The 138,289-nt window shown below is 44.3% G+C and overlaps 3 protein-coding genes across 8 annotated transcripts; 1 reads left to right on the top strand and 2 right to left on the bottom strand.

The window, feature by feature from the left end:
* Positions 1–39,464: 39,464 nt before the first annotated feature.
* ANKDD1A (ankyrin repeat and death domain containing 1A) lies at positions 39,465–76,272 on the top strand. Its single transcript, XM_032593508.1, has 16 exons — positions 39,465–39,517; positions 42,938–43,041; positions 45,070–45,168; positions 47,981–48,079; positions 52,894–52,998; positions 53,732–53,830; positions 58,441–58,539; positions 58,931–59,029; positions 61,032–61,130; positions 67,667–67,765; positions 69,042–69,140; positions 70,173–70,268; positions 70,369–70,379; positions 72,484–72,662; positions 74,804–74,935; positions 76,139–76,272. Exons 1-16 carry the CDS (start codon positions 39,484–39,486, stop codon positions 76,198–76,200), a joined length of 1,515 nt encoding a protein of 504 aa, XP_032449399.1. The 5' UTR covers positions 39,465–39,483; the 3' UTR covers positions 76,201–76,272.
* A 4,413-nt stretch (positions 76,273–80,685) lies between these two features.
* SPG21 (SPG21 abhydrolase domain containing, maspardin) lies at positions 80,686–102,126 on the bottom strand. 6 transcript variants are annotated; one of them, XM_030317926.1, is made up of 10 exons: positions 101,886–102,126; positions 99,508–99,882; positions 98,272–98,358; positions 95,396–95,557; positions 91,278–91,358; positions 88,890–89,035; positions 86,087–86,210; positions 85,178–85,285; positions 82,729–82,869; positions 80,686–81,396 (listed from the first exon to the last, which is right to left on the bottom strand). In XM_030317926.1, exons 3-10 carry the CDS (start codon positions 98,332–98,334, stop codon positions 81,280–81,282), a joined length of 942 nt encoding a protein of 313 aa, XP_030173786.1. In that variant the 5' UTR covers positions 98,335–98,358; positions 99,508–99,882; positions 101,886–102,126; the 3' UTR covers positions 80,686–81,279. The 6 variants fall into 6 exon arrangements, with proteins under 6 accessions (XP_030173786.1, XP_030173787.1, XP_030173789.1 ...); XM_030317927.1 differs by having other exon boundaries at positions 99,508–99,763; XM_030317929.1 differs by having other exon boundaries at positions 99,508–99,673.
* A 9,343-nt stretch (positions 102,127–111,469) lies between these two features.
* MTFMT (mitochondrial methionyl-tRNA formyltransferase) lies at positions 111,470–134,160 on the bottom strand. The gene is made up of 9 exons (XM_030317925.1): positions 133,915–134,160; positions 131,921–132,130; positions 129,291–129,413; positions 127,688–127,790; positions 126,235–126,310; positions 122,199–122,290; positions 115,188–115,266; positions 114,253–114,335; positions 111,470–111,913 (listed from the first exon to the last, which is right to left on the bottom strand). The coding sequence occupies exons 1-9, from the start codon at positions 134,133–134,135 to the stop codon at positions 111,716–111,718; spliced, it is 1,185 nt and encodes a 394-aa protein (XP_030173785.1). The 5' UTR covers positions 134,136–134,160; the 3' UTR covers positions 111,470–111,715.
* Between the last annotated feature and the right edge of the window lie 4,129 nt (positions 134,161–138,289).

Raw genomic sequence — 138,289 nt, 5'->3', positions numbered from 1 at the left:
TTTTTCTCTGGACAGTCTGACTTCAGATGGACACTCAGCCTAGGGAACCTCTGGCTGACTTGGGGCTTGGGGCATCCCCACCTTTTTTGGAGCCTGGAGGACACTCCAGGCTGGCTGGGCTCTCCACCAGCCAGCCATGGCCCAAGGGAGAGGCTCAGGAGGCCCTTCCCTTATAAGGACAACAACTCAGCTGTGATGAAACTCTTCTTCGGCCTCCCAGCTGGGTGGGCGGAGGAAGGGAAATGACAGGCTCCAGCAGCTACAGCTGAGCTCGAGCCTCCACAGGAACTCGCCCACAGCTCCTCTCCCTTCCTGTGTTGCGCTATGTGGGGCTTTCCAGAGGGTCCACTGGCTAGGGGGGAGAAAGAGCCAGGCCCTGGGAGACCACAGCCAGTGGCCCAGGGAAGGGAAGACATGCAAACTGAGGCCAAGAGAAGGGACAGGATCCCTGAAGGCCCAGCAGGTAGCACGCAGTCTTCATATTAGTCAGGGCCATCCTAGGGCCTGGGAGAGGAGGCAGGAGAAGGCTCTTGGGCAAGTGTCTTTCTCCCTTTGGACCCCTCAAGTCAAGTCATAAAGGGGAGGGGGCTGGTCTGCTTGCAGCCCAGCATGACCCTAGCCCCCTCCTCCCATAGCTGTTCTTAGGGTGCTGCTCCCCCAACAAAATTCACCAGCTAACTATCCACCTGAGAAACTAGCCATGGAATCACAGATCAGTCCCTCTCACTGGTTTTAGAGAAGAGGAAGTAATAGCTCAGAGGGAGGACCTGAATTTGCCCATTGGTTGTGTTAAAAATATGTGTGTGTGTGTGTGTGTGTGTGTGTGTACATATAGGGGTGTGTGTGTGTGTGTGTACACACACTTGGGGGGAGGGACTTTCCCTTCATTTCCTCTTAAAAGTTCCTTCTTAAGAAATCCCAACTTGGGGGCTCCTGGGTGGCTCAGTCAGTTAAGTGTCTGACTTCGGCTCAGGTCATGATCTCATGGTTCATGGGTTTGAGCCCTGTGTCAGGCTCTGTGCTGACAGCTCAGAGCCTGGAGCCTGCTTCAGATTCTGTGTGTGCGTGTCTCTCTCCCTCTCTCTCTCCTCTCTCTCTCTCTCTCTGCCTCTCCCTGGCTAGCACTCTTTCTCTTTCTCTCTCAAAAAATAAACAACCATTAATTTTTTTTTTAAGAAACCCCAACATGTTAACTGAATTAAAGGACAAAGGACTTGATCTACACCCAGGTCTGGTTAGCTGTGGGGATTAGTGGTTCCCTGGAGACCATATCTGGGCTTGGCAGTGCGGTGAAGCCCTAAGACCACCAGAGAACCAAGTATGGCAGCTGGTGAATTGGTCTCTGACATTGCCATGCACAATTTGTGTGACCTGAAGCAGTTGCTCAGCCTCCCCGAATCTCAGTCCATCTTCCCAGCAGAGTGATTTTGAGGATAAAATTAGGCAATTTATAAAAAGCATCTAGCCCAGGGCCTGGCACAGTACGGGCTTAGTGAATGGGTAACAATATTGTGTGCTGGGCACCTACTCTATGCCAACATTATATTAGGTGCTGTGGATTCCGAGAGAAAATGGGATCCTCCCCCCAAGTTGCTCACTGCCAGTCAGGAATACAGGCACCCCACTCAGAGAGTGCAGTGGGATAAGCTGTGTTAGATGGGCAAGTTCTGCAGCAGCACAGAGCAGAGCTCAATAGGCTGCTCTTGCTGAGGGAATCAGACAAGGCCTCCCGGAGGAGGTGACTTTTGTCTGTGCCTTGAAGGAAGAGTAAGAGTTTACCAAACAGGGAAATTGGGAAGGGCGTTTGAGACAGAGGGAACAGCAGGCTACTGGCTTAAGAGCAAATTCTTTGTGTGGTATCCTGCAGGAGGAGATGCTGAGGAAGGGGTGGGGGCTGGGACACGGGGTGGCAGAAGGTGTGATGTTCATTCGAAAGCTTGGACTTTGTCTAGAGACTGAGGGGAGTCATGGGTGGGTTTTAAAGAGGGTAGAGACAGGCTGTGGTGTGGAGACTGGAGGCAGGGAGACCAGTTAGGTGGCAATGGACAAGGTGTGGAAGAGTAGAATATTTTAGGAAGCAGGATGGCTGGGGTGGGGGCGGGGAGGGTGGGTGTTGGGTCTCATGGATGTGGGAGGGCTAGAATAGGAGGGAGGAAAATCACATGACTCACAGAGTACTTGGGATATGGAGGTGCCCTTTCCTGAGATGGGGAGCACCAGGGAAGAGGCAGGTTGAGGAGAGGATGGAAGCTACATGGAGGGTCCAGTGAACTACCAGAACCGAACTGGAGCAAATCTGAAGATCATGCGCATGCAGACAATGGGTGATTGAAGCCATGAGTATGGTAGGTATATCTTAGATGTTGTAGGATTAGATTTGACTGTGACTGGCTAGAGGCCATGGTGTCAGGAGAGTTCATCAGGGGCCAGAATCTGGGCTCTGGGGGTGTTAGGCCAAGATAAACAGTGACACAAGTTTAATTTTCTCTCATGTGAGTCAAGTCCGGCAGTTGAGTCCATCCCTATTATAGCAGCTCCATGATGATCTATTATAGCACCTTTCTCTTACTGTTCTGCCATCTTATCACTTGACTCCTACTTCATGACCTACAAGCAACAAGATGCCAGTCACATAACTTGTATTCTAACTTCTGGGAAGGAGAAGGGATCATAAGGACATACACCTTCCCTTTAAAGACTCTTCCTGGAAAAAAAAGAGACACTTCCTGGAAGTTGCACTTTGCCAACCTCTCATTGATCACAAATGGCCACACCTAGCTGCAGGGGTGATCTTGCATTTTCTTGGTCTTTTTTTCCCTGGTGACTGTGTGCCAGCTGGAAATCAAAAGTCCTATTACCAAAGAAGACAGAAGAATGCATCTAGAGCAGTGGTGTCAACTGGGGGGCCATGTTGCCCTCCAGGGAACATTTGGCAAAAACTGGAGGTATTTTTGTTTGTCACAACTGCGAGGGGTGCTACTGGCATCCAGTGGGTGAAGGCCAGGGATGCTGCTAAACGTCCTACAATGTACAGGATACCCCACCCCGTGCCCCCCCCCCCCATGCCACAACATTTGGCCCAAGATGTCGGGGGTGCTGAGCTTGAGAAACCCTGACCTAGATGGACAATTTCTAGTCTCATTGCTGTAACCAGGAGAGCATGCGGAGTGAGTGGACAAGTCGCTTGTGGCCGTGTAAGACACCTGTCCCTGGCAGGCCACAATATCAGGGGAGTTCAGCAGCTCAGACTTAGGCTCTGGGCATTTGTTAGATTTGCCCCAGCTTGGGGGGCTCCTGCCCTCACAGAAAAGCAAAGAAGCTTGTTTGGTCTCTTTGTTTCATTCATTTCTTTATAGTGAGCTCAGAAGTGCAGAGTTACAGGCTAGACTCTCAGGGAAGGGGCTTATTTAACATATGGGCATTTCTTTGCCCACCAACCCGACTTGGCTGGTGGAGGGAAAGCCCTATACACTGGGCCACCAGGGCCAGACTCTGGTTCAGTCCCTTATTTTCAGTGTGACACTTCCCCCAGTGTGTTCAGGACTCTCACAGGACTCAGTGTTCAGGACTCTTCCCCAGCCTCTTGGCCACAAACAGTGCTGGGTGGTCAAGGAGAGGCTCTTGTGGCCCTGAATCCACAGAGATACCCAGGCAGCTTTTCTGGCTTTGCCCATAGCGCTGGGCTGGGCCCTCTGTGCTCTTCCCTCTCAGTCAGCCTTCCAACCAAGTCAGCATTCTGGGCCCCTCCCACCTTCATTTCCTTCCCGGCCTGTGGCCTTGGGACTGAAGGGAAGCCGACCTGCCCCAGCTGGGGCCAGTGCCAGGCCATGCTGAGGCTGAGGCCTGTGGGTCCCCAGAATCCCCAGGATGTGGTATGGCTGAGAGTGTGCCTATCAGTGGGGTGGGGAGTGTGTGAACAACTCTGTCTCTGGGGAGGGCTTTGGGAAAGGAATAGCCTCCAAGCCATTCTGAACTGTTTGGGGTCCTTGCTATGGGTGAGCAAAGGTCTCCCCAGGCCAAAGAGCCCCCCACTCTTGTCTGGCTGTAAAAAGTCCCCTGAAAGGAATTGGTCTCAGAATGACCCACTGGGCCTGGGCTAGGCCAATCCTTTCAGTGGGCCTGAGAATCACCGCCTCCATGAGCTTAGGAAGGGTTAAGCTCCCACCTTCCAACCTATTTCTGGAAGCCCAGAGGGACTCTGGAGGTTTTCAGCATTTCAAATATCTTAGCTCTTCAACGGGACTGGGTGATGGATTTGATTGGTGGTAGAGATCTTCTGCCCTGTGATCTCTGACCAGTTGCTGAACCTCTCTGATCCTCCAGTTTCCTCATTTGTTAAATGAGGAGAATAACACCCAGCTGAGGGTTGCGAGGATTAAGTAGGATCGTGCATGCATAGCATCACTGTGTTGTCGCCCTGTCTCTCTGGAGAGCGTCACTACTCCTCATCAGAAAGTCCTCCCCTGAGCTGCCACTCTAATTCTTAGCATGGAAAGTTTACAGTGGGAATGACCCTGATAACCTGCAATTTACAGATGGAGAGGCCAGGGAAGAGAGTTGCCCAAGGTCACACAGGAGCCTGTGGCAGGGCATCAACCAGGTGGAATCTGCGCGCAACACTCTTCTCCTGCTCCCAAGGCTCTCATTTCCCACTCCCGCTTTCTCGTTTGCACCCTTGTTGGCAAGAGCCCCAGACACCAAAAGGTTTTCCTTCTGTCCAGTTCAGTGTTGATGCCTGCAGTCAGGAAATGGGGTGATGGGATGTCCTTTCTGACATCCTCCTGGGTCGGCGGGGAGCGGAGGGGGGGGGGAGGTTGGCGGCAACCCCACAGGGCTGGGCTTCCTGAAATATAGCTGCGGCAGCAGCTGCAGGAATTGGCATAACATTTAGCATTCGTTTTTAAAAAGTCAAATACTGAGAATGGGGTAAGAAGGGAGGAGAGCGGGGCAGATGCAAGGAAACTAACTTTTCCAGCAGAGAATGAATAGTTATTCTAGGGTGGATACATCAAGAAACAGAGGCATTAAACATACCACTTGCAAATAGGGAGAGAATTCACAAAAGGTAAAAATCACTTACTACTAAAGTGGTACCTCTGGGCAGTGGTTCTGGAAGTGGGAGAATTTAACCTTTCATCTGATACTTTTCAGTACTATTTGAATTTTACCATTCGTATTATTATTTGCCATATATGTATGTTATGCCTACTAATGAAATAGTTAATGCTGAGCTCAGAAGCAGGCAGGTGTTACTTGGGCAAAGATGCAATGTGGTCTTTTTTTGTCTCTAGACTCCTTGGATATGACCCCTCAAGAAGTCCTTGGTCAGGTTTAGAGGGAATTCTGTGTCAGTCGGACTTCGTGGGCCCTTCCTCCCTACCCCCTCAAAATCAGTTAAGATTGGTTCCAGGAAAAGAAAAAGAAAAAGATTGGCTCTAAGACTGTTCAACCTAGAAAATTCAGTTATCCATATGGAAGAGAAAGAACTCCTACCTCACACCACATACAAAAAAATCACTTTAGACTGGAGTGATGGATCGAGAACTTCAAAGTTAAACATGAAGCCCTTTAGAAAAATCCGATATCTTAATTTGTTACAATTAAGAACTTCTCATCAAAAGATACGTTGAATAAAGTGAAAAGATAAGGCTACAACCTGGGAGAAGAGAAATTATTTTATATACCAAAGGATTAGTAGTAAGAATATATAAGAAAAATAGAGAACTCCTACAAATCAGTTAATAAAAACATAAACAATACAAGAGAAAAATGAACCAAAGATATGAATAGGCATTTTACTGAAGGGAAAATATAAACGGCTAATAAACATGTGAGGGCATACCTAACCTCATTAGCATTCAGGAAAAGCAAATAAGCACCATAATAAATACCACTGTACATCCATTTTGCTGACAAAGTTTTCAAAGTTTGACAATACAAAGGTAGAAGGGGATGTGGACCATAACATATCTTAGGCAGTTATTGGGGATATAAATTGGCACAACCCCCTCAGAAAACAATTTGACAGGGGCGCCTGGGTGGCTCAGTCGGTTAAGCGTCCCACTTCACCTCAGGTCATGATCTCAGTTTGTGGGTTCGAGCCCCGTGTCAGGCTCTATGCTGACAGCTCAGAGCCTGAAACCCACTTCAGATTCTGTGTCTCCCCTCTCTCTGCCCCTTCTCCACTCATGCTCTATTTCTCTCAAAACTAAATAAACTTAAAAAAAAAAGAAAACCTGACATTTCTTAAAGGCTAAATATACTTCTATCCAATAGTAGATTGAATTATTATTCCCATTTTACAGAAGAGGAAACTCAGGCACAGAACGGTTAAGTGAGTTGGCCAAGGTTATAGCTAGTAAGTAACAGAGCTGGGGCTTGAATCAGACTGGCTCTAAGGAAGGAGAAAGGGCACTGATGAAACATTCCCAGACACTGGGCAACCGCTGGCTGGGCCCGAGGTTGTCTGTGACCCCAGAGGAGAACACTAAATGAAATTTCTGAAAGCAACACAAATGCAGACATGTGATCATAGCCTCACAGGGAGGAAGGGGACTTCCCGAGCTTCTGGCCCTGCTGCAATGTGAGTTCTGGAATAGTAATCACAGGTGCACCGCCTTCCCTGCCTCCACTTGGCCAGTGTGCACAGTGGATGTGAGTATAAGATGGGAAGGCGCTGCTCTCTCGCAGGAATCAGCCCAACAAGGAGACAGACATGTAGGAAGCCTAGACAAGGGCTGTGGGTGGAAGCATTGGCCCTGCAAACACTGGGAGGCAGGGTGGGTGAGCACCTTTCCCTGCAACTCACCTGTCTTGGGAACCCATAAATGCTCAGAAGATTCTGCTAACTTGAGGATTATCACAGGCCTTGTATAGGAAATCTAGGTCCAGAGATGACCAGCAACCTACCCACAGGCACACAGTTTGGGTGTGGCTTAGCAGGGTCTGCCATCCAGGTGTTCTGGGGCTAAACCCTACAAGATTCCTAGCAGGTCACACTCCAAGCACCCAAGCCAACAAGTGGTTTGAAAATGCCTTCCTGTGAGCCAAAAGCTCCGCACCTCCCAGGCTTTCCTCCTCAGAAACAGATGTTTCATTATTCCATTGTCTCTCCCCTCAACAATGGTTGAGACAGGCTGGGTGAATCACATCTAAAGCAGAAGCAAGTCTCTATCAACCCCAGTATCTACTCCGTCAATTTCCTGTTTTGGGTTGGGGGTGGTAGTGGTCATTCTTTGGGAGTTTTCAAACTCCTACCCATATTCAAGACCAGACTCTGCTTACATGTGTGGAGATATGATTTCAGGGCTGGGTAGGAATATGTGGTAGGGCCCTCTGGTTAGATGGATCTCCCCACCAACCACCACCCACCTGAAACACCATCCATTGTGTCATTTCTCCAGAAAGGCCCTGCTAATTGAACTTGTCAGCCATGAGTCCCATATTATAGCCATAAAAGTGCTTTACAGTTTATAAAGTGATTTCACATCTAAAAATGTTTTTGATTCTCATAACAGCTATGAATTTAAACATGGGTAACAATTTAAACTTGTCCATGCAATAGATGAGGACACTGAACAAGAATCCAAGAGGCAGTGGACTTTGTAGTTAATCAGATCCAATACTTGAATACAGATCTTTAATTCCAAATTCCATGTACCTCAGGTAACTGGGAGTTGTCTGGAGAGCAGGGCTGAAGGGACACAAAACAACTGTTTTTTATTTTTCATCATTTGAGCAGGTGGGTTTTGATAAGAAAGCAGAAAGGAAAGGATGAGGGGAAGATGTTCAGGAGCAAGCAAGGATGGTGGTGGACCTGGGTCACATGGATGGGCACAAGTCCCCAGGTCACTGACAATGTGGGCATGGGGAAGAGTGTCCCAGCGGTGGGTAGGAGGCTGCAAAGGAGGGGGGATGAGCTCTGGGGAGTCAGAGCCTTGAGTTCTGGCTGAGCCACTTCCTGAGGCCTGAGGGGCCGGAGGGGACCTCTTCTCTAGGCTTCTGTTTGTTCCCTGGGCTCTGCGGGCCTCCCAGCTTGCCGCCAATGTCTGTGGCCTGATTCCCAGCCAAGTGTCTTGTGAGCCTGTCAGCGCTGACCTAGTCACACTGGCTCGTGACTGTGCTCCTCCTGCACGCGAATGAGTCAAGAGGGGAAACAGGCGCCTAAAGGCTTCCGGGGGATTCCCGTGATGCAGGCAGCTCTGGGCCCTGGGTGCAGAAGGCCTTGAGAGGCCTCAGAGTGCCCGGGAGCTGGAGGTTCCCAGGGCTGGGCTGTGAAGCCACCCTTCTTCCTGGGTTGAGGGCAAGTCAAAATAACCCCAGACTTAACTCGATTCCTCTCCAGCTGACTGGTATCAGTGTGAGAAGGGACACATAAGCCACTCTGGTGGAGGAAGGTCTGGCTCAGGGCTGAGCAGTCTGTGGGCATCTGGGGCACAGTGCTTCAATGTAGCCCTAGGAGTCCATTTTCCCCAGAAGAATGCTGAGTGGAGTAACCACAGTAGATGCCTGAGGAGACTCTCAGTTATTGAAATCTACTATCTGCCAGGCACTTTGTTTGTAAATTTAATCAGATTTTTAAGAACTATGATATAGGGACGTCTGGGTGGCTCAGCCGGTTAAGTGTCCAACTTTGGCTCAGTCATGAACTCACAGTTTGTGAGTTCAAGCCCTGCACTGGGCTCTCTGGTCAGCACAGAGCCTGCTTCAGATTCTCTGTCCCCCTCTCCCTCCCCCTCCCCCACTCATTCCCTCTTCTCTCTCTCTCTAAATACAAATAAACAAACTTAAAAAAAAACAAAAAACTATGATACAATTACATATACATGCTATGAAATAAAAGCTAGAACTAGACCAGGAGTTCTAGTCTAGGAGTTGGGGAGTTGGGGTCTGTGGGATCCTCAAAGATCTGAGAAGAGAATTCAAGGACTCTAACAATTTGGAAGAGAAAAAAATACATCTTTATTTTCACTGAACTCTACCTGAATTTTTTCTCTTCAATGATGTGGCAACAAACCACAGCACTGTAGGCAGGACCTGGGATGGTGTCACTGATAGAATTACTGATATTTTCAAATCACCATTACGGCTTTTTCACATATTTCACAATATGGTTTACGCTCATCACTATTTCAAAATTATAGTAGTTATCAGACCTATTGCTAGATCTTGGTATTTCGTGCATCAATTAGGAAGCACTGTTACTATATCAATTTTTTTTTAATAAATTTTTGATAAATATATTTCAATATAGTTATTTTCCTGTATGTTATGTTATTTTATTGTGTGCATTTAACATTATTCTGAGACAGGGTCTATAGGATTTACCAGATGACAAAGGAGGCTATGGCATGTTCTCACACAAAGGGTATGACCCCCTGATGTAGGCCTGTCCTGCAATATTTAGGAGATACCCACATTTAAAAAGTGGATCCTGATTTTTTTTAAGATTATTTTCCAGTTACATTGGAAAGTTGAACACTGATCTGGGTATTTTACTTAATCAAGTGAAATTCAACTCTCCACCATCACTGGACAGTGAGCAATCCACAGCTCTCCAGCTGAATGCTTCTAACAGTCCATTAGCCGAAAAATCTTTCCCCCAAACAGGCATTTACATTGTTGAACTTAACTGAAACAGCCTTGAGTCTTCTGTACATTTTTCTTCCTTTACATGTACACTCACCATAATTAGACAATGTCCTAAGAGGAATGGTTAAGGAACTGAAGGTCTTTTGGCTAGAAAACAGGCTGACAGTGGGAGAGCTAGTGGGGGAAGAGGACAAAGGAAGCTGTTTAGCTTTCACAAAGGGTCGTCCTCACATTCCTGCAGGTCCCTAGGAAGCCTAGGAAGGGCGTGAGGTTTAAAATTCAGGACGGCCCTAATGTCCAGAAAGTCTCTGTTCTCTCCTTACAGCCCACTTGTTCCCCCCGCCCCTTCCCGCTCCCAGGGCCCTGGGCCCTCCTGCTAGCTCCTCTCCCATCTATCAAAATGTGCTCTGGGAGAAAGGTCCAGAGAGAGACGGGCTGGCCAGGGCACTGCAGGACCCATCACCACTTTCCTGGGTCTTGGTTTCCTCTGTAAAATGGACATTATATCTGCTCTTGTTGGCATGGACTAAATGAGATGGTACGAAAACACTTATGATACTAAGGTCACAATGGTCATCAACTCACACTAAAGTAGAAAAAAGTGATAAAGCTTCAAGGGTGGCTTTTCCCAGTGAAAAAGCCCACCAGTGGGTGGGCTTTGTATTTAAACTGAGGATCAAGTGGGGTGCCTGGGTGGCTCAGTAGGTTAAGCGTCTGACTCTTGATTTTGGTTCAGGTCATGATCTCACAATTCATGGATTCAAGACCCATATCGGACTCCGTGCTGGCAACGCAGAGCCTGCTTGCTTGGGATTCTCTGTCTCCCTCTCTCTCTGCCTCTCCCCTGCTCTCTTTCCCTCTCTCCAAAACAAAACAAAACAAAACAAAACAAAACAAAACAAAAAAACCACACCACTTTAAATTGGGGGTCAAGTCTAAGTTGAAGGACTGACTTCTTTTCCAATGGTGAGCTCTCCTTTCACGGGGATGGGGGAAACAGCAGAGGTTTAGAATCAGATTGAATCCTGGCTCTTTCTAGCCTTATGTCTGGCCTTGGGCAAGATAGCTCACTTCTCTGAAATACCATTATTCAGTGTTCCAATCCTGAGTGAGTGAATAGGTCATGAGTGATTAAGGCAGACTGGGCAGGTCCGAGGGCTAGAATGGTAAGGGGGCTTAAGGAGAAATGGAGCTCCTCCCCATACCCCACACCACAGCTTTCTACTGACAGGGAAGATGCTGTCCTGCTGCCCCGGGGGCTCTTCTATGTTAGCTTTGGAGCGAGACACTCGACCTCCTTGATGACCTGCCCCCAAGGGACTGGCCCCCAGACTGCAGGGTCAGCCAGGCAGGCCCTCGCTGGGCTCTGCATCCTCCCTCAGTCCCCTGGGTCCAGGAGGCCGGCCAGCTGCCAGGCTTGCTGTTCGGCCGTATGGAACTGGCTCCCTTGGCCAGGCCCCGAATGGAGGGCCCAGGAATGGAGTTGCCTCCTTAGGGAGGCCTAGAGCTTCCCTCTTGCCTGGATGGCTCCTCAGACAATGAGCAAAGCTGAAACTGATACACGGACAGAGGAGAGTAGGAACTGGGACTTAAAAACGAGGACCTAAAACTGAGGGAGGAAGGGACACCCACACTGGGCAGGCCAAGTGGAGAGCTTCAGCCTCTCCTCAGAGCTGACTGCAGGTGTTCTGTGGCTATATCTCATACTTCTGAGCCCCCACAGGCCTGCCCTTCTTCCTGCACAGTGCCTCCTTCCCCAGAAGCTGGGCCCATCCCCTTCCCCATCTCACATCTCCCTGGGAGTGGTGTTACCCAGGATGAACTGCCCCCTCCACACACACACACCTGATCCCAGGCCTGCATGGCCCAAAGGACTTGGGGGGGGGGGAGGGGCACGCTCAGAAATCACTCAGGTATTTGCCAACTAGGGTGGCCAGGCAAAGACCCACAGGCCTCTGACTAGGTAGTTTCAAGCACTGTTTCTAAATCTCCAGCCATTCACTCATCATTTTCCAGATTTTTGCTACCTAAATTATTATCCATTTAATATTTTTCTTTGAATCAACTCCTTTTCAAAACTTAGTCTAGAGAAAGAAGAACAAAGTTGTAGGTATCATGCTCCCTGATTTAAATCTCTATTACAAAGCAATAGTAATTAGTACAGTATTGGCATAAAAACAGACAGATCAATGGAACAGAATAGAGAGCCCAGAAATAAGCCCATGCATATATGGCCAATTAATTTTCAATAAAGGAGGCAAGAATATACAATGGGAAAAGGACAGTCTCTTTAATAAATGGTGTCAGGGAAACTGGACAACAGAATACAAAAGAATGAAACTGGGCTGTTATCTTATAGTACATACAAAAATTAACTCAAATTAGATTAAAGACTTGAATGTAAGACCTGAAACCATAAACTCTTACAAGAAACATAGGAGGTGGGGCACCTGGGTGGCTCAGTTGGTTAAGTGTCTGACTTTGGCTCAGGTATGATCTCACGGTTTGTGGGGTTCGAGCCCCACATTGGGCTCTGTGCTGACAGCTCAGAGCCTGGAGCCTGCTGCAGATTCTGCGTTTCCCTCTTCTTTCTGCCCTATTTCCAATCACACTCTGTCTCTGTCTCTCTCTCTTTCTCTCAAAAATAAATAAACATTAAAACAAGAAAACGTAGGAGGCAAACCCCTTTGACATAGGTCTTGGTGATGGTTTTTTGAATTTGACACCGAAGTAACAAAAGGAAAAACAAATAGGACTACATCAAAATGAAAAGCTTCTGCACAGCAAAGGAAACCATCAACAAAGAAAAAGGCAACTTCCTGAATAGGAGAAAATATTTGCCAATCATTTATCTGATAAGGAATTAGTATCTAAAATATATAGGGGTGCCTGGGTGGCTCAGTTGGTTAAGCGTCAACTTCGGCTCAGGTATGGTCTCACAGTTGGTGAGTTGAACCCACATTGGCAGGCTCTGTGCTGTCAGTGCAGAGCCTGCTTCAGATCCTCTGTCCCCTCTCTCTCTGTCCCTCCCCTGTTTCTTGTGCACAAGCTCTCTCTTTCTCTCAGAAAAGTAAACATTAAAAAAAAAGTAAAATATAAAGAACTCATTACAACTCAGTAGCAAAAACACACAAACGATGTGATGGGAAAATGGGCAGAAGATCTGAATATGTATATTTCCAAACAAGATGGCTGACAGTTACATGGAAAAGCTGCTCAACAGCACTAACCATCAGGGAAATTGCAAATCAGAACCACAATGAGATACCACCTCACACCTATCAGAATGGTTAGTATCAAAAGACAAGAATAACAAGTGTTGATGAGGATGTGGAGAAAAGGGAACCTTTGTGCACTCTTGGTGGGAATGTAATTGGTGCAACCACTATGGAAAACAGTAGGGTGGTCCTCAAAAAATTGAAAATAGAATGACCCTATGATCCAGCAGTTCCACTTCTGGGTATTTATCTGAAGAAATGAAAACACTAATTTGAGAAGATATCTGCACTCCCATATTCACTGCAGCATTATTTACAATAGCCAAGATGAAAACAACCTGAGTGTCCACTGATGTATGAATAGATAAAGAAATTGGGGTGTATGTATGCAACAGAATATCATTCAGCCACAAAAAGGAATGAAGATCTGCTCATCTTGCTGCCATCTAAGACACACTTCTGTATGTAAGTCCCCTTAAATAAACCATTGCTTGTCAAACTGGAAAAAAGGATGAGATCTTGCCATTTGTGACAACACGGATAGGTCTCGAGGGCATTATGCTAAGTGCAATAAGTTGGATAGAGAAAGATAAATACCATATGACTTCTCTTACATATGAAATCTAAAAAAACAAAAACAAAACAACCTCAAGCCCCAAGCTCATAGAAAGAGAACAGACTGGTGGTTGCCAGAAGTGGGGGTTAGAGGGTGGCAGAAATGGGTGAAGGGCATCAAAAGATAAACAAAACATTTTTTCAGCCTATTTCTAAGCAATAATATCTGTGAAATCTTCAGTTTGATGAGCTGATTTATCTTTACTGACTTGCATTTGGATCAATGTATTATTAAAAGAAAAAAAAAAACAGTTCACACACCTATCACCTAAACTCATCTAATGGACCATGTTTTGAAATTCATCTTGTGGTCCATGTTTTGGGAAGTCATTTAGTGGAAAGAACAAAGATTTTGGCGTTGTACCACACAGGTCCTACAATAGCTGACCCTTGAACAGTATGGGTTTGAACTGTGCAGGTCTGCTTATATGCAGATTTTTTGTTTTACACAGTACAGTACTGTAAATGTATTTTCTCTCTTTTTTTAATTTTAAAAAATTATTTGTTTATTTATTTATTTATTTTGAGAGACAGAGACAGTGTGAGTGGAGAAGAGGCAGAGAGGGAGGAGGAAGAGAAAGACAGAATCCTAAGCAGGCTGCATGCTGCCAGCACAGAGCCTGATGCGAGGCTCAAACACACTAACTGTGAGTTCATGACCTAAGCCAAAATCAAGAGTCAGATACTTAACTGACTGAGCCACCCAGGTGCCCGTCTTATGATTTTCTTAATAACATTTTATTTTCTCTAGCTTACTTTATTGTAAGACTGCAGTATATAATATGTATAATATACAAAATACATGTTAATAAAAAAAACCTAAACAAAAAAGCACCAAAATACATGTTAATCAACTGTTAATCAACTTATCAGTAAGGCTTTAGGTCAACAGTACACTATCAGTAGTTAAGTTTTGGGAGAATCAAAAGTTATACTTGCATTTTCAACTGTGCGGGGATGGTCAGCACCCTTAACCCCTGAGTTATTCAAGGATCAACTGTACTTTCTGGCTGTGTGACCTTGGGAAACTCACTTAACCTCTCTGAGCTTCAGTTTCCTCATCTAAAAATAGGGATTCTCTCTTCTACAGCTGTCATAGGCATAGGTGTGAGTCCTGAACATGAGGCCTGGCCAAAGTAGATTTCTTCCTCCTTCTGAAATCTTGCCCCCTTCCCTGCAAGATAACTTAAGCAGGAAACCTGGTCTCTCCAGCCATCTTCCTAACCACAAGGAGCTACTGCATTCCAGTGTATTCTACTTTAAAAACACATCTGGGAAGAGGTGTTACTTTGGCACCTGTCCAAGTCTATAAATCCTAGGTATAGAAGTGCTTCCTGGCATCTGCTCCAAGTCTCTGTGCTGCAATGTCAGCTCCTTTTCTTGTGCTCTACCCTCAGTAGAAATGAGAATTAGTTAGGGAGACTTCTTCATGGAGGGGTGGCCTGATGGTGTACAAAAGCCTGTGGGATTTTGCCTGTGGCAATTCTGGCATTGCCACCATCTCAACTGTGTGTCTTTGGCAAGTCACTGGTCCTCTTTGTTATATGGGTTTTCTCATCTGTTAAACGAGGGGGCCAGCTTTGACTGTGAAACCAGACTCTGCCCCGTGTATTCTCGCCCACTGTAGATGGGGTGGGTGGAAGGGGCAGGGACTCCTGCCTTTTCCTATTGAGGAACTAACTTGTTTCTCTTCTGGTTGAGGATGTGGGAACTGGGAGGGAGCAGGGCATGGTGGGGATGGGGGCGAAGAGGAAGTTACTGATGAGGGTGAGAGACTGGCTGCCACCAACTCCTTCCCAGTGGAAACTTCCTTCCTGTCCCCTCCCCTATAAAACCACAAGGAAGAGTCTAGGTGTTTCCAAGGATGGCCTGAGAAGGGTTAGATCAACAGAATGAGGGACACACTCCGTGGGATATCTGGATTGTGAGTGGTGTCTCCCTCTGAAGAGTATACTCTGGATACCAATCTGGGTCTCCAAAACTGAGGGAGTAGGAGGGTTCAGAGATCACCCAGTCTAATCCCCCATCCTTTTACAGAAAGGGAAACTGAGGCCCAGAGAGGTACAGTGACTTGTTTAGGGTCATGCAATGACCTGGCAGCAGAAATAGGTAAGAACCTAGGACTCCTGCCCTCTGCTCCCATCCTCCTGCCCTGCCTTCCCACCTCTCTTCCCCCAACTCTGATGACACTTCTAGGGAGATGTGGGGCTTCTATAAAAAATGTTCTAATTGATACTCAACAGGAAGTGTGGGCTTTTTTGCTCTGAGTTGACAACCACAGCAATTACACACATACACACAAACAAGCACACGTGCCCCCACATAGACACACTCACACACACCCCCAAATCTGTACACAGCTCTGTGTACACAAAGCCACTTGCTTATACTCATCAGCATTTAGGCGCACAGATGGGACACACCTATGCACTTCCTCCTGGGTGCCATGAGACGCCAAACTAGAGGCTCCCAGCTTGTCCCCTCTGACCTGCCTCACGCTTCCATAGTGGAAAGTGGATTTGAAAGGCAGAGAGCTGAGACATGGAGACCAGGACAGCTTCAGCAGGTAGCAAAGGCCCCCATACCCCAGACAGTCTTGGGCCTAGAGGGGCTGCTCATAGTTCACAGGGCAGACTGATGGGGAAACCACCAATTTGTCACAGGGTTCCCAACGAGGCTGAAGAAATGGGGCATTGGAGGAGAGTCTGGGTGGCTCAGTCAGTTAAGCTTCCAACTTGATTTCAGCTCAGGTCATGATCTCACGGTCCATGGGTTTGAGTGCTGTGTCTGGCTCTGCACTGACAGTGCAGAGTCTGCTTGGGATTCTTTCTCTCCCTTGCTCTCTGCCCCTCCCCCACTCACTCACAGGCATGTTAGCATGTGCTGTCTCTCAAAATAAATAAATAGACTTAAAAAAAAATTAATGGAGCGTTGGAAAGGTTAACTGACTTACCCACAATGGCTCAGCATGCAAATGCAAAGCCTAGATTTGAACCTGGGTCTCTCTGACCAAGAGCCCAAGTTCTTGGTCCCACAACCAAACTTTTGTCATAACAAAGTACCTGGTCCAGGCAGTAGCAAACTTGTGTACCTATAAAATACCACAGAACTTCTCAACAACAAAATAAAGGAATCAATAATAGTACTGGGAGTCTAGGTAGGGTTGAGGGAAGCTTCATGGATGAGTTGGCATTTGAAACTAGTTTAAGGATTTGGAGGTGTCAGGGTGGCTCAGCCAGCTAAGCAACTTACTCTTGGTTTTGGCTCAGGTCATGATCTCACAGTTCAGAGGTTGTGGTTTAAGCTCTGCATTGGGCTCTGCACTGGCAGTGCGGAGAGCCTCCTCGGTATTTTCTCTCCCTTTCTTTGTCCCTTCCCCCCTCGTGTTCTCTCTCTCTCTCAAAATAAATAAATATTTAAAAAATTAAAAAAAAAGAACGAATGAAACTTTATTAGAGAGAAGAGTAGAAGGGATAGGGAAGGGCATTCCTAGCAGAGGGAACAGCACAAGCAAAGGCAGTGCAAGAAAGTGTGAGGGGCAGGGCACAGAGGCAATGGAGTATGGGAGACTGGACAAACAGGTGTGGAGCCAGAACTCTGGGACAGGGCTGGAGGACTGACATGCCTAGTCATGGGGGTTTTAAGGGCCTTGGGTGCCAGGCATGGCATTTGTGGGTGAGAATATCCTGGCAAATACTTAAGGAAAGGTGGGACTCCATTAGTCCTGTGTCCCAGAGGTTCACCCTGACTCCAGGAAGAAGGATGGTAGTGAGTGGATGCAAAGACACAAAGCTGAGGCAGGGAGACCTAGGAGCTGTTACAGGTGTTCAGGCAGAGGTCATGGGGCTAGAACTAGGCAGGGATCAGTAGGATGGAGAGGAGGGTGGGTGGGAGAAAAGGGATTGCATGAGAACAGACAGGGGCTCTCCAGGGATTCAGGCAGGGATGATTATGCCGCCACAAGGTGGAGTCTTCGGAGACCACCCAGTGCCCACATCCACCCCAGCTCAGGCCACTGGGCTCAGGCTGGAAGGCCTCAGAGAAAGTCTCAACATCACCCCAGACCCCCTGCCATTTCTAGGTTCTACCCACCAACTCACTTCCTCTGGGGGGAAGCAGCAGGGATCCCCACCTACAGGCAGGGCAGGATTTTCTCCTTTCTCCACTAGCTCTAATGTTCAATCTCTCCACAGAGCTGGAAGGACAATACTACCTGCCACCGTTGGGCACAGACTTTGGCTCCACCAGCAGTGAATGAGAGACTCTGTCCCTATGAATGGTTGTTGGTGCCTCTGGAAGCCAGATGGGGCTCCTATTGTCCTTAACTGACTGCCACGATGAATCAGTACAGTTACTGCTTCAACACAGAGTCTGGGGTGGTTGTACTAATCGGTCAAAGTTGGTCACATGCCCAGCCTCAAGCTGCATGGTAGGCTGAGAAATGGAGTATCTGGCATACTTAGTCTCAGTAGTGGAAGCTGGGCTCTTCCTCATGAGTGAAGAATACCCCCACACATAGGAAGGGATTTCAGGTGCTGGGTGGCCAACACAAACGACAAATGTCCAATATGCTACCTTATGGGGATGCTGGTGAGAATTAAAGTAATATTCCATGTAAAAGTGCTTTGTAAAGCATCTGGTGTACAGAACATGCTCAGGGGTGCCTGGATGGCTCAGTCGGTTAATCTTCTGACTCTCAATTTTGACTCAGGTCATGATGTCACAATGAGATTGAGCCCCAGGTAGGGCTCCATGCTGACAGTGCAGAGCCTGCTTGGGATTCTCTCTCTCCCTTTCTCTGCCCCTCCCCTGCTTGTGCTCAAGCACATGTGAGCACACAGATGCACTCACTCTCTCTTTCAAAATAAATAAACTTAAAAAACAAAACCATCCCCAATAAAAGTTAACTCTCATTCCATTTAACTGTAGAGCTCCATGGAGGCAGAAAGTGGACTTTTTGCTCCCTGCTATATCTCTAGTGTCCAGTGTGGTGCCTGGTACATAGTAGGAGCTTGATAAGTGTTTGTTGCATGAATGTCTTGTTCTTTAAATCTGCGCTCTGTCCAAACTTTCTGTCTTCCCCTGTCTCTTTTTTGCCTTGGATGCGACCACAGCATTTTCCAAGGAGGAAATACATGCTAGAGGAGAAAGAATTATCGTAGGAGGAGTCAGGTACCCACACCTCAGCTCCACAACCAGCTCACTGTGTGATCTTGGGCAAGACCTCACCTCTCTTGGTCTGGGTTTTGAATCTGCAAAATGGGTACAATAACTTCGCTGCTCTGCCCTGTATCTCTGGCGTAAAGGACAAATAGGAACCTGTGAGAAGCTGATTGTAAAGCAGCAAAAAGTCTTCTGCACCAAGGCAGGAGAGGAAACAGCTGCTGAAGCCATCCGCGGAGAAGTGTTAGGACTCCACCCCAGAGGATCCACTTTTGAAGAGGGGCTGAGGGAGAATACAGTGGAGAAATGGCCTTCCTCTTTGCTAAGTAGAAAGGCCTGGTGATCATGTAGCGTCTGTGAACTGAAGCTATTTTTAGGTAGCACAACTGCGATTATAACATGTCCTCTTCCTGAAGGGGAAGGGTGGGGAGTAGACCTGAGTCATCAGTGGGGTGGCAGGCTGCACAGGCTGCTACAAGGCTGCCCATGAAAATCAGACCTATCTCCCCAAAATTACTGCTTGCCTCTGCCTTCCTCAGAGAGAGGCTCCAAAAAGGGAAGTGGGGGGGCCACTCGCTCCAGCAAGGACTAGGTCAATCATTGGATTTGGAGCCTGTCAATCATTGTTGGTGTCCAATGAGCAGTGGGCTGGAAGCGTCCCGGGGTGGGAAGAGCAGGAATAAATGGATGGAAAGGATGCCTGATCCACCCTTCCTGCTCCCTGCAGGGTTGGCTGACTGGAATTGAACGTTCAGCTAGGGGTTATTGGGCATGGACTGCATGCCCACCCTATGCTTAGGGGCTTCATGTGTCCCCTTTTATTGAAGTCTTCCAACACCGTCCCCCTTAGGAATAGGTGATTTGCCAACATTTCGTAGGTAAGGGCACTGAGACCCGGGGGGGGGGGGGAGTTTGGGGGGGGGGGGAGGCGCGATTGACGCAGCCCCACAGCACTCCTCACTGTGAGCCCTGAGTTGATGGAGCCAACAGGAAGGGTGATTATTTTCTTTACTGGGACGACAGGGAAAGGCTTCCCAGAGAAGGTGACATTTGAGCTGGCCTCTAAACAATGAATGGGATTTAGCTCCCTTGTGAGGCAGGGAGAGGGGAGAAGGCAGGGCATGTGACACAGAAGGGATAGAGCATGGCAAAGGCATGGAGGTGTGACAATGCTTGGCTTGTTTGGGGGTGTCAGGTGACTCAAGGTCGCTGGTGAACAGAAGGAGTGGTAGGGCAGAGGGTGGGGCTTGCATGCCAGGCTAAAGAGTTTGGGCCTTTTGGGGTTCCTGCAGAGCTGCGCAGTCCCTAGGCATACTGCCGGAAGTGTGGTCATGCAAAGAGGGGGTGGGGTAGCCCACAGCGGAGGAAGGATAGGGGGTGGCCTGTCAGGCCCAAAGGAAACCAGGTAGGTTTCCTGCTCTGGAGCATGAGCTCAGACCTTGCCAGGCCTGGTGGTCCTGCTGTGCTCCACAGGCCCAGCCTGAATCAGGGCTCTAGGGCTTGGCTCCTTGAGTCCTACAGGGCCCCTCTCCTCTACTCTCTGAGCACCTTCTCTGTGCCAGCACGGCTGCATGGGGTATTCCCTTTATTCCACACACTTTCAAGGTGAGTATTAACACCCCCACTTCATTGGGGGAGGGGGCTGAGGTTTAGAGACGTTAGGGGACCTGCCCAGGTCACACAGCCTCTCTGGGTGACTTCATGGGGCTCCTACCATCATTCCACTTCCTTCCTTCAGGGTGAAAGGGACCCTGCCACTGAATTCAACTGTAACTTATTTGCTTCCCAGGCACCCTCAGCACAAACTCAAGATGTTAAATCTGGAGGGCCCTTTAGTGATCATTTTGTCCACTACACATATTACAGATGTGGAAACTGAGGCCTAGAAAGGAAGAGACTTGTTTTGGGGTGGTGCGAATTGCCCTGGAGGTGATTGGCCAGTCCATTTTGAACCAGTCTCTAACTGGAACTCTAGTCCAGCTGAGAAGTTGAGGAGTGAGGGACAAGTAGGTCAGAATGCAAGGATTTGGAGCTGGGAGGAAGTACGGGGTGGGGACAGGGGACAGGGGACAGCCTGGGGCTTCTGGGGGAATCAGAGCCCAAATCCACTTGGCCCCTTCATCTCACTTGAAACACCTCAGACAATTCAGGAAAAAAAATGCCTCTTCTCAGGACACTTTGATCTTCCTGAAAAGTATGCTAATAATGCAAACTTTGGTGGCATTGAAGGGACTGCGCCCCCTAGAGTTGTACAGTGCACAATTTGCACAACCGTGAGCAGCCTTGAAAATGGAGTGAGGTCTCTGGTAATTCTCTTCACTTCCCTATCCCCTCCCCTCTTTTCCTTACCCTTCCCTACAGAGCCAGGGACCAGAGGGCCATTTCTGACCAGGAAGGGAGAGGGGAAGGAAGGGCAGAGACAGAGGAAGAGAAAGGACAGTGTGAGGGGCAGCAGAGGGAAGGGGCAGGACTTGTTTCAACTTTCAGAAACTGAAACCAAAAGTCCTGACAGGAGTCCATGTGAAAGGCAGGTCTGCAGCAAAATGCTAAGGTTGCAAAGCTGTGCAGAGAGAACAAAGCCATTGTACCTGGGCAACAGGTCCAGTCAGAGACACTCTAGGTGCAACCTTTTGATGCCTATGCCAGGCCTTGCCCCTCATCCTGACAAGAATTGTGCAAGGCAAGAGTCTGTTTTCTCTGAAGATTCAAACAGCCCCTCCAGACATCACAGTGCCCAGCACTGGGGTTAGGATCATTGCTTGAGTGGGGAGTGGGTGCTTACCCAAGCCAATGAGTCACTTAATGACCCCAGAGTGGGTGACCCTCAGCTTTGGTTGGTGTTAGAGTCTGTGTGGACATACACACACCCATAAAGCTGAGACAGGTGGCATCTGTGTGGCTGGCCCTATTTCTCCAAGTTAAGCTGAGGACATGTGAAGTAACATAGATTTTTGTTGTGAGAGGTCATTTAGGTGCCACCATATTGAATTCTTTGGGGGCACTTGAAGCTTTATCCAATAATGGATTAGAATGGTTAAAACTTGGACTGTCTTAAAAAATTCAGATTGTGTGGTCACCATTTCTTGTGACCCATATGATTCAATGAGCCAACAACTGTGTCCTCTCCCTGGAGGTTTCCTGGATCTTCTATGTAGGGAAGGATGCTGCTCCTGGAGGTCTGTGGCTCCCAGCTCCAGACTGAGCAGCCCTTTGTGAGCTGAGACTGTGTTTCATTCATCTTTGTTTTTTTTTTTTTTTTTTTTTTTTTTTTTTTTTTTTTAAATTTTTTTTTTTTTTTTAACGTTTATTTATTTTTGGGACAGAGAGAGACAGAGCATGAACGGGGGAGGGGCAGAGAGAGAGGGAGACACAGAATCGGAAGCAGGCTCCAGGCTCTGAGCCATCAGCCCAGAGCCCGACGCGGGGCTCGAACTCACGGACCGCGAGATCGTGACCTGGCTGAAGTCGGACGCTTAACCGACTGCGCCACCCAGGCGCCCCACATTCATCTTTGTATCTCCCATGATGACAGGTGTCTTCCCTCCCTTAGGGGATTCTCAGAGTGTAAGCTTCTAGCTTCTCCATTTGCCTCCTCGTGGGCTGACACTCACCCTGTGCTGGCCTCAGACAGGGAAGAAGGGGACAAATACATGGGTGGGGATAGACTGATGGATCAGGGCACAGGGGAAACTGGTTCCACCATTTCCCAGCCTTGTGGCCTTGTACAAGTTCTATCCTCTCTGAGCCTCAGTTTCTTCATCTGGAGACAGGGATGATATTTAAAAAAAAAAAATTAATGTTTATTTATTTTTGAGAAAGAGAGAGAGAACACAAGCAGGGGATGGGCACAGAGAGAGGGAGACACATAGTCCGAGGCAGGCTCAAGGCTCTAATCTGTCAGTACAGAGCCTGATGTGGAGCTCAAACTCATGATCAGCAAGATCATGACCTGAGCTGAAGTCAGATGCTCAACTGACTGAGCCACCCAGGCACCCCATGAGATGAGGATGATTTAAATAGCTGACTTTTACCAAGTACGTACTGTGGGTCAAGCACTGTGTTAAGCATATTGCATTCAGTGACTTATTCAGAAAGTGCTTATGGGGCGCCTGGGTGGCGCAGTCGGTTAAGCGTCCGACTTCAGCCAGGTCACGATCTCGCGGTCCGTGAGTTCGAGCCCCGCGTCGGGCTCTGGGCTGATGGCTCAGAGCCTGGAGCCTGTTTCCGATTCTGTGTCTCCCTCTCTCTCTGCCCTTCCCCCATTCATGCTCTGTCTCTCTCTGTCCCAAAAATAAATAAACGTTGAAAAAAAAAAAAAAAAAGAAAGTGCTTATGAGGGTCTCCAATGCAAGAGGGCCACCAGGAGGTCAGCTGAGGAAATGGAGGCTTGGAGAGTTAGGTGACTGTTCAAGGTCATATGCAGATGAGTGACAGAGTATGTACCCCAGAACCCACTCTTATAACCAGCCCTCTGTGCTGGATGGATGCCAGCGGACTTGGGTGGATAGCCTGAGGAGAGCTCGGCACGGAGCCGGCTCAGCGGAAGTCTATATGGTGGTTCTATTATCAATGGACGCCAGGCCTAGTTGGCCCAGAAGGCACTCAGCTGGTATCCAGTGGCTGGGCAGTGACAGCTTCACCAAGTGACCCCACAGGATGCTGTGGGAGGAGGCCCTCCAAACCGGAATTCTGAAAGACCATGTCCAGCAGGAGGGGCCAAGCATCACAATGTCCCTGAGGAAGGGCTGGGCCAGCCGTGGGCAGGCTCTTCACTTGTGGCCTCAGATGGCCCCACAGAGACCTGGAGCCTGAGAAGAAGCCAGCCGAGAGAGTGATGGAAGAAGAAGCAGGTCATATTGGGTCTGGCTGACCCATAGGGCTCAGGCTGAAGAGTGTGGATCTGGGAGTACCCCATAAAGCAGGTCACTGAAGCGGCAATAGTCAACTCACTGGGACTGCCTCTTGGGATCTGGCTTAGCCTCTGTTCCCAGTGCCCCAGGGGCAGAATCCACTCCTAACACTGGACCAAGGACTGGCAGAGAGATGGTCCCAAGCAGAGGGCACTGCAACTTGTTCAAGGATCCCTCCTGGCAGCGGCTGGCAGGCCTCTCAGAGAAGAGATGGGTCTGTGGTACCCGGAGGGATGGGACGTGAAGGCCAGGCTGGGTGGATGCAGGGAAGCCACAAGAAGCCTAGCAGCCGTGCTAAATCCAACAGGCCAGAAACCTTGAAGCATCCTTGCCTCCTTTCTCTAGCAGCCCACATCCAACCCTTTAGCAAATCCTGGGGGCTCATTCCTTCCTTGCTGCCATCCGAGCCACCAGGGATACTGCAAAGGCCTCCTCACTGGCCTCCCTGTTTCCACCCTTGAACTCTCACAGTTGGTTCTCCGTATGCAGCCAGAACGATAGTGTTAAAGATCAGTCTCTCCTCAGTCAGGGCCCTGCCTCCCAACACACACCTCTTTGATACCATGTTATACTCCTCCCCCCTTCCCTCTGCTCCAGCCACCCTGGCTTCTTGCTTTTCTTCAAAACGTTCAGACTTGCCTTCCCCTCTCCAGGCCTTTGTCCTGATATTTCCCCCTGCTCAGAACACTCTTCCCTTAGGTACCTACATGGCAGACCACCTTCCTGCCTTCCAGCCTGCTCAAATGCCACTGTATTTTCCAGTGTTCCAGCAGAATACAGAACTCAGATTAGGATTATTTGATGAATATTCACAAAGATGTGGATGTAAGGAAGCCCCAAGGGAGAGTGTAATGCCCAGGCCCAGAAGCGTGGGGCACCTTTACTACTCCCAGGCTTGAGGGGGAGGGAAGGAAATGGCTGCTGAAAATAGGAAGGAGAGCACTGTGGGAGAGGGCCACCTGACAGGAGCTGAGACTATGCAGGGAGGGAGCCAGGGGAGTGAGCACCTTCGTCATCTTCTTGGCTTTCCTGCATGGGTTCCCCACTGGTGGACCAGGCTGGAGGGCAAATGGATGTTCCCCAGCAATACTGACTGCCTTCTCTGCTGCTCCCACCCCAAACCCCAAGGCCTTTTACCTTGCCCTATTTTCTTCCGTGGCTTCTATCTCCTAACATTTTATATATCACCATAGTTATTTTATGTCTGTAAACTCCACAAGGGCAGGGATTTTGGTCTACTGCATCCCAAGAACATGGACTGGCACATCCCAAGCACTCATCAAATGATCCCTGAATAAATGAGTGCCCACTCAGGCTCCCTGGGTGCCTCTGGGAAAGCCTTTGGGTAAGCCTCGGTAGGGAGGGGGTGGAGAGAAGACAGCGGAGCCCAGCAGGGTTGGGAAGGCAAGCCTGAAACTCTGTGCTCAGAGCAGCCACGTGTACCTGTGGTTCCCAGAGCAGATCCCTGCCTCTCCCCAAGGCTGTGATGTGGAGACCAGTAGGATTGTCCTTGGCAAATGCCTTACTACTTGGTTTCTTGAACAAGGCGCCACTCTGTGAAATCTCCTACCTCATGAATCAGCTCTTTGAGGAAACATTTGGCCCCTCTCCTTGGCCTCTAAGGAATGTTTCCTTTAAGGAGGCCTGAACTCACCATGCATGGAGGTCCAGAGTTGTAGTGTGGGGTTCTATTCTAGGCCTCCCTTGGCCAAGCCTTGGGTTCCCAGGGATAGGCCTGTGCAGGGCCTGCCTGACCCCAGGGCTGCCTTTACTGGGCTCTTGGGCGCCCTCCCTCAAGGTGCCCAGGGTACTGGGGCATTCCTGAGATGGCACTCTCACTCTCTCAATACGCCTCAATGTCCTACAGAAGAGAAGACTCAAAACAAGGTGACAATCAGCCCTGCCCTCCAATTCTAAAGTTGTGCATTTTCTCTAACGGGTTTATCAACTGAAAGTAATTTCAATCCAAATACCAATAAGATGGGGGAGGGAGCCTCAGAAAATGATATTAATCTTCCTCTGGAAAAATAAACATTTGAAATGAGCAGAAAAATTCTGAAAAAGGAAAGGAACACACCACACAAAACCCAGAACTGTTAAAGTAAGACTGACCATTTGAACATGTAACTAATTAAACCAAACGGAGAAAATTATCAAAAAACAAAGTCAAAAGGCTACACACTGGGGAAAACTATTTGTAACATAATGTCAGCTAAAGAGCTAGTTTCCTCAGTATACACATTTTAGATATTAACATGAAAAAAAGAGTACCCAAATTTTAAAATGGGCAATTTACAAGGAAAGAAAAGCTTCAGATGAACAGTAAATACATGAAAAGACGCTCACCTTCACTCATAATGAAAGAAACACATAACAAAATAACAGTGAAATGCCATTTTCCACTGCCAGATTAGCACCAGTGAAATGTTATACAATGTATAGTGTTGGTGAGGGGATGGGGAAAGACAGACCCAAACACTGTGGGAATGTAAATTGACCAGCATTTGGGAGGGCAATTTGGGAATACCTACCATGGTGGAGTAAAGATGGGCAGAAATTCCTTGACACTTTGTCCATAGAGAGATGGGGTTGATGTTCCCTTCCCTTGAATTGGGCTGGTCTGTAAGTTCTCTGACCAACAAAATCTAGCAAAAGTGATACTGTTCTAGTTTGAAGCATATCCCTTAATTTGCCCAGCAGGTTCCACTTCCCGCCTCTTACCTGAACTGCAATTACCTGACATCACCATGCTGTGAGAAGCCCAAACCATGTGGGGGATGACATCACTTGGAGAGAGAGGTCAAGAAGTACTGAGACCTTGTCCGGTGAGTGATGAAGCCAGCCTGGCACAGAAGCAAAGATAAACCATCTCGCTGAGCCCTTCTTGAATTCCTCACCTAAAAAATTATGAATAAAATAAAATGGTGGTAAGCATTGAGTTTGGGAGTGGTTTGTCATACAGCAATAGGTGTCTAGAGTAGCTATCCAAATTTAAATTTACCCTTTAACCCAGCAATTTCACTTCTGTGAATCTAATCTACCAAACTGTTTGCGTAAGTGCACAAAAACACCTGATCAAAGACGTTCACTGCAGCAAGGTTTGTGATAGCACAAGACTGGAAACAATCAATCTGTCCTCATTAGGGGAAAGGCTAATATATCTAGTTAATGGTATACGCTGTACCCATGGAAAGCCTGAACCAAGAAAAAGCACCATTTGTGGCCCTATGAGCCTAGAGTAACATAACAGAATAGTTAAAGGCATAGGTTCTGAAACTGTAAACACTGATTCTGCCATCTGTGATCTGTGTGACTTTGGGAAAATTGTTTAACCTATCTATCCCATAATTTCTTTATCTGTAAATTGAGGATGATACTCATAGTGCCTATTTCAGAGGGCTGTGGCAGGAAAGAAATGTTTTGAAATGATAAGCCTGGTATGGATCGGTGCTATATGTACTTTGAAGATGCAAAGAGCTTGAATTTAAAGTGGGTTGGACCATGGGGGCACCTGGGTGGCTCAGTCGGTTGAGCGTCCGACTTCGGCTCAGGTCATGATCTCTCAGTCTGTGAGTTTGAGCCCCGCGTCAGGCTCTGTGCTGACAGCTCAGAGCCTGGAGCCTGATTCAGATTCTGTGTCTCCCTCTCTCTCTGCCCCTCCCCTGCTCATGCTCTGTCTCTGTCAAAAATAAATAAACATGAAAAAAAATTTTTTAAGTGGGTTGGACCAGACTTTTAATGTCCTTAAGGGACCACAAAGCAAAGGATCTGCCAGATTGCCATCCTGAGACGGGTTAGGGAGATGTGACAACTTGAAGGCAGTGGTGGGAGAATGTTTTTAAAGAAAGGGACTCATACTATACTTCCTGTTCTGTTTCTTGCTGTCTCTTAGACATTCTTCCTACCTCAGCACTTATAGACCCATTCATTTCTTTTTAACAACTGCTCAGTATTGCACTGTATGGCTGCATCTCCGTTTACTTGACCGTCCTCTATTTTTTTCCAGATTTATTGAGAAATAACTGACATATCACTGTGTAAGTTTAAAGCACACAGTGTGATGGTTTGATTTACATATACTGTAAAATGACCACCAATCCCTATTAGTGGTCTCTTGGGTTGTTTCCAGTTCTTTCCTGCAGTTACAAATAATACTGCAGCAAATGCCCTTGAACATTTATCTTGGCCCTATCACTGCTATTATTTGTGTGAAGGTTCTGCAAAATGGAGTTATTGAGTGTAAAGTATATGTACACTTAAAAAAAATTCTGATAGCTCTTTTTCAAATTGTCTCAATATCTGGTCCCATCCCCCATCCCCACTGCATTTGTTTTCACAACTCTGCTGCTTCTTTGTACTTTTTTTTTTTTTAATGAACTTTAGTATCATTTTGCAAAGTATTATCTGGCCTTGTTTTTGAATTAATGCAGAGATGAATCAGCCACCATGTCTGCCTTGAGAAATTCAGTCTGGCAGGGATGTGGGCAGGAAAAGCGGTATAGTGGGATGGTGGTAGCTGCAAAATAAACAGTCACCCCATCAAGGCTATAGGTCTGGTATGGAAGGCTGGACCATGTGCTCTGGGAGCCCCCAGGAAAGAGCAGCATTCAGGGTCTGAGGCAATCAGGTAGGCTTCTATGGAAGAGGTTTCCTGCCTAGCCTTTGCACTGGTTACAGAGAATTATCTAGAACACTGACTCATTGAATGCTCACAGTAGCCCTTAGCATTATTATCTCCATCTTCCAGATGAGGAAACTGAGGCCTGGAGAATGAAGGTCTTGCCTAGCTCCAGCCTCTGAGCTCTTAACTTCCCTTTTCCTCTCTCATCACTGTGCTTCCACTATCATCCCACCAGCCCCAGCCTCTCCTGCCCGGACTCTGAGCCATGCTGGCAGGGCAGGCAGAGCCCTGGGTCTTTAGCACTGCTTCTGGACACTGCCTGTGGTTGGGTGACCTTCTGACAGAGGCTGAGACGCAGACCCCATGTGCCCAGGTGGCACCCTGCCCCACCCTGCAGCCCATGTCACGCCGCGCTGCCTCACTTCCCAGCATGCAACACCCTATCATCCCAGCCCTCCTCCAGGGAAACACCTCTCAGAAATTGGGCCTTTAGAAGTTCTTCTGGGTGAAGCATTTGCTCCATGCTGCAGTGTTCTAAATGCCCATTACTCTGACAGGAGCCCATAGTCAGTTGCCAAACTTTCTATTTCAATAGCGTTATTGTATCTTTTCGCTCAGGTGAATGAAGGCCTGAGGCTCTCTGAGAGGCCCTTAGTGAAGGGGTAAGTCAGGGGACGGGGAATTAAACATGCAATTCCCCCTTCGGTCCTTACATCCCTGCAACTCTGCCCCCCTTTCACCCGCCCCCAAGGACCTGCACCTCGATTCTGGGGAAAGCCTCAGAAAACAGAGCAGCAGCCAGTAGGCGTGAAGGACCAGCTCCGAGAGACTCGGAGCTGGCGGGCGGGAACCCGCTTCTCCGCGTGGAGCGTCCTCCTTGGCGGGCGGACCCAGCCAACCTCAGGTCAGACTACCGCCCCGTCATCCCCGGCAGCTCCCTCCTCACGCCACTCTGGCTTCTGTCACGCTGGTGCCCGTGGTGGGGGCCCACTAAGGTGCGCACACCCGAGGCAATGAAAGTATTCACCGCCAGCAGCTCTTGGCCGGCTCTGGTTCTCCCGCGTGTAGACCACAGGAACGGCAGTCGGACGAGCTGCACAGCTGCAGAAGCGACGTGCGCGTCCTCTGCGTGCTTCCCACGTCTGGCTCCTCCGCCCCGGAGTACGTGACTACGCTTGAGGTTTTCCTCCAAAACGCTTTCCTACCCCCGCGAGAGAGCGCCCCCTAGAGTCGGGGCGCCTCTGGGGACGCGACGGAAGAGACGTTCTTGGCCTCGCCTGGGGGCTACAGTGCCCTGTGGATCACCGAGTTAGCCTTCGGAGAGAGGCACCCCTGGATTCCAAGCTCAACTCCCCTGTTCGCAGTGTGCCCCTGGGCAAGTCATTAACCTCTCTGAACCTCACTTGCCTTGTCTGTAAAATGGAGCTTAGATTTACTAGTTCTTGCCTCACAGGATTGTCCGGATGATTCAGTGGGACGAGGTGGAGGGTAGAAAGCAGGGAGATAATAATTATCACGGTGATGAGTCACTCAGTATGTGCCGGGGACTGCTTTAGGCGGTTTGAAATGACCCTATAAAAAAGTATTATCCAAAGATGAAGAAATCTAGGGAAGAAATTGAGATGTAGTGATTTGCCCAAGGTCACACAGCTAGAGAGTGGCAGAGCTGGAACTAGCCTCAGGAAGACATGAGTACACAAGTGTTGGGAAGTGTGGGTGGGGTCCAAGGTTTGTAAGTTGAGGGGCTGCCCAGGGGCCTGAAAAAGAAAACAGCCCTGGCTTCCTTTGGGTCCTTAATCAATGCTTTCTTTTTCTAATGAATTATTCATCCCATCTTAGTATGATGCTTGCGTGGGCAGGGAACTAAAAGACCATCCAGGCCTATTTCCTTATGAGGAAATGGGGAGACTTTTCCAGGGTCACACGGATGGGCACTGCAGAACAGCACTGGAGCCCAGTTCTAACCTTGTGCTGCCTCCCCCTACCCTTCCCCTCTGGGTAAGCAACACTCAAACTACCCACTCAGTACTGGCACCTCTCCAGGGGCTGCCCACTGGCCACTCCTCACCCTACTTGGTCAGAACCTTCTGCCATCACCCTTCTCTTCTTTTTCCCAGGCATTCCAGGCCTCTCTCCCCCAACAGGGCTGATGTTCTAAGCAGAGAGACCAGTGCAGCCTCTGGCTTCCACGTGCTGGCACATGACCAGTAAATATTTTGCCGTTGCGTCTGTGTGTGCTCGCGCGAGTATCTTCTTTCTTTTGTTAGAATGGAGCTAGCTATGGTAGCTACACTTATGGTGAGCATAGCATAACTTATAAACTTGTCCAAGGGTGCCTGGGTGGCTCAGTTGGTTAAGCATCTGACTTTGGCTCAGGTCATGATCTCGCAGTTTGTGAGTTTGTGTCGGGCTCTGTGTTAACAGCTCAGAGCCTGGAAGCCTGCTTCGGATTCTGTGTCTCCCTTTCTCTCTGCCCCTCCCCCACTCGTTGTCGTTCTCTCTCTCTCTCTCTCTCTCTCTCTCTCTCTCTCTCTCTCAAATATAAATAAACCTTACAAAAATTCTTTTTAATTAAAAAAAATAAACTTGTCTAAACTTGCCAAATCATGATGTTGTTCATCTGAAACTAATGTAACACTGTGTGTCAGCTAAACTATACTCAGAAAAAAGAAAAAAGAAAGGAAAAGAGAAAGAGAAAGAAAGGGGCTAGCATAATATACAGCAAGTGATTCCCAGTGTCATTTTTGGGTATATGAATTGTGGGTATAGTTTTCCTTGTTTAAAGCTGTACTTTAAATTTTCTTTGATAATGAACAAACGTTTCTTCATTAATAAGACAGGAAATAAAAATTGTTTTAAAATTCTTTTAAGGAAAAGGCCAACAATCATAAAGAAAGTGAGCTAGAAATAAGAACAGATTGTCCTCGGGGGGCCTGGGTTGCTCAGTTGTTTGGGTGTCCTACTCTGTCTCAGGTCATGATCTCACAGTTTGTGGGTTCGAGCCCTGAGTCAGGCTCTGTGCTGACGGCTCAAGGCCTGGAGCCTGCTTCAGATACTGTGTCTTCCTCTCTGCTTCTCCCCTGCTCACATTCTGTCTCTCTCTCAAAAATAAATAAATGTTAATTAAAAAAAAAAAAGAACAGATTCTTCTCAGGAAAAAAATGAAAATAGTTCTTAAACATAGACAAGATAACCAACTTTGCTCAAAACACAAATTAAAATTACATGGAGTTACCATTTTTTACCTATCATATTGGCAAAAATCTGAGTTTGACAGCATGTTCTGTTGGGAAAGCTGTGAGGAAACAGGCACTCTCATACATTGCTGATAGAGTGCAAAATAGTACAGATTCCATGGAAGGGATTTGGCAATTGCTAGCAAAATCACATGTGCGTTTACCCTTTAACACAGCAACCCCGCTTCTAAGAATAGATCCCATAGATGCGCTGGTAAAAAAAAAAAAATGCCAATGATACATGCATGAGGCTATTCATTATAACTATTGTAATAGCAAAAGATTGGAAATAGGGCACGTATCCATCAGCAGGGACTGGTTGACTAAGCCACACAATGAAGGACTCGGGCTGCAAAAAGAATGAGGAAGATCGCGACATACCCCTGCAGACAGATCACCCTGGTGGGTTCTATGAATAAAGCAATGTGGGTGTCCACAGTAGGCAAATCTGTAGAGACAGAAAGTAGGTTAGTGGTTGCCGGGGCCATGGTGGCAGCAGTAGTGGGATAACAAGAGCTATAAGGTACGGTGTTTCTTTTTTGGGTGATGAAAATGTTCTGAAATTGAATGGTGATGATAATACAACTCTGAACAATACTAAAAGCCATTGGAATGAACACTTAAATGGGTGACTTGTATGGTCTCAATAAAGCTGTTCAAAAAAAGGCAAGGTGAGACAATTGTATATAGTATGCTATCGTAGGAAAGGGAGAAAAATATATGTTTACATCATGTTACATATACGTATATATGATTGAATTAAACAATATAAGGGTAAGCAACAACAACAAAAAAGTTTATTGTAGTCCATTAGGATTCAGTTGGAGAGCAAAATCACTCTGACATTACAGGATAGGGATTTTCTTTTCTCTTTTTTTTTTTAGGATGCAGACTTTCTTAATAGTAATTTGCTTTGCACAGTTGTGGAAGGAGCTGGCAAAGATAGTGACTGCAAGGGGGAGTTGGGGGATCAGAGGAGTCACTAGCAAGCCAATATGAGAAACCAAGTATGTCCAGCTGCCCAAACGATTACAGGGGAAGCTGCAGGGAGGTCTATAGGAAGCTCTTTCCTCAATAGAAGATGCCTCTCGGTCTGCTTCTGAGCATCTGTGGTGGCCTAGGGCCACTGTTGGTCAGTAGGGCCATCAAGTGGGAAGAAAAGCTAGACGTGAATGAAGGAGAGCAAGAACCAGCTGGAAGCTGCTGGTCTATGACAACTGACCATGACAACCTTCACAGACTTGACTTTGAAACTATATAAATATTTTACATATTATAAACAAAATTAACATTTAAAAAAAGCAAAAATGAAAGAGACCTATGCATTTTTTTTTCAAACCTATGCACATTGAGTTGGTGGCATACCCACACAGGAACTATTCCAAGTGACTTCAAAATAGTGATGTGATTATATGCCCCTAGTGGGATATATCCAAATGACAAGACAAACTTTTATACATTTTTTTACTTGCAAGTAATCTCTACACCCAACATGGGCTCGAACTCACAACCTCAAGACCAAGAGTGGCATGCTCTACCAGGCACCCCAACAAGACAAACTTAAAAATACCTAAACAGTTTTTAGGAATCGTGTTGTTGTTTTCTATGCTGGAATTGTTATTCTCAGACTGTTGTGAGTACTTTATAGGTAAAGTGAATGAGGAATTATGTTGGAGTCACTGAGAAGTGGGACTTCCAACATGGGAGAAAGAAAATACAGATGTAATTTTGATAATGTTAGGTAAAACCCTGTTGTCTTGAATTTGAGCTTATATTCAGTCATGAGTATGAATGCATTTCATCAGGAATGATAAATGATGCATTTTATCAGGAAACAAATGAAACATTTCCTAGCTCTATCCACTGAAAGGTCCTAGAAATAAGACCAACCCAGTAGCAGTGACCATCTCTAGAGCCCAGACTGGTCTCTAAAAATCTTTCCCATTAAAGGACCCAAGACTCCCTGGAGAGATGGCTGATTCCAGGTCTGGTGAGAGGAATGTGCTAGATGAATCTGGAGTATCTTGTCACACCAGAAGCAGGGAAGCTGACTATGGTTGAGGTAAAAAGGTTTAGGTGCCAGTTGGCCAAAGAGGACATAATTTGAGCATCAATAAGGAAAATAACTTCAATGGATAAAGCACATTGAATATGGTTGAATATGAATTTACTTCAAAATAATGCAGGGGAGGGCGCCTGGGTGGCTCAGTCCATGAAGCTTCAGACTTCAGGTCATGATCTCACGGTTCATGGGTTCGAGCCCCGCGTCAGGCTCTGTGCTGAGAGCTCAGAGCCTGGAGCCTGCTTCAGAATCTGTGTCTCTCTCTCTGCCCCTCCCCTGCTCATGCTCATGCTCTGTCTCTCAAAAATAAGTAAACATTAAAAAAATTTTTCAAAATAGTGCAAGGGAGAGAAGGAAGTTAGGATTGTTAACAGCTAAATCTGGATGATAGGTATATGAGGATTATTATATCATTCACTCTACTTTTATGTATATTTGAAATTTTCTATAGTAAAATTTTGTGTTTTTTTTTTTTTTTACAAAATTCCTGTCTCTTAGATAAGGCAAATATGGCAAAATATTAATATGTGGTACTATTCCTTCAACTCTTCTGTAAGTTTGAAATTTTTCTAAGTAAAACATTAGGAGAAAAAAATCGTCTCTTTGTCTTGATCCTTTTATCTCAGCTAGAGGCCTCACAGCTCAGACCTCGGGGCCCCAGGAACCACTCTGAGCAGTTCTTTGGAACTGAGAGAAGTCTTATGGTCACCGAGCACCAAATGGAGCAGCCCCCAAACCCAGCAAGGTCAGAGCGAGGAGTAAAATCTAGGAGTCTTTGGACTCCTTCTAAATGTTGCTTGGGGCACTTAGAACTTCAAATCTACATGTCAGAGCTTCCATCAACTGAGTTGTGTGCTATTAAGACTTGCCTTCTACTGACCCTCTCATTGTCCTTCCCTCTCTCCCCATGATTTAGTGGTGAATAGAAGTAATTAAAGAAGTAGAGGAGGGGGCACCTGGCTTCCTTAGTCAGTGGAGCCTGGGATTACTCTTTAAGCCTCATGTTGGGTATAGAAATTGCTTTAAAAAAAAAAGGGTGGGGCTGGTAAATAACAAGCAAGTAGACAAATAAATATTCACATGGCATGTTCAAAAGTATTAAACTATAAGTCTTTACAGCGTCTGAAGGAGGTGACTGGCTGCTTGTGGACACCCCATAGGGCTGTTGGGGTGATGGGGAAGATCCCAGTGGCAGGACTAGCTGAGCAGACAAAATTATTCTATATGAAAATTCAGGCTGTGCAGTGAACATTTGGACATTACAAACAGAGAATCTGATTAGAAGAGAAGCAGAGATTTGGGAGAAATGGGGGCCCCACTGGAATCAGTAGACCTTTGGGGAAAGAGATACTGAAGTATGGCTTTCAGGAAGTTTGGCTGTGTCTTGTTAAAAAAATGAAAAATCAACTGAGTAAAGTTTAAGATCTAATTGGCTTTCTTAAGCGCTTCGAGAATCAAACCACAGCTCATCTAGCGCATAGAGGGGAGCTCCTGAGGAGTGCTACAAAAGGGAAGGTTTTTATAGGAAGGAGGATGGGACAAGAAATTATTAGCAAAAGAAAAGAAAGGATTGTTCCAGGCAAGGAGAGGGCTCCTGTGACGGATTACCTCATTGGTGCTGACCAGAAAATTCCTGGCTGACCAGTTAGGACTACGTTTGGGGGGGGGGGGGGGACATCAAAATTGCACTTAGGTATTAAGCTCCTGTTTGGTGACTTGGCCTAGCATAAGTGACACCATCTTGGACCTGCGATTTTCTTTTTAACAGTCTGAACTGTCCTGAATTCCCTGCCACTTTAAAAATAATGACTTGCATTATTTTTCAAGGCTTTGGACCAGACGAGTGTTTCTTTTGTGCGTGAAATGACAGGGCAATGAACTCTGAGTAGGAATAGGTAGACCCAGCTTGTTTTTTTTTTTTTTTTTATCTTTTTTTAATCTTTATTTATACATATGTATACGTGTATATATATGGTTTTTTTGGTTTTTTTTTTTGTTTTTTTTGAGAGAGAGAGCGTGCGCGTGCGGGGTGGAGGGGCAGAGAGAAAGACACAGAATCCGAAGCAGGCTCCAGGCTCTGAGCTGTCAGCACAGAGCCCAATGCAGGGCTCAGACTCATGAACTGTGAGATAGTGACTGAGCCAAAGTCAGATGCTTAATCGACTGAGCCACCCAGGTGCCCCGTCCCAGTGTTATTTGTGAGTCACAGAATTACAAATTGTAGCTGTGTCCTGGAGGAAAAGGCTGCTATGAGAGGAACAGTGAGGGTAGTGGTGGCACAACTAACATTGGGAAATTGACACTTAGGCCAGTCAAAAAATGACAAAGAGCTAGTCATGGAAAAGGAATGGGGAAGAATTGTTCCAAGTAAAAGGAAATGGTAAGTGCAAAGCTCCTGAGGCAGGGCAGAGAAAATTTCATTCTACTGAAGGAACTTTAGCAAGTTTAATTGTTTTTTTTCCTCCCCCAGAAAGAGGACTTCAACTACCTCCCTTTGACTCCATCTGTTCTTGATTGATTGATTTGTTGATTAAGTTCTTTCCAGTTTATCTCTTAACTCAGGCAAAAGACCCTGCAGGCAAAGCATCCGGTGAACCAAAACCACCCCCTCAAGCAATAGGGACTGCTCGAGCCAGCGTGACTGACCCCAGGACAATGATGGACCTGACCTGTACTGCCCACCTGCACGTACCCACCAACCTTTGTCCCACATTTTCCTTATACAATCCTGCAAGTATTTTCAGCGCTTTGGAGATGCTAGTCCGCTATCTTCCCGGTGTTGGCCTCACTGAAATAAATTCCTTTCTTGTTCCACCACCACTCGTCTCTCTGCCTTTGGATTTTGTCTGCAGCCATGGTCGGGCCTGGTCTGTCTGGGACCCCCAGAGCCATGTGCTCTTGCACACCTGTGCCTCAGTTACATGGGGATTGAAAAACATTGAAATGATGTGCGTCATTACTAAGCTACAAAAAGGCTAAAACGATATGTAGAGCTCCTAAATGACTCTAATTGACATTATTTTTCCACAGTCAAACCAGGTTTTCCATCTGTGTTTCCTCACTTTGATATTTCTTCATTATTTCTAGTCAGTGTTTAGGTCAATCATGTCCCCCTGTCACACACACTCACACGGGTCCTGGAGCCACCCCACATGCCCTACCCCAAGCTCCAGCAACTGTGTTCTGAGGCTCTCTCCCTATCCCTGTCAACTGTGCTGGTCTCTGATTTACCTCTTCTTGTCCTCTGACCCCACAGTCCCTAATGCTAAAGGGATGGAGGCAGCATGTATGTGTGGAACTGGGTACTGTCTTCTTTGAGAATGACCTGGGGGTCACCAGAGTGAGTGAGTGCGTGGGGGAGGATGGGTGGGGGGGTTAGGCTGAAGACTGGAGAAGCAGAGTGAAAATGGGCTCTGCATACCCTCAGAGACAGGAAAAAGACAGAGCCAGGGTTTGGTTCCCCCAAATATCTCCCTCCAAATATTCCCAAAGATAGAGCAGTGTGAACACCCAAGACTCTGCGGCCCTTGTCCAAAGTGGCCCACTGGATTTTGCATCTTACTCTCTTGCTCATATAACCTTGGTTATTTAAAACTTTAAAAAATATTTATTTATTATTGAGAGACAGAGAGAGAGAGAGAGAGAGCACACTCACCCATGCACACACACACGTAGAGGAGGGGCAGAGAGACAGGGACAGAGGACTGGAAGATGGCTCTGCACTGATAGCAGAGAGCCGGATGCAGGGCTTAAACTCATGAACTGTGAGATCATGAACTGAGCCAAAGTCGGACACTTAACCAACTGAGCCACCCAGGCGCCCCAACCATTTTTATGTTTTAATAAAAATGCAACTTTTCTATCCTCTTCCGGGCATCATGTAAAATTGAAGTCCTGACCGTGGTTTCTGTGGCCCTCGTTCACCACCGTGTATCCCAAGATATGAGCATCCTTGTTTGAGATGCAGAAAGCAGCAGCCACTTCTTTCTGCTGGCCCAGGGCAGTGGATATCATAGATGGCAGGTGGACAGTCATGCCAGCCAACTGCTCCCTGGCACTTCTGCATCCATCTGGGAAGCCAGGGCTTAGAGAGTGACTGACTGCCTGCTGTCTGTGCTTTGACTCCATCAGAGTCCTCTCCACCTGCCAGATGCTCCTGCTCTGGCTCTTGAATCAGACCACCCTGGCTCCAGCATTTACCCATGTGAGGAAGGGAGAGTTATTTACCCTCTTGTGCTTCAGTTTCTCTTCCATAAAATGGTAATGCCCATTTCATATAGGGTGGTTTTGGAGACAAAATGAGATAATTCACACAACGTGCTTAGCTTGAGGCTCATTAATTATTAGCTATTTTCATTATGTTATTTTTCAAAAGCCATCCCCAATACTTCCTCCTCCAGGAAGCCCTCCTGAACTACACTAACGACTAAAATATATTCTTCCTTCTCTGATCCCAGAACTAGTAACAGCTGTTTGCCTTGGGGTAGAGATGCCTGGGACTTCACTATCCCTAAATCTAAAAGGGCTGTAAATGCCTTAAAGCCAAAAAGGCAAAGAAGAGAAGACATGGACAGTCCCTCAGGGGTCTGATATGCCACCCATTCTGATGTTTAATGTGTATCTTTCTGTTTGTGTCTTTTCAATCTGTGTTGTCTTGTGTGCATGCATTTATTGGTATTGTATTAAGGGTCTCATTGGGTTCTTCTACTTTTTCAGCTCAGCACTGGATGTTTGTTTGAATCCCCGTTGCTATGAACACACCTGGTTGTAGAGGCTGCTTTCAGGTAACAGACTTGAGCAATGGAAATTTGAGCAAGGCAAAAGGACCCACAGTGACCACCAAGCTGAATACAAACAGGCTCATTAAGTGACCCACCTCGAAACAGCCCTAAATGACCAATGGGTTACTTGTATACAACCAGGCACAGTTACCAAAAAAGGGGAAAATTCCATATATTCCCATACTCCCTCACTCCACCCTATAACTATACCCTCCCTGCCCATCGCCTTGTTGCAGTCTCTCCTTTGTTGTCCTGCCCCGTGCTCCCTTGCAGTGTATCCAAGAAACTTCTATCTCTTTTGTTCTGCCTTGAGTGAATTCTTTCATGGTCTGTGCCCTCAGCCCCCACCCAAACCGGAGGCCTCACACTGATATCTCTGGTTGTATACTACCACATTTTACCCATCCACTCCCTCAATGCTGACCCTCAAGTCACCTCCAACTCCCAGCAACCACAAAACAACAACACAGCAAAGAACATCCTTTTACATGTCCTTTTCTGAGGCTGTAAGAGAAAGAGCTGCATTTTAGGGCCAAAGTTCGCTGTGTTTAGTTTCCCTCATTACTGCCAGACTGTTTTTCCAGAATGGTTGCCCCAGGGTACTCCCACCAGCAGTCCACCTGACTGTCACAGCTCCTCATTCCCCTACCTACCAACATCTACCTTTCTAATTTTGCCAGTCTAATTGAAAATTATATTTCATTGTCATTTTAACTTGTATTTTTCTGATCATAAATAATCTGACCATCTCTTCATATGCTTACAGGCTTGCTGGGGTGTCTGTGCCTTAAATGCCCGCCTAAGCCCTTGAAGTCTTTTAGCTTCTCCGGGCAGCTGAGCAGGCTCCAGAGTCTTGAGGATGGGGCCTGCCAGAGGCCTTGCACGAATGTCCAGGCCCTGGAGGCTGGGACAATCTCCCCCCGCCCCCAACCACGGGGACCTGCAGAGCCCAGAGTGGCCCCGACCCCCCAGACTTGGATGTGAAAGGCGCGGGGCCATCGGCATGGGATGTCGAGGGAGCTCCAGGAGGCACCTGCAGCCTGGTCGGGGATGGGGACGGGGGTAGGTGATGTGCAGCTGCGCCCACATCATGCTCAAGGGCCAGGAGGGACCGAAGGGTCTGGAGCAGCGGCTTTCGCGCGCACCCTGGCGCTCCTGGGAACCCATGCCCTTCGACCCCAACTCAGCGCCCCCTTCCCTCCGCTCGCGGCGCCGCGCCCAGGCGGACGCGCGGCGGGCGGCGGGCGGTGGGGCAGAGGTGCGCGCCCGGGCTGCGGAGCGGCGGCATGGAGGAGCCCCCGGCGTGGGAGAACGACGGCCGTGAGTCAGCCGCGCCGCGGGACCCGGGGGCGGGCGCGGGCAGAGCCCAGAGGATCCCCGAACCCCCGCGGGGAGCGACCAAGCCTGCGATTGGCGCTGTCCTCGTGGCCACCTCGGTCGTGGGCTTCTTTGTGGCGCCCAGAGGAACGCACACCGGGGTGGGGGGAGCATTGGCTGCGCGTCTGGGACTTGGCGGCGCCATCGGTCCCGAGAGCAGGGAGCTGCTGCGGTGGAGACATTAGCTAGAAATAAGATGGTTATGCGATCCTTTATTGAGTACTTACTTTGTGTGCCGGGAAGAGCCAGGACAGGCATGTTATTTGATCTTCACAGAGGCCCTATGGGTAAGACATATTGTTATCGCCATTTTGCAGAAGAGAAAGCTGAGGCCCAGGGTGATTAAATAAGTTACCCAAGGTCACACAGCCGTTAAGTGGTAGAAATGCTGAAGGCCCCAGCTCTGCCAGAATGTTGAGATTGGTTGGGGAATGAAGACCATAGAAGATGGGGAAAATGAAACCCACAGGAGGGGAGCTGTGGTGTGCTGCAGGTGGGATGAGGGCACCTGAGAGTCTTGCTCAAGGAGTGTGCTCAGTGCCAGTGTCTCTGGGCCGGACAGCATCTATGTGGGCATCAGCCAGCCTGGGAGGCTTTGGCTGCACACGCTGGGAGGGGGAGAGAGAAAGATTGTGCCAATGTCCTCACACTGGGTTAAGGGGCTCTATCAAGGTGCTGTTTCAAAGGGTGCAGGGTTCTGCCTGGGTCAGAGGATCTCTTGAACCCACCCTCAAAGAATGTACAGCAATGGAGCATTAGTGTGTGGGGGAGGGAATTCTGGGCAGACCATGCTTCATGGGGAAGGTCTCCCAGGCCAGGGTACAGTGTATATTTGATGTGGCCAGAAAGAGGATGCATGGGTTGAGGTGGATGGTAAAGAGATTAGGGTTGATTTCACTGGGGTCATGCAGGGTCTGCTTGCTCCCATTCAGACCCTTGGCTGTTTGCTGACACAAGCCACTAAAAGGCCACCTGTAGGCTTCCACTAAGAGAAAGGGAGTCAGAGCTGGAAGGGATCTCTACAGATACCTTTCTTCACCCTTCTGCAGTTTTACAACCAAAGAAACCAAGGCCTCTGAGGGTCACATGGCTAGCCTTAGGAACCTGCTGCTAGAAAGTAGCAGACTGGTATCAGTCTAGCAGCTGCTAGACTAGTAGCAGCTAGAAAGAAGCAGATCCCCAGCTTCTCTAAACTCACATCTAAAGTGCCAGCTTTTTTCCTGAACTTGGATCATGGTGTTGTTCAGCCAAGAGGTTAAGGAAACAAAAGCTCAGGACCCAGTGCTTTTGGAGGTGTTTGAGATCTGAGAAGGGTTCTTCCAGAAGAGCCCTCTTCTCACCTTTAAGAAAGGCATCCCCTTTGGGGGTGGGAAAGCTAGCAGTGGAGACCACACTTGGAAGGTGGTGTTTTCCCCACTCCCCTGCAATATTGACCTGAAGCTGCCTCTCCCTCAAAGCCTCTTTCCTTCCATTTACTTGAGCTTGTGGTTTGATTTTCCAGGGGACTAATGAGTCTTAATTGGGACAGCATCTTATGGTTCCAATGCCTGTGAAGAGTTTTAATGATTTGTATGTCACTCATTCATTCAACAAATGTGTGCCAAGGCCTGAATTTGGGGATTCAGCAATTAACAAATAAGACCTCCCCTGTCATGGGCTTATAATGGGGGAAGCGGACAGTAAACCTCATCAATATGTAAGTATAGCATATGTCTGTGGTGAGGGGTGCTATAGAGAAAAATAATGCAGGGGGGCAGGTAGGAAAGGTGCTTTCTTTGGTTGGGATTTCACAGGCTTAGAGAGCCCTGAGTGAAGGAGGCCCTGCCACTTCCATGTCTTTGGCCACCAGAATCTATTCTCTGACCCCTTTGCCTTGGAGAAATAATAGTGATGATGATGATGATGGCTCTATTTGCCAGATACCATGCTAGGGGCTTTTCACATCTTATATCTAATCATTACAATAACCCTACAGGGTGGCACACATTCCCCATTTTGCAGATGAGGGAACTGAGGCACAGGATAATTAAGTAACTCAAGTCACATGGCCGGGAAGTGACTCAGAGCTGAACTTAGGGCCATGTGATCGCCCAAGGGCAGCAGCTCCAAGGTCCTTAGGTTTTATCTATGAGGCCCAGGAAAGCACAAGACCCTCTCCCATATCTGGAAAGCAAATTGATGGCAGGCCTGTCACCTCAGTGCTTTCCAGCCTTCTCTAACAAGTCACTGGCCACCTGTCCCTGGATACACCAATGGGCTAGATCTGGACATTCACATTGGACCAAACGTGTAGGATGATGTGGGTTTGGGGGCAATCAAACCACAGATTACCTGCCCTGTGATGACTGTGCAAAGGGCCAGCAAATATTTGTGCCTTGTGCTAGTGTATCTAAACCTTTCTGGAGGAGGGACAGGTATCTATTAGTCTGAGGATTTTTGTGTCACTGATAGAAGCAGAATCTTATGGGTTCTTCCTTATGCCCAGCTTTGGGCCTGCTGTGAGCTGTAGGTGGATCAGCAAGGGTCAGATGTGGCCAGGGCCCCAAGGAGCTTGCAGTCCAGCCAAGGACACCAGACATCCTCACAAGACAAGAGCAGTCAGGATGACAGCAGTGTGGGGGTCTGGTGAGAGGTGCCCTGGACCACATCACCAGGCCTGGATCCTCCTGGCTTGGCCACCACCCCTCTGAGCAGAGCCCACCGCTGCCAATGGCAGGAGGCCAGCAGGGGGAGCTCTGAGGCTCCCTCTAGTCGGAGATGATGGTGCAGCATTGAGGCAAGAGGAGCCCTGAGAGAAGGCAAATCAGGGTGGGCCCCACAGCTGGGAGGCAACAGCTGGTTAGGATTGGGGATGAAGAGAGATGAGATGGAGGGACGAGGACAGAGAAGCCGGGTGATATGCCTCTGGCCTTGCCCGTGCCTGATGAAGTAGGTGGCTCAGTAAATCCTGGCTGCCTTCTTCACTGGACAAAGCCATAGAAAGGTAGTCATCAACTCCAGTGGGAATGAATTCCATTCCCTTCCTCAAGAGCTGCTCTTAGGGTCGTGAAAACTGGATGATGGGGCACCTCTGAGGGCCATGACAGGCACACACCTGGCTCCTGTAGATGGTCTTGCCGTGCTGTCCCATCTTTAGGGTTTTGCTGAGTCCTGGTTGTGTGGACATGGGTTGAGTTAGTGAAGAAAAGCAGCTTGTGTGGGGACGTCCCCTAAAAGGGGGGAGAGGCATTCCTGCCACCATTTCCAGCTGGAAGACCCCCTGTCTGGGACACGTTCAGGGCCAGGGAGGAGCTGTTCACCTCTCCTCTGTATGCAGTGTGGGGTGCTCTCCCCCTCATTCCATATCCCCTTTTCTGCCCCTAGTGCTTCCTCTGGAAAGGCAGCTCCATGAAGCTGCCCGTCGGAACAACATCGGAAGGATGAAGGAACTGATCGAGAGGAAAGTCAACATCAGGGCCAGAAACCAGGTTCGTAAAGGGGCTCTTCCAAATCAGGGTGCCTGGATAGGAATAGTGCCTGCATGATGACACTTCCACACAGGAGGAACAGTTCCTGGAGCCGGAGGCAGGAGCATTTGCATATGTTACTTGGGGGAGGCTCAGATCGTCCACTTTGGCTTAAGGTCTCTGAGGCCTCTCTGAAGTCAGGGATTCCTAGCCAGGCTTGGGCAATTTGAGAACTCACGCGCTCAATCCCCATCCCCCACCTGAAAGGCACACACAAGGAACAAAGGTTAGAGTCAGGAGGGCAGGGGGGTTGAAGGTCAGGAATCAGAGGCTGACAGATAGGCAGATAGGGGCAGAAGACTGGAGGGAGAAAGATGAAATGATGCCTATGGTCAGAAATCCAGGGGTTCAAGACCATGAAAGGCCAGACCAAGACAGGCTGAGCATGTGTGAGGAAGCAATTTAGTTTAGATCTCTGAGCGCCCACTATGGGCCCAGGCAGGTCCTGGGGGGGCTCAAAGACCAGACAGGGAGGCAGCCCACTGATCAGACCTCAGGGAAGGCTGCCGATGGGGTGATCTATAGCCCCGCTGGGGGAGGAGACAGAGAAAAGCCATTCCTTCTGATGGGGAGCCCTGGGGATAGTCCTGGGTGCCACTCAGGGTAGCTTTTCCCTACCTTGGGGCTTCTGGCTGCCAGGCTTGTCTTAGGGGGATGTCAGCCTGGGTGGGAGGTCAGCGGAGGCTGAAAGGGTTGGATGTAGGATTCCTGCATGCAGCAGAGGCTGCTCTGTCTGGGGTGACACGACAAGGGTATGACCTGGGTCTTCAGGGCCTGCCTGGGGCCCAGTAAGAGTAAGAGGAATTCCCAGGGATGTCTGATGTGCTCATCCACCTGTTTCCTGGTGGTCCTCACTCACCCCCTGAGAGGTGAGGAGGGCAGGAAGGATTAGTCCTATTTATAGATCAAGGCAGGCACAGACAGTCAACAAGTCACCTCAGGTCACACATTTCATGGATAATTGGAGCCTCAGTCTCAGCTCCTGGGCAAACACTTGCAAGGAAGCATGGACTTGTAGGATGATAGGATGCTAATGCCAGATTCATTCATTTACTTGTTTGTTTATTCATTCAATCCGTCAGTATTTCTGAAGGGCTTACTCTGTGCCGACACTGTGCTAGGTGCTGGGGACAGAGCAGAACTTGTGCAGATGGAGTCCCTGCCCTCTTGGAGTCCGGGTGGGGAGAACAGATATTAAACAATGTGTCTCATGAACAGTTGTTCCCACTGTGATTAAGTTGAGAGCATGTGGAGGGTCTGAGGGGGCCCCCCTACCTGTAGCAACCAGGGATTTTTGCAGGAGCCTGAGTGAAGACAGGAAGAGGGGATAGTGTGGGCAGAAGCCTTGAGGAAGGAAGACCACACAGAAAATTAGCATTTCCTTTTGTTGTTCCCTTATAAGCTAAAAACTGCAGGTCATGAGCTGGAGGAAGGAGGATTCCCCCAGTCCTGCTCACATGTGCTGAGGCCAAAGACCATGATGAACTTCCAGGGTAGTCTGACAAAGGGGTGGGGGACCAGGCCCCTTCAGCCCATTCTGAAGGAAGAAGGGGATTGACCCAGGTAGTCAGGGGCCCTCAGGGACTAGGACAATAATCCTCCGACTGGTGGCTGTCCAGCAGAGGGAGCAGCAGGAACAAAGACAGGCTGTGGGGGAGTAGTTTGGCATTTCTAAGCCGTGCCAGGCAGGGCCTCACAGGGCCTAGGGTTAGGAGTTTGTCCCAAGAGCAGTGGGAAGCTGTGCAGTTTTAGGTGAGAGACGGATGGGTCTAGTCACTGTGTTTGACTATGTTCATTTCAGCTGCTGTCATGTGGAGGAGGAGAAAGGGGCCTGAGTGGGGCTGGGGCCCTGCCCTCTTGTCACTAGAGCCAGCAAAGGCCCTTCCACCCTGCAGACCAGCTGAATTGCAGCTAAGGAAGTGGGAGGGGGTGGGGAGGTGGGCCAGGCAGGCAGCTGGTGCCTCACAGCTCTTCTCTCCCTCCTGGCAGGTGGGCAGGGTAGCCCTGCACTGGGCTGCGGGTGCAGGGCATGAGCAAGCTGTGCGGCTGCTCCTGGAGCATGAGGTTGCTGTGGACGATGAGGATGCGGTAAGGGACCCCTCATTCGGGTTAATATTTCCAAATGATCCTGAGATCATATTCTCTGCCTCTCTGCCTCTCTGCCTCTCCCCTCACCCCTCTCCCCTCAGTCTTCAAGGGCCAGTGACACTGCAATGATCCCAGTTTTCCCCTGTACAGCCATAAGGACCTCTCCATTTTCAAGAGCTTTTTAGTTCTCAGCCTTTCAGTCCCACATGATACCATGTGAACAGGGAGAGATATGGGCTGTAGAACAAATAATTGGGTGGATTGATAAAGGACTTTTTAGTAAAATACTCAGGAGGTAGGTCTCTCATGATATGCCACGGGACTCTGCTCTTTAACACTTTAACCAGAGACTGGAATGAAGACTAACAGTCTTACTAACAAATTGGCAGGTGACACATTGCCGAGAGAGAGCACTAAAGAATAACAGGGTCTAGGTTTGAGGAAAGGGCTGGGTCTGACAATGACATTTGACAGGGATACACTTAAGAATCTAAGCTTAGGGGCACGTGGGTAGCTCAGGGGATTGAATGTCCAACTCCTAATGTATTATTATTTTTAATTTTTTTAAATGTTTATTTATTTTTGAGAGAGAGAGAGCGAGAGAGAGAGAGCAGGGGAGGGCCAGAGAGAGAGGGAGACACAGAATCTGAAGCAGGCTCCAGGCTCTTAGCTGTCAGCACAGAGCCGGATGCAGGGCTTGAACTCAAGAACGGTGAGATCATGACCTGAGCCAAAGTAGATGCTCAACCAACTGAGCCACCCAGGCACTCCTGAGTGTTCAACTCTTGATTTCGGCTCAGGTCATAATCCCAGCACTGTGGGATCAAACCCCATGTCGGGCTCCATGCTGAGTGTGGCGCCTGCTTAAGATTCTCTCTTTCTCTCCCTCTGCCCCTCTCCCCAGTTCACTCTCTCTCTCACTCTAAAATTAAAAAAAAAAAAGGGACACCTGGGTGGCTCAGTCTAAGTATCTGACTCTTGATTTTGAAGGCTCAGGTCATGATCTCACAGTTTGTAAGTTTGAGCCCTGTGTCGGGCTCCGTGCTGACAGTGTAGAGCCTGCTTGGAATTCTCTCCCTCTCTCTTTGCCCCTCCTCTGCTTGCATTCTCCTTGTCTCTCACAAAATAATTAAATAATGGGGTGCCTGGGTGGCTCCTCTCTGTCCGCCCATCCCCCCACCCCCCCACTCACATTCTATCTCTCTCTGTCTCTCAAAAATAAATAAATTAAAAAAAATCTCTTAAAAGGAGAATATCTAGGATCCTTAGTCTGAGTTTCCCAATAAAATACTGGAATGTCATGCGATAGGCCTTTGCCCCCAAAGACCCCTCCACTGTCACCACTGTGCTCTGTTATTTCTTATTTCTTCCCTGAGGGAATGAGTGAGAAAAGAAGGTATGAGGAAGAATAGTTAAGAGAGAGTGCTTTTATAACTCTTCTCTATTTTCTTTGCAAATAGTAATAAATGTATTTTGAAAATTAAGAAAGGTGATGAATATGCCTACTTTAGTAACAGAAGGGTGAGGGAGACAAGAGAGGGAAATACTGCTGTTGGGGGGAAGGTCTCTAGGGATATGCCCTAGGGCTCTGTCCTGGACAGTTCTTGGAACTAGGATGCAGAAGTATCCCTGGGGTTCCCACTGACAGGAGGCTCTGGCTCTCATGACTCTCCTCTCCCAGCCCTGAGCCTTGATCCTTTTCATTCCTTCCCAGGTTCCTGTGGGCTTCCCGCCCCCACCCGCCCGGGGCTGGGGATGAGTATACATTCTCTCCCTCAGCCAGCCAGCCCACAATTACTGATATTCTACCCAGTGCTGGGTCTTCTGCATAACCCCATGAGGGCAGAGGTCAGGGAAGGGGCTCTGATGATCTCAGAGTGCTTCACAGATGCTGGGGAATAGCTCCTGCAAACAGGTGGTGAGCCGCCATCAGAAAAGGGCCCAGACATATTCTCAGTTGTTCCAAAGGGCATGTGGGGTGGAAGGCACCAGGGATTCAGATTTTAGTACAGCGGAAAGAGGGACTTTCCAACAGTGAGTGGTGTTTTTCAGTTCAGTGGATGTCTTTGTAAGGTGGCAAGGCGTCTGCTGGCTTAAGCCATCTGCCTGGAGGACGTCCTGTAGGAGATTCAAACAGTTGGTTCTCAAACACCAGTCCAGGGTGAGGTCTTTACCAGTCACAGCAAATCAGAAAATAAGAACAATGTAGTGTGTTTTTCATGAAGCTGTATTTGGAAAGAGCATTTTCTCTAATTAGTTTCTCCCCAACTTTTTGTATTAAAATGTTCCTGCTTTTTTTTTTTAAAGAACTTTTTTAGTGTTTATTCATTTTTGAGGGGGGATGAGGGGCAGACAGAGAGGAGGACAGAGGATCCAAACCAGGCTCTGTGCTGACAGCACAGACAGTGTGGGGCTTGAACTCATGAACTGTGAGATCATGACCCGACCTGAAGTTGGACGCTCACCCGACTGAGCCACCCAGGCATCCCTAAAATGTTCCTTGTTTATTACATGATGAGGAGAATAGATGGTAGCTGTTTTCTTTTTAAATTTTATTTAGCAAAAACAAAAGTTTGCAATAATCAGCTCCTATTTTGGGCTTTACTAAAAAGTCCTATTTCTATATTTTGTCTCAGCCCCTATTTTTAAAAAATGCCATGGTTTTTATATTCCTAAATCTTGGTGCTCCCCAGCCTGGGTGGCACTTATGGTCCCTTATGGTTGTATGATTTTCAGTGCAGACATGGGCCCAGGTGGCACAGCCATACCTGCTTACATTCTTCTCACCTCCTCCCTGTGTCCTCTCCCCCAGTTTGGGATGAACTCGCTTCTCCTGTCTGCCTGGTTCGGCCACTTACAGATCCTGCAGATCTTGGTCAACTCTGGGGCCAAGATCCACTGCAAGAACAAGGTAAGGCCTCGGATGGCAGACCCCTTGCTCCCGGAGTCTCTGCCGCCTCTGTGCCCTGCCCCTGCAGCATGGGTCTGCCCCCACCTCTGCTCCCTCCTACTCCCCAGGTGACTCTGCTGCCCCAGCTTGCCCCTGCCTTCTGAGAACCCTCTGGAAGTCGCAGCTGAGCTCAGCCCCGTGAAGTTGGGATGCTCAGTGTTTCCACTGGGGCTGGGAGAAGCTGCTGGGGTGGTTCTTCCATCAGCATTAAAAGCCTCTTTCTTCTAATGCCCCCGACCCTTTACCACTCTGCCATGTTGGAACAGTCCCTAGCCCTCTGGGCAGCCTCCTTATTCACACAGGAGGAGTCAAAGTAACACCCTCAGAGGGTGGTTAGGAAGATTTAATGAGAGAGGTTGGGGCCTCCTCCCCTCTTCTTCTGGGCCCTGTCTCCCTTGGGTGGAAGGAGGAAAGTTCTGGTTACCAAACCCTGGGACCTTGGGCAAATTACTTTAGCATCCTGAGCCTCAGTTTTCACACTGGGGAAATGGGGACGCTAGTACCCACCTCTGAGCTGAGGGAGAAACTCAGTACTCTGTGTAAAGTACCTGGCTCAGTGCCTGGCACATTAGGGAAACTGGCAGTCTCTCCCGGCTCATTGGTGTGCTCTGTGGTATGAGGGAGGAGGGTCCCCAGCAAGTCAGATCTCTGCTGGGGATCTCTGCACTGGTGTCTCACCTTTTAGGGGGTCATTGACCCTTATGAAAATGCAAACATTTCTGGACCAAACGCTGTCAGCCAGGGGGTCTCAATCTGGAGATCCTTAGAACTCAGTGTGGGGAAAAAAGGGACATTTTTATTTTTACAAACTTCTATTTAAAGGTTTAGTATTAGTTGCAATGATGAGCGAATGCAAGAGTGGAAGTGGCATGGTCTTTTGAAGCCAAGGCTGGGAAGTCACACGATACCACTTCGACCATATTTTATTGCTTGAAGCCCCTTGCAGGGCCAGCCTGGATTCAGGGGATAGAGAATATTGGATTCTCCCCCTTAATGAGAAGAGTACACAATCCCATTGCTTTGGGTGTTTCCAGAGGTGTGAGGAATAATTGTGTCCATCTTTGCAAGCAGTCCCACCCACTACTTTTCTATTCCTTGTTCGAAGACCTCCCTGGAGGTATTTATCTCACCTGTAGAGGAACCTTGAGCCAGGCCATGACTGCGCCACACTCTGTTTGGCCCTGGAGTTTTCTTTTCCCCCCGCTGTTTACCTGGCTCTACTTTGCCAGGCACCGGTGATATCTAGAGTTTTACCAAACTATAGGCTGTATTAACATTTCAGCAATTTTTCTGTTAATGTCCTACAAAGTATTTAATCATCTTGTCTCCTTACTCTCCTCCAATTTTATGACAATTTCTCAGTCTTTCCTTGTTTTTCATGACCTTGACACTTTTGAATAGCACTGGTCAGGTATTGTGCACAATGTCCTTTAATGTGGGTTTGTCTGATGTTTTTCTCATGATTAGAATGGGGTCATGGAATTTGGAGTAGAAAACCACAGAGGTTAAGTGTCCTTCATTGCCTCCTGTCAGGGGATATATGATACTGTCCAGTGACAAAACAAAAATAATTTATTTAAATAAACTCTGCCATTGAGCCACCCAGGCACTCCTGAGTGTCCAATGCAAGGCCTTGGTAGTGTGGGACTCGAACTCCCAACCTAAAGATCAACTGAGCCAGCCAGGTGCCCCCAAAAGGCAGCTTTGTAGCAAGTTTGATGTCCTTTATTCGAAAGAAAACAGTCCCTGGGTTGGGGGAGTACAGCCCTTCACAACAATTGAACACTCTTCTGGAGAGATTTTGGGTAAGAGCGAATTTTATAGAGCCCCCAAAGCAGCAACACAGAAATGGCAGGATTGGCTGCTAGGGGGATTTCTTTGTAAGGCTAGTGGGTCCTGTTTTCTAGGGTCAAGGGAGCTAGTACAGCTGAGTGTGTGTTAGATTGTCATTGTTCTACGTTAGGTTTCCTGTAAGTGCAGGCTGAGGTAGATTTAGATTTGTGACCTGGGCCAGGTCACTGGGGCAGCCTTCATTTTGCAGGTCTCAATATAAGAATTAACTCAATAAGTACCAACATGGCCTGTCACTGGTGATGTTACCTTGATCCACTTCTGACACCAACTCCAATGTGTGTGCTTTTTTCCACACCACCGAGCAATTAAGTCAATTCTCCATGGACACTGACTGGGTTTCCCACAAATTTAACTCAATTCCAATACTATCTGCCTAAAGATAGTGTCAGATTCCACTGGTTAAGGGTTTAGACCTCCAAGACCACCCCCATTTCAGAAGCCAATCCCAAGTCCAGGCTGTTACCTGGGCTTCCGACCGATTAGCTATAAATCAGAGGTTCCTACCACCCCCTCCTCAGTTTTGATTAATTTGCTAGAGCAGCTCACAGAACTCAGGAAACTAGTTTACTCACTAGATCATAAATTTATTACAAAGCATATTAAAGGATACAAATCAATAGCCAGATGAAGAGATACATAGGGTGAGGTCCTGAACAAAGGAATTTCTGTCCTTGTGGATCATGGGACCCGGCACGTGGCTGTGTTCTTGAGTTCACCAACCTGGAAGTTCTCCGAACCCGGTCCTTTCCCATTTTTATGGCGGCTTCGTTTCATAGACAGGATAGATTAAATTCTTGACCATTGGTGACTGACTCAACCTCCAGCCTCTCTCCCCTCCCTGGAGGTCAGGGGGTGGGGCTGAAAGTTCCAACCCTCTGGTCTAGTTGGTTCCCCAGGCAACCAGTCCCCCATCCCCCTCCCCCCCACCATGTCTTCAGTTACCTTGGGGCTTCCCTTGTCACCAAATTAACGTTAACAATAGACGTCTTAACCGCCCTGTACACTTAGAAAATTCCAAAGGTTTTAGGACCTATGTGCCAGAAACAGGATCAAGCCCAAATATATATTTCTTATTATAAACCATAATTTCACGCTTGATCACGTGGTTAAGTGGTGTCGCCCAGGTTTCTCCATTGGAGTGTTAGCATTTTTCCCTTCCCAAACTCTATTGTCAGAAATGCTTTGTGGTTTTAATTTACATTTCAATAATGACTAATGATGTTAGATATCTTTTCATATGCTTCTTTGCCACCTATATATCTTCTTTGTGTCCAAATGACTTTTTAATTGGGTTGTTTAATATCTCATCGATGAGTTTTTAGAGTTCTTTATAAATTTTGGAAGTGTTTCAAGATAAATTATAGACATCACTATACTTCCCTCTAAATACTCCGTATGCATAACATTCACTAGAATTCAGTTTCTTTGCTTAAAATGAAATATACAAGTCTTAAGTTTATATTCACTGGGATTTGACAAATTTTACTTCAGCGTAATCCAAATTACTGTCAAGATGTACAACATCATTCTGTTGATTTTTATGATCTATCGATGGTTGCAATCCATTTGAAAAACAGTGCTCTAAACAATCTAGCTATAATGCAATGCCTTGGTAGAAGCTCTGGGCTATAAACAGGATTTGCAAACCTCCCTCACTAAAATATTGCTTCTGGAGCCAAGAGACCATCTTTCTGCCGACCCCTTTTCCCACCCTGGCCACTTCTGTCTGTTAAAGAACAAAATTCAAGTGAGTAAATTTAAAGATCTAATTGGCTTTATTCAATGATTCATGAATTGGGCAGCATCCCATCTAGCAAATAGAAAGGAGCTCCAGGGAGCTGTATAAAATGAAAGACTTTTATAGGCAAAAGGAAGTGGGGCAAAGAAGTTATTCCAGCAAAGACTGGATTGTTTTAGGAAAGATCACCTTCCTTCAGGGGACAGTGGGGGTGGTCTATCAGGTGGTTGTTTGTTTTTTTTAAGTTTATTTATTTATTTGGAGAATGGGGGAGTGACAGAGAGAGAGAGGGAGAAAGAGAGAGAGAGAGAGAGGGAAAATCCCAGGCAGGCTCTGCACTGTCAGTGCAGAGCCCAATGCAGGGCTCCAACTCATGAACCATTAGACCCTTAACCAACTAAGCCATTCAGGTGCCCCTGTCAGGTGGATTTCCTCCCTATTGTTGACCAGGAAGATCCAGACTGACTGGCTAAGATGACTTATCTGGGAGAGGCTGAAGCTGCAGTTAGCTTAGGTGTTAAAGTCTCGATTTGGTGATGGGTGGGCCTTAGCACAGGTGACTCCATTTTGGGTCTGTTTTCTCCTTTTTAACACCTCCTAGTCCTTGCAGACCCCATCAGCTCTCACTCCTCCCCAGAAGGTTAGGAGGTTATCACCTAGAGACAGACACTGGGTGCTTAGTCACCTCCTTCTTCTTTTGGGGCCGTGTCAAGGTAAGCAGATGCTAGAACCTTATAACAATGTCCTGTGGTGGGTAGTATTCTGAGGACTATTAGTGCTATACAGCGTCACCTTACATCCCGAATTATTTTTCAGCGTATAACAAAACTTGCTGTAGAGGATGCTGTCCAACCCCCTCAGCCACCCACTGAGGTAGTCAGGGGTTATTATCCTGATTTGACCTATAAGAAAATGGAGGCTTATAGAGGTACAGATAACTTGGTCAAGACCAGACTGCATTGCTGATAAATGCTGGAGCTGGGATTTGAACTCTGGCGTCCCAATTCCTACCAGGCTCTGTGAGGCTGAGTGGGCACTTGTGGTTTTCCCCATTTATATACTGTGTTGTTTCCATGGTAAAGCTGTGTTCTAGGTTGCAAACATTCACCATTTGGGAGACAGCCAGTGGGTGAGAAGGGTCCTCCTTGGTAGACTGTAGGGACCACCCTGGGCTTGTTTCCAGGACGGCCTGACATTACTACACTGTGCAGCCCAAAAAGGCCACGTGCCAGTGCTCGCATTCATAATGGAAGACCTGGAGGATGTGCCCCTGGACCAAGCTGACAAGGTAAGAGTGGCCTCAAGGCTGTTTGTCCTTCCCGTTGGGCTTGGGGCTCCTGGGGCCACTCCTGCCCATTCCTTAAGTGCATCCTTTGAGCTATGAGGGTAGTGCAGACTGGACCCTCCCTCAGGGAACTGCGGGCCTAGAAGGGGCATTAGGGCACAGATGAGTCAGATAAAGGAGGAACATGATCAGTTCCCTCAGAGAGGTTCTGATAAGGACTAACTAGGTAGGTTAGAGATTGGAGCCACTGCTTTCTGCTTCCTGGAAGAGGTGGCATTTGGTGAATGAACTGGGTTAATGAACTGGGTTTTGTTGGTAAGATTGGAAAGCGGGGAGGTTTTATAGAGAGAAGAGCATTGCTAAAGCTTTAGAGGTAGAAAAGGGCCCTTTGTGTGTGAGTTTGGATGGTTTGGGATTTGGGGAGTGAGAGCCAGGGGGCTTGTTGGGAGCCCCGCATGGAAATCTCCGCTGACTTCAAGCCTCAGAAATCTGTCCTTTATTCAGTATGCAGCAGGGAGCCACAGAAGGATTTCAGTGGGGGAGGAACCCCACCCAGTGGGATCTTAGTGGAGAGTTCAGTCTGGGCTTTCCAGGGAAAGCATGTAGGGTAAGGGGAAGGGAGAGCTTCTGGGTCAGGAGAGGCCCTCCGCAAGCCCAGAGTAGTTGGCTAGGTGGGCAGGGTGGGCGTGCCCACTGCAGGGTGCAGAAGGGCCACTTTCTTCCCCTCCCCCGTCAGCTGGGAAGGACAGCGTTTCACAGGGCTGCTGAGCATGGGCAGCTGGACGCTCTGGACTTCCTTGTGGGCTCTGGCTGCGAGCACAGTGTGAAAGACAAGGTACTGTAACTGGGTCCCAGGGGAGGGAGGTGACCAGTGTGGCACTGGCAGCTTACCTGTGCTGCCTTCTTCTTCTTCTTCTTCTTCTTTTAAAAGCTTATTTATTTATTTTGAGAGAGAGCGCAAGAGATCATGCATGCGAATGCATGCAAGCTGGGGAGGGGCAGAGAGAGAGGGAGAGAGACAATCCCAAGCAGGCCCCGCACTGTTGACACGGGGCTTGAACCCATGAGCCATGAGATCATGACCTGAGCTGAAATCAAGAGTTGGATGCTTAACTGACTGAGCCACCTAGGCGTCCCTTACCTGCACCTACTTCTGACTCCAGTGTGCTGGAGGGGCAGGCAGCTTAAGGATCAGAGAGTGTCTGATGTTTACCGGGCAGCCATTTCTTGAGCACATGCTATGGGTCCTCCCTGTGCTGCTGGTGAGAAACACAGATATCCAAGAGTCATAGTTTTGTTTTTTTTTTCTTAATTTTTTTATATTTATTTTTGAGAGAGAGCGAGTGAGCAGGGGAGGGGCAGAGAGAGAGGGAGACACAGAGTCAGAAGCAGGCTCCAGGCTTCACACTGTCAGCACAGAGCCTGACACGGGGCTCGAACCCATGAACCGTGAGATCATGACCTGAGCTGAAGTCAGGCGCTTAACCAACTGAGCCACCCAGGCGTCCCCCTAAGACATAGTTTTTCACTCAAGAAACCTGATGCCACAGCCCTAGTGGAAACCTGTGATCAGATGTGGGGAGCCAGGATGGCACATCTTTTGGCTGGTGGTGCTGCCTGGAGTGGTTTTGAGCAGCACTGTGATGCCCCTGAGGATGTCTATTGTTGGGGGTGAGGGGAAGAGTTAGGGGGTGGTGGTGGCCCCACACCTGCTGGTTATTTACTTTCTTTGTGATTTAGTCTTCTACTATAGTTATGGCAAAAATAGAATGAGAGCCGGAGGAGGGAGCAGTTCGTTCAGGGTGGAGAGTTTATTAGCAGGATTTCACCAATCTGAGAAGAGGGGAGGGCTGGGGATTGAAGAGGTGACCCTGCAAATGACTCCTATCAGGGGCCATTGTGAATCATTAGGCAAGTATGTTGCAGCAAATCCTAAACAATGCTTCCAACAAAGGGACAGACTTCATTATTTTTTTATTAAAAAAATTTTTTTTAAGTTTATTTTGAGAGAGAAATAGAGCACAAGCGGGGGAGGGGCAGAGAGAGAGGAAGAGAGAGAGAATCCTAAGCAACTTCATGCTGTTAGGCTTAGGAGTGGGACTTGAACACATAAATTGTGAGATCATGACCTGAGCTGAAACCCAGAGTCGAAAGCTTAACTGACTGAGCCACCTAGGCACCCTGGGACCGACTTCATTATTAATCTTCTGATTAATGTGCTTGGCCAGCATAAAGGAGTTCTGTTTATAAGTTAGTGACAGAGAGCTCATAGATAAATTCACCACAGGGTCTTAGAACTGGAAGTGTTCTTCATTAAGGGCCAATTCAACATTCTCATTTTATAGATGTGGAAACTAAGGTCCAGAGAGGGGGATGCTTTAGCCAAGGTCACACAGCAAAGACAGAGGTTCATCTGGGTTTGGAATTAGTAACCTAATGTCCAGCCCTGGGCTGCTGCCTCTCTTCAAGCTGCCTCATGAGGCACTAAGCCCTTGGGGTCTGCACTCAATCCAGCTGTCCACACTCATCCTTTTGGTCCTGAGAATCAGATCAGGCTGATTTCCTTCATTCTGGAAACATGGGCTGAGCAGGTCACGCTCTGGACTAGGCTGTGGGCCAGGAACTGGAGGACTGCGTCTGCCAGGACCCATCTACCCAGGAGGCAAAAACATGATTGTACTCAGGGTGCCAGGAAGGCTGCAGCACCAAAACCGGAAACCAAGTAAAGCCCAGCTTTGATGAGCTTACCCAGAATCTTGCAATCAGAAATTCTAGAAAGAAGATTTTAAAATTGCATGCCCCTGTTATGTTTTGTATTTTCAGGTGAAAAGTGTTTTTATTTTGAATTTCTTTGAGGGAGGAGGCATAGTAAGCTTCTCTAGGCTCTGGGCCACTGAATGTCTGACTCCTGCTAGGACCCCACGGCCTGCTAAGGTAGACCTCTGAGAACCCCGCCCCCCCCTCCCCCCCCAGCAGCAACACAGGGCACACCACAGGCCTTGTGATGATAAGGAAGCTTTGAGAGCCTGAGAGAATGATTAGTTCCACTGGGAACAAGGAGGAGCTGCTGACAAGGCCTCCCAGAGGTGGAAAGGCTGGGCATCCTCACAGGAGGAGAGAAGACGGCAGGCACTGGGCCCAAGGCCATGGCCTCCTTCTGCCTAGCTCCCCTGCCTCTGAGCCCCCCTGCCCTGCTCAGATAGAGAGCTGAGTGCTCTGTCAGGGGGTCTGTGCCACCTGCACCCTCAAAGAGCATGATGTGGATATTTATAACCCAGAAGGAGGACAAAACTCTGCCCCTCTCTCCACAGTCCTGCTACCTGGGGTGTGTGTTGGCCCCCCACGGCTCACCACTTCCTTTGTGTCTCTTTGAACACAGACTTCACAGCGTGGCCACCTTCCTACAGCCTGGTCCTTGCTTGCAGCAGCCAGGCAGCTGTGTGCACATCTGCAGAGAAGGTGAGAAAGGAGTGAACAAAGCTGTCCAGGGGATATTTCATTGTTGTTGAGAGGATGTTTTAAACTTAACTTTTATTTATTAACACAAAATGGTAATGATCATAGAAGAAATTTAAATGTTTCATCTTGCAGCCCAGAAGGTAGTTATAGTTGTTTTATGTATGTGTGGATTTACCTTGAGGGGAGGTATGTCTATATCTGTTTAAAGTACTCCTTTGGCATTGGCATATGTTCACACCCTCATTGGGCCCTTAAGAGTTCCGTGCCTTGGGGCACTGGGATGGCTCTGTTGGTTAAGCGTTGACTTCAGCTTAGGTCATGATCTCATGGTTTGTGAGTTTGAGCCCCCTGTTGGGCTCTGTGATGATAACTCAGATCCTGGAGCCTACTTCGGATTCTGTGTCCCTCTCTCTCTGCCCCTCTTGGCTCACAATCTGTCACTCTCTCTCTCTCAAAAATAAATACAACTTTAAAAAAGTTTTTTCAGAAAGAGTTCTGTGCCTGATGTGAATATCTTGATTCCTTCCTCAGGAAGGTACTGAGGTAGACCAGGGCTGAGGAAAAGACCTTGAGCTAGAAGCCCCCATGACTGGTAGAGCTAGATATGTCCCAGAGCCCTTGTGGGTATGATGAATGGCTAAAGTTGGATTATGTCTTCTCATGCCTTTGTGGGTTCCCTCAGGGGCCACTGCTCTGGTCTTCCATCTGTGGTTCTTCCTTAGGGACATACTTCTTCTCTGGCTGGTCCCTTCCAGCTCTTCTCCTTCTTGCTTGGGCCCCTTTACCATCCACTTGCCCTCCGCAGAAAGATCCTTTTAAGGACAACCCCACCAGGGGCACATGGGTGGCGCAGTTGGTTAAGCGTCTGAGTCTGGCTTAGATCATGATCTCACAGTTTGTGGGTTCAAGACCCACGTTGGGCTCTGTGCTGACGGCCTGGAGCCTGCTTTGGATTCTGTGTCTCTCTTTCTGTCTCTCTGTCCCTCCCCTATCCCCCCCCTTCACTTGCTCTCTTTCTCTCAAAAATAAATAAACATTTTTTAAAAAATTAAAAAAAAAGGACAACCCCACCTGACTACCCTTGACAGGAGCCAATTGTGATACAAAGAAGTTGGGGAGCCTTTGCCCCACCCAGTGGCACCACCTCTCTTGGCTCTGTTGCTGTCACCTTTAGACTTCTCAAGTGTGAGACAACTACCAGCCCTGTGGCTCTCAAGTTCCAGGAGACACATGTCAGTCTCTCCATCATAGTATTTACTCATTGAACAACTATTTTATTGAATGTCTGGCACATGCCCCAGGCCCCAAACATTGAAGAACAAAGTAGACAGAAATCCCTGCCCTTGAGGCATTTATGTTCTAGCAGGAAGAGTCAGACAATAAACAATAAGCAAAGTATACAAGCAAATTATAGAGTGTGTTAGGTTATCAGTGCTATGGGGGAAGAGGGAGAGAAGAGCAGAGCAGGATCAGGGGATCAGGAGGACACGGGGTGGAAGTTGTGGTTTTAAATAGTGTGGTCAGTGTGGCCACACTATTCGGTGAGAAGCTACCATCTTGAACTAGGCCATGTGGCTGGCTGCCTGGGCACAGCCTGAGCGCAGAGGAGAGCCTTGGCCTTGAGCAGGGGAGGGGATGGATCTAGGAGCGACTGGCTTTAGAGAGGAGCATGGAAAGGTTTTTTGTTTTTTGTTTTTTTCCCCAGGTAATGTATGTGCCTTGACATGTAATAGGAAAAACCAGGACTTGGCCCTTGTAAGTGCCCCTGGTTGTAGTTTGAGGCACACTTCTCAGGGGCAGGGAGATACTGGCCCAGTGTTCAGGGCTGCAGTTTGTTATACACTTGCTCTGTGACCCTAGATAAGTCACTTCCCCTCTTTGGAACTCAGCTTCCATATCTATAAAATGAGGGTGGTTCCAGCAGGTCCCTGGGGCCTTCAAGGGTCTATGATTCTACTGGTCCCTCAGGAGCCCTTCTGCCTGCAGGAGGGGAACACAGCCCTTCACCTGGCTGCTAGCCGCGGCCACCTGACTGTGTTGCAGCGACTCGTGGACATCAGGCTGGACCTGGAGGAGCAGAATGTGGTGAGTCACCACCCAGAAGATGCAGAGATGCGTGATGCTTGCTCACTCCCTGCTTTCAAGGAACCCCAGCCCGTGGTGCAGCCTGATTTTCCCCTGCTAGAGACTTTCTGGAGTAAAAGGGAATAGACAGAGGGCAGGGGGTGAGGCAGCTTGGAGGGTGAGAACATGAGCAGGGGTGTGGGGGCGGGAGTGAATATATCACATGCTCCTCAAGGTGAGAAAATCAGGTATGGGGCTCAGGGAACCACAAATAACCCAGGTTATTGTCCTGAGTAGCATGGTGGTAGAGAGCTTCAATAGCCCTGGAGCCATGGTGCCAGGGGGGCCTTCTCATCTCAGGGCCTGGCCTCAGCCTCCCTGCCATCCTCATACCTCTCCCCTTGTGTTTCAGGAAGGTCTGACTGCCCTACACGCAGCGGTTGAAGGCAGCCACCCTGACTGTGTGCAGCTGCTCCTTGAAGCTGGGAGCAGCGTGAACGCCCTCACCCAGGTAGTCAGGCCTCCCCAGGACTAATGTCTTCCCTTGGCTACTGAGCTCGCCCTGACCCTAATTGTGTGGGAATAGAGGCTCTGAGGGCAGGCCCAGGGTGTGGTCTTGGCTTCTCCACTACTGAGCACTGTGACAGTGGGCAAGTTACTTAAATTCTCTGAGCCTCATTTCCCAAAATGGAGATGCTATGTAGTTACTTTTTTTACATTGCTGTTGAGGAGTAAATACCCCTCATGGTGTCTGGGATGTATTAGGAGCTCAACACCTGTTGGTGTCTTCTTATTGCTGGGTATTTGGTAGTTCATGAGTCCCCTTGATAACTATTACTTCAGAAAAATTTCCCCTGTTTTACCTATGAAGAAACTGAAGCTGTAGAGAGATTCAGTGCCTTTGCAGGTCACAAGCTGGTAAGAAGCAAAGCTGAGTCTGAAAAGCCCATTCCCCTGACTCCAGAGCTCATGGCCTGGAAAGTTTGCCCTGTCTGTGAAGGGGCCACACCAGCCCTCAGAGCTGGAGCCTGGGAGAGGCCTCCTCTCTCTCACTACTGTATTCCTTAAGTCAGCTGTTGGAAATTCTCCTCTGTGCCCTGGAAAGGGAGGTTGTAGCCTTTCTTTAGGTAGGAAGTTGGTGTTTTTGTTTTGTTTTGTTTTTGCTTTTTGTTTTTAGATCAATGACCAATCATCTTTCTTGGCTGATTGAATGGCTTCAGGATCTGGAATTCTCTATTTGTTCTAAATTTCAATCAGAAGGCGATAATACTAATAAATAAAAATAATAGCAAAAATAGTTAAAAAGCAGAGGAATTAAAATATGCTAAAAATGTTTAACACAAAAGAAGGCAGTCAAGGAGAAGCAGAAGAGCAAAAAAGACAGGAGACATATAGAAAATAAATAGAAAAATGGCAAATGTAAATTTAATAATGATATCAGTGTTAAAGTCCCCTGAATGTGAATAATGCTTAAAAGTCACAAAACACTTAATTTGCAGAACTTCCCTAGCAGGTAGCACCCTCTGCCCCAGGGTGTCTGGGTGACACCAAGGCCCACCCAGAGGGGGAAAGCACCTGCCCCAGGGCACCCAACTATGTCCTTCCATCTGCCCGACATTGCTCTTTGGTCAGCAGCCCTTTCTCTGTGCCCAGCACAGTGCTCAGTACTGAGAGGGGGCAAAAGAAGTGAAATGTCAAGGCTATCTCCCCAACAGTAGCAGCATAGAAGTTGAGAGACTGGGGAGGTGGTGTCCAGCTGGCGGTCATTGGCAGGGCTGGAGCTGCCCACTGCACTGGACCTCATGCTCCAGCCTTGGCTTGAGGTTTCTGGCAGAAGGCACATTCTATTTGGACACTTCCACCCCTTGCAGGCTCTCTGAGAAGGGGGCTGACCCAAAGCGATTACATTTCCCATTGGGAGGTGGACTGGTTCCCATTCACCCTTGTGCACTCAGCTCAGATAGGACTTTGGGAGGACGACCAGCTCGTCCCACTTTGCCCCATACTGGCCTGGTTTTGAAAGTCAAAGTCCTGGGGAACAGTCTGGGCAGTCTGCAACAGTTGGCTACCTAGAAGGGTCTGCCCGGAGGAGTGGAGGGGTATTTCACGTGAGCTCGTCGTTTGGCCAGGGGCGTGCTCTGATTGAAGAAGAGCACTTAGAAAGCCCATCAAGGTGAAGCCCTTGCACTGGCTCTGCCAGGCTCCTGCCTGGGCACGTTGAGACCCACTCCAGCAGGTGTGCACCAGGTGGGGTTTACTCTGTACTGACAAATCTTATTTGTTCCCCTCTTTGATGTACATTCTCAAGTTTGTGAAAGGAGGCACGGAAAAGCTCAGACCACAGTGAGCTCCTCTTACCAGTCACCAGGCCTAGGCAAGACATTGATTTCTCCAGCTTCAGGGTTTAATGGGGTAATAGTCCCGGGGTTGTGAGACATAAATGGAATAATGGATCCCAAAGCCCCACTGTGAGGGGCTTTCAGGACATTGCACTGATGCCTGTTTCCCTCTAGAAAAAGCAAAGCTGCCTCCACTACGCAGCCCTTGGTGGCTCTGAGGATGTGGCCCGGGCCCTCATCCATGCAGGAGGCCACACCAACATAGCTGATCATGTAAGTGTGGGGGCTTGGGTTGAGGGGGGTCCCCACTGCAAAGTCTTCATGACCTCACTGGTGAAGCACAACAGGCAGAGATGAGCACTTTAGGTCCTTGGGGTTGGGATGGGGGCCAGGACTGGGGGACCTGGCCACATGAGGGTGGGCCAGATAAGCTTCTAGCTAGAACAGGGTTAGCAACCAAGTTGCATTTCCTCCCAAGTGAATTATCTGCTTGTGTTCTCCACTCATTTATCCATTGGGACCTAGTGATGATCTTTCATATTACAAATCTAGCCTCTTGGTTGTTCATTTTGTCCTGTTATATTGTGTGGTATACTCACAGGTGACAGTATATCCTGTGGTTAAGACATGGACTTTGTCAGATAACCTGGCTTGGAGGCCTAGCCCTGCCATGCACTGAACGACCTTGGGCAAGTTGCTTTGACCTCCCTGGGCCTTTGTTTCTTTATCTATAGGCACTCTTATTATTCCCATTATGTAAATGCGGAACTATCTGTTGTTTAGATTAGAAAGAGGTCATATTGTAGCTGAAATAAACACTATATTTAAAATTACTGTGAAAGCAGTATAACACAATTCTTTGGAATATAGAGATCCCTAATCCCAGCACCCTAGTAAAGCAATGACTTTTCCTTATTCCCTACCAGTTTTCCTCATATGTGTGGTAACTAGGCTAAGGCAGAATTCTGGAAAGGGTGATGCTTATTTGTTTTTACCCATAAAGACATCAGAAGTTTGATTCCAGTCCAGTGGAGATTATCCAGCTCAGGTATCAAAGGTTACGAGTTTTTCTAGCAACCATTTTTAATGCCAGATGTAGTTCAGTGACCACATCACACTTAACGGTACTTCAACTGTTTGGTATTTAAGTTGTTTCTAACTTTGCCAGGATAAATGATGATTTTATGAACATTTTTTTTTTTGAGAGAGAGAGAGAGGGTGCAAGTGAGCGAGGGTGGAGAGAGAGAGAATCCCATGAGGGGCAGAGAGAGAGATAGAGAGAGAGAAGTGGGGCTCACCCAAAGCGGAGCTTGAGCTCACCCAAAGCAGGATTCAGTATCTTCTAGTTATGATTTGGTTTTTTATGTTTAACTCTTTAATTTTCCTAAAATGTATTTTTGTATATGGTATGATATATTACTCAATAGATTTCCCCTCCAATTTTTTAATACTTCTATGTCAAGTGAATTTATTAAATAATTATAACATTTCTTAGTGCTTTTTCCTTCTTTCCTTTATCACATATTTGCAGTTTGATATATGATGGGCTTTATATCTGGGCAAGTGATTCTCTTTCGGTAAGTTGTATATCTAATCTTGAGCTGGTACCATATTATTTTAATTATTATTGCCTTATAATTTATTTTAAAGGCATATAAAGTTAGTCTCCTTTAATTATCCTTGTCTCTTAGTATAATCTTTTATCCTTTTGTATTCTCAAATGTTTTTTTTCCCCAGCTGAAATTTAAAGTATTTTTTCAATTAAAAAATTCAACTTAAGGATACAAAATCAATGTACAGAAATCCGTTGCATTCCTGTATACTCATAATGAAACAGCAGGGTGAAATTAAGAAAAAAAATCCCATATCACATCAGTAAGAGAAAGTATAGAAACCATATGATCATTTCAATAGACGCAGAAAAGCATTTGACAAAGTACACATCCATTCATGATAAAAACCCTCTGCAAAGTAGGTCTAGCGGGAACATATATCAACATAATAAAAGGCTTTATATGAAAAACCCACAGCCAATGGTGAAAAACTGAGAGTTTTCTACTAAGGTCAGGAATAAGACAAGGATATCCATTCTCACCACTTTTATTCAACTTAGCACTGGAAGTCCTAGCCCTAGCAATTAGACAACATAAAGAAATAAAAGGCATCCAAATTGGTCAGGAAGAAGTAAAACCTTTATTATTTGCAGATGACGTGATACTACATATAGAAAACCCAAAAGATTCCATCAAAAAAACTACTAGAGTTGATAAATGAATTCAGTAAAGTCACAGGATATAAAATCAATGTACAGAAATCTGTTGCTTTCCTATACACTAATAATGAAACCGCAGAAAGTGAAACTAAGAAAATAGTCCCATCTGCAACTGCACTAAAAACAATAAAATATCTAGGAATAAACTTAACCAAAGAGATAAAAGACCTACACTCTGAAAGCTATAAAACACTGATGAAAGATATTCCAGACAATGCAAAGAAATGGAAAGATATTCTATGCTCATGGGTTGGAAAAACAAATATTGTTAAGATGTCCATATTACCCAAATCAATGTACAGATTTAATGGAATCCCTATGAAAATACCAACAGCATTTTTCACAGAACTAGAACAAAAAATCCCCAAAATTGTATGACACCCAAAAGACCCTGAATAGCCAAAAGAATCTTAAAAAAGGAAAACAAAACGGGCGGTATCAAGTTGTATTTCAAAGCTGTAGTAATTAAAACAGTATAGTACTGGCATAAAAATAAACACAAAGATCAATAGAATAGAAAGGAAAACCCAGAAATGAACCCACAATGTCATGGTCAATTAGTTTTTGACAAAGGAGCAATGAACATACAATGGGAAAAAGTCTCTTCAACAAATGGTGTGGGGAAATCTGGACAGCCACATGCAAAAGAATGAAACTGGACCCCTTTCTTTCACCGTACACAAAAATAAGCTCAAAATGGATTAAAGAACTCAATGTGACACCTGGAACCATAAAAATCCTTGAAGAGAGCACAGACAGTAATTTCTCTGACATCAACCATAGCAACTTTTTTCTACTTAGGTGTCCTGACACAAAGGAATCAAAAGCAAAAGTAAACTATTGGGACTACATCAAAATAAAAAGTTTCTACACAGTGAAGGAAACAGTCAACAAAACTAAGAAGGAACCTACAGAATGGGAGAAGATATTTGTAAATGACATATCTGATAAAGGGTTAGTATCCAAAATATATAAAGAACTGATACAACTCAACACCCCCCAAAATAAATAATCCAATTAAAAAACAGGCAGAAGAAATGAACAGACATTTCTCCAAAGATGACATATGGATGGACAACAGACATATGAAAAGATGTTCAACATCACTCATTGTCAGGGAAATGCAAATCAAAACTACAATGAGAGATCACCTCACACCAATCAGAATGGCTAAAATCAAAAACATAAGAAATAAGTGTTGGCGAGGGTATGGACAAAAAGGAACCCTCATGCCCTGTTGGTGGGAATGCACACTGTGCAGCCACTGTGAAGAACAGCATGGAGGTTCCTCAGAGCCTACTGATGATGACATTTGGTCTGATGAATGGAGGCACCATGATTTATTAACCTCCTCAACTGTGGTAGAGCATCAGGTTTACTTGCTAATGCAGGTAGCATAGTTTTGTGCATATGACCTCTTTGGGGGCAAGATTCTCAGAAATAGGGAATTTGAGGTCAAATATTGTGAGCATCTTTCTAGCTCTTGATATGTAAGCCGAACCCTTCCTAGAAGTGTTGTGCCAATCTGCAGAGTCACTAGCAGTGTCCAGGCTGCTTGTTTCTTAGTCCTCTCACCCAAAGTGTGTATTAGCTTTTTTGTTTTCTCCCAATTAAAAAAGACCCCAGGAGTGCCTGGCTGGCTCAGTCGGAAAGAGCATGGGACCCTTGATCTTGGAGCCATGAGTTCAAGCCCCACGTTGGGTGTAGAGATTACTTTAAAAAATGAACACCTGGGTGCCTCAGTCCGTTACTCAGTGTCTGACTCTTGATTTCATCTTAGGACATCATCTCACAGTTCATAGGTTCAAGCCCCCACATTGGGCTCTGCACTGATGGTGCAGAGACTTCTTGGAATTCTCTCTCCCCAGTGCTCTCAAAAATAAACATAAATAAATAAATAAATAAACTTAAAAAATTAAGATCTTAAAAAAAAAGAATAACACAGGACCTTGTGAGGAAACTGTTGTGTATCTTGACTATGTAGTGGATACATGAACATACACATGTGATAAAATGGTGTAGAACTAAACGTACATGTACAAATGACTACAAGTGAAGCTGGGGGATCTGAATAAGATGGTGGATGTTGTCAGAGTCATTATCCTGCTTGGGATATTACTAGGGTTTTGTAAGGTATTACCATTGGGGAAAAGTGGGTGAAGGATACACCAGAACTCTCTATATTATTTCTTTTTTTTTTTTTTTAATTTTTTTTTTAACGTTTATTTATTTTTGAGACAGAGAGAGACAGAGCATGAACAGGGGAGGGGCAGAGAGAGAGGGAGACACAGAATCGGAAGCAGGCTCCAGGCTCTGAGCCATCAGCCCAGAGCCCGATGCGGGGCTCGAACTCACGGACCGCGAGATCATGACCTGAGCCGAAGTCGGACGCTTAACCAACTGAGCCACCCAGGCGCCCCTCTATATTATTTCTTAATTGCATGTGACGCTATAATTATTTCAAAATAAAAATAGAAAGTTCTGCCCCGTTAAAAAAATTTAAAAGTCTCTGGAAGGATACACATAAAAGCAGAGATTTAGGTTACCGATGGGGTTTAGGAGTAGGGGGTATGAGCAGGTGTGTGAATGCAGGTAGAAGAAAGCTTTTCACTAGATACCTGTGTACTTTTTGGTTCTTTTGGTTTTTATAAATAAAATGTAAAACAACTAAAAGCCATATTTGCTCTCTTTCCACTCCCCTTTCTGACCACATTCCCCCAGATACATTTCCAGGACGACCGAGGCTATATCCAGTGTATTTGGTTGTTTTATCTCCATGGCCTTCTGCTTCCTGGAAAGCCCAGACTTGTAGTTCTGGACAGATTTCCAGGCTCACCTGAGTCGTGCATTTGAGCCAGTTTCTAGTTTTTGCCCGTTCACTGTCACAGCAGACCTTTTTGGGGCCTGATTTTTATTTCTATTATCTGGCAATGATCTGAGGCCATTGTTGAAGTTGAAATTCTTATGGTAGTTTTTACCTGTGTTCAAATTTTTTTTCTAGACGTGTTTCAGAATAATTTTTGGTATTTATTGAAATTTGAGTTTGGGATTACGTTAAGCTTATAAATAATATAAAATAGTCATCTTTGTGATATGTTTTTTTATACATTTTTTTCAATGTTTATTTTTGAGAGACAGAGCGTGAGCAGGGGAGGGGCATAGAGAGAAGGAGAGACAGAAGCTGAAGCAAGCTTTAGGTCTGAGCTGTCAGCACCGAGCCTGATGCAGGGCTCGAACTCACAAACCATGAGATCATGACCTGAGCCTAAGTCAGATGTTTAACTGTCTGAGCCACCCAGGAGCCCCTCTAATATATTTTCACTAGGAGCATGAAGTCTTGCCATTTCTTTATGTCTTATTTTATATCCTTCAGTGATGTTATATAGCTTTTAGTTTGCCTTTGATATGTCCATTTCCAATTATACTCTACGTAAATACTTGATATTGTGAATATTTTAATTATGTCATTTCTTGTAGCATTCAATATAGGAATGCTCTATGACTTTTAATTTTACTAGAGTTTTTTTTTTTTTTTAGGGGGTAATAGCTTTTTTAAACCTGTCTAGATATACAATCACATTGCCTACAAATAATTGTATAGTTTAAATATTCTTTTCCAATATCAATAAACCTTTTTTTTTTTTAATTTGCTGGCCTAAACTAATAGACATTGGTAGTGGACATTTTTGGGGTGTGTGTCTATGTGTGTGTGTGTGTACTCTGTTCTGTAATCTTTTTACACTTAAAATGTGAGCCTGTTTTTCCACCATCAGTTTTTTGGCTTTGTACTCTTCCACTATGTGTGTGTCACTATATCACCTAGAGGGAAGGATGCTATTGCAGTATCTCTACTTGCCATGTGGTCAGGCATCAGAGGGGACGACTGATGAAGGAGTCTTCCAGCCTTGAGTGAGGGCTTGGATGTGTGTTGCCTTGGAGTGAGGTCTCTGTTCTGGTCCTGGCTGGCTCCCTCGTTCCTTCCTTCCACACATAAACAGTAATCAGGCACCTACCTGAGTATTGAAGGGAGAAACTCCAATAACACAAGGTTCCTATTAGCTGTTGGGCAAGTCACTTACGTCTTGTGAACCTCAGTGTTCTTGTCTGTAAGTTGAAAATACTAGTAACACCATTCCTATATATACTTCCTAGGTTCGTGTGTGGATTCAATAAGATATTAGAGAATTTTAAGTGTTGTTGCTACAAGGGAGCTCAGCAAACATTACTTGCTAGGTGAAGAGGAGCAGAGAAGGGAAGTGACTTGCCCACAGTTCCACAGTGAGTTTCTGGCATAGCAAGGTCTCAAACTTGGGTCTTCAAGCTCCCACACACCTTGAGGATCAGTTTTGGGCTCCAGGGATTCAGCCTTTGGGGTTATAGATTCCTCAAGCCACCCATGTCCTCTGAGGAGCAAGAAGGGACAAACCTAGAAGCACTATATCTATATACCCCTCCCTACTTCAATCCCCCAGCACCAAGCTGTGCTGGACAGTCCTGGGAGGGACCGTTCAATTGATTCATGTGTTTTCTCCCCCAGCAGGGAGCCTCTCCTATGCACCTCGCTGTGAGGCACAACTTCCCCGCCTTGGTCCAGCTCCTCATTGATGCAGGCAGTGACCTGGATGCCACTGACAATGTAAGTGGTTGCAGAAACCATCTGGGCACCCTCCCAGGTGGGCAGGGCTTGGCTGTAATCTCCTAGCATGGCCTAGAGTTGAGGAATTAATTTTTTGAGCTTGTAAAAAGCTGTCTAATATTTGTTGAAGAGAACATTATTTTATGAACCACTCTATTTTGAACATTTTGGTGGTTTTCAAGCTGTTGCCATGGTCTATATAACACTGTAGTAAACATCTTCCCGTGTTCAACCATTTCCTTTTATTGATTCTATTTTCCTTTGGGAAAATTCCCAGGACAGGGGTGACTGGGGCAGTCTTGTGTAACAAGAAGCTTCTGAGTCCTGAAGTTGTGCTCAGTCAGGCACCCTTTTAATTCCCCATCCCCACAACTCTCCCCCTGACCATCTAGTAGTCCTCAGTGCCAGCACGTACAGCCACTAGTGGTGGAAAGCAGCTTTGCAGGATATATCACGTACCTTCAAAATTGTCAGTATTTGCACTTCAGCGAATTGAGCCTCAAGAAATACATTAAAAGCTCATGCACAGGGGCGCCTGGGTGGCGCAGTCGGTTAAGCGTCCGACTTCAGCCAGGTCACGATCTCGCGGTCCGGGAGTTCGAGCCCCGCGTCGGGCTCTGGGCTGATGGCTCGGAGCCTGGAACCTGTTTCCGATTCTGTGTCTCCCTCTCTCTCTGCCCCTCCCCCGTTCATGCTCTGTCTCTCTCTGTCCCAAAAATAAATAAACGTTGAAAAAAAAAATTAAAAAAATAAAATAAAATAAAAGCTCATGCACAAAGATATCTATTGCAGCATTGCATATCAATCTTCAACATCAGTCTTGCCCAAATATTTAATAAGAGAGAAGTGGTCAGGTAGATTATGGTTATAGACGTAGACTACTATGGAGCTGTTAAAAACAGTGTTCATAATATGTGGAAATGTTATGTTAAGTAGAAAAATGGATGCAAAATGTATATACGGGATGATCTCATATAAAACCAGTAAACCAAAAGCATTCTGCATTAAAGACTAGAAGAAATATATTAGGATCATTACAGAGGTTGACTTAGCCAGCAAGTGGTATTTTTTCCTTTGTTCTTTCTGCTTTTTGTTTTTACCAAGTTTTCTCTGGTATTAGGCTTATGACTAAACCCAGCTTACCCTCTTCCATAACTTCTTAGAGAAACTTTTTAAGGCCCAGGTAAGAGTGTACTCACCTTGGAACTGTCCTGGCTTTGAGTCTTGGGCCACTCATACATGCTTTTGTACTCCCCTGTCCCTTTGGCTTCTCCAGAGGCAGCAGACGCCCCTCCACCTTGCTGCTGAGCACGCCTGGCAGGACATAGCAGAGATGCTCCTCGTCACTGGGGTTAACTTAAACCTGAGAGATAAGGTACCTCTCCTCCCAACCAGCCTCCCTTTCAAGCTTTCATGGCTCCCTCTTTGCCAGAGACCCTATTACAAATGCCTCGTGCTCTCAGACTATTCAAGGCTTCCCATCCTTTATATACTAGCTCAAAAGCATCCTCCTCCGGGAAGTCTTCCTGCCCCTCCATTACTTTCCCCTTCCTCCTCTGAGGTCCCTCAGGACTTGGCCTGCCCTTCTCCTGGTCTAGAATTGTGATGTGGTCACCTTCTGTTTCATGGCTCCTCAGACTTTGAGCTCCTTGAGTCGCCTGGTGGGGAGGGGGAGAGGGAGTAGAGGAGCAGGGTCCCACAGCCCCCTAAATATAGGACAGGGGTGGGGAAGCTACCTGGCTCTTTGTGCCTCTGGGCTGACTACTTCCTCAGGTGCTGGAGGTTCCAGACCAGCTGAAGATTTGGTCTGAGGCCGAGAATGTCACAGGCTCATGAGTGGAAGGGGCTTGCACCTGTGGCCCAGTATGGTGTGGGGAAGAACTGGGGGCAGAAATGGGCCCTGAGGCTGAATCTGGGAGGGGCTCCCTGCTTTGAGCTGGGCCCCAGCGTAGCTGGCCATATGTAAAGAGGAGCTTCCCAGCTCCCTGCAGGTGTCTGGAGAGATTGAGGCCAGCCCTGTGCCGGAGGTCTGGAGCGAAGGGCCTGGGAGCATGAAGTGAGGAGGGCAAATGGACCTAATGAACCTGGTCCCCTTCCCTGGGCTCTGGTTTCATCTGAGAAGTGGGGCAGGTAACCGCTATTTCAGAGGTAATGTTGAGGAGTTGTGTAGGCTGAGTTTCATAAGCTCTAAGACTTTCTAAATTCTAAAGAAAACAAGAGGTGGTTACTGGAATTATTATTATTGCCTCGTTCAATCCTTCCCCATGCCCAGAAAACTTTTCTGCTCTCTGGTGTAGACTGCTGGAAACTGCTTTCTTTGGGCAGGAATGTTTGCAGTCAGTACTAGAGGCTACCCTATGCCCCACCTGTAGCAACTTTGGCTTCCATTCTTACTTCTTACTTGCAGCAAGGGAAAACTGCCCTGGCAGTGGCCGCCCGCAGCAACCACATCAGCCTGGTGGACATGATTATAAAAGCTGATCGCCTCTACAAATGGGAGAAGGTACTGAGACCCTGCACTTGGTCTCTCCATGCTGCAAAGGGACTGTGTGGGCTTGGCTGTAGGTGGGGATGGCTTTGAACCCCAGCCCTGACCAATTCAGGACCACCCTCAGTTTCTGAGGAGGTGATAATCCCTGCCTTACCTAACACCAGGGTTGTTTGTGAGTATCTGGAGATGAGTGAGCACCTAAACCACACTGAAACAAAGCAGACTGAGGTCCATGCCAGTGTGGAGATGTTACTGGACACTGTTACAGCCTCTGGTTGATGGATTCATGTGTGCATGCCAGCATGCATGAATAAAGAGATGGCAAGTTGGTTTTAGCTCACTGCCATCTTCAGGTGATTGGAATTGCTGTTCGGGGTGTTCTATTCAGGCAACTTTCTGAGCCCAGAAGGAAAGTGTGCTGGGATTAATTAGTGATGTCTGCTGAAGAACTGGGGAAGAGTAGCAGGTGTTAAGCCTATGTTTTTCCAGTCCTCAGGAAATGGGGGTGGGGTGGGGTTTTTTTTGACATCTTTGAAGGTTGTTTTTGTATACAGAAAACAATTTTTGCATTTACTTGAGTTTTAAAAATTAATACTAAATTTATTATGAATTTTAAAACCTAGTTTTCCTTAAACTTTTAAAATCATTTTATAAATCTTTTTTTTTTAATGTGTATTTATTTTTGAGAGAGATGGAGACAGAATGAGAGTGGGGAAGGGGCAGAGAGAGGGAGACACAGAATCTGAAGCAGGCTCCAGGCTCTGAGCTGTCAGCACAGAGCCCGACGCGGGGCTCGAACTCACGGACCGTGAGATCATGACCTGAGCCGCAGTCGGACGCTGAACAGACTGAGCTCCCCAGGCGCCCCTCATGTTATAAATCTTATTCCATTTATACAGCTACTATATTTTAGGAATTTTAGGAATTTCCACTTTCAAGGAAGCCTTTTGATTAATGTTTGGATCCATGTTTAAACTTAGTTAATTAAACTATCTTAAACATTCTAAACTGAGTGAATAATAGATTTTTAAAAGTACTTTGAATGCTTCCTAAATTCTTAAGTTATCCTAGTATATCCAGTAAATTAAACCTATAAATAAAGTAAGTCTCAAATATCTTAAACATTTCAATATTGTTTGCAAACTGAGTAAACTTCTCTTATACCTCTCAAATTAAAAAAAAAATCACTACTCCAAAATTAGTTAATAACACATTTCAATAGCAATCATAAGATATTCTCTTTCATGGACATGTTAGATTCTCAAAAACATTATAGCCCCTTTATGTCTAACAGGTTACTCCTCAATGTAACCCCAAAATATTAATACCAAGGGTGTGATTAACTGATTCATCTCTGTGTGTAATTCTAACACCTCAGACTTCAAAAGTTCTCAACGTCAGGGTGGCGGGGTGGTGAGAATCACAGCCTGCCCCCCACTCCCACCCTAAGGCCAGTTCATTCAGAATCTCTGGTGTGTGAACCAAGCATCAGTAGTTCTTAAAGCTCCTGGATGATCCCAATGTACAGATGCGGCTAAGAACACTGCTCTGAGGAACCACCCACATGAGAACCAGTCTCCCTGGTCACCATGTCATAGGTGACTGAACATTGTTGACCAGGATGTAAGATTTGCAGCTGCAGACACCATAACTCACCTGAGCTTTTTAACAACCAGAACTCTGTATCCACATCCTTTAGAGGGGCTTACTTAGGCTTTTGTGGGTTTAACCGATGCTATCACATAGTTCTTTTATAACTTCTCATTTTATCACCTGCTTTGCATAGAAAGAATTCTGTAACCCCACCCTTCACTACTTGTTGAGATTCTGCAAATCTGCTTAAGTACCTGATCCTTGGCTTGACTGGTGTTAGCCACAGCTGCTGAGTCCTTCTGCTGGCACTTGTGCTGTCAGAACACAGAGAAAAGAGAGGAATTGGGAAGGCTGCCTGGAAGAGATGGCATGTAGATGGTCTCTTGACTGTGGTGATAGGGTTGAGGGACAGGGAGGTGAGAAAAGGAGTTCTGGATGGAGGAACAAAGTGAGCAGCTGGGGTTCTAGAGGTCAAAGCAAGGCACAGAGTGAGAAACCAGAAACCCCAGGCCTGTGATGATGCCAGTACCCCATCCAGGCTCCCGAGGGAGAGCCTGGCAGGGATGTCCCCCCAGGTGGCAGCTGCACTTTTGGGATCTGCCCCACAGGATCACGTGTTGTGCAGGGACCCCAGGGATCCCTCTGGGAAGAACTTGACCTTTAAGCAGGACCATCGGCAGGAAACGCAGCAATTCCACTCTGTGCTGTGGCGACTGGCTTCCAGGCATCTGCGGCCTCAAGAGTGGAAGAAGCTTGCATATTGCTGGGAGTTCACCGAGGCCCACGTCCATGCCATCGAGCAGCAGTGGACAGGTACCACCCGGCCTCTCCCCACCCCAGAGCAACCAGTGGGTGGAAGGGGGGCATTTGTGTGTTCAGTTTTCTGCATTTCTGGGGGAAAAGCCAGTGCAACCTGGCAAAATTGGATGGCAAGCCACATGTCATCGCCAACATCCCGTGTGCTCCTCCATCCTTCCAGGCCTTTGCTCAGGCTGAGCCCTCTGCCTCTCCCTCTCCCTTGACCTGTAAACTTCACATTCTTTGTGAATGAGCTCATCATTTACACAAACTAAAGGCACTCTCCATAAAAAGTAGAGGACCAGCTCTTGCCACCAGTATTTAACTTCTACTTGGAAATGTTGGCTCTGGTACTAAGGGAGAAAACAGAAACAGAAATAAAGACTGAAAATATTGGAAAGGAAGAGAGATTTACTAACTTCAGGTGCTATAATCCTATACATGAGCAGTCCAGAAGAATCAGCTGAAAAACTTAGCATAAAATAATTCAGTGAAATGGCTAAAGATATGATAAAGTATACAAACACCATAGTATTCCTATGTACTATCAGTAAGTGGGGAAAAATATATAGGGGTATTTTTGAAAAGATATTCCATTTACAATAGTGTTTCTAAAAAGAAGTATGAATGGCATATGAGTAAAACAGTAAAAATTAGTTCAACTATTAAAAAAAGACTTGGGTAAATGGAATGACATTCTGTATTCTTGGCTAGAAAGTGTCAGGTAGACATTGATTTTTCCCAAACTAGATTAAAAATTTGAATCAGTTTTTTAAAAAGTTTTTTTTTAATGTTTATATATTTTATTTTATTTTTAAAACTTTTAAATTAAGTTTATTTATTTATTTTGAAAGAGAGAGCAAGCAGGGTAGGGGCAGAGAGAGAGAGAGGAGAGAGAGAATCCCAAGCAGGCTCTGCACTGTCAGCACAGAGCCCAATGCGGGCTCAAACTCATGAAACTATGAGATCATGACCTTAGCCAAAATCAAGAGATGCTTAACCGACTAAGCCACCACCCAGGTGTCCCCAAAATTGATTGTTTAAATCAAATCAAATCAAAATAGAAAGTTTTTGAAACTTGACTAAAGGATTCTAGAGTTCACTTGAGAGAATAAAGAGGGAATATTTAAATGAATATTCTGGAGTGAAAAGTGAAGAAGGTCTAATCCAACCAGACCCAACCTTTTATAAAGCTCCAATAAAGCACAGAGAGATACCCGACATATATTTTCCCAAACATAAAAATATGCACACCAGTTAGTGAAATAGAGCAGGGAGTCCAAAAGTAGCATCTATAATGGATAAGAACTTTCACAGATGATAAAGGAGTACTGGTAAATTATGGTGCTGGGGCGAGGAATAGTGAATAAATGGGTCAAATGAAACAGCTACACCAAGGGCAGCACCATGAGGAAGTGCCTGCTGAATGTGCCAGTGAATGGACTGATTTGGCCCTGATGGCTGTGCCCAAACATGTGTGTCCCGACTGGGAGAGCAGACCTTGTCACAGAGTTTAGTAACAAGTTAACGCCCTCCTCCGGCACTGAAGAGTGTGGGCAATTATTTTCAAACATGGCTGTACATTGGAATTACCTGGGAAGATGTAACACTGCTTAGCGCCCAGGCTGCACCCAGACCCAAGTAGGTTGGAATCTCTGGGGAGGGTAATGGAACCCAGGTGTCAGTGTTTTCTAAGACTTCCCAAGGGTTTCCAATGAGCAGTTACAGCTAAGAATCACTGGTGCAGGGGCGAGAATATGGCCACCTGTATCTCCCACTATGCTGGTTTTCTCATCTGTAAAATAGGGCCGCTAGCGTGCAAGGCACAGATGAGCAGCCAGAGATGAAGGGAACAGTCATGTGCATCACATGATGTGAATCACAACAACAAGTGCCAAATCTTTCTCTCTTGAGAGCAACACCAACAGGATGCATGGTGGATGCTCAGGAGAAAGCCTGGGGTTGGGGACGTTCTAGGATACAAAACCTCCACCCTCACCCCATCTGAGGCTGTCTCTTCCCTCCTCTCCCCATCTCTGGGCTGAGCTCCACCGGAGCTTGGAAAAGGGCCTCTTGGCTCTTTCCCACCTGGACATGTGTACTACAGACATCTGCTCAGACTTGGCTCCTTCTCTTTCTCTCCTCATGGTCCTCAGGCATCAAGAGCTACCAGGAGCATGGCCACCGGATGCTGCTTATCTGGCTGCACGGTGTGGCCATAGCCGGTGAGAACCCCAACAAAGCACTGTTCGAGGGCCTCGTGGCCATTGGCAGGAGGGACCTGGCTGGTAAGAGTGTCCTCTGCTCAGGGCAATAGTGGGCCCCAGAGTCAGAGCTGCATGGCCCACCTTGGAGTGTGACAGGGTCCCCAAAGTTCTGCCCAGGCCATAATGCTGTGGGGCAGCAACTTCCAGATTGCTGGTCCTAGCCTTGTCTACTGGAATTCAGGCAGAGCCCTGAGCAAACCACAGTACCTCCTGGCCCCCATTTCCCCATCTGTGCCATGAGGGTTTGGGCTCAGATGATGCCTGCAACTTTCACAGCCCCAAAGCCACTGGTGTTATCATCTCTGGCCCTCTGTACTTTGATTTTTGTTTTTGTTTCTAGTTTAAAATAAGGCTGGAACAGCCTATAGACTTCTTTTTTCACAAGCAGTAATATATATAGGCCAGAAGTAGCTTAATATGAGTTGAACCAGTCAGAGCTGGTCAAATAAATAAAATATCTGAGGCCATCACGACCTTTTGAGTCTGTCAATTCCAAAAGCCTGGTTTGAGATTCAGGGCACCCTGTGGAATCATCAGGCAAGCGAGATAAAAGATTCAGTACTAATCCCTCATTAAAAACAAAATCAGCTCATGATGAAAGAACCTTAAATACTGTAATACACGTCCCTGGCATGGTGCATTACGGGGCTACCACAGGACAGGGTGTTAGGCGGTCACCAATAATAACGAAGGCTAGGTTAGTCACGCACCAACAGTAAAAACATGGGTAGCATGTTATTGAGAGGAAAAAGGAAAGCCCCCCTTTGTAGTATCTCACAGCTGCTGCAGGCAAAGTGGGAAACAGTTACTTCAGAGTGGAGGAATTAGGGATGACTTTTTCTTTTTCAAAACGTTCTTAAATATTATTGCTCTATCTTTTTTTTAACACAAACTCTGGCAGGCAATTAAAACATTTTTTTTTTAATTTTTTTTTTTTCTTTTCAACGTTTATTTATTTTTGGGACAGAGAGAGACAGAGCATGAATGGGGGAGGGGCAGAGAGAGAGGGAGACACAGAATCGGAAACAGGCTCCAGGCTCTGAGCCATACAGCCCAGAGCCCGACGCGGGGCTCGAACTCACGGACCGCGAGATCGTGACCTGGCTGAAGTCGGACGCTTAACCGACTGCGCCACCCAGGCGCCCCAATTAAAACATTTTTAAAACCAGCTCTGTGAGGCAGAGCTTAGGCAACATGAAGCAATAGGATTCTTCTGTCTTGCAGAAAGCATCAGGAAGAAAGCAAATGCTGACCCGGGTACCCCCAGGAGGTGTACAGCCATGTAACTGGAGAGGCCAGACCTTCAGGGGCATGGAGACTCAGAATGGGGGCCCCTGAACAGAAGAGGACCACCATTTAAGGGCTTTTAAAAAATCACTGTTAACAGACCTCCAGCTGCTTGTACTGAAACACCCAGCCCTGCAGGACCAGCAGGCACTGTTTGTAATCTCTTTCACAGGGGTTAGTCCAGGGGCCAGTTCAGGTTTTGCAGGTAATCCCTTCCCACAGGTGCAGTCCTTTGCAGCTCTTGGAGCATCACAGCAGTCCCCTGAGATGCAAGGGCCATCTTTTCAGAAAGGACACTGAGGCTCAGAATGGATAAGCAGCTAATCGGCTGTTGAGGTCAGGTGCCAAACCCAGCATTCCTGTCTCCCCAACCTGGCAAAAGGACTCCAACTGTCACTTACAAAACGGACCTCCTTTAACTCATTCACTGGCTTTTAATGAATGCTGTGCTTACAAAAACAGTGTTTCTGTTCACAAGCTTATTTATATACTTTGACAGTTCTAAGAGGTATACACATTCTTTTTTCCCCATTTTGTTTAGAAATTTAATTTTAAAAATTTGTTTTTATTATTTTTTTGAGAGAGAGAGAGAGAGAGAGCACGCGCATGCATGGGAGAGAGGGAGAGAGAGAATCCCAAGCAGGTTCTATGCTCGGTGCACAGCCCCACGTGGGGCTCAATCCTACAACTAAGATCATGATCTGAGCTGAAATCAAGAGTTGGATGCTTAACCGACTAAGCCACCCAGGCACCCCTAGAATTATTTTTAACTTTAAAATTTTATTTTGAAATCATTTCAGACTTACAAAAACATTGCAGAAACAGTATGAAGAATTTCTGAATATGCTTCACAATACAGCTTCCCCAAATATTACCATCTTATGTAATCACAGTATAATTTTCAAAACCAGGAAATTAACACTGATACCATACTATTAACTCATCTTCAGACCTTATTCCAATTTTGTTAGTTGAACCGTTCATGTCCTTTTTCTGGACCAGGATCCAGTCCAGAATCACACCTTGCATTTAGTTGTCATTCTTTTTTTTTTTTTTTTTTTAAGTTTTTTTTAAAAGACAGAGAGACTGCGTGTGCACAGGGTGGGAGGGGCAGAGAGAGAGGGAGAGACAGAATTCCAAGCAGTCTCCACACCCTCAGCGCAGAGGCTGATGCAGGGCTTGAACTCCTAAATTCAAGACCTGAGCCAAGATCAAGAGCTGGATGCTTAATCAACTGAGCTACCCAGGTGCCCCAGGGACCCCTGTCTTAGAAAAACTCCCCACAGAGTTATCCACTGGGTCTGAGTCTCAGGAGGGAGAGACAGAATAAAAACTGTTAAGAGCTGAAAGGGGCTTCAACCGTCACACATGGCCAGTGGGAGGTCACAGTGGAACAATCCTCTGAAAGGCAGGCGGCATTATATCTACCAAAATTACAAATGCATTTGCCCTTTGACCCAGCAATCCCACGTGGAGGAATTTATCCTACAGATAAACCTGCAAACATTAGATACCAAGACCAATGCAAGTTAATATGGCAGAAATTGCTGGGCAGAGGGGTGTATGGGAACTCTGTGCTATCTGCTCAGATTTTTATTTTTTATTTTTACTATTAACATTTTTGAGAGACAGAGTGTGAGTGGGGGAGGGGCAGAGAGAGAAGACACAGAATCCAAAGCAGGCTTTAAGGTCTGAGCTGTCAGCACAGGGCCCAACACGAGGCTCAAACCCACAAACCATGAGATCATGACCTGAGCTGAAGTTGGACACTTAAGTGACTGAGCCACCCAGGCATCCCTGCTCAGGTTTTATTTTTAACTGTTTTTAAAAATAAAGCCTATTAACAATTTTTAAAAAATACCCGAGGCTTATGAAAAGAAAGAAAAAGAGGCTTTGAAACCAACCTATTTTACACACAATCACCTATAGGACTGAGGCTGCACAGTCACAGCATGATTTGGATCCCCAGTGCAGCATGTGGCCTCTATGCCCTTCCTCTTCAAGTGCTGTGTTGAGGGGGAGAAACCTTCTCTTCTATATATTCCATTTAGGAAATGTATTTTGTACCACATGGGATTTAGACTATTTATCTGGATGAATTTTGTGAAATGGGTTTTGTGTTTTGAGACAAAAAAGCAAGTTCTTAAAGAAAATAAAATTGAAATGTTGAAATACATCTTTCACATTCAATATGGTTTTTTTGTTTGGGAGAAGTATGGCAAAATTTCAAGTCAGACAAGCTGTTGTGGATTGGTTCTCTGTAACCACACCACTCAACTCACTACCACCAGTCAATATTTACTGAGTGTGTTCCATGCCGGGCAGTCTGCTGGGAGCTGGGCTGCAGAGCTGAGTAGCCACAGTTCCTGCCCTCTGAGACCTTGTGATGGGGTGAGGGGGGGCTGGGACAACAATGTACTATCATGTGTTGGGTGTATACAGAAAACTGTGGGATTTGTTCTTCCTCGGGGAAGGGAAAGGGGAAGAGAAAGAGGAAGGAGAAGGGGAAGGGAAAGGAGAGGAAGGTCTGAGAAGCTCACAGAGAAGGCAGAAGTGGGGGGAAGCACATTCCAAGCAAAAAAACCAGTCTGCGTGATGGCGAGGAGGTGTGATGTATCTATTTGGGGGGTGGTGTGGTTGGAACACAGGAAGCATGGAAAGAGGAGGAGAGAGGAGCTGGAGAGGCAGGAGGGCCTGGCTATTTCAGCCCCTCGGGAGACTATTCCAATGGGCACTCTTAGCTCAAGAGCCCTCTATGTGGTCAGCCGGTGCTTGGGGACGCCTGTATCACAGCTCAGCTTCTCCCCTGCCCAATCCACTTCCCTTCACAACCTCTTCTCTTTGACCCTAAATAACCATCTTGCTCCCAAAGTTTCATCTTGGTATCTGCTTCACCTTGAGACTTGGGGATGGGGTGGGATCCAAGATGGCTGTTTCTAGCTGGGGCATCTGGGGAACAGTGATGTTGGGAGTTGGGGCGGTGGGTTAAGGAGAGAAGGGTTAGATTTGGGCAGTGGGGTCATGGGTGTGGCTTTTGACAGGTGGAGTCTGGTGTGCCTGTAGAAGGCTGGCCTGATGTACAGGCATTCAAGGCCAGCTCAGAATCCGTTGGGGCTGGAAATGGCAATCCTCAGGGCAGAGAACCAGGGAGTAGTTAAAGCTGTTAGGGAAAAATGGCTCCCACGGGGAGAATGTGAAAAGAAAGCAGAGGGCAGTCTCACAGTTCATTGCTGTACCAGGAGAGGAAGGGGCTACTGGCCATGTGTGGCCTGGCTCTGCCCAGAGGAGTTCCTGTTGGTTGGGAAGTAGTCTCAGATGCTAATAGTTAAAAACATTAAGCTCCTACCTTCATGGCTTCCCAAGTGCTTCCCATAACTCACGACTGTTCTCGAGTCACAAGACAGTCAGAGCAGACACTGGCCTACGTGGAAAGATCCTTGGTTTTGTGATGGTCAGATCCAAGTTAACATCCCAGCTCTGCCCTTTCCTGTGTGATGATGAGCAAGTCTCTTGGCTCCTCCCAGTCTCCATGACCTCACCTGTAAAAATCAGTTTAATCAGGGTTGTGGTGGGGATTAAGTCAGAAATAGGATGGCTAACTCAATATTCTTAAAACTTAAAGGGAAAGAAGCATTCATGATGATTTTTCTGTCTCACTTGTACCTCAGAGAAACCAAATAATTGATGAGGGGAAGACTTTTGTTTTTAAATCAGAGAACTCTAGTTAATAAATGGAATGATAAAAATTAGAGTTATTGTCACTGTTTTGCATCCTCCAATGAAACAACACATCTGTGCCGTGATAAGCAGGGGCAGCTAAACCATCATGTTAACCACTTAGAAACCACCAGATGTTATGTGCCTCCTGAGTGACATAATGGGAAGCACGCAGCCCTATGAAGCATTCCTGCCAAAAAGACTGAATTTGAGCCTGACTGACCCTCTAGATGTATGTACCAGCATATGGGAAATACCAGGGACACAGAAACAAGTTAAAGGACACCATGAGGCTGCAATCAGCCAAATCTAGATCGTGGGGAATTCCATAGAGCAAATGAGCCTATTTCTTCAACAAATTAATGGCAAGGAAAAAAAAAAAAGGAATATATAGTTTGAAAGAGATTTGGGGCAGTTGGCTGGTTCAGTAGGTGCAGCATGCAACTCTCAATCTCAGGGTCATGAGTTCAAGCTCCAAGTTGGGCGTGGAACCTACTTTAAAAAAATGTAAAAAAAAAAAATTAAAAGAGATTTAAGACACATTCCCATTGAGGGGGAAGAAAGAAGGTATGAAAAGTAACTGGGCACATAGTAACAGCTCAATAAATGAGACCTACTGTTACTTTACAATGAGCAAACTGCAACTTAGAGAGATTAAGTAACTTATGTAATGTCATACCAAATTGGCCAACACCACCACGGTTTCTTGTCAGAAAGTCCTATGTCTATGTAGCCCAGTTGGGCAGCTACAATAATCACCAAAGCCATTCGCTGAAAGTGAGTTTTTATTCCAAATGACTCTAATGGCTAGAAAGACAACAGATAAAACTGAAAATGATTCTGCATAATTGGAAAGTAGAAGTAGTTGATGTTGCAGGGAGCACACAGTAGGGTAACAGCTTGGCACTTGATAACGGCAATAACCAAGAATTCATAAAAATAACTGATGTCCTTCTGATACACAATCTGGATGTGCAGCATTTACAGCAAATAACATAAAAAGAAAGAAAGGAGGAAAGAAAAAGGAAACAAACCCTCACAAAATCCCAAACTTCAGAAATTAATATTTGCTTAAGAACACAGTGGTGATGACTTTTGGTAGCAAAATTTTCACAATTCTTAAAATGGGAGTCTTCAAAAGTACTTCCTCAAATTCAAAAGCTAAAAAAACCGAAGAGGGAACAGTTACACTGGCTTAGAAGAGCTGCCGCCTGTCACAAAGACGACAATCAGTCCTACTTCCAAACACAGTGATAACCGGTGAACCTGACAGCCGAATGGAGAGGCCGCCGGGCGGGCACTGACGCCATGATTGTACAAGAACTCTCTGGATCACGCATCATTAACAACGAACACCACAACTATTGCTCCTCCTGACTGACGCTGAGGCTGCCTTTCTGCACCTCAAGTTCCTCGGCACTGACCATCGACGGATCAATGGCCGCGTATTTGGTTCCATGGAATTGCAGCAAATGTATCTGTAGAAACACAGAATTGTTCTTTTAAATGTCACTATGGCATATTTTATACTTCTAAAATTACGCAGTAATATGTACTAATAAGAGACAAATTGGAAAACAAAGAGAAAAACAAGTATTTTTAAAAACCACAATTTGAGGGACACCTGGGTGGCTCAGTCAGTTAGGCATCTGATTCTTGATTTTGGGCCTGGGTCATGATCTTGCAGTTTTTGAGTTCAAGCTCTGCGTCAGGTTCTGCGCTGACAGAGCAGAGCCCGTGTGGGATTCTCTTTTCCTCTCTCTCTGCTCCTCCCGATCCCCTCTCTCAAAATAAATAAGCATTAAAAAATAACACCCACAATTTGGGATCTTTGTTCCTTATTTAACATGTAACAGATCTCTCCCAAGTTCCTATAAATTTCATCATCTTAAATGGTGGCACACCACTCCATAAGTTGTTGTTTACCCTCCTGTCCTGCTGCTGTGACTCAGGTCTTTCCCATCCTCTGCTGTTCAGAGCAAGATCATCACGAAGGGCTCCAGGCATCAAGTTTTTCTGAATTTAGGGTCCTCTACTTAGGATCCACTGCCACAAGTGGATGACAGGACCAAAGGACATGACTGTTTTTTGAAGTTCTTGATACTTCTTGCCAAACTGCCAAAAAAGTAATTTCTCATTGCTATTTAAACTTAAAAAAAAAAAAAAAAAATTTTTTTTAATGTTTATTTATTTTTGAGAAAGAGAGAGGGAACACAAGTGGGGGAGGGGCAGAGAGAGAGAGGGAGACACAGAATCTGAAGCAGGCTCCAGGCTCCAAGCTGTTGGCACAGAGCCCTATGCAGGGTTTGAACCCATGAACCGTGAGATCATGACCTGAGCCCAAGTTGGACGTTTAGCCGACTGAGCCACCCACACACCCCCTCACTGCTATTTTAATATCCATTTAAGGTAGAGGACAAAGTGGCAGTTTTTGTCAGTTTTTGCGTGTATTATTTTAATGCACTAAAAATGGATCAGGAAGTTGCTTCATGAATCTGGTATCCTGTTCTGATTGAATTCATTGTATCCAGGAGGCAAGGTCACATCATACCAAATGGCTACTTCTAGGTATGTGGATATAGGCCTGCTGTTCTTAGAAAAGAGATGGTAGGCAGAGAGTCACCTGTCTCTAACACACCTGCTTGAATTCTGCTTTAAATTAATGCAAACCACTTTTATCAAGCAAGTGCCTCATTCTTACAGAGAATTCTGTAGTTCTCCTATTCCACCATTAAAAAAAAAAACAAGCTTTGTGTTTCAAACTATACACTGTGGGTTCAAAGTGCCCTGGCTTCCAAGCTGGGACTTACCTGTACATAAAGATTCACCTCTGCACTTCTGCACAGGTATGGGAAATTGCCTCCTGTTTTAAGGTGAGCCCTCCGGGCATTAGGATACAGTTTGTACATTTCTTCTTTAGCTTCGGTTGAAAGTGCACTCTGGTCAAATACCTTTAAAAAAAAAACAAAGGCTGAAACCTACTGGTATTTTAATATGTTCTTTCCACATCATGGAAAATGCTTCCCAAAGCATTTCTTTCTTGTGAAGAGATGCTGCTGAACCTTGGCCAGCCTGGGCCACCTCCTCCTACTGATCCCTGGTGATTTCTAACATAAGCTACAGAATTTGTTGTTGCATTCTTTGGGAGAAAAGTCTACCATGAATTTTTTCCCCTCAAACAGAGTTAACTGAATTAAAAGAATATTAATAGTGAACAATCATTATTGAAAATGCCAGTTAATTTCAAAAAGATCACTAAAATCCCAAAAGAACGTGTGAATTTTATTACTACTTAAAAACAGTTACAGGGGCGCCTGGGTGGCGCAGTCGGTTAAGCGTCCGACTTCAGCCAGGTCACGATCTCGCGGTCCGGGAGTTCGAGCCCCGCGTCGGGCTCTGGGCTGATGGCTCAGAGCCTGGAGCCTGTTTCCGATTCTGTGTCTCCCTCTCTCTCTGCCCCTCCCCCGTTCATGCTCTGTCTCTCTCTGTCCCAAAAATAAATAAACGTTGAAAAAAAAAAATTAAAAAAAAAAAAAAAACAGTTACATAAATACTATATGCTTAGTGAAAAACAAAAATAAAAACAAAAAACAAAATTTTTAAGAGTATAAGAAAAAGTCCAGATCCTTTCCTGGGGGAACTACTGTTAACAGTTTGGAGTGTATGATTCTAGACATCATTTACTGCCCACATAAACTTATGTTTACACACACATTCAAGCAAGTTTTCAGAAAGTAATTTTTTTTCAAAAAGTAATTTTTTTAATCGCGCGCGCACGCACACACACGCACACACACACGGCACTTCCAACTTGCCAAAGCTTAAACAGTTTCCAGTGACCCAAGCTTTGGGTACATGAGCTCAGCTTTGAAAGATGGGCAAACAGAGCAAACGCACTGTGAGGACCAAATATTTTACCAACAGTACTGAAAAGCTTGTTCTGTGTCATGGTCAATGTCGGAATGTAGAGATTACAGTGAAGAATGAGAAGTTATTATTTACATGCTTGTAAATTTCTGGACAAAAATCAATTCTTAAAAAACATTATTTGAATCTAGGAATAAACCCGTTTATGAGGCAAAAATAGTTACATGATTTAAAAAAAAAAAAAAGCCAAACCACAATGAAATACCACTTCACATCCATTAGAATCACCATTATCAAAAAACAAAAAATAACGAGTGTTGGGGAGGATGTGGAACAATTCGACCCCTTGTGCATTGCTGGTGGGAATGTAAAATGGTACAACCACTGTGGAAGATGGTACCACGGTTTCTCAAAAAGTTAAACACAGAATTACATATGGCTCAGCAATTCCACTTCTCCGTATATACCCACAAGATGTGAAAGTAGGTACTCAAACAGATATTTGTACACCAATGCTCACAGCAGCATTATTCACAATAGCCCAGAGGTGGAATAACCCAAATGTCCATCAACAGATGCTGGATAAACCAAATGTGGTACCTGCATACAAGAGAGTATTATTCAGCGTTTAATGCATGCCACGACATGAATAGACTTTGAAAACATTCTGCTAAGTGAATTCAGCCAGACACAGAAGTACAAATATTATGTGATTCCTTACAGTCTATGTACCTTACGTGAGGTACATAGAATAGTCAAATACATAGAGACAGAAAGTATAATGTTGGGTACCAGGGTCTGGAAGGAGGGGGGAATGGCGAGCTAGTGTTTAATGGGTACAGAGCTTCAGTTTGGGATGATGAAAAGTTCTGGAAATGGATGATGGTGACGGTTGCACAACACTGTAAATGTACTTAATGCCACTTAAGTTTACTTAATATACACTTAAAAATGGTTAAAATGGTAAATTTTGTAACATATATTTTACCACAACTCGAGCATATAAGAAGCAAGCTTTTGTGCTAATTAGATTTTATGGAATTCTTGATTCTCTGCCTCCATGAGGCAACTTTTCTTTGCTACATAGATGTGTAATAGCTAAAGTGCAATATCTGTTGATGACTGTAGCAAAAATATATCAGAATGGGTAAGGACTACCATGTTTGTTTATGTTTATTCCTACTTCAATGGTGTTAATTCCTATCAGGAAAAAAATAGGGTAAGCAATACGTTGATTGTTTTAGAACTGAAAAAGTGGGTGGGGGGAGGGTGTAAAAAAAATCCAAGGCAGCATTGGAAGAGGTACACTGAAAAATTATAAAATAATTATGAGGATTTTGATATATACAGTTAAAAGGGTAAAGCATCTATTTGACTTAAAAGGAAGCTTACATCCATAATGGTTACAGGGATGTCCCGAATTTTATGAGGTTCCACATAAGAATTTTGACAATTCAGGGTCAGTCTTGAAGCCAGTTCACTCTGACCCAAACTTTCCAGCTGTAGGAAGAAACACAGGCAAAGGTTTTGAATTAATTTTGTTTCCCACATTTCCATTAAGTGTAATATTTGTGCTTATAAAGGTGGTATCACGTGTGGTGGGTCCAGAAAGATCACCAAGGAGGAAATATAATGTATCTGTGAGACCATGGGCCTCCCAGGTGGTGGCATTTTTCTACTGTGGGAACCTGGCATCCATAGCCCTCAACATGAATTGCTTCTTCAACCAGGTACCTGTGGGCAGCAAGCCACTTCCTATAACTCACAAGTGACAGATAAACATTTTTAAGAGATTTTGGAGCTGGAAGAGACCTCAGAAAAACCAACTAGCCCCGTAGTCCCTAAATCCAAGTCTGTAGACCTGCTACTTCAGATTCACCTCAAGGAGAAAGAGGGGAAACAGAGTAAAAATACAGGTTCCCAGATCCCACACCCAGGGATTCCAGTTCAATGGGCTAGAGAGGCCTTGGAATCTGTTTTTGTTTTTTTTTTTTTTAAATGTAGGCTCCATGCCCAACATGGGGCTCGAACTCATGATCCCCAGATCAAGAGTCCCATGCTATACTGACTGAGCCAGTCAGGTGCCCCTGGAATCTGTATTTGTAAAAGCTTCCCCCAAGTGATTCTGTTGAATTACTTACCAACAGTAATAATCTGTGTGGCTGTGTTAAAGTTAATATGGAAGGCTGTTTAGCAAACATCTCTAATACATACTCAATGAGACAGATATATCATCAGGAAGCAAGGAGACACAAAAATTTCTAGTATAAGGTGTCCCCACCCCAACGCCATGATCCTTACCCTGTCCACCATGAAATCAATAGCATCAGCCATCAAAGGGTCCACTGGGCCAGATGAAAAGTTTCCAAGAACTATTTTTTTGAGCATAAATGATGGCATCAGCCAAAAGCTGTAAAACAAGGACCTGATAATTTAAATTTGCAAGGTTACACAAAAGTAGCAAATATTCATTCAATATTGAAGCTTTGTATTAGCTATGTTCTTGGGATCTAGAGATAAAAAGACCTATCTCTTCTTCCAAAGAGCTAGCTTTAAAGCATCTTGTTTTTATATACATTTTCCCGAGCTCCCAAAGAGTTACGGTTTAATATGATTAAAGTTTTATTTGAGAATTTAGAATAATTATAAGTGGTATTTCAAGTTTCTTTGCCAAGGTAGACATTTTGATAATACTGATAATTTTTTATTTATTATTATTATTATTATTACTATTTTTTTTTCTTTTTTTACTATTTGGCTTTATTTCCAATGGCTAAACTATTTCCTTTAGAAAAGTGAAAAATTAAGATCCCAACCTTCAGGTTTATATCACCTTGATTGATTGATATTTCAAAATAGCAAAATGAAGGAGCTGTTATACTGCCAAAGTTTTCTCCTAGTAGATTCAATTAGGCTAATTCAAGGCAATTCAATCTATGGATTTCTGTAAGTGATTTTTAGTTGATATTTATTCCATTAATTACAAGAATTGAGAGCCATTATATACAGTAAACACTACTTTCTCTAAACCTATGGTGAAAATGACTTATAAAAAGTGCAGACCACCTTCTGATGCGTGTTCTCAATGGACTGGCTTGTTGGAAGTTGAGCTTCCCTCACAAGGCCAGTGGGCCCTCTTTCAGTTAACTTTCTCCATCCCGCCCATGGGTTTCCTTATTTTCTCAAGGTGATGTTGCCTAGGTACCCTCTGTGAGGGGTAGACCCTGTTGGCTTTGCTTGCCCCTGTAGCCTCAATGTGTGGCACAAAGTAAGCACTCAGATATTTGATAAAATGTAGCTCATATGCAGGGGCACAAACAAAGTAGGGGCAGTCTTGGCTTGTGACAGTTAAAACAACATTAAAAATCATCAAAAATAATCAATGAGCTTTAGTGCATTGTCCGGACATGAACTATTTGTAGCTAATGTATGTAAGAAATTGTTGCACAGATGCTGAGTAAACTACTGAGATAACACCAGAAAACATTTTTTTTTTTAAATTTTTTTTTTCCAACGTTTATTTATTTTTGGGACAGAGAGAGACAGAGCATGAACGGGGGAGAGGCAGAGAGAGAGGGAGACACAGAATCTGAAACAGGCTCCAGGCTCCGAGCCATCAGCCCAGAGCCTGACGCGGGGCTCGAACTCACGGACCGCGAGATCGTGACCTGGCTGAAGTCGGACGCTTAACCGACTGTGCCACCCAGGCGCCCCCAGAAAACATTTTTAAAGAGGACAGAGTACAACTTGTTTTTGAGTAAGCTATACGCCCAATGTGGTGCTCAAACTCATGATCCAGAGATCAAGAGTTGCATGCTCTACCTACAATTTTAAAGAAATGTGAAAATAACAAACACAATGTTTACCTAGAGAATTCTGTGAAAAATCAACCTGATCATACAGGTATGATGTCTTTGTCTTTTAGGGTAGAGTCTAACCTTGCTAGCAATGAAGAAAAATCACATTAAATTAGCTTTAAGGTACTATTAGATACTTATCAAATTACTTAAAATGTTATCTTCAGGGTGCCTGGGTGGCTCAGTCGGTTAAGCATTTGACTTGAGCTCAGGTCATGATCTTGAGGTCTGTGGGTTCGAGCTCCATGTCAGGCTCTCTACCGATAGCTCAGAGCCTGGAGCCTACTTTGGATTCTGTATCTGTCTCCCTCCCTCTCTCTCTCTCTCTGCCCCTCCCCCGCTCATGCTAGGTCTCTGTCTCTTAAAAAAATGAATAAACATTGAAAAAAATTAAAAATAAACAAAATGTTATCTTCAATAACTTTTCTTTTTCCAGTGGGGGGAGGGGGAGGGGGATAGGAAGAGAAAGAGAATCCCAAGCAGGCTCCACACTGTCAGAGCAGAGCCTGACATGGGGCTCAATCCCACAAACTGTGAGATTATGACCCGAGTCAAAATCAAGAGTCGGACACTCAACTGACTGAGGCACCCAGGCACTCCTAAAGTGGAATCTTCAATGAAAGGATGACTCAGAGGAAACAAGCGCCCCATGGGTGGCCCCACAAAGCAGGCCACCATTTCCATCTTTCCGAAAGCAGACTAACGCTAAAGTGTCATGATGTGCAAGACGTGCTGGCAGACGAAATGTATTCTCTCTGTTTTTGGAAACACATTTCAAGGAAATAACCCAGAAAGGGAAGAAAAAAAGCAACGTGTACAATGATTTGCAGAACGTGATGAAAAATTGGGGGAAGCCAAAACGCCTAAAAACACCGTGTCAGTCAATATACAGAACTGTTTAACAACACAGTAGGCGGAACAAGCAGAACACCATATTAGTTACATATGCAACTGAAGAGGACCTGTTAGGATCACATGAATGTATAGTAAACAAAGCTAACCCATAATTCAGAGTAATAGAAATAGCTAAATTCAGAGTTCATTCCATTCTTTTCTTTGGCAAAGGTGATTGTTTCTAGTTTTAAAAGCCAGGGCAGTTTCAGAAGACAGAGGTAGATACAAGCCCTTTCCACCCCCACACCCCCACCGCTTAGTGCAACAACCCCCCGCCCCCCGCCAAGCCAACATTTTCAAAATTCCACTGAATGAAAATCCTAAGAATTTTGGCCAAATGTTCATGTTCTTACCTGTTTGCAGTCCAAGTTTGGTTGAAGATGGAGGTGTCACTGAAAGAATTGCAGAGGATGAGGGAATGGACTCTGGGAGATGTGTGTGTGTATTCAGCAAATTTCTGGGCCAAAAAGCCTCCCAAAGAAGCCCCAAACAGGTGAACCTAATTGCAAACAAACACAAGAAGGATACTACAACAACAATCAATCCTGAACATAAATACCAAAAAAAAAAAAAAAAAAAAGTAGTTTTACTTCTCACCAACCACAGAATACATAACGTCATCATAGTCCTTAGATGAAAATATCGATAGCAGTTCAACATTTAGGAAACACTGCACTTAAGTACAATTTATACATCCCGTCAAGAAAACAATCTGTGCATGCAAATACAAGTAAGAAAATATTATCTACAGATTACACTAGAAAATGAAACCACTCAGTAATTTATATTTAAGAAAACTATGATTTGGTAATTCTACTCCTAGGTACAAACTCAAAAGAACTGAAAACACATGTCCACGTTCGTGTGTCCACGAATATTCACAGCAGTGTTCTTTTTTTTTTTTTAATTTTTAAAAATGTTTTACTTTTTATTTTTGAGAGAGAGAGAGAGAGAGACAGAGAGAGAGACAGAGTGCAGCGGAGGGGCAAAGAGACAGAGAGACACAGAATCTGAAGCAGGCTCCAGGCTCTGAGCTGTCAGCACAGACCCTGATGCAGGGCTCAAACTCACAAGCTGTGAGATCATGACCTGAGTCGAAGTCAGATGCTTAACCGACTGAGCCACCCAGGCACCCCACAGCAGTGTTACTTCTAATAGCCAAACAATGGCAACAATCCAAACGTGCATCAACTGACAAATGGATAAATAAAATGGGGTACACCTATATAGTGGGATATTATTTGACAATAAAAAGGTGGAGTACTGATACACACTACAACATAGACGGGCCTTGCAAACTTTATGCTAAATGAAAGAAGTCAGTTAGAAAAGATGAACACTAAGAAAATTAAAAAAAAAAGATGAATACTGTATGATTCCATTTATATAAAATACCTAGAATGGGTACATCTTTTTTTTTTTTTTAATATATATGAAATTTATTGACAAATTGGTTTCCATACAACACCCAGTGCTCATCCCAAAAGGTGCCCTCCTCACTACCCATCACCCACCCTCCCCTCCCTCCCACCCCCCATCAACCCTCAATTTGTTCTCAGTTTTTAAGAGTCTCTTATGCTTTGGCTCTTTCCCACTCTAACCTCTTTTTTTTTTTCCTTCCCCTCCCCCATGGGTTCCTGTTAAGTTTCTCAGGATCCACATAAGAGTGAAACCATGTGGTATCTGTCTTTCTCTGTATGGCTTATTTCACTTAGCATTACACTCTCCAGTTCCATCCACGTTGCTACAAAAGGCCATATTTCATTTTTTCTCATTGCCACATAGTACTCCATTGTGTATATATACCACAATTTCTTTATCCATTCATCAGTCGATGGACATTTAGGCTCTTTCCATAATTTGGCTATTGTTGACAGTGCTGCTATGAACATTGGGGTACAAGTGCCCCTATGCATCAGTACTCCTGTATCCCTTGGATAAATTCCTAACAGTGCTATTGCTGGGTCATAGGGTAGGTCTATTTTTAATTTTCTGAGGAACCTCCACACTGCTTTCCAGAGCGGCTGCACCAATTTGCATTCCCACCAACAGTGCAAGAGGGTTCCCGTTTCTCCACATCCTCTCCAGCATCTATAGTCTCCTGATTTGTTCATTTTGGCCACTCTGACTGGCGTGAGGTGATACCTGAGTGTGGTTTTGATTTGTATTTCCCTGATAAGGAGCGACGCTGAACATCTTTTCATGTGCCTGTTGGCCATCTGGATGTCTTCTTTAGAGAAGTGTCTATTCATGTTTTCTGCCCATTTCTTCACTGGGTTATTTGTTTTTCGGGTGTGGAGTTTGGTGAGCTCTTTATAGATTTTAGATACTAGCCCTTTGTCCGATATGTCATTTGCAAATATCTTTTCCCTAGAATGGGTACATCTACACAGGCAGAAAGGAGATTAAGTTGTCAGGGGTAGGAGAAGAAAGGTGAGGAGTCAGTAATAATGAATATGCGGTTTCTTTTTGGGGTGAAAAAAATGACCTAAAATTGACCCTATTTGTGAATATATTATATTTATTTATATATAAATATATTTATGTTTACATATAAATATATATCGCACCTATCTACGAATATATTAAAAACCAACTCACACACTTGAAAAGGGTAAATTGTATGGTATGTGAATTATATCTCAAAAGAAGTATCATTTAAAAACAAAGACAATACCAGGCTTTACAATGTAAATGCTGCATTAAAATCACATGTAAATATTTAGTTTTAGGGTACTCACTTTATCCAGTTGTAAATGATCTAAAAGTTTTCTAAATCCATCACAGAATTCAAGATGGTCCCAATAAACTGGATACTGCAACTGAAATAATAACATTATTAATTAATAATAAATATAGGGGAGCCTGAGTGGCTCAGTCAATTCAAGCGTCTGACTTTGGCTCAGGTCAAGATCTCACAGCTGGTGAATTTGAGCCCCATGTCGGGCATTGTGCTAACAGCTCAGAGCCTGGAACCTGCTTCGGACTCTGTGTCTCCCTCTCTGCCCCTCCCACACTTGCACTCTGTCTCTCAAAAATAAATAAATACTTAAAAATTAAAAAAAAATATATATATATGCAAAATTTAGGACTCCCATAATAGCATTTCTCATTTGCTCAAGCTCTGCTCCTTTTATTTTTGAGAGAGAGAGACACACACACAGCATGAGCAGGGGACGGGCAGAGAGAGAGGGAGACACACAATCTGAAGCAGGCTCCAGACTCTGAGCTGACAGCACAGAGCCCAATGCAGGGCTCACACCCATGAACCATGAGATCATGACCTGAGCTGAAGTCAAATGCTTAACCAACTAAGCCACCCAGGTGCCCCTAGACCAATTTATTTTATTATTATTATTTTTTCAATGTTTTATTTATTTTTTGAGAAAGAGAGGGTAAGTAGGGCAAAGGCAGAGAGAGTGGGGGACAGAGGATCTGAAGCAGGCTCCGCACTGAAAGCAGCAAGCCCAATGTGAGGCTTGAACCCATGAACGGCAAGATCAAGACCTAAACTGGTCTGCTGTTCAACCGAGTGAGCCTCCCAGGTGCCCCCCTAACAGACCAATTTAAAAAAAGAATAGCACACAAGAGATATTATGTGAATAATAATTTCAATTCATGTCTGTTTCCTTTCCAAATAGCTAAGAAACTCTGAGGTTCAAGGGTGAATAGGAGCAGAACCCTTTCAAGTAAAAAAATACTGTTTTCCCTTTAATCCAATTTAATTCTAAAAGTATGGCCCAGGAGAACTCGAAATAAAATCCTAAGGAGAATTCCCTCTCTCTTTGGCAGCATTGCTTGAAGTGCGTATTCAATAAAATTGTTCCTCTTTTCTTAATTGACTCAGGCATTATATCTGATTTCTTGTACCTTTATTTGTGGCCAAAAAAGTATGGTGCTTGACCTTAAGTAGCCTATAAAAGCTGAGGAGGGGGAGGAAAAGAAATACAAGTCACTACCTCCTTTCTAGAGGACTCCAGCTTGTCACCAAAGAATTTCACTCTCTTTAATAATAAGCAAAACCTGTCTGACAGGCTAGTTGTTTCAAGAACTTAGATTCCTTTTGTCATTAACAAGTTGCTGGAATTGATACTATCATGTATATAATAGGATAACTTTAGATTTGTTGTAATTATGTTACTTTTACTATTAAAAATTTCATTTGTGGATGAGATTCCACTATTCTGACAGGATGAAGAACAGCTGCTCACTAGCAGATAATCTGAGAACTGGAGTCAGATGATAGAAAAGAAAGCTATTATAGGGCATCTGGGTGGCTCAATCAGTTAAGTGTCTGACTTTGGCTCAGGTCATGCTATCTTGGTTTGTGGGATCGAACCCCGCGTCAGGCTCTACGCTGACAGCTTGGAGCCTGGAGCCTGCTTCGGATTCTCTGTCTCCCTCTCTCTCTACCCGACCCCCAAATGTGCTCTCTCTCTCTCTCAAAAATAAACAAACATTAAAAACAAAACAAAACAAAACAAAAAAGGAAAAGAAACCTATATTGTAAAAATATTTTTTTTATGAAGCCTTTAATTTAAAAATATCTATGCCCAAGATAGGGGATAAAACTGTACACAACTTAACACACACACACACACACACACACACACACACACACTGAGTACAAGTAAAACTGGAAATCTAAGATTGGTGGATTGTATTAATATCATACCCTGATTACAATATCCTACTACAGTTTTATAAAATGTTACTATTGAGACAAATTGGGCAAGGTATAAAAGGGATATCTCTGTATCATTTCTGAAAACTACAGGTGAACCTATAATTATCTCAATAAAAATGTAAATGACAAAAAGACTGGTACCTTTCAACTGCTAGATAAGTATGTAATAAGTTTTAAAATCTTGTGAGGTAGGGGCACCTGGGTGGCTCAGTGGGTTAGCCAAAACAGACATGTTTTGGCTCAGGTCATGATCTCACGGTTCATGGGTTCAAGCCCCTCATTGGGCTCCTTGCTGACAGTGTGGAGACTGCTTGGGATTCTCTCTCTCTGCCTCCCTCTCTGCCCCTTTCTCACTCTCTCAAAAATGAATACATACATTTTAATAACTACATAAATAAAACCTCGTGGGGTTAGGCACATAAGGACAAAGTAACTTTGAAGACATCACTGGCCTTTTCTTTTTTAAGTTTTATTTTTAAGTAATCTCTGCACCCAATATGGGGCTCAAACCCACAACCCCGAGATCAAGGGTTACATGCTGCACCAGCTGAGCCAGCCAGGTGCCCCTGGCCCTTTCTTGATTCATTATCTACCTAATGAAATAAGGAAATCCCACATCAAGAAGCTTGAGGGCAAGAAGAAATATCCAGCCAAAAGGCAAAGCAATTTGGACTTGCCAGCTTGGAGCAAAAAACACACAGTCAACTTCAGACAGTGCTCTGAAGTGGGAGAGACGTCTGTGGCCGCTCAGTTTCCCCTCCCCGGCTGATCAACAGGCTACCAGGAAAGGTACTGTCGTATCTTAGGCTGTGGAGGGCTGGGATGAGTGTGCTTGCCACCCCGCTTTCCTGAAATGCCGTCAACCAAGAGGAATTATGAAAACCCAGAACAAGGGAGGATTATGTTGCAGAGACTCAAAACATGCCACATGAAGAATGATCAAAGAATGTGGAGAATTTCTCCTGAAAGAAAAGACCTGGGGGGAAGGCAGCAAGCTGACAATAACTAGTTTTCTCGAGAAGGGCTGTCAGGAGGAAGAACTGGATTTGTTCCGTGTGGCCCCAGTTGGTGGTAAACCCAGTAAAACTTTAAGTTACCTTCCAAGAAAAGAGATCTGGTCCACATTTTCTCTCCTTCAGATAGTAAATAAAATGTACAGTAACAGCAATATTCCCACAGGGAGACCCGTTTTACATGTTACTGTTCCGGCTCCCGGAAACAAGTGCCAACTCCAAAGCCCAAGAGTCTCTCCTTCCTGAGAAGTAAGGAGACCAGCCTCCATTATTTTTTGTTTTTAACGTTTATTTATTTATTATTGAGAGAGAGAGAGACAGACAGAGAGGCAGATTGTGAGATCAGGTTTGATCTCACAAACCTGAGCAGAAATCAAGAGTTGTACACTCAACCGACTGAGCCACCCAGGAGCCCCTGGCCAGCCTCCGTTGTTACACAGTCGAGGCGTCATGAACAATGGTGCCTTCCTCACCTACACTGTTCTTCCAGAAGAGATTCAAGAATGACCAATGGGAAACTAGATTTAGACCAAACTCAGTGATAAAAAAACAATTAGAAACAAAAAACTTCTTAAGTAAATGCTGAGAGTATGGGCTATAATAAGACCCATCCCAACAGTCAAAGACTTACATTAAAGCAAGCTTTCAGTCAGCTGAATGTCAGCAGACCCCTCTGCTGTATAATATTGCACATTCAGCTCCCTTGCAGGCAGTGGTGTAATGAACCAGGAGTGGAAATGGAGTCAGAAGACTCAGACTGGTTCTCCTTCCACCACCTAGTGGTCATGGCCTGCCACGATCACCAAAATGGCTGGACCTCCATTTCCTCATCTATAAACAAGGACAATGCTTCCTACCATTCAGAGTTAAGAGAATGTACATAAAAGCTGGGCACTGAGGTTTCCATAGAAGTTTGTACCCTCTGCATCTCTGTATGTCTGTGTACTACACCGCCTTCCTTCCAAAGGCTTTATTTCACATTTTAAAGAAGGAAAACAATCTTACCTCAACTAAAAAAAAAAAAAAAAAAAAAAAGCCCATGATGATAGTTAATCAGGAACAGAAGTACCCACATACAAAACAAAAACAAAAACAAAAACACACAAATAAACCCAAAAAGTGTGGACTTGAACTGTAATACTGAATCAATAATACTTACAGCTATAACCCGGTAACCCCATCCAGTCAAAGCCAAAATCTGCCGGAAAAATACATCTGCAGTTCCGCTGACAGGGGGAAGAAATATCAGAGGACACCTGATATTTCTGGGGCCTGCATCATAGAGCGACCATATTTTACTATCATCATCATCCACGATAATCTGGAGGGAAAGTTATAAGAAAAAAAATGGAAAACCTTATGGATTTGGTTTGATATTGTTACTTTACACTATAATTTCTGTGACAATTTTAATGCCACCGCCTTGGTTGTTACAAGGTACCGTGGGGATCACACCAGACTAGCGTGTATAATAAATAAACTGCTTTGGTCTCTTTTTCCTTCTTCTATGTGCTAACATACTGTACAGAATTGCCTTATATCCTTCCAAAGACTATAAAGCTTTTTTTAAAATCAGTTTTTCATTTTCCTTCCCATCCATGATTATAAAAGCCTGTTTTGTTTACCATTAAACAGTAAACCCTGTAATTGGCATCTTATTTCTTCCCCATACTTCTGGCTTTGTGTGTGTGTAGGAGGCAATTTGCAGAGTCATTCTCCAGTGCTGTCCGGAGGGGAGGAAAGACTCCAGGCTCTAGGGACAAACTAGGGAGAGATGGTACCACTCAGGAGATGGTTCTGGAACCTGATCTACACCACGTCTTTGAGGGGGAGACTTTTGCTAAAGAGGAAGGACACAGCAGGTGTAGGTGTCCCTGTTCTGGAAGAATGTTTCAAACCAGTCAGTCAGGTGTAGGGAATGGGCACAGGGAAAAACTGGTTTTCTTGAGAAAAGAGGGTTGGGAGGAGGAAGGGCATCAGAAACCTTCCTGAATTAGTAGTTCTTAACCCAAAGGGAAAAAAGATGAGCATTAAGTGAGCTGAGACAAGTCAAGGGCTCAGCGTGGAGTTTGGCAGGGAGAGTTTCAGTGAGTGTTAGATATTAGTATTATTCACTGCATGATAGTTTACTTTTTGTTTTCTGTGGCTGACTTTTTCGTGATATTTGGAAAAGTACCTGAACTTCCTGAACTTTTGCCAGTGCAAATCAATTATTTATCCTACTTTTACATTAAAAAATTCAAGGCCTCCAGGTTCTATTTTCTGAGAGCTCCTAGCTGGCAGTGCTGTGGGCCCCTGGTGTCACTGTGGATGGCAACACACTGACTGGGATCACTGGCATCACTGGGAGCAGACAAACGGGGCAAGGCACAGTCCAGAGGAACCTAACAATTCCCTTTTAGACATCCCCAGGTCACAGATGATGACAGTAATATCTCATACTCATGTTTCTGCCCTTGGTATCTTGCCACGCACAATTTTGCTCTTATTTTATTTTGGGAGGCTATGATTGTGGTAAAAATCTCTTAATGGCTTTTGACAGTGCACACAGTAAATCCCAATCTTGTAATAATAAAACTAATATGAGGTAAGAATATTTAGATCTCTGAAATTTTCCAGGAAGTTATTTCAATAATCTATTTGAGAGAAAAGTAACAAAAATAGCATGTTCTCTCCCCCCCTTTACTGAGATATAATTGACATAGTATGTTCTGAATATAAGCCATAAGTACTTAAAAGTTGTTTATCACTTCAATTTTCTCAGAGTTCTCTGAATGGCAATTTTGTCAGAAATCCCTTAGAAGATGCAATATCTACCTGATAATTTAAAATCTAGCACCATGAAATTTCAAGCAAACTTATCATGACTTGTGGACCAAACTGATCTCACAACTGGAGAAAATCACATCAACCAAACTACCTCCTATAACTACTCCTAAGAATATTTAGAGAAGTGTGGGTTGTTTGGGGTCTGGTGATCAGCTTGCTGAGAAAGTGAGCTATCAAGATGAGCGCACATGAATTATTTGAGGGGATGGGACAAGGCAGAGGGACTGCAAGACCCAATTATCATTTAGTACGGGCAGGAGTTTCCCAGAGAACAAGAAGGAAGGGCAGCTCCCTTTGGTAAGCAGTCAAGTACTTCTGACTCTGAAGTCAGATTAATTTGATTTTAATGGGCAGATGCTACCAGGCTGAGTGACCTTTAACATGTTAACCTCTCTGGACCTTGGTTTTCTTATCTGCAAGAGGGGCACATCACTACCAGCTTTGTTAAACTGTTAAGAATGAAATAAGGTATCTGCTGACCTCCTACAACAGTGCCAGTTGTCTAGCAGATACTCTGTTTACACTTGGAGAACTGTATCTCAAGTTTCTATATGGAGAATAGTTTTGTTGTTAATTCAAACCTGCATGGCACTTCCACAGATGTCTACCCTGACAAAATAATTATAACAGAGACATAGATGATTTTCATCTCATACTTTTGCAAAGGGATCAGCAAAGACTTTGCTCTGTGACTTAACTAGCTTTTGTCCAGTATGATCCCCAAACATTTGGGATTAATTAGGGACTCAGAGTCGACAGTCAAACTTCACTGTGAATGACATCTCAGGCAAATAAGACTTCCTGAAAATGGCTACCATTACAGAGGATCTATAATGTGGCCCATTGAAAATCTTAAATCTGAGGAACAGGAAAAGGCTTTATAATCGAATCTGACTGCACGTACTATATAGTTGCTGTTGCGGCAAGCTTTCCACTATCTACAGAGTACACATATTCCTGTTTGCTTGAATACACAAAAGCAATTATAAACTAATGAGTACAGTTATACCCACTTTTACTCTTGAATGCGTCTCAAGAGTTCACTGCACTTGACAAAGAAGGGGTGAACTTTATGCCCTACGACCCAGACTCCTGATATTTGGCAATAACCTTTACTCTCAAACACTGTTAAGGCATAACATCTAAGTCACAAACAAAAACAATACAAGATTTTGCAAATAAGAGGTGTAGTAAAACCATACATACCTTTTTAAGGGGAACTGTACTTCTAAACCAGTTATAATCAGGAGAGACTTTAATCTCTCCCATGATTAGCTGAAATGGAGGTTAACCCTGAAATAAAAGCATGTGATGTTTCATGTCAAGAATTCATGTTTACATCAGAACCAAATGTAGAGTCTGGTCTAGCTATAAAAACAATACTTTAAATGGTAAAACCAAAGAAATGGGCTCTTTTACCTTGTCAGTATATACTTAAACTACAGAAAACAATTTGGTGAAGTCCTATAGTCACAGAGCAGGAGGGGGCCCTGAGAGATAATTACTTTCTTAGTTCCTCCGGATGAAGAACCTGGTCTAGAAAACTTAAATGACTTACCAGCGATCTCCTGTCTATTGCAGAGCTAGGACCAGAGGTAGGACAGTGTGTTCTGACACCAGAATGCCTGTCCTAGGTAAATGATTCCAAACTGCAGTACCATCACCTATGTGTTGACAGTATCTTAAGAATCCATTTTAACAAAGATGTCTGATAGAGTTTCAGGGAACAGTCCACACTAGAGAAAGGGGGTAATAGAAGCCTGCGTCCTGATCAAGTCACAAAATGCCATAAATCTAACTCTAGCAGAACATAGTTTCAGAACCTCACATGTAGTTCTTAATGCAGTTCTTGATGTGATTAAATGTGATATACCCTCCTCTGAAAGATCTATGATCAAATACCAGGACAGGCTTGAAGGCACTATAACCAGCAACAAAACATGGGTCTTTAGAAGAAATACGCAGTCTCTTGTGGTGAGATTAGTGATTTCTAGCTTTATTATAGCTGCGTGACCTTGGAAGAGTCACTGACCTTCTTTGAGCTTGCTTTCCCATCTATGACTGTTTCACCACTGTATTTTCAAAGCCTAGAACAGTGCTTGGCACAGAACAGGCATTATCTGTTGACTAAATGGATGACTATGTCCTAAGGAGACTGGATCAGGCAATCCTAGAGTCTCTTCTGACCCAGGGATCTAACAGCTTTGGAATGGCTGGGCATCTTCAAGGGAAAGGCTGCCCCTCCTTGCTCAGGCATCTGTATTGTCGTAACAGGAACTTGAAATTATAGCTCCCTGTTGCAGATTCTTATTGCCAAACGAGGAACTTCCACCCCCTGGTTTGGAAGGATTCAAATACTTGCTGTGTATCCTGTCCTCTACCCCCAGAGCAAGTCTGGATTTCCTAACAAGGCTAGGATGTGTTCAAGACCATAACACTTACCTCCTGGGCTGACTCTGAATTGTTATTTTGAGTGGTTGGTCAGCGGGTGCAGTTCTCTGGACTGGCCAGGAGCTGGGGACTCCTTTTTGGCCCTCCACATCTGCCAACTCAGGAGTTCAGGGAACTTAGCAATCATAACAGTTACCTCTAATCTTGGGGGGGGTTACTAAACCCCAAGGAGATGGGAGACGTAGGCATCCATTATTAAACTTGATTTACAACCTTGACATTGCAATAATGGTCTGTTCCCTCAATGCTAGGATGGTAATTTTAGAAAAGTTTGTTAAAATCATAAGCTGTTCTCAAAAGTACCAAGAATATCATTAGCCAGTCTTATGCTGAAATCAGTGTGCACAGATGTAGTTATAATTCATCCTGGAATAAAGAAAATCGTTCTTTGCATATCCATTTTCTCTTAACGAATATTAACATGTTAAAAAAAAATCTAAGCCACTGGAATCTACTCAGTAGGTTTATAAAACATCTAAGCTACTTAAAGCCAGAAAGGTAGCTTCTAGATTTGCCAGACTTGGGATAAATTAATTCAGTTTTGGAATCAGCTGCAAGGTACAAACCAAACTATCATAGACATACAGATCATACACAGGCACACACATTCACTGACATCCACTTCTTCCCAGAGCAACAAGTAGAAAGATGTGTCTTACCACAGTCCTCAGCATTATTCACAACCACCTCAGTATAACATTTTATAACAAATCTCACTGGATGGAGAGATTCCACCCAACTGTGACCAAATTTTTGTAGAGGCAAGTGATTTTGACACTTGTGTTAGTTTGGCAATACATGAAAGGTAAGATAGATACCAAATGTTGCATCTGACCAACTGACATCTAAGTTAAAAAAAAACAACAACAACAAAAAAACTCACTGCTGCAAAGAGAAAGCAGCTGTGAGTGGTATGAAAAGGAAGTCTGTTCTCCGAGCTCTCTTTCATTCACTAAAGGGGTATACTTTTCCAAGTCACGAGAGGAACATTCTGTATATGGCAAAAAAAGGTTAACTGAGATTGTGACCAAACTGGTCAGTATTAAATAAGAAAGAATGTCGACCAGGAGCTCAACACTGATCTGATCTCTCACAATTCAATTCTTCGCAAAAACAAAAGCACCTGTTCATGCTGGTGGGAAAAGGGCTACAGAGATCAGCCTTAATCTTGCCTAAAGAAATCCCTCCTCAGGGAGTACTTTGGACAGTCAGTCCTCTCTGGCCCTGTGGTGCTAGACAATAAAATTGCCAATTGTGAGTGTGCATCAGGAATTACATGCACTTACCCCTCAGGGATTCAACAGAACCTGCCAGTTTACAGTCAATGAAATCATCTTTAAAAATGTTTAAGTCACATAACCAGATTAACTAGCCACAGGTTTTTGGATCCTTTATCTCAATCTGTAGTTGATCCACATATGGACAGTCTGTGATTATTAATGCCAGCAGTAACTAAATATTAGGACCTGAGAGTCTCTAGGCAATGCAGTTGGCTTTTTTAATGCAAATCTCAACAGCTCACCACACCAGTACACAGCTATCCTTTCTTCCTCCAGATTTCTTTAGGGGAACATTTATCCCTCTTTTCTTCAGGAACTTACTCCATTACTGTCTAAACCTCATGGGAGGAAAAGCTGCCAACTTGACATTTCTTCTGTGACACCTCATCTTGTACTGTCTTGGTATAAAAGCTCTTGGAAATTTGCACACAGCTATTAAGTTACTCCTCGGTCTCTTGAATCATGCTGCTAACAGGAGCTGGAACATTGTACAAGGAGACAAAGCAGCAGCATAAATGCAGAATTTATAACTCCCTAGGAAAGCCAGAAGAAGGAAAGCAACGCACTCTAGTCCTGTTACTTTCCTCATCCCCCATTCACAAGTCTCACACCAGGTACTGAGCAATGACAAAGACATTTGTCACTTTCAGGCTGAGGTGCAATCTTCAAAATAACTAGCTTCTGCTCAGAGTTCTTAAAAGTTGAAAAACATATTCCTGGGCTGCAGCAGTGTATCCCCGGGACCAGATTACAATAGTATGCCCTGGTCAAGAGACCCGCACCCCCATCCCCAGATGATCCAAACACAGACCCCACCCTTTCCCAGTCCCGCCTGTGAAAGCCACAAGGCAGGGTCACAGTACAACGACCACCTCAGGAAGTCAAACTTGACCTCAGACAGATAGACAGATACACATACACAGAGGGACATGCGGTCACGTGCATGATCACATGGACCGGCCCACTAGGGGCCACACTAACAAAGTCACACCAACAGAGGCAGCCGCACACAGTACATACACACCCACCTGCAAACCTATACACATCACACACCCACACCCCGCTTCCAGGGCCTCGCCCACCCCTCACCTGCCGTGGCCTCCCCCACGTCCCTTTCCCTCCTCCCCAAAGCGGCTCTTCCCTCCAGTAGGGGCGCGGGCCGGGGAGGCGGCTGGGCCGGGTCACCGCCAGCTGCCGGAGCGCTCAGTACCCGCAGGCACAGCGGGCTGTGGGGGCGAGCTGGAGGGCGGGCCTCCGAGGGGCGGGGCGCGCGGCCCGGCGAGCCTCAGCTGCCGCGCTCCCCCCTCCCGAACGGTTCGAGCAGTGGGCGCGAGCCTCGCGCTTCCGGGTTCGGAGGAGGCGGGGCCACGTCATGAGGAAGGGGCGGGGCTGCGTGGCTCCGGCGGTCACCATGACGACAGCGAGGGATGGAGACCAAGGTGAGACACTCCCGGCCGGCTCGGTACATCCTGCCGGTTGGGAGTCGGCGTCCGCCCTGGAGGTGGTGGAGGGCGCGGGGAGGAGGTTCGAGTTCCCTTTGGGTCAGCTCTAGGTCACCCATTTGATGTGGGCACCGAGGGAGAGATTGTGCGAGTGGCAGAAGGAGACGCCTGGCCCCTTGGGACCTCCCTCTGCCTTCAGTTCGCGCCCCCCTGGAGGAAGCAGGTGCGGACCATTTTCTCTCCGCTACGTAAAGCTTTGAGGGGACCCCCTTTGGGTCACAGGCTTTAGTGAGCAGCGCTTTGTATACTCTCTTTGCTTGGCAAGATTTTTTCCTCTTGGCACGAGCATAGTCGCCCTCCATAGTCCTCCACTGTAACACCCCTCACAGCACTTTGCAGACTTGTGCTGTCATTCTCCAACCACGCCTCCAGCTCCTGCATCACTTTCCTTTAAAAGAATAGAGAATATTAATATATTTATAAACTTTCTTCTTAAGCAAAATGTAATGGAGATTACTCAGTAAAACATTTGCAGTTTGCTGAAAGAATGTATGATAAGGATGGATAACATGGAAATCTTGTTTGAAGTCTTTTTGTGATCCTGCAACAAGGTCCTGTTGGAAGTGCCTGCCCTAATCTTGTTTTAGGGAAAGCTTATACCCTATTTTAAAGGCCTTTGGTTTTTGCCCTTACCCAGGCAACTGTTTATGGGATTAAGGTCAGGGGAGAATCTGAGTAAATTGCATCCTTAGTCATGACCTCTGCTTTCCTGCTCTTGAGTGTTGGGTCCTAGTCTAGAACTTTGACAAATCCCAGATGCATTCCCCAGGAACACAGTAACTCGTTACCCTCTGGCTCCCCACCCCATCACTTCTTTCAGAATTTCCAGTCAGTGTAATGACCAGGAAGTGGTCATTTATTATAAGTACCACATAAGTGTATAGGGCATGTTTCTACAGAAGATTTTTAACCTTGTGGCTTTTTTTCAAAGCTTCAGAATAGTTTAATGAATGGAATAACTGGCAAATCACTGGTTGCACGTAAAGACCACTATGGGTACTCATTACATTATTTGTGTCTCCCCGGGTGTGTTGTGAACTTCAATTTAGGGCAAAAGGAACAGAGTAATTCAACCAGTGTCTTAGTACATGATTTGGCTCATAGGAGGTACTAAATGTATATTCAGTGAGTTAATGAGAGAATAAATAAATCTATCCACATGTATTCCTAACTCCGGATTCCTTATGTCCCGCGCCCCCAGACCTCACTCTAGTAATAGCCCTAATGAGATTTAAGCTATGGATATGCCTAATTAGAAGTTCTTATTCTGTTAATTTGAAAATAATTTTTAACTCAACTGTTGATAATGAAAAGCCATTTCATTATGTAGACTTTTTGTTGCATGTGAACTTTTGTTACAGTGTAAAAGATCAAACCCAAAGTAATGAATGTTTTTTTTCCCCTGAGAAAAGGACCCCATGGTCATGTTTGGATATTCAGTTGCTCTATAACACATGGCAGGCACATTATCCATTCCCTAATCTGAACAAGGAACATTTAATCTCTGTGAATTCCAGCTGTCCTGTAATTGCACAACTGCAGGGAGCAAACTTTTGACCCAGGGCAGGCCATAGTGCAGGCAGACCCAGTGGATATGGCTTTGAGGGTTTGCAGCTGTCATGGTTGGGGTCTTCCAGATGGTTCCCACAGCACCAATCCCTGTGTGAGAATCTCACTTAAAAACTGGAATGTTCACAAAATACTCTGTGAACACCAACAAAGTAAACAGATGGCCAGCTGGTTCTCAGAATTGTCCAAACCGAGCTCTAACCTTCAAATTGATCTTTTGGTAGAATAGTATTTGTTTTAAAACACTTGTGCAAAATAATCCTAGCTGTATCTCCTATGCATGTATGTATATACACCAAATGGAATGGTGGTTACCTCTGAGGAAAACCAGAGGATGGAAGGGTAAAGAACCTTGGCTTTAGATTTAGTATTTGTTTTCATTTTCATTTTTATTTTTGAGGGGGGGGAGGGGCAAAGAGAGAGGGAGACAGAGGATCTGAAGCAGGCTCTGTGCTGATAGCAGAGAGCCCGATGTGGGGCTCGAACCCACAAACCATGAGATCATGACCTGAGCCCAAGTCGGACACTTAACTGACGGAGCCACCCAGGCATCTCTAGATTTAGTATTTCAATTTATGTAAGAATGTATTCATATATTATTGTGTGATTCAAAAATAATTAAGGGCCGTCTGGGTGACTCAGTTGGTTAAGTGTCTGACTCTTGATTTCAGCTCAGGTCACGATCTCAGGGTCGTGAGATCGAGCCCCACTTTGGGCTCCATGCTCAGCATGGAGCCTGCTTGGGATCATCTCTCTTTCTCCCTCTCTGCCCCTTACCCATTCATGTTCTCCCTCCCTCTCTCTCTCAAATAAAAAATAATAAAAATTAAAAGCAACTATATTCATACCCTAAACCCTGCTCTTCCTTTAATAGTTCCCTACTGCCTTCAAACTAAAGTCCAAGGTCCACAGGCGAGAGAAGGTCAGGCTCTCTGAAAGGACCCCAAATACCCAATGAGGTCTCAAACCTCTGGGTGATTATATACTTTTCCCTCCATTTAGAATGCCTCCTCCACTTAACCCACTGGAGTGAAATACCTCTATTTTATCCCAGAAACCATGGATGTGTGAAAAAGTGAAACAGAAACAAAACACGTAAGTTTTTTAAACTAATACCAGTTCTTGGAATACCATCCTTTAAAGCTGTCCAGGATACATTATATGTCAGCATTGTATATCAAATTATGCTGAGATCCAAGACTGAAAAATGAATGCTGTTTCCTTATTGCCAGACCCAGTCTGTGTCAGATACATACTACACTGAATTATGGGGATCAGACACAGAATGGGGATTCGGGAACTGCCCAAGAAAGATGCTGACATGTCTACTCTATAGCTTGCTTCCTAACGAACAAAGGTCATATCAAACAAGTTATATACAGTTATTTATAATTAATAATTCATTATCATCCGGGAGTTAAGAAATCTGAGTTCTATTTTTGGGCGAGACATTTCTTCTCTCCAGTGTGGTTTCCTTCTCTGTAAAATGAGTCCAAGGTTAGACTAAATGATCTCTAAATTCTTTGCAATTCTGAGATTTTATTTTATATATTTTTAATATTTTTACTTTGTTTTGTTTGAGAGAGAGAAAGAGCACGTGAGTGGGAGAGAGGGGCAGAGGAAAAGAGAGAGAGAGAATTTTAAGCAGACTCCATGCTCAGTGCAGAGCCTGACACGGGGCTCGATCCCACGACCCTGGGATCATGACCTGAGCCAAAATCAAGAGTTAGACACTCAACTTGCTCAACTGACTGAGCCACCCAGGTGCCTCTCCTTTTCTGAGATTTTAGATTCTATATATTTATGACAGATATATCACAGAATCTTTATAAATAGCCTTGCCTCAAAGCTGCTCTTCTCTGATAATCTCCCACTGCCTCTCCCTTCCAATCAAACTTACCAAAAAAAAAGTAGCCTGCATACAAAAATGCTTCTCTACAGAAACAATATTTTAACTTCTTGGATAACACTTGTCCATTGTTTTTAAAAAAAAATTATTTCTTTATTTTTGAGAGAGACAGAGATAGAATGCGAGTGGGTTAGGGGCAGAGAGAGAGGGAGACACAGAATCCGAAGAAGGCTCCAGGCTCTGAGCTGTCAGCACAGAGCCTGATGCGGGGCTGAAGTCACGAGCTGAGCCGTGAGATCATGACCTGAGCCGAAGTCAGACGCTCAACTAACCGAGCCACCAAGGCGCCCCAACATTTGTCCATTGTTAACTTTTTAATATAGACTTTCCTGAACAAAGGTATCAAATCTTTAAAAAAATTTTTTTTAAGTTTATTTTTTTATCTTGAGAGAGCACATGCAAGCAGGAGAGGGGCAGAGAGAGGGATAGAGGGAATCCCAAGCAGGCTCCGCATTGTCAGCACAGAGCCTGACATGGGCTTGAATCCACAAACTGTGAGATCAGGACCTGAGCTGAAATCAAGGGCCAGACACTTAACTGACTTAGCCACCCAGGAGCCCCTCACATCTTTTTTTTTTTTTTTTTCTTAATGTGACAGTTTAGCATCTCATTAATGTTTCTTCTGTAAATAACAATGTGATAATCTGTCTTCTGGAAGAAAAACTGCAATAAAGAATCTTGGAAAACAAGAACTGTACTATTATACTACAAAATAAGCTTCTGTCTGTAAAGTTCTAGAAAACTTTATGAATTCTTAGAGGTGGTAAAGAGAGTGATTAAATACTAATTGAAATGAGAAAATCTTTTTGAAAGAAGTTGTGTAGCATATTGCCTGCATATAATAGGCACTCAATTAACAACAGCTCCCATTTCTTTGTTCCTGAGCACTAAGGCCTAACACATTAAATTCCCTAATCAAAGATAAAAACATTTGCAAATAGAGGCAGGGTAGGAAAGTGGTTAGGCCCATAGACTGGTGTCAGACCAGTGGAGTGTGAACTCTGTATGTACCGCTTATTAGCTATTTAATGTTCTGGAAAAATGAGGATTGAGAGCATTACCTGCCTCACAAGGTTATTTGTAATAATAAAATGAGATAGTTTAGGTCAAGTCCTTGGAAATCTGGCTGGCACTCAATGTTAGCTAATAATGCTTTTGAGAACCTGCTGCGTTCCAGACACTGTACCAGATGCATTACATATATATATATATATATATATATATATATATATATATATATTTTTTTTTTTTTTTTTTTTTTTTTTTTTTTTCCTCATGACACCCATTGCAAAGTCGGTACAATTTTCATTTCATAGATAAGGAAACACATTTAGAGAAGGTGAGTAACCAGCCTAGAATTAGGGTCAGTGGCAGGGCCAGGGCTCATGCCATGTTTGTTGAATCTAAGACTCTCCAAATTGTATATCTTTACTTTGAAATTGTTTGATGACTATTAAGAAAAATGGTGAAAAGAAGCTTAAATATAAAGCATAAAACAATAAACATCTTTCAGCAGCCATTCTCAAGAGCTCAGGTTTATGCTCAGATATACTTTTTTTGTCACCCAAACCAAACCAAGAGTAAAATTCTTGTTTTTAACAGAATTTACTGTGGTCTTGAGGTTCTAATCCTAGTATTGTCACTAGCAAACTGTTGCTGAGTCCTTGTTTCATCATCTCTTAAATGAAAAAATTTTAAAGATCTTTTTTTGTTCTTTTTTAAAATGTTTATTTATTTTTGAGAGAGAGAAGAGAGATAGAGTAGAAGCGGGAGAGGGGCAGAGAGAGGGAGACATGGAATCCGAAGCAGGCTCCAGGCCCTGAGATGTCAGCACAGATCCCGATGCGGGGCTCAATCCCACATACTGCAAGATCATGACCTGAGCCGAAGTCAGACGCTTAACTGACTGAGCCATCCAAGCACCCCTAAAGATTTCTTTAAATGTTTATTGAGAGAGAGAGAGAGAGAAAGAGGATCTCAAGCAGAATGTATGCCCAGGACAGAGCCCGATTTGGGGCTTCATCCCACAACCCTAGGATCATGACCTGAGCTGAAATCAAGAGCTGGATGCCCGACCAACTAAGCCACCTAGGTGCCCCTCTTAAATGAAATTTTGAGTTACTAAATTATAGATCCTTTCCCCCTCTAAAATTCTTTTCCTCCTGTTGGTCTAAAGGCATCTCAGCAAGCTGTTGCTGCCATCCAGAGGAGGAAATATTGTTGCAGGCCCAAAGAAGGCATTATAGCAGTGTTAGACTGTGGTGACAGTAATAGCTAGCACTTATGGAATATCTACTATGTGCCAGGCACTTCCTTGGGCATATTCTATATGTATTTCTATTCTGCAGCATAGGTATTACCCATGTTTTAAACTGAGAAATCAGAGTTTAAAGAATTTAAGTAACTTGGGGCACCTGGGTGGCTCAGTTGGTTAAGCATCCGACTTCGGCTCAGGTCATGATCTCACACTCTGTGCGTTCAAGCCCCGTGTCAAGCTCTGTGCTGACAGCTTGGAGCCTGGAGCCTGCTTCAGATTCTGTGTCTCCCTCTCTCTGACCCTCCCCTGTTCACGCTCTGTCTTTCCCTGTCTCAAAAATAAATAAACATTTAAAAAATTAAAAAAAAAAGAATTTAAGTAACCTGTCCCAGGTCACTCAACTTGTAATGAGTAACTGAATTGTTTTGAGTCTGATTTTTTTCTGCGATGACAAGAACTCAAATAGAAGCATCTTGCATAAGGAGGCAATGTTTTTGCAAATCCATCCTTTCAGCCAGAGCACAGAATGGGCTGTGTTCCACTCTTCCCGGGAGGACCCTGGACCTAGGGGTCAGCCCATAGTTCCATGTGCTAGTTAAAGCTGTTACTACTCTAGCATAAAAATTATTTGTTGAGTGTGATAAAAGGCAGAGTCCCATATCCACAGACTCAGATTCAAGGTCTGGAGTTGGGCCCACGAATCCACATTTTATTATTTTGTTTTATTTTTAGATTTAATTGTTAATTTTTTTTTTTTGAGAGAGAAAGAGAGAGAGAGAGAGAGAGAGAGAGAGCACAAGCAGGGGAGGGACAGAGAGAGAGGGAGACACAGAATCTGAAGCAGGCTCCAGGCTCTGAGCTGTCAGCACAGAGCCCAACGCAGGACTCGAACCCATGAACTGTGAGTTCATGACCTGAGCTGAAGTTGGATGCTTAACCGACAGCCACCCAGGCGCCCCAATTTTATTTTTTAAAGTTTATTTATTTTGGGGTGCCTTGGGTTACTGTCTTGTTTAGCTAATTACCGTTGCCCTTGCTGAGCAGAATCTTTGGTGGTAGACCACCTCTAGCCCTTGGCCAGACTGTGAGTCAAGGCCCAGCCCAGTGCAATGATTTTACCTGCACAAAAAATACAGCCTAATACTGAGTAGGGGGTTGTAAGTGAGGCTGTGTGAGTTGGAAAGGGAAGCTGGATGTCATAATTAGCGTAGTGGGTATACCATGAAATACCTTTTATACTAATGAAATAGTATAAAATGTGGGGTGCAGACCTGAGACCATTCACCATTCACCATTAGGTAGTGGGAGATCAGAAGAGATAAGCAGAAAGCTGTGCCCTCAGTGAGGTTCTCCACTCCCTGTGGTAGTGTCTGAGTGGGCACTTAGGTCGCCTGCAATCACTCCTACTGCACACCTGCAGACTCCTAGATGGCACTGATTCTCACTCTCTCTGAAATAACATGACAGTAGCCCCTACAGGAGGAAGGAGGGGGGGAAGTGCTCCATGCATATTAACTGAAAAACAACAGCAAAAAAGCACTTCCACACAGTCACTGATTCTCAAAACTACTTGGGTAGTGTTTTGTTGTTGTTGTTGTTGTTGTTGTTGTTGTTTAACCTTCAGCCTCATTTCACATATGAGGAAGCTAAAGTTCAGTGATGTTAAGGGACTTGTTAGAGACCAAAGAGCTAGTCAGTGGTGGAGCCAAAACTCTCCATCACGCGATATAATACCCGAACTATAACCCACATTCTCACGTCTGAAAGCAAAAATCTTGTAAATCCTTTTCCTCTCCCTCATAACTGCTGCTATAACTCAGATATTCATACTTCTAACCTCCCAACAGATCTTCCTGCCACAGGTTTTACCTCCACTCTATCTTCCACCCCACTACCAAAGTTACCTTTCCAGAATGCAAATCTGGTCTTCTCTGATTATTGCATGCAAGACAAAGGTCCGATTCTCATGGTTTTCACAGCCCTCCGCGAAGTGGCCCTCCTGATTTGCTCTTCCAGTCTCATCTCCATCCATCCTATTCCTTTCATGTCAGTTCTTTCAGGTTCTTCAAAACATTGTGCTTCCCCACCCCACCCCCCACCCCGTGTTTGACATGCCATTTGTTTCTCTTCCATGATCCAGTTAGCTTTTTTCCAGCTAGCTGCATATGTCTGTAAGTTTATATAACTGGCTCATACAATGAAGAGAATGCATAGCAAATTTATAGTTTAGAAAATGATAATAAAAGGCTATCATGCTCCCACCATCCAGTTAACATTTCCATAACCCCCTATGAGAGATAGTGTTCTTTTATGCCTCCATACCTCTGCACATGCTAGAATGCCTTAGTCTGCATGGTGAACTCATCATTTGGAACCTCAGGTCAGCTCTACCTCCTCTAGAAAGCCTCCACTGAGTCCCTTGAGAGAGACTTAATGCTTCCATTATGCCTCCATTATGTCATTCCTAACAGTATTATATTTGCTTACATGTTTGTCTCCCCAGTAGATTGAAGATTCCAAGTATTACTTAATCTCTGAATCTCCAGCAAGCAGCATAAAGGCTGGTAACACTGTAACCGTTCAGTAAATAGAATGGATGTCCATACAATCTGGTTTGCCTAGGAGAGTCCTGGTTTATGCTTGTTGTCCAAGAGTGATTTTTCTAAGTGCTTCCTTTACTCACGAATGTGTCTAATGTAAATGACCAATTACATGATCACCCTGTCAATACATGTGAAATGGATGAATTAATGAATGGAAGATTTTCAGGAAGAGCCAATATGTAAAGATTTTAAAAAATTCAACAGCTGGCCACTGTATCTCCTTCCTGTTCGAGAAGTGCTTGACTTTCTTGGAGACAGAGATGAATTTGTACAGACCAGATGCTCAATAACCTATATTGCACAATTAAGTTGAAAAATGTTAGCATATTCCTACTTTAAGAAAACCTAGATGTAAAATATGCATTTATACTATAAATCCATGTGACAGAGATGATTAAATATTGTTTACTACATTGTAAAAATTAGAAGGTGTATAAATTTTTATTTTTTTATTTTTAAAAAAAAATGTTTATTTATTTTTGACAGAGAGAGAGAGAGCATGAGCGGGAGAGGGGCAGAGAGAGAGGGAGACACAGAATCCGAAGCAGGCTCCAGGCTCCGAGCTGTCAGCACAGAGCCCGACGCGGGGCTCGAACTCACAGACCGTGAGATCGTGACCTGAGCCAAAGTCGGACGCTCAACCGACAGCCACCCAGGCGCCCCGAAGGTGTATAAATTTTTAAGAGCTGACTTTACTGCTTGTTGAAAGTCAGAAATGTAGATTAAATACTGCTGAAATGATAGCATAATCAATGGGGGCACCCACACACACACACACACACACACATACACTAGTTGCATTTGCTTTTATGGAAAGATAAAATCTCCTTGAGTTTCACATTATAAATAAAAATTTTATTTTAATTAAATTTTATTTAAAGCTTTTTTTGGTTATTCAAATAGAAAAGTAGTCTTTAATTACTGTTAAACAAAAAATGGGAAGTGAGGTAATTCATCTTTTGACAATAATCTTTCCCTCCAACAGTGTCAACTTCTTTGAAAGTCAAGGTAATTCCCTGTAAAGAAGGCTTTTAATAAATTACAAATATGTAGTAGATTCTTGTCCATCTACTTCCTAACTACTTAATGCACTGTTGCATAGCAACAATTTTGTTTTCCTGCTTCTTCTTTGTTGGCAGTGTGAGAGTCTGAAATCTGCACTGGCTTGGTCGAGCTCGGGAATCTTTCTGGTACCAGGGGTGCAGGTATCCATTGTAGAAATCAGTAGCTGTTAGCGTTTTCTTGAACATCACTGATCGAACACCAATCCAACCGTCCTAAAGAGCAAAAGACAGTGACTAGACAGTGGTGGCAAAACTCTTACATTTTAGTTTATAGAACTTTTATCATGAGAACAAACAAACCTACAAATCTTACCAAATGCCTAGCTGCAGACAGCACTGTACTAAGTAACATACATGTTTCTTTGACTGCATTTATTACTGAGTGATAACAAATGTACAGACCTGAATAAATTAAACCTATTTAAACATAAAGGAAGCAGAATAAAGATGTTATATTTGCATGGTACTTTACAGTTTTTAGAGTATGTCCATATATCTTACTATGACTGGTCATCAAAAATAGAACTGCTCTAAAAGGCAGATCCACTATCATCCCCAGAGGGAATTGATTTTAGAAGAGAAAACCGATGCTCAGAGGTGAGTGATTTGTCCGACGTGACATAACTGGTGGCACTCAAACTCATATGTTCAGACAACCCCATCTTCTATGAGAGTAAACTGATTTGCAATACAGATATATAAAGACCCAGACAAGGACAGCAAACATGTGCACCCTACATTGTTCGAGAATAAGTTGAAGAAAGATGAAGAGAGGTTGATGTGGAAGCTCTGTATCTATAGTCTGTGTAGGTCAGATCACTCTACCACTCTTTCATTCATTCATTAATAAGTTTATTATTTATTTATGTTTACTTATTTTGAGAGAGAGCAAGCGAGCGCACAAGTGGGGGAGGGAAGAAAGGGGGAGAGAGAGAATCCCAAGCAGGTTCTGTGCTGTCAGGGCACAGCCCAATGTGGGTCTTGAACTCATAAGCTGTGAGATATGACCTGAGCTGAAACCAAGAGTTGGACACTTAACCAACTGAGCCACCCAGGCGCTCTTATCACACATTTCAAACACAACCTCTTGAGCATGAAACATTGCACATAAACACCATGAAGGAAAATACCAGGAAATGGAAAAAATGTGCAACAGCTCTCAGGCCACTGTCATTAAATAATAATGGTTCTAAAGTCATTTTATTTTGTTTTATTTCATTTTTTAATGTTTATTTTTGAGAGAGAGAGAGAGACTGTGAGCAGGGGAAGGGCAGAGAGAGAGAGAAGACACAGAATCCAAAGCAAGCTTCAGGCTCTGAGCTGTGAGCTGTCTGCACAGAGCCCGATGCATGGCTCAAACTCACCAACAGTGAGATCATGACCTGAGCCGAAGTCAGATGCTCAACTGACTGAGCCACCCAGGTGCCCCTCAAGTCATTTTAAATAGTTAAGAAATCCCCTCTTTAACCACTGTTGAACACTAAAAGCAAGTAGGATACCAGTACTGTGGTAGTTTAGCTACATACTTTCATATGTCTGTCTTCTGTGATCATCATATTAGCAAGACAACTTGCTAGTTAAACAAGACTTGTTAGTTTGTTTTTTTTAAGTTTGTTTGTTTAGAGAGAAAAAGAGAGAGAGAGAGAGAGAGAGAAAACAGGGGAGGGACAGAGAGGATCCCAAGCAGGCTCTGTGCCATCAGCATGGGGCTCAAACTCATGAGCTGTGAGATCATGACCTGAGCCAAAATCAAGAGTTAGTTGCTTAACCAACTGATCCACCCAGGTGCCCCAAGACTTGTTAGTTTTTTGTTTTTTAATTTTTTTAATGTTTTATTTATTTTTGAGACAGAGAGAGACAGAGCATGAACGGGGGAGGGTCAGAGAGAGAGGGAGACACAGAATCCGAAGCAGGCTCCAGGCTCTGAGCTGTCAGCACAGAGCCCAATGCGGGGCTCGAACTCACGGACCGTAAGATCATGACCTGAGCCGAAGTTGGACGCTCAACTGACTGAGCCACCCAGGCGCCCCAAGACTTGTTAGTTTTAACAAGATCTTGTTAATTAACAATGGATTAGTGAGAATATACAAATTTCTTTTAAGAAAGCACTAAGGTTACTGAATCTTCTTTGAGTAATAATGCTTTGGTAAAACATCACTTTAAAAAAATTATACGAGAGATTCAACTATTTCTTAAGAAAATTAAACTGCCCAGATTGAGGGGTGCCTGGGTGGCTCAGTCGGTTGAGCGTCCGACTTCGACTCAGGTCATGATCTCACGGTCTGTGAGTTCGAGCCCCGCGTCAGGCTCTGTGCTGACAGCTCGGAGCCTGGAGCCTGCTTCGGATTCTGTGTCTCCCTCTCTCTCTGACCGTCCCCCGTTCATGCTCTGTCTCAAAAAACTAAATAAATATTAAAAAAAAACACAAAAACAAAAACTGCCCAGATTGAGCCAATGTTCAATCTGATGGATAAATAGTTGAGTAAAATCTTAACTAAAAATGATTAAACTCAGTAAAACAAGTATAGTTTAAAACTAAAAGAAAAATGTACCTTGCAACAAACCAGCAGTATTTGTGACTGTTTGTGATATATTACTGATCCTGGAATAACAGGTTGTCCTGTTAATTTTGGATCTAAAGAATGGGGGGAAAAGGATATTAGAATAAATAATTATTATAAATAACTTCATGGCGCTTCTGAAAAATCAAACAAACATCCTGGGAGGCAGTACTAATACTGGAGAGGGCATACCTGCTGATGTCCTGACTTTGTAATCCAAACTTACAATGGAGCCATAATGCTGTGTGTATCTCAAACTCAAAGGGAAGCTTTCAGTATGCATAGGAACTTATGAGTCCTTCACCCAGTCTCCCAAGATAAACTAAAAATGCTGAATTTAGAAATTTTGACCATTTGGGGGAAATAACTATCTACCAGTGGAGAGGTATACAGGAAGCTTAGGATCTAAGCTGGCCCTTCTATCCATGACCAAACAAGTCTTAGATTCCTGGGGAACTCTGACTCCTTCTGTGCTGGGCCAGCTCCCTCTGTGACTCACACTCCTTCAGTCCACCACATTTGGAGGCACTGATGGGCTTTAGAATGAACAGACTGTGTCATGAAATGCTACACCCTGGTCTAGGATTCTCACTAAGATTTTCATTATGATACTCACCAGAATGAAACTGACCAAATCATTTTGCACTCCCTGAAAACCTTAGTATAAAGAATCAGAGCTTAAAATAGGATAGTAACACTGCTTTGCCTACTTCCCACATTCTTATAATGACTGAATGAAAAAATACATGTGAATGGACACTGCAAAGAGCAAGACAATAAATGAATATAAAATATAATTATTACTGAACTGACACAAACTAAAAGAACTCTTATTTTTAGTAACTGTAACCTGTGGTAAAAAAGACACATTTTCAAATGGACTATAGTGAAAACATTTTCCACATCAGCTATTCAAAAGTTAGTACCAGTGAGGATTGAACTATTAACTTCTACCAGTTCCAGAAGTTTAATGGCATTATCCATCCAGAGTGTCTGCAACGGAATCTGCAAAGAAAATTAAAGAAGGTATAATAAAAGAATACACTTAACCCCCAAACCCTTTTCAACTCCTATTTTGTATTATTATGGTCTGACTTCTCTCCCAATTACAGAGGAATTGGGAGCGAAGTCTCTAAACCTTACAAAACAGAACACAGGTGTGGCCTTCTACATAAGTCTCCAAGATTGTAAGACCTTAAAACACTCTTTTAAAATCAATGTTTGGGCCGCCTGGGTGGCTCAGTCGGTTGAGCGTCTGAATTTGGCTCAGGTCATGATCTCACGGTTCGTGAGTTCGAGCCCCATGTCGGACTCTGTGCTGACAGCTCAGACCCTGGAGCCTGCTTCGGATTCTGTGTCTCCCTCTCTTTCTGTTCCTCCTCTATCAAAAATCAATAAACATTTAAAAAAATTTTTTAAATAAACAAATAAAATAAATAAATAAAAATCAATAGGGGTGCCTGGGTGGCTCAGTTGGTTAAGCGACCAACTTTGGATTTCAGCTCAGGTCATGATCTCCATGCTGGCAGTGTATACTTGGGATTCTCTCTCTCTCTCTCTCTCTCTCTCTCTGCCCCTTTCCAGCTTGCTCTCTCTCTCAAAGTCAATAAATAAACTTAAAAAAAAAATCAATGTTTATATCTTTATTAACATTTCTAATGTAAGGGGCGCCTGGGTGGTTCAGTTGGTTAAGCGGCTGACTTCGACTCAGGTCATGATCTCATAGTTCATGGATTCAAGCCCCATGTCAGGCTGTGTGCTGATAGCTTGGAGCCTGAAGCCTGCTTCGGATTCTGCATCTCCCTCTCTCTCTGCCCCACCCCTGCTCACGCTGTCTCTCTCTCGAAAATAAACATCAAAAAAAACCAAAACATTTCTAATGTAAGATTTATGTTCATTATAAAAAATGCATTACCACAATTACATTAAAAAAACTTAGTAAGTATTCTGTACTCCCATCCCTAGAAGCAACCACTGTTAACAATTTGATGTGTATAACCTTGTAGTTTTTTCTACAAATATTACAAAAATCTAGAGCGTACTGTTTTTCAAAGGGACTTTTTTGCTTAACAATAAGCGTGGGCAACTTTCATCAGTGCATGCATGTCTATTTCAGTCTTTATCTGCTGTATTTGTACAATATTCCATTTTCTGACTATGCCATAATTTATGCAACCAAAACCTTTATGATGGACATTTCAATTACTTTCCATTTCTTACTACTATTAATAGTTTTTTCCCAGTGTGTAGACTTTGAATCTCGGGTACAGTAATTTTTTCCTATGTGTAACTTTTTTTAGTTTTTTGTAGTAATATTAGCCAATCTTTTCTCCCATGACTCCAGTGGTTCATGTCAAACTTAAAAGTGCTATCCCACACTTTAAGATTACTAATATTGTAAAATTATTCAACTGTGTTTTTTCCCCAGTTCTTTGTGGCTTTACTCTTTTATATTTAAATGCTTGATCCATCTACATTTTATGTTGACTTTGAAAGGCAGGATTTGAGGGCTTCCTCCTCTAATGGCTAACCAGTTCAGTTGTCCCAATCCGATTTACTGGACAATCCATCTCACCTTTCCCCACAGCGTGAAATGCCACTTTTGTCACTTTTGATTTTAGACTCATAAAAATTAACACATACCAGGACACAAGTTCTCTCAAATTTCTGAAGTAAATAAATTGATTTTCAGGCTGTAGTTCAATCCTCCATTTCATAGATGAGGAAAGTGAGGCCCAGAGAATGCAGCTATATTCCCAAGTTTAGACACAGTTAGTTAGGAGAGCCAAGCACCAGAATCTGTGTTTTCTCATTCTCAGCTCAATGCTCTTTTTATGAGATTCCCTAAAGAGGACATTTAATTTTCAGAAGAATTAGGTTGTTGCAAAGATTTGAACATTGCATCAAAGAATTAAATACATTTGGTTCATAGGTGTTCATGATCTTCAATGTGACATGTCTTGGTACAATATCCTCTTCTTTTTTTTTTTTTTTAATTTTTTTTTTTTAATTTTTAAACATTTTTTAAGTAGGCTTCATGCCAGTTTGGGTCTTGAACTCACGACCCTGATTTCGATATCTGAGCTGAGATAAACAGTCGGACACTTAACCGACTGAGCCACCCAAGGCGCCCCAGTACAATATCCTCTTCTCAAATTTGCTGACTTATTTTTCTTTCACCCACTTCCAGTAAGAGTTATGAAACAATTTTCATGTATGTAACTTATTTCTTTCAAAGAAATCAAAATATTTTTGAAACATGCTGACTAAAAAAAGGTTTATGTTTACTGAGTTATAAACATGCAAGACATATAGTTCTTGTTCAGAATATATTCTTCTTGCTCTTGAGGAGGGTAAAGATCATCTTCACCTTATCATCACAGCATTACAGAAAGCAAAGGGATGGTAAGAATATAGTCATTTCAGTATCCACCATCATTACTGTCAAAATCATATGTTTGCATGGATTTAATTCACAAGGTTTATCTCCTTTGATCTTGGCAGCTGTGGACATGGTCATTAACCCCATTTTAGAGGTAAAAAAGCAGAAACCCAGAAAAGAGTTTTGCTCTTGGTTAGTAAGTGGGAGCACTAGGAATCAAATTTTACCTCCTGGCTCCTAGGTTCTCATTCTGTTATAGCACAAGCTTGTTCTCAGTAGAGAGAAAAGGTTAATTATAGAAGATAAGGATCATTATATAGTAATGTAACTGTGTTTAATATTTTAAGGAACTATCAAACTATTTTCCATAGCACCTGCACCCATTTACATTCCCACCAACAATGTATGACGGTTCCCAATTTCTCCCTATCCATGTCAACACTTGTTATTGTTTTTTTAATTATAGCAATCCTAGTGGGTATGAAGTGGTATCTCTGTACAGTTTTGATTTGTATTTTTGTAGCAACTAATGAAAATCATCACTTTTTCATGTTGTTAGTGGCCATTTATAGATCTTCTTGGAAGAAATATCTATTCAGATGCTTGGCCCATTTTCTAATGACGATGTTTTGTCTTTTTGTTGTAAGATCTTTATATATTCTGGATACTAGACAATTATCAGATAGGTGATTTGCCAATATTTTCTTCCACTCTGTAAGCTGTCTTTTCATTTTCTTGATAATGTTCTTTGAAGCCCCAGTAGGTTTTAATTTTAAAATCCAATTTCTGGGGCGCCTGGGTGGCTCAGTCAGTTGAGCATCCGACTTCAGCTCAGGTCATGATCTCACAGTCTGTGGGTTCAGGCCCCGCGTCAGGCTCTGTGCTGACAGCTCGGGAGCCTGGAGCCTGTTTCCAATCCTGTATCTCCCTCTCTCTCTGCCCTTCCCCCAGTCTCACTTTGTCTCAGTCTCTCAAAAATAAATAAATATTAAAAAAAAATCCAATTTCTCTATTTTTAGTTTGGTTACTTAAGCTTTAGGCAACATATTTAAGAACCATTGCCTAATTCAAGATCATGAAGATTTATCCCTAGGTTTTCTTTCAAGAGTCTTATCATTTCAGCTCTTATATTTAGGTCTCTGATCCATTTGGAGTTCGTTTTTATACATGGTGTGAGGTAGGAATCCAAATTTGTTTGAGTGTGGATATCCAGTTGTCCAAGCACCACGTGTTAAAAAGACTATTCTTTCCCGGGGTGCCTGGGTGGCTCAGTCAGTTAAGTGTCCGACTCTTGGTTTTGGCTCAGGTCATGATCTCAACTTTGAGCCACGTCGGGCTCTGCACTGACAGCACAGAGCCTACTTGGGATTCTCTCTCTTCCTCTCTCTCTCTGCCCCTCCCCTGCTCATACTTTCTATCTAAAAAAATAAACTTAAAAAAAAAAAAAGACTATTCTTTTCCCATCAAATTATGGTGGCACCCTTATCAAAAATTGATTGACCACAAATGTGAAGGTTTATTTCTGGGCTCTCAATTCTATCCCATTGAGAAACAGGTCTATTCTTATATCAGTACCCAACTGTCTTCATTAGTGAAGCTTTGTAGTAAGTTCTGAAATTAGGAATGGTGAGTTCTTTAATCTTGTCCTTCTTTTTCAAGATTTTTTGGCTATTCTGGGTCTCTTGGGATCCCATATGAATTTTACGATAAGCATGTCAACTTCTGCAAAGACATCAACTGGGATTTTTATAGGAACTGCGTTGAGTCTGTGGATCAATTGGGGAATAGTGCCATCTTAACAATATTCTTCCAACCCATGAACAACGAGGTCTCTCCATTTACTTAGGTCTTCTTTACTGCTTATTAGCTCTAAAAGTTTCTTTTGGATTCTTTATGATTCTGTACATAGAGCTTTAGTTATTCCTTTCCAGTCTGATTCTGTATTGTTTCTTTTTTCTTGCCTGATAGCCTTAGCTATAACCTCCAGTAGAATGTTGAAGAGAAGTGGTGAGTGTGGACATTTTTGTTTCATTCCTGATCTTAGGGGGAAAGCTTTCAGGCCTTCACCATTAAATATGTTAGCTGTGGGTTTTTGTCAGGTTGAGGAAGTTCCCTTCTATTCTTAGTTTGTTGAACATTTTTATCCTGAAATAGTGTTGGATTTTGTCAAATGCTTTTTCTGCCTCTATTGAGTAAATTATATGCTCTTTATTCTATTAATATGGTATGTTAATAGATTGATTTTTTTATGTTGATTCAATCTTGCATTCCTTAGATAAATCCCACTTGGTCATGGAATATAATCCTTTTTTATACATTGTTTGATTTGGTTTGGTAATTCTGCTGAGGATTTTTGCTGCTATATTCATAAGGTGGTTTTCTTTTCTTGTAAAGTCTATATTGTAAAGCCTATTTTATTGTGAAGTCTATTCTTGTGAAGCCACTATATTCACGTGGCTTTCTTTTCTTGTGAGGTCTATTGTTTAGTCTTCCTTAGGTTTTGTACTAGCTGCTCCCTCTGTCTGAAATGCTCTTTTCCTGATCTTGGCATGACTGGCTCCTTATTGTCTTTCAGATCTAAACTTAAATTTCAGTTCAGAGATTCCTTCCCCATCTACCAAATCTAAAATAACCTCCAGTTAATCTATCACATTATCCTATTTTAATTTTCATCAAAAAATTTATCACACTGATATGTTTCTTATTTGCTTGTTTCCATCTTCTCACATCATTTGTATTTCTAGTACCTAGAACAATGCCTGACACATAATAGGCTCTCAAAAAATATTTTGTTTAATGAATGCATGAATACGTGAATAATAGCAGATAACATTTAATGAATACCTACTCTTTGCCAGAAACTATACTAGATGCTTCTTATACATTATATCAGCCCTAATTTTCAGATGAACAAACTAAAGCTCAGAAGCTAAATAACTTTCCCAAGTCTACCAAACTAGGAAGTGGCAGAGACAAGAGGGAACCCAGCTCTGTCTGGCTCTAAAGTCCATGTTCCTTTCCCTACATCATTCTGCTGCAATGGGGAAAGTACAAGGTTTATAGTGAGACATATCTGGTTCAAAACCTGACTCTCACTAACTAAAAATGTGACCTTGTGCAACATCATTCAATAACCATCCATTCTCTACTTCAAGCCTCAATTTCATCAACTTAAAATCAGATAATACCCACAATATGCGATTGTGATCTTCACTGAAGAACTTGGCATGCTAGAGATATTCAGTGACAGCTCTCCTTTTTAACCAACATTAATAACAGGTGGTCCATTAAAAATCCCACACTTGGTAGGCCTGGAGTTCAAACAACACAAGAGGCTATCAAAATGAAGGGGAAAAAAAAACAGTAAATTTGTCAAAGAACTGAGAATTTAACTCAGGCATTTTATTTATTTTTATTTATTTATTTATTTTTTAAAGTTTATTCTCATTTATTTTGAGAGAGAGAGAGGGAGAGAGAGAGAATCCCAAGCAGGCTCTGCACTGTGCAGAGCCTGACATGGGGCTCGAACCCACAAACCACGAGATCATGACCTGAGCTGAAATCAAGAGTCAGACGTTTAACCTACTAAACCACCCAGGCGTCCCTCAGGCATTTTAATAAGTATTTATTTTTAGTTTTTTAAAAAGATTTTAAGTAATCTCTACACCCTCAATGTGGGGCTTGAACTTAACAACCTCGAGACTGAGAGTCACATCCTCCACTAACTGAGGCAGCCCAGCACCCCAGGTATTTTAGTAAGTATTTAATAAATACTGTAAGTACAAATAAAGAATTATGTAATAAGTAAGTAATTTAAAGTTACAACTCCATTTGGTATACTATCTGTAGAAACTGAGTATTGAAGAATTCTGTTGTAAAAAATTGGCTACAGGCAGAAAGACGTACTGGAAAAAGCAATAGATTAGGAATGAGATTTATATTATTTAGTGATGGGGCACCCATCATTCCCCTCATCCATGAAATGGGTAATAAAACTTGGTTATGGGAAACTGCAATATATATATATTCAAAAGTGCTTTGTAATTCTAAATCCCATATAAAAACTTAAAGGAATGACATTCTGATACATGCTACAACATTGATGAACCTTGAAGACATTATGCAAAGTGAAACAAGCCAGACACAAAAGGACAAATATCATATGATTCCATTTATATGAGGTACCTAGAATAAGCAAATTCTAAGAGACAGAAAGCAGGACAGTGGTTACCAGAGACTGTGGGAAGGGGAGATGGGGGAATCAGTGTTCAGTGGGTACAGAGTTTCAGTATGGGATGATGAACAAGTTCTGGAGATGGACAGTGGCAATGGTTTGCACAATGAAATGAATGTACTTAATGCTACTGATTTATACACTTAAAAATTGTTGAAATGGTAAATTTATGTTACATTTGACCAAAAATTTTTTTTAAGTTTTAAAAATAAAATGAATTTCAGGATTCTTAGGTTTGAGATTCAGTCCTAAATAAAAATATTTACACACACACACACACAAAGATAATTAAGTAAAACTGCAATCTGACTTCCAACTTACTATATTTCCAATGGCACGATAAAGTCTGAATATTTGCTCTGAAGTTTGCTCCTCCCATTTTATACAGCTGGTACCAGCAGAAATCTTAGGGGCTGAAAGATAAAGCCAACAGCAAGAATAAATATCAGGTTCGATGGCCATGAATTGGTAACATTGACGCTGAATGATAGATATAAGAGAACTTGTATTATTTTCTCAACTTTTGAATATGTTTGAAATTTTCCATAATATGAAGTAAAAATAAACAAATTAACTATACAAATACTATAAGAAAAATGAGTGAATTTCTTTATAACCTGGGTGTAGAAAAAGCCCTCCTAAGAATGACTCAAAATCCAGAAGCAATTAAAGAATGATAAATATGACTACATAAAAGTAAGCTTTTACTAAAAACAACCTCTTGTAAGACAGAGAGGTCATAAATTAAGTGAAAAAACAAACTAAAAGTATCTATAATTTTTATCACAATACTTTAGATTTATAACAAATATAAGTTATATGCTAATCTATATATATATCTATGTAATATTATAATAATATATCTAGGAGTACTTTATATCATATAGATTTATTTAAATCTATTACATAGAGGCACCTGGGTGGCTCAGTCAGTTAAGTGAAGTCTGACTTTGGCTCAGGTCATGCTCTCACAGTTCCTGAGTTCAAGCCCCATATCAGGCTTTGTGCTGATGGTTCAGAGCCTGGAGCCTGCTTCAGATTCTGTGTCTCCCTCACTCTCTGGCCCTCCCCTGCTTGCGCTCTGTCTCTCTCTCAAAAATAAACAAACATTAAAGAAAAATTTTTAAAAATCTATTATATAAAGTACTCCTAAAAGCTGAGAAGACCAAAAATGTGATAGAAAAATGGGCAAAAGATATAATGTCCTTTCCCAGAAAAAAGAAATGCAATTAGTCCTTAAACATATAAAAAGATCCTCAACCTCACTCATAGAAGTAACGTAAACTAAAACTACTCCAAGATTCAATTTCTCATCTATTTGATTACAAAGTAAAATATGCTCCAAGTTATCTACAATGGCATTATTTGAAATAGCAAAAGCTTGAAAACACCCAAAGTGCCCATCAATAGGGGATCTGTTGAATAAATTATGATCTACCCACACAAGTAAGAACTATGCTGCTATAAAAAGGAACAAGGTGGGGCGCCTGGATGGCTCAGTCAGTTAAGCATCTGACTTCAGCTCAGGTCATGATCTCATAGTTTGTGGGTTAGAGCCCCACATGAGGCTCTGTGCTGACAGCTCAGAGCCTGGAGCCTGCTTCACATCCTGTGTCTCCCTCTCTCTCTACCCCTACCCACTCACTCTCTGTCTCTCTCTCAAAAATAAATAAACATTAAAAAAAATTAAAAAAAAAAAAAAGGAACAAGGAAAATCTCTTCTTACTGATAGGAAAGGGTTTCCAGGGTACACTGTTAAGTTAAAAAAAACCCAAAGGTACAAAAGAGTGTATATTTTATGCCACCTTTTGTGAAAGAAAAAAAGGAAAAATCAATAAAAAAAATATGTGGTTTTGCTTATTTTGATAAAAGGAAACAACTGGAAGGCTAAATCAGAAACTCATAAAATTAGTTACTTACAGAGGGAGGGAAACCGGAAGGAGGAACTAGGGATGGAAGTGAAACGCCTCTGAGTATAATTCCTCAAATGGCTTAAATTTTTTAATCACAGAGATGTTTTATGTGATTCAAAAAATCAAATTTAATCATAAAGAGGAAAAAAAGCAACTCTGAAAATTAAAAACAAACTGAAGCAAATAAATTTAACTATATATCAAACTAGATAACAAAACCACATGGAAAAAATAATCATCTCCAGTAAGTTTTGAACACGGTACTCTGACTGCACACTCTTAGCAGGATATATAGTCTATGGACAAAAAAACTGCAGAGAAATCTGAAATATTACTCAGTAGTTTTAATGAGTAAAACTCTCAAGGCTGAGAATTCACAAAGTGAGCCTGGGACATCTTAGAAAAAGAAAGCAAAGAAAGCACTCAAAAACTACCTGGGGTTGTCAAAGGATACAGAACCAGGGGTACCTGGGTGGCTCAGTCGGTTAAGCATCTGACTTTGGCTCAGGTCATGATCCAGAGTTCGAGCCCCGTGTCCGGCTCTGTGCTGACAGCTCAGAGCCTGGAGCCTGCTTCAGATTCTGTGTTTCCGCCTCTCTCTTTCTGCCCCTCCCCTACTCACACTGTCCTCTGTCTCTCTCAAAAGTAAATAAACATTAAAAAAAAATTTTTTTTTAATAAAAACAAAATAAAGGATACAGGACCCAACTTTAAGGGGCTCCCACTGGCCAAATTTGGGATGACTTGAGCAGTACAAAGAATTATAAATGCAACTAACTGTAAAACACAATAAATGAAAATTCATGAGTCATATAATAATTTAAAAATCTCATTTGCTACCATAATTGAAGGTGATTATGGCACCCACTTCTTACTCTAAAAATTGGTAGTTACAGAAAGAATTAAGTATTGATCCTACCATTTTTGGATGAACTAAAATTCATCTTCAATTAATGATGAAAAGCTCTTCTTTACAGAATAATGTCAAGTATTAAAGGTAAAAGGAATTGGAAAATCACCATTTTGCAACCCCTAATGAAATAAATCATTTAACAAAGAAGCATCGACCCATGCCAAAATTATTATGTGAAAGGTTGTTAGAGAACAGGATGTTTGCATGGTGCCAAAGCATTACGCCACAGATTACCTACCACTGCAAAAGCGGAAACAAATCTTTGTACTGGACTCAACCAAGTGATCCAACTTAACCTCACCAGCCTCGATACAACCCTGGTATTATGGCTCACTGATGTGACATCCAAAGACTGGAGTAGACAGAGGCAACACTTCTCTGAGTATATCCTTTTAAACAGTTTTGACTTTTGAATCACGTAAATGTTTTACATGTTCAAGAAACAAATCATAAAAATAAAAAGCAATCCTTAAAACTAAAAACAAACTGAAACAAATATCATTGGAACACAATATCATCTATGAAATACTCTTTCCAAAAACTTCAAGCCTGAGTCTAATCAAGCCTTTAAAACTTCCAATTCACAAGAAATCTAAGGGCTAGAAAAACAAGTTAAAACAACACTGGAAGGAAAGACAACTAGCCTGGTCTCTTCAAAAAGTCAATGACATGGAAGGAAAAAAATTTATGGAGAAATTACTCTAGATTAAGGAGACATAACAACTAATTACAATTAGATGTTAGTTTGAAAAAAACATATGGCTAAAAAATAAGTTTTTAGACAATTAGCAACATTTAAATATGCACTGGATATTAGATGCTATTAGGGAACTGTTCATTTCTCTTAAGAGATGCATGCTGAAGTATTTAGGGATGACAGGTTACGATGCATACTTCCAAACGATTAAGCAGAAATCTAAAAATATGTACTAAATAGGGGTGCCTGGGTGGCTCAGTTGGTTAAGCGTCAGACTTCAGCTCAGGTCATAACCTCTTGGTTCATGAGTTTGAGCCCCATGTCAGGCTCTGTGCTGACAGCTCAGAGCCTGCTCCTGCTTCAGATTCTGTGTCTTCCTCTCTCTCTGCCCCTCCCCCACTCACACAGTCTCTCTCTCTCTCTCTCAAAAAAAAAAAACTAAAAAAAGATTAAAAAAAAAATATGTACTAAATACACACACACACACACACACACACACACACACACACACACACAGAAAGAAAATGTGGCCAAACATTAAATAATTGTTGACTCTGGATAAAACAGGTATTCACCATCTTTTAACTTCACTCTGTTTGGTACTTTTCCATATAAAGAAGTGGGAAAAAATTTCTACACCTTCATGAGGCTACAAGGGTAAGAGGGGAAGGGAGACCATACCAACCATTCTTTGGAAAGGGACATACAGGTGGGCACTAAATCTTTAGTCAAAATTAAGAGAAATGTTCAAGTGAGGAAGTCAGGACGTTCAGGTGCTATCATGACAGACAAAACCTCATGGAGGAGGGAAGGGTCTCCGCAGTCCTCGCTCACCATGTGTCACTCCCTCAGTTGGCTGCTGCCTTCCATTGCTCAAACTCTCAGGCAAATTTTTCAAAACTGAAATAAGCTTAAAAAAAAAAGAGAGAGCAACACATTCAAGATGAGAACAAAAACAGAAATACATTATAATTCAGTACCATGACACTATCAAACGTTTTGAAGGAGCTGTGTGGCAGGGCAGGGCAGTAAACTGGCTTAAGCTGTGATGACACATGTCTACTCAATGGAGTTTGAGTGTGGATGTTGCTCTCTGCAGGGTATGGGGCAATGTTATGCTTTTAGAGAACGCTGAGCTTTGCCTGGCTATGCAAGCTCTGGTGTCAGGACAGCATGTGCTCCAGAATCCACACTCTGACCCTGAGGGAGGGAAGGGAGTGGAGCCTCAAAGAAGGAGAATGTACTCTGGAGTCACACAGTTCTGGGTTCAAATCCCAATTCCACCACCTACTAGCATGTATTGTGGAAAAGTTATTTGAGAAGTTTATTGGGAAAGTAAAATAATAATAATAATAATAATAATAATAATAATAATAATGTCTACAGAGTTTCTAGAATAGTCCTGGCACACTAGCCAGTGCTCGATAAATGAGAGCCACTATTACAAAAACACTTCTGAGGCAAGTGCCTAGATTAGAAAGCACCATCTAGATGGGGGAAAACTGTCCTCTATAGAAAATTAACTAGTTCATGTGAAAATCATTAATTTGGTCACTAAGCATTCACTCAGACCTACTGTATGCAGATTCAAGCTACACAAAGCTGAAGAGCTCGTGTATAGCCAGGGGGTCCACAGAGCTCCAGTGTGTGTGGAGGCGATGGCGGCTGCACAGGCACAGAAGTGGGAGAAGTGCCCAGTCACCGAGTGAATGGCCGCTGGCCAGTCTGACGGGGGCACCAGGTGATTCTATGAGACTGAGGGTGAGACTGGGAAGAAGAGTCTAAAGGCCTCTGAAACGTGGTGTGGTGGACCACAGAAACACACACATTTCATTTGAGGGCCTTTATTAAGCACCTACTCGATAAATTTCTCAAAGACTTACATGAGAAATGCCAACCTAAATTTTAGAAAGCCAGGGATAGAAATCACTTAAAAGAGGGGCGCCTGGGTGGTGCAGTCGGTTAAGCGTCCGACTTCAGCCAGGTCACGATCTCGCGGTCCGTGAGTTCGAGCCCCGCGTCAGGCTCTGGGCTGATGGCTCGGAGCCTGGAGCCTGTTTCCGATTCTGTGTCTCCCTCTCTCTCTGCCCCTCCCCTGTTCATGCTCTGTCTCTCTCTGTCCCAAAAATAAATAAACGTTGAAAAAAAAAAAATTAAAAAAAAAAAAAAGAAATCACTTAAAAGAAAACAGCTGAAAATTTCACATCATGGAAGTGTTCCTTTCATCATAAACAGTTAGGAGACCTACTGAATGAGTAGAAAGCAGTGGGATATGGGAGAACTGTACCATGTTGGCACCCAGTCTTGACAGCACTGCCTCCAGTTCCTTTGCGGTGCTCTTAGGTGGCACAGGAACCGTTTCCTGTTTGAGAATTGGGCCTACGTCAAACCTATAGAAAAGCAAAAGCAAATGATAACATTACTATTTTTTAAGATCGGTGTGTTTGTCTACATGAGTGTTTACACATCACAAGAATAGTTTAACCCTGGCTGTGAATTTGACTGTTAGCCATTAGCCAAAGAGAAAGGTCAGTCTGAAGTAAGTAAAATCTTGCCTGTATTTAGATCTTAAATCTATTTTTTCCCAAAGGAAATAAGTATGAAGCTGCACATTAGGGATTTAATTGCAGTTACAAATAATTCCACCTTGGTGCTCCTGGGTGGCTCAGCCTGTTAAGCGTCCATCTTTGGCTCAGGTCATGATCTCATGGTTCATGGGTTTGAGCCCCGCTTCGGGCTCTGTGCTAACAGCTCAGAGCCTAGAGCCTGCTTTGGATTCTTTGTCTCCCTCTCTCTCTGTCCCTCCCCTGCTCACACACTGTGTCTCTCTCAAAAATAAAAAATAAAAAACATTAAAAATAATAATTCTACCTTTAGCAATAAATAGTATTTAAAAAGTTTCTATTCATACAATGAAGGCATAGAGCAAAAAATTGATTTTCCAAGGAAGTACAATTAAATTCATAATGATTTCTTCCTGTAATTCCTTTCTCAAAAGACAAGAGTTTTGCCTGGATTATAATCACTGGTGATTATAAGTAGGCACAAGTGTATCTGCATTCCCATAGTCTTACATTTTTACATCTAGCTCTGTAAATACTGGCTATCAACTTTTATTAGAAATATGCTTTATTTTAAATATTTAACTTTGTGGTTGTTAATTATAGTTCCAATTTAATTTCAATTTAATTTCTATTCTATAAGCTTTAATAAAATTCTTACTATGAAAAATTACAAACATCCATAAAACTAGAGTGAATTGTCACCTGATCCCCAAATAACATCACCCAGATTTTAGAATCATCAAAGTTTTGCAACTTGTTTCACATGTTCCTCCCTTTTTCTGAAGTTAGTTAAAGCAAATCCCAGATATGCAGCTGTTCTTGTGAACCTGTGAATTATTTTCTATGGGGACATTAGGTGATAACAGATAGCAACTTAATATAATCCTGTTTCTTAAACCATAGTATGATTTTTAAAAAATTAAATGTTTAAGACAGCTATATTACACATTGGCATACAATATAGTCTTATTTCAGGTTCCAAAAATTTTTGACCACAGAAACCTAGGCTAACAGAACTGAGATTTGTAACAACTAATATACAAAAATCCACCTCTCGTTTACACATCTTTTAAAGAAATCCACTTGTTAATGGTATAATTTATTTCAATCAACAAGCCACACATTTCACAAGGACTTTAAAGAGATACTTCATAATACAAAACCACATATAGTTTGTGTTAGAAACCAGGAAAAGACAGAAAGGGAAGGCACTCTGGAGTTAAAGGGAATTAGCACCATCCATTCATCTACTTCCATGTCCCTTCCAAACAGATTGACAGCAACATTGAAAATTACAAAGTCTAGAGAAAAGAAAATATCTTCTACCTTTTAGGTCTAATTTGCATAATTGTCACTCCAGTAACTGTGTCTCCATGAAGCACGGTATGGATTATAGGCGCTGGACCACGCCACCTCGGGAGGCAACTGGGATGGACATTTAATATGCCACTGAGTCAGAAAAAGGCAGAAATTAGTGTGCAAATGGGCTTTACCATTTAGTTCCTGCTACCTAAACAAATATGCTACTTTTTATCATTATACTTCCCTAGAAAGTTTGAAAAACAAAGTTAAATCTAGTCTTATACCTGAGGTGCCTGGGTGGCTCAGCTGGTTAAGCACCTTACTCTCAATTTCAGCTCAGGTCATGATCTCACGGTTGGTGAGTTTGAGCCCTGTGTCGGGCTCTGCACTCACAGTGCAGAGCCTGCTTGGGATTCTGTGTCTCCTCTCTCTCTGCCCCTTCCCTGCTCATGTGTTCTCTCTTTCTCAAAAATAAATAAAAGAAAATCTAGTCTTATATCATCAGTAAAGGGAGCCAGAGATTAAGTTTACTTTATTACCATAAAAGGCCAATGAAACTCAATTAAAAACAGAACAAGAACAAACTCACTGTTCCAAAGGTGTTCCACAATAATCTGTGATGTCTGGGAGTTCTTAAAGATTTTACTTTTTAAGTAATCTCTACGCCCAACATGGGGCTTGAACTTAAAACCCCAAGATCAAGAATCACATACTCCACTGACTGAGCCAGCCAGGCGCCCCTTGGAGTTTTTAAATAAAAGCAAAAAATACCTTTTATACTGTATGAGAAGAACTACTCAAACCCTACTGTGCATCTCATGGACAATGTGAATGTTTATAGTTTAGTCACAGAATTACCTTTGTTTCACTTAGTTTGCATATAGAATGCCTAAAACAAGCTTCTTGAATCCCCATCCAATGATGTATTTTTTTTACCCTAACACACGTATTGCCCATAGATGAGCAACTTAAATCATTTACTAAGCAAGCTATCTTAGTTTAATGATGTCTCCACCGCAGGAATATGCACTTGGGAGTGTATGTCTAAGAGATGAGTCTTATATTCAAAGCTCTGTTCAGACCAGTCTCATTGATCCAACAAATATTTACTGAGCACAGTTCATGTGCTGGCATTGTTCTAAGTGCTGGGATACAAGCAACACTGAACCAAAGGAGAAGAAATTCTGCCCTCAGGGAGCTTACGCGCAAAGGGTGGGAGATAAACAACAACAACAAAAAAGTGCAAAAAGTCTACCAGATGGTTCCAAGGGCTGTGGGGAAAAATAAAGCAGAGGAGTAGGAGTATTAGGTAGGAGACTACAATTTTAATAGGAGTCACAGAAAATTTTACCAGTAAGATGTGAAGAGGTGAGGGAATAAGACATGCAAACATATTCCAGGCAGAGGGAATAAGTACAGAGATTTTGAAGAAGGTAAATGCTGGGCAAGTTCAGGAACAGCAGAGAAGCCAGTGTAGTGTGGCTGGAGCGGAGTGAACCTGAGGAATAACACTAAGACAGCAAGGAGGGGACCAAACCCAGTAGGTAGGCCCATATAAGGACTCTGACCTCTTCTGAGATGGGAAAACACCAGAGAATTTTGAGCAGAATGACATGATCAAACTTCTGCTTTAAAAGGATCATTTTGGGGCACCTAGGTGGCTCAGTCAGTCAGTGTCTGACTCTTGAGTTGGGCTCAGGTCATGATGACTTCACAGTTGTGAGACTGAGCCCCGAGCTGGGCTCTGCGATGGGCGTGGAGCCTGCTTAAGATTCTCTCTCTCTCCCTCTGCCTCTCCCCTGCTTGGCTGCTGGGTTGGTAAAAGACTGAGAAGGCCAAGGACAGGAATAGACGCCAGTTAGGGGGCTACTGCAGAATGACAGTGAGAACAGCAGTAAAAGTGTTGAGAGAGCCAGTCAGATTCTAGATAGAATTTGAAGGCAGAGCCAATAGAATTTCCTGATGGACTGGATGTGTGGGGTGAGATAAGCAATAAGAATGACTGAAAGGTTTTGAGTCTCAACAACTAGAAGGGTGGAGTTGTCATTTGCTGAGATGAAGACGTAGGGAGAAGCAGGTTTGGGGCACAAGTTCAGGAATGCAGTTTAGGACATCTTATGTGTAAGGTGCCTATCAGACACCCAAGCAGAACTGTGGAGGAGGCAGTGTGCATCAGCGGCCTGGAATTCAGGGAGAAATCTGAACTGGAGGGACAAATTTGGGAGCCGTCAGCATATACATGGAGTTTATTTTATTATTCTTGTTAATGTTTATCTATTTTTGAGAGAGAGAAGACGCAAGGAGGGGAGAGGCACAGAGAGGGGGGTAGAGGATTGGAACCAGGCTGTGTGCTGACAGGAGCAGAGCCCGATGGGGGGCTCGAACTCATGAGCTGTGAGATCATGACCTGAGCTGAAATCAGAACCTCAATCCACTGAGCCACCCAGGTGTCCCCATAAACAAGGAATTTAAGTGAGGGTGAGTGAGAGCCCATAGATGAAGAGCATCATATATTCGTGACACCAACACAATTTTTTTTTACCTTAAAATACTAAAGACAGCAGAACTAGAATTCAAGTCATTGCACTTTAAACACCAGGCCCATATGCAAAGACCAAGTCCTCTATACTTTATTTCCTTTAAAAAAAACTTACTAGGGAAATTTAAGAATAAGAGCCTCACTCAAAAGTCGGCCAAATGAAGCTACCACTCCAACGTCATATTCTCCAGATCCCACATCTGGCCACTCATACACGGGAAGCTGAGATTGGACAGCATATTGCTTCACTGGCAGTCCTTTTGGTGATGGGGAGGGCACTGTGACCACCTCCAATTTTTCAATTAACTCTTCCTCTTTGTTTTCCCTACGTTGGAAAGATTGGAAGAAAATGTTAAGACAATGACTCAAAGCTAAACTACCTCCCATACTTCCACAGTACTTTTGTGGTTAAATTCACAAAACATTTAAGGGTAAGTGATTAAAACTAGTACAACTGACTGAGTTTTTATTTTGTATTTAATTTTAATTATTTTTAAAGAGCCACATGTGGCTAGTGGCTACTGTTTGGATGGCATGACTCTAGAAATTTCCTGTGCATACAGAAACACATACAGTACAGACATTTTACACAACTAGGATATTATATATATTGCTCTGCATTTTGTTTTTTTCCTCTTAACACTATATATACCATTTTATGAGTCTTTTTAAAAAGTGGGTTAAATATACACTTGCTTGTATATCTGTTGAACATTTCTAAAATAAAAAACTGGAAACAGTAGCTGTCTGTGAAGAGAGGAACTGGGAAGTGATAGAGGCAGAAGGAACTGACTTTTCACTGTATATCCTTTGAACCTTTTGAATTTTGTACCACAACCACGTGCTAGTCAAACAATAAATACTTTCACACAACAAACACACACACCCATGGGCATCATTTCATAGCAGTACATTTAGTACTACTACTTTCTTTTTACCTGCTGTGTAGTATTCCAGTACCCGGGGGGTGGGGTTAATTAATTTAGCAGGTATCGCATCAGGTATGGAGAAGTAATAAGAAAATGAGTATATAGCGACAAAGCACAAGAATAATGGAGTTGCCAAGTGAGACATCAGCCGAAAGGTCAGCACACAAGCAGTGCGATTCTGGAGGCAATTTGGGGAAAGCAGCATGTGAAGAGTACATCAGGGAGGGTATGCAAAGGGAACATGTATGAAGGGAGTGTTTCTGGGTGCCAGGGCAGAGCACTGGAGGGAGGGATATGATACAAGGGGATTGACGGGGGAGTCAATAGGAGGGCTGCTGTGTAGAATCTGCAGGGAAGACTTGAAGAAGGCAGAAATGAGTGTTGGGGACACATCAGGAAAAAACGGAGTGGGGAAATAACAAACGGAAGTTGGGAGAAAGAAGGCAGAGCAGTATATTTGGGTAGAGCCACTACGATATACCATATGGACTTTCAGAACAGAGTGGGTCTCAATTTTTTCCCCTGTAAATAAGATTTGTTAAATTTCAGAAATACTAAATGTATACCTAAGAGTTCTGATTTGTAAATTTACTCAGTTGAAAGTAGTTCGGTTGTGGACTATGTCCTCATTTTGGCTCCAGAAAACTGAGTCCCGTTGCATACAAGGAGATGGGGGGCAGGGAAGTGAGACATGGGTATGCCTGTGACCGGCAAGAAGCCCAAAGGATTGGAGGGTACAAATTAGATGAAGAGGAGGCAGAAGGAGTAAGTGGAAAGGGGAGGACTTTGAAGTCAGACCCCGTTTCAAGGCCGAACCAGCTCATTTGATGACCTTGGGCAATCTCCTAACCTCTCCGAGCTCCGGTTTCCTTACACACAAATGGGGCAAAGGGGTGGTGGCTGTGGTGGATGAGGTATGCAAAACGACTAGCGCGGGCTTGGCCCCTTGAAGCGCCCGGTAGCGCTAGGAGAACGGATAAAGCCGGCAGCCGGAGTGTAGACCGGAGGGACCAGATGGGAACGGTGCACCTTCCGGGAGCCCGGAGACGCCAAGATCGGGGCCCAGACCCTTCCGGCGCCGCTGCTATCCCTGACGAGGAGTCCAAGCCCTCGGAGCTGGCGCAGTGGCTCGGCAGCAGCGCCTTCGGCAGCCGGGCCCCCCAAGCCCCGGCCCCGGTACCTGGCGGCGTGCAGCGCCCGCAACGCCTCTCGGGCAAACTGGTCCGTACCGAAGAAGAGCACCCGCCAGGGCGGCTTCTCGCGGACTCGGACGCCCCGGCCGTCTTCCCCGCCAGGGGACGCACCACGCCCGGCCAGCGCTCGCCACTGGGGGATCTGCCTTGCGTCCGGACCGCCGCCAGCCGGCCGAGAACCCCAGCAACGCCGCACCAGCACCCTCATAGCCTCTGAAGGAAGCCTACCCTGCGCAGGCGCGTCGGAATGGGAGGCGTGCGCGTGCTAGGCCGGAGGGGCGGGGCCGGGGAGGAGAGCTGAAGGGCGGGTTCTGCTAGCGACTGGGGGCGTGGCCTGCACGGTTGGAGGCGTGGCCCGCCTGTGTTGGCGTTAACTAGGAATTTGCGGGCTCATGGGTCCCCGTGAATTTTGTTGCATTTGTTTGCACGATTTAGGCAGTCTCCCAAAAGAAGTCTTTTGGGAACAAATCATGTGTTTTCAGACAATAAAATATCATTCATTAAGTAATTATGATAAGTAATATTTACTGAGTATTGTATGCCATGCTTTGGCTAAGCATTTTATAGCCATTTTATCAGTTAATCTTCATATCAAGCATACAAGGTAAATATTATCATTTTATTGAAGAGAATCCGAGGTTCAATGAAATTAAGAGAATTACCTACCTGAGGTCCTGACATCTAGTTCATGTTGTTCCAAAGTCTGTGATCCTAACCACTTGGTCTTCATCGCAATCCTATGTACCAGGCAAGTCAATGTCCCCATTTTTTACCTGAGGAAACTGAGGCTCAGTTATTTCCTCACATTCTGATGAATCGAAGGCTCCAGTCTTTCCCCTATCCTGTGGGTTCCCTCCCACACAGAACGATGCTATGGGGGAGATTCTCAGGGGAAAAAATCAGAGAAGCTGTCTCCAGAAGACCTGTAAGGGCCATTAGTGCTTAGATTCTGTATTCTGGAGGCCCACACAGTGGCTTTCTCATGTATGATCACACATCTTTTTTATGGCTATAGAGTGAAGATTAGATTCCTTTCTAATCTTACTCTTAACACATTTTCCCATCACATAGTCTTAGACCCAGCGACCTTGGATCAGTCCTTTTCCCTAAATTATGAGCTCTGCACATCCCTACTTCTGTGTCTTTGCTTGTTATTCTTTCTAGACTGCTCTCCTCACATCACTTACTCTCTAAATGATATCCATTATTCAATGCCAAGTTCAGATATGCTCCCAGAAGCCTCTAGCTCTTGCCTGCATGGATTTAATGTGCTTTTCCATGTGCCTCCTTCATGTTCTGTGGGAATCACTGCTTCTCACCACAGTTTGGAATTACTGAGGGAAGTTGTCTTATTATGCATAAACATTGACAAATTCATCTGTGTGTGGAATAGAAAAGAGAGAAGCAAAGAGGAAGTGAGAGACTGTATTTCCAGTGATTCTGCTCATCTGATCACATATGAGGAGGGTGAACTGGGAACCCAAACCTTCTATTCCTTCAATCTAGTTTTGTTCCAGTATCCTCTGCAAGTAAGCAAAATATGATTCTAATATATTAAAAATGGTCTTTTTCCATACCACATGACCTATAAATGCAACCCACATAGTCATTTGGGTTTTCACCCCAGAATCTGGCTGCTGTCTAAAGTGTGACTCTTTTTTTTTTTTAAGTTTATTTATTTATTTTGAGAGAGGGAGAAAGAATCCCAAGCAGGCTCCACACTGTCAGTGCAGAGCCATGAACTGTGAAATCATGACCTGAGCTGAAATGAAGAGTTGGGCGCTTAACCGACTGAACCACCCAGGTGCCCCTAAAGTGTGACTGTTTGTATTTACGTCATCTCCTTGAGCTAACCTGCATTATGCTAGGATTAATTTTCTGCAATCCAAGGTCCCCACAGCTAGTCCTGTTCCCTAGAGTTGCAGAAGCTGTTCACAGCGCCCTCTGCCGACCACAGAGCGACTGCTTGGTCTGAGGACCAAGGCCAATCCGGTTTCTTTCCCTTACAGGGTTGTCTCCTGCCATTGACTTCTTATTTTCTAGTGGATGGTCTTTTTTTTCTTTTTCACGTTTATTTATTTTTGAGAGAGAGAGCGAGAGAGCACGAGCTGGGGAGCGGCAGAGAGAGAGAGAGAGAGAGGGAGACACAGAATCCGAAGCAGGCTCCAGACTCTGAGCTGTTAGCACAATGCAGGGTTTAAACCATCAACCATGAGATCATGACCTGAGCTGAAGTCGGTTTCTCATCCGACTCAGCCACCTACGCGCCCCTCTAGTGGGTGGTCTTTTGATTTGCAGCAAACTTCTTTTTAAAAAATTGAACATGATATGATTGTAATGGCTGAAGTTTTCCCACGATGCTAAAATGGAAATATTTCTGAAACCCGTGGTAGTAATTTAGGAATGTATGGGGAGGTCCACTTCTACATCCAGAAAATCCATTGATGGAACTACAATAAAGCACACAGAGACAATGTGAACTCCAGCCCCTGATGGCAAGGAGTTTTAGGTAATAACTTAAGATGTCCAGAAAGCACACCCAAGAGGACTGGGATATAATATTACCCTGGTACTCCAGTTTCCAGGGAGTTCTCTCTCCTGATGAGCGGAATTAGTGTGTATGCTGAATCAATGAAATTTCTCCACATTCTGAGTCTGGGTGACAAGACAAGAGCAGGGTCATTGACAAACAGGAAGACTGCTCGGTGGTAACTGTGATGACGGTTCAGCTTCATATGCTTTGGAATGGAAGTGGAGATGTTTGGTGGAAATCTAGAATGTTAGATTGACCTTAATGTCTGGAGGGTGGGAGAGCTGATCTAGAGAGGAAGCAGGAACATCTCCTCTCCCTATTCCCCATCATTTCACCCTAATCCTGAATATGTGTATCTGATTTCTGAGGAGTGGGGAGACCTGTTACAGATTAAATTTCTGTGTGTGCGTGTGTGTGTGTGATCAGCCCTTTAGTGCTGAGAGTCAAAAAGGAGGAACAGAACAGCAAGAGCACTGGGAAAGATGGAGAAGGGGCACAAGGAGGAAAATGGTCAGAGCTCTGATTGGTAAAATGGCCAATGCCTGAATCCACAAGAATTCCTGAATGTGGTCTGGACGGCAATGCCACATGTGACCAGGAGAAGGTCTACCGTACACAGGCATCTGGCCAGTGCCACAGTCAGGAACCCAACCACAGGGTGCAGTCCAATGAAGCCTTTTGGGATGCCAACCCCTTAGTGAGAAGTTCCATGTTATTACCACCTTCTGCCTGTGATTGCATCAGAATTCCGCAAGGGGGCACTGCTCACCAACCTTTCCTGTCGTTGAGACTGCTGGACAATTAATTCACAAGCTCCAGTGCTTTTCACTTAGATTTGGCTGTCAGTGTTGTTACTGCCCTCTTTACTTTCAGTAGACGTCCCTCATCAAGTGTCCAGCTGCTCTGTAAAGCAGGACTGGGACTGCAAGGCCACCTGCTGGGGACAGACAGGGATAGGTTGCCCCAACCACCTCTTATAGATGATGACACAAATAGTAAGGAGGCTGTTTTCTGGACAGACTGTCCCCTGCTAGGAGCCTGAGTGTCCTTCCGTCCCAGGAAAGAGCTTAAGAGGCAGCGTGGGCCCACAGGATTGGGTGTCCCTGAGGAGAGAGATTGGAGAGATCAAATGACATTTGATGAATGTCAGAGCCCCAGGAAGGGAAGCCAGTTGTGGTACTATGGGAATGGGGAGCAGCCTAAGGGTAAGGAAGTTTTCCTTTGCTGCTGTAGGTAACCTAGTAAACCAAGAGAAATACCAAAATAGACACAAAGAGATCAAATCTTAAAATCTTTGGTTCCCCTCCCCCCAGGCAAAGAGCTGTACAATATTAACAAAGGGAAGGAGTATTTCTTTTTTTTATAAAGTACATTTTTCTAGCTCTGCAAGGAAATTGACAAGATAGTAATACCTCTCACATTTCATGGAATTCATAATTTGACTGGTCTAGAGACTGGTAACCATTTATAAAAATTATTCTTGAGAATAAGGGTCTCAAGAACTGCTGGGAAAATAATAGGAGGAAAAAAAAAGAACAATGGAGTTTTTGTTAATAGAAAGTGTCTGGTTACAATATAAGGAATGAAAGATATCCAAATAGATATTAGGCCAGTCCTAAGAAATCTTTCTGTATATGACTTTTTTTTTTTTTTTAATTTTAAAAATTTTTTTTTCAACGTTTTTTATTTATTTTTTGGGACAGAGAGAGACAGAGCATGAACGGGGGAGGGGCAGAGAGAGAGGGAGACACAAAATCGGAAACAGGCTCCAGGCTCCGAGCCATCAGCCCAGAGCCCGACGCGGGGCTCGAACTCACGGACCGCGAGAT

Source organism: Lynx canadensis, chromosome B3 (genome assembly GCF_007474595.2).
Source record: "Lynx canadensis isolate LIC74 chromosome B3, mLynCan4.pri.v2, whole genome shotgun sequence".
NCBI classification, from domain to species: domain Eukaryota; kingdom Metazoa; phylum Chordata; class Mammalia; order Carnivora; family Felidae; genus Lynx; species Lynx canadensis.
Note: the sequence above shows the minus strand (reverse complement) of the source record. Positions and strands in the feature narration are given on the sequence as shown.

Excerpts from the sequence above, each read along its gene's own strand:
- ANKDD1A (XM_032593508.1), top strand. The coding sequence starts at position 39,484 with ATGGAGGAGCCCCCGGCGTGGGAGAACGACGGCC. Across the intron at positions 61,131-67,666 it reads ACACCAACATAGCTGATCAT|CAGGGAGCCTCTCCTATGCA; the intron begins GTAAGTGTGGGG and ends TTTCTCCCCCAG. Across the intron at positions 74,936-76,138 it reads TGGCAGGAGGGACCTGGCTG|AAAGCATCAGGAAGAAAGCA; the intron begins GTAAGAGTGTCC and ends TCTGTCTTGCAG.
- SPG21 (XM_030317926.1), bottom strand. The coding sequence starts at position 98,334 with ATGGGAGAGATTAAAGTCTCTCCTGATTATAACTGGTTTAGAAGTACA. Across the intron at positions 91,359-95,395 it reads GGGGTTACCGGGTTATAGCT|TTGCAGTATCCAGTTTATTG; the intron begins GTAAGTATTATT and ends TTATTATTTCAG. Across the intron at positions 89,036-91,277 it reads ATCATTTACAACTGGATAAA|GTTCACCTGTTTGGGGCTTC; the intron begins GTGAGTACCCTA and ends GTTTGCAATTAG.
- MTFMT (XM_030317925.1), bottom strand. The coding sequence starts at position 134,135 with ATGAGGGTGCTGGTGCGGCGTTGCTGGGGTTCTCGGCCGGCTGGCGGC. Across the intron at positions 129,414-131,920 it reads CTTATTCTTAAATTTCCCTA|TGGCATATTAAATGTCCATC; the intron begins GTAAGTTTTTTT and ends TTTCTGACTCAG. Across the intron at positions 126,311-127,687 it reads CAAGACTGGGTGCCAACATG|CTTATTTCAGTTTTGAAAAA; the intron begins GTACAGTTCTCC and ends TTTTTTTTTAAG.